This window comes from Lissotriton vulgaris, chromosome 1_1, assembly GCF_964263255.1.
Source record: "Lissotriton vulgaris chromosome 1_1, aLisVul1.2, whole genome shotgun sequence".
Classification (NCBI taxonomy): Eukaryota; Metazoa; Chordata; class Amphibia; order Caudata; family Salamandridae; genus Lissotriton; species Lissotriton vulgaris.
Window position 1 is genome coordinate 1685449224 of NC_141685.1, and position 144179 is coordinate 1685593402.

Genomic DNA, 144179 nt, shown 5'->3' on the forward strand with positions numbered 1-144179 from the left:
AAATATTGTCTTCTTTAATAATTTTTATAACAAAAAGTGAACAGGGTAGTAAACAGGATAGGAATGGAGAAATGCAAAGAAGCAACTGGCTTCATTCAGTCTTTAAAAATTGGTAATTGGAATCTAAAAAATAATCTACCCGTGATGCGTTTTCACTGTAGCTAAGAATGCACCCACAGAAGACAGTTTCACAGTGACAAGCATGTGGCATTATGCACAGTGAATAACCATGTCACTAAATTCTTTGCAAGCAGCTGGTACTGTCATGATTACAGCTGATGATGGTTCTCCCAAGGCTGCCGTACAGTTGGACTGTCCTCCAGTACCTTTTTTCTCACGCATCATCTGGTTGTAGAGTCCTTCATGAATTGTTTTTAGGTGCCTCCACATTGAACAAGTCCCATTTAAATACTTCTTTGCAGTGCCTCTGGATATCAGGCTTGCCGCAAATATTGCACTAAACTGCACAGATTTTGTGTTACCTTCTTTTCCACAGAAGGTATAGTAAAGTTATTCAAAACATCACTTTCTTTTCTGAGAGGTGGTGTGTCATCCTCCTCATCCTCAACAGGTTGGAAATGCTCATCTTGTACGGACAATGTAGCTTCAGACATTGTGTAAAAGCAGAGTACCACTGGTTCTCAATCCTCCTTCCAGAGACCTCACCAGAGAGGTTACTGCTTTTGTGTGTGGTTTTCCATGTGCAAGGGTTGGATCTTAATAAATTTAATCAGAAGACAAGTCTGGGTGTGCTTGTGAGTGGATTTACAAATCTGGTCCATAAATTTGTGGATATTCCAAAGTTGTAAAATGGGTAACTGTTGGAAAACAGTTAAAGGTGCTTTTTATATACTTGTAAATATGTTCAGACTGATGTGATTAATGACAATAGAGGGGTGCACATATACGCAGTAATCTATAAAATGTATGGTGAATCCATGGATTCAGACTCACAGACTAGTTACGATCATGTGATTGTGATTGAAAACCCTAGAGTCATAGTCCATGTATGTTTACGAACCTACGAAGGTACTGCGGTACCCATAAAATATATTTTTTTATTTTATTTAATTTAAAAAACTTCATATACTCTACACTAACTACATATTTGATGTTTATGTTTTTAAATGTTTAATGAGTATATTTAAAAAAATAATGGTCTACTGTACAAAAAAAACTAAATTGAATATCAAAATCAATTGTAACACACTTAGTATTAAAAATAAACACCACAAATTTACAAAAATAACTAAGGGCCTAATTACGATGTTGGTCGGAAAGGCTCCAAACGGCTTTCAGATTTTTCTAAACCATGTCGGAACCCATCGTAATTCGTCGGTCTGAAACATTTCCGACTGCTTATGATGGAAAGGTAACCATTCGATCATTCCAAATCAGTTCCGACAGGCATTCCCGAAACTCAGAGTTGGTCTGAGCCGAATTGTACAGGTCAATGGACAGCGTTTCCGACTTACGTCTTACGATGTATGATTCAGACAGCCTTTCCTAATCTGTCTGTCCAACATGAAAATGCTGTTGGAAACTGACTTTGGGGACCTGTAGCAGGCCCCCCTTCATCTTGAGACCCCCAGTGGGGGGCTGAGGGGGTCCCCAAGGGACCCCCTGTAGAACATTGCACAGCATGACAGGCACCATGGTGTGCCCGCCACAGGGTGCAAGGTTTTATATAACCACTCCTTTTTTCAATTGGAGCCTGTGTTATTGGTCAGAACACAGGCTTCCATACAGCCCTTCACTCACCCATGCAACCACCCACTCACACATCCAGCCACTCACACACTCACTCACCAATACAGCCACTGACACAGCCTCTCACTTTATGATACAGCCACTTACACACCCACTCATTCACTCAAAGAGCCAACCATACTCCCACTCACACTCCCATACAGCTACTCACAAAGCCACTCACCCATCCATACTGCCATCACACGCCTACACACTCACCAGTACAGCCACTTACACAGCCACTCACACACCCTTCCAGTTACTCGCACACCCACTTACTTATCCATACAGTCACTCACACACCCATATAGCCACTCAGACACACACTCACACACAGATACAGTGAGGCAGCTACTCACATAACATATGTAGAAATAGTATACTCATTAGCAGCACACAAAGTATACTAATTTAACAATACCATAGTATATATCTTTAACACTCATGAACTATTTGTAAAGTCTCAAAATTACTGGAAGATATCATCAGTGATGTCATCGGAGATGTCATGAGTGATGTCATGAGTGATATCACTGACAATGTCATGAGTGAGGTCAAAAGCAGTGCATTTTGGGGTCGTAAGTTAAAGCTAGCTCAGGTGACTATAACTGCAGAAGTTTTATGACTTTGTACAAGGGAAATATGAGCCTAACTATAATATCCCTGTAACCCTTGGTTTTTTCAGTGAAAATATATATACACACACACAGGTTTCATGTATGATTATAACTCTGCCATCATTGCACTCTGTGTCATTTTACCCTCTTTTCCTCCACCACCTGCAAGCTTGTCCCCTTTTCTCGATGCACTCACTCTTCCCGTTGCCAGTGCAGCAGCTCCACGAATTTCTGTTTCACTTTCACATGCTTAGTGGACTTTGTTTTTCATTTTAATTCAGCATTCCAGCATGACCATCAGCCATGTTAGAACAGGAGAGTAAAAAGACAATTAAAATGGCCACTACTGCATTATGATACATGCATGCATGCATACATACATACACAATAGCCATTTTGAAACAGTATTTTAATGGGAGAGCATAATGCTTCATTTGCATAATTGAGGAATGAGCTGAAATGTTGCAATTGGTGTTTTTAATAAACGTGTGTTCCTTAGATTAGTTTAGAGAGATTCTGATTCAGACCCTTTCACTAGCAGAAACTGAGAAGGCACTTCTCATCTCCACTGAATCTCCACTCCACTGCTGAGTGTAATGGCTACATGCCGAAGCATTCTTATTCTCTCATCATAAACCTTGATTTGGTTTTCTGAAGATGACACCTTAACTGAACCAAATGTTCTTTCCCAATCCTACCAATTCTATAATGTAGATTAGGGGGTTTCCTTTATGAAAAACACTTTCTGTATATTCTGTACTCTTTATATTATTTTGGTTTCTCTAATGTTTTATCTCATGCTAAAATATAAGTTTTTAGACAATTTAAATTTGTAAAGATAATACTTAGGATTTAATTATCTGATTATCAATTACTTTAATCTGACACAATTTGCTTAGACTCTCCTGTATTTTCCTGTGGAGCCCCATTCATTTTCACTGTTAGAAATGCATGTAAAAAATTGTTCCTAGAACTCTCTTCTTGGCAATGAAAAAAGGTACATATGCCCAGTTTCTAGGTATGTATGATGATTATAACCACTCCAGCATTAAGATGTCTGGTCTGTGTGCACAGGTGAATGCATCGCAATGCATTCACACACATGTGGAAGAATTGTTCTTAATTGGTAATGTATTCCTTTGTCCGGGGTACCGACGGACAGGTAAGCGCCGAGCCTGCATTTTGGTATACTGAGGCGCGAAATGAGTACTTTATATTCTTTGTACGCTTTCATGGTATAGTTTTCGCGCTTTGTCAAGTCCGCTCCGCTCACTGCAACGCAGAAACTATCACTCCTTCAGATCTGAGCCTATAGCACTTTAAGCAATCTACAAGATACAGCGCCACGAACTTAGGGCGCTTTTGTATATCCATTCTGTCTGATGGTGTCGGACAGACAAGCGCCGAGTCCGCACTTCGGTATCTGAGGCGTATACAGGCATTCTAATTTATGTACGCCTTCAACATGTAGTTTCCGTGCTTCGTCAGTACGTTCCGCTAACGGCAATGCGGAGACCATCGCTCTTTGAGATCTGAGCCTACAATACTTTAAGTGAACTACAATGAGACGGCGCCACGAACGCAGGGCGTTTTTGCATACCTAATCTGTTTGATACTGTCTGTTCGCTTGGCCCCTTTGTATTTGAACTTACAGCTCAAAAACAAACAACAAGAGATGGCGCAATGAACGTCTTTAGGGCGCATTTCTTTATATTTAAATTGCTGACAATATACTAACTGACAATTAGAGGAGCCGTAAAAAAGACACATTGAATCATTATGTTTTCGTCCTATACATACAATGCAGTTTTTAAGTCCTTCCCTTACTCTTTTTTCCTTCCCTTCTATAGAGCGGTGCTCCGTTTTACCTGAGCTGTAGCCAGGTGGGGTGGAGTGTGCATTCCCTAAGAATTAGGTGAGTGCCAACTGTAAATAATAATTGCCTTGCCTAATTAATAATATGGCACCTATTAGATTACTTGAACAGAATCATTGACCAGCAAAATGAGTTGGCAAATTGTACAGAATACATATGTTTTGGATGTATTGTTCACTATCTAAACTCTCTGTGTATTGTCTCACGTTTTTTTCACATATTCGTCTGCTGATATTGGGTGACTTGTGGACCACGATAACAGGCAAATCTCAGGTGATATTGTTTTTCTTTTCACCTTTATTCACATCACGCAGTAGCACTAACTAAGGTCCTGAAGAAGCAGTAGGAGACCTCAGGCTCCATATCAACTGCAGAAATATGTCGACCAAACATCAATTCTAGTAGTTATTTGTTTACACTACTATGCACTGTCTTTTAACTTTTGGGAGTGGATAGGATTCTATTAAAATTGTTTTTCCATTTCCACCACCCAATTTTAACAATTGTCTGCACTCAGCACATATTATTTAATCACATTAGGCACTGCTAGTCAGTTTACCCCCTGATGCCATAGTACACCAGACTCACATTTGAGGTATTTTCATTAGATTAAGCTACACCCGTCTAATCTACTGTGGGTAAAACCACACTCCTTCAGGGTGAAGGATCCCAAATGATGTAGGGCGGTACAGGTTGGTAATCTGATGGGAACAATTATTTCACCACGATTACTCTAAGTAGATTTCGCGGTTGTACCCATTACATACACAGACAGTTTACAAATAGTTTGCTTTGTGACCCATTGTTATCCTAGTTGTTGGTACTTAATGTATTCCTTTGACATGGCGATCAGCTATTCTGGAACAGTAAAGTAAAAACATAAATCAAATGGCCACCACTACATCATATTGCATTCATACATCTCTGCATGCACAATAGACATCTTAGAATGCTATTATAGGACGTCTGCCTTTGTGTGCACATGTGCATGTATTGCAATAAATTCTCATGCATGTGTGCTGATGCGGAAGCAACAATTTTGACTTTCTTTTCTTACTTTACCTTATCAACATGACCACCGGGATAAGTACAGAGAAGGTGTGTTGAGTGCTAATCATAACCCCAACCTTTTTATGAGTTCACAAAGAGTGATTTCCGTGAGTGCAAAACCCTCTATTTTTAACACATCTTTAGTGCAAAAGAAACCATTGTTTCGTGTTGTTTGTTTTGTGTTCCCCACCCATTAGTGTACCTGCCCTTCTATCCAAGCACAGGAAAAATCACAGTTAAAAGAGCCACAAGTTTATTGTGCAGCAGGCAGAAGGAAAGAGGCAGGGTTCCCCAACTTATCATCCATGCTGCAATAAGTGTTTGGAAGGGAGAGCGAGGACTCCAGCCTGTCTCTTATTTGTGAGGCACATCTCCTATAGCCAAGTTGATAGAGTGTAAGCTTTGATGCAGTTCAGGAGAGAGGTAAATTTATTTAGTGGCTGTATTTCATAAATGAACCAGGGAAATTGGGATTAATCTCTGTTACCCTGCATGACCAAATTGTCCGATCCTAGGCAAATACTTTATTTCACCAAGCCTCTTTTTTCTCCATGATTGCATATGACAGTACCTTAAAATACAAGTTCATTATGTGCACTGTACAAAAACTTTGTGTTTGATTAGTAGACTGTAATGTTAGTCCATCTATAATAAGAATCTTCGCAACATATACAGTATGCATGACAAATGGCTACCCTTCTTAGATCATTAATGGCATTGTCATCAGGGTGGGAGAGTTGAGACAGGAATGTTTTGAAGTTTATGTTCAAAGACTTTCAATTTAATAAATTCCTCTCAATCTAGTGATATAATCTGATGATCAGTAATGTCATAAATGATGTCATTACTGATGTCACCAATGATGTCATTAAACATGTCATGAATGATGTATTATGTTATGTCTTAAGGAGTGCATGGCATGGGTGCAAGTTATATTTAGCTTAGTAACCTGTAATTGGTGGATATCAGTGGTTTTTGGTTTTAAGAAGTTATTTTTTATGTTAATTCAACACCTAGCTTTGGGTTTTAAAAAGTTAGTTTTTATGTTAATTCAATGCCTTGCTATAACACCATTGTAGACCCTTTCCAGTGAATGTCTATGGTTTTTAAACAAAAGCTAACTTTTTTTTAATGTATGGTAAGATTTTATTACCATACTTAACTATAACATCACTTCAACATTCATTCTTTTCAATGATTTTTTTTAAATTGAATTCAGCCACTTTACTTCTGAGGATGTCTTTTGGCTGTGATGCCAGGCCATGATGCCAATCCCCCACCACTGTAGAGTGGGGGTTTGGCCATCCAAGGGGGTTAGAGTGCAGTGCCAGGCACTACATCAAACCCTGTGCTTGGGGCTATCCCCCCATTGTGCACAGCCATTGCTTGTTTGCAGCATGGGGTTGGCCTCCTAAACCCAATACCATATGGGCAACCAGCCCTCCACTGCACATTTTCTTTTTTCCGCAGTACTACTGTGATACCGCCGCTCAAGTGTCCCCTCAATGGTACCGCGGAACCTTGCAAGCTTCATCTATTGAAGCTTGCATAGTCCTGCAGTACAGTGGAGGAGTTGCTTGAGCGATGACTCCAGCTATATTACCGAAGTATCTCTCAGGAGGCCTTTAGTTGTTTATATTGTGGTACTGAGGGAGTCCCGCAGGACCAACCATCCAGACATCACTACATTTTTAACTCCTTCATAATTTCCTTGAGCAACTCTTTAAACATACATTCACCTTTCCAAACTCCTGGGGAAATGCTCAACATATATATATATATATATATATATATATTACCTACTGGCGGTCGCCAGTAGGTATATATAGTTAGGATTTTTTCTCTATGGGATTTTTGAAAATTCTATGTCTAATAACTTTGGCGTTTGTGGACGGAATTGGCTGAAATTTTCAGGAAAATGGAACATTTTGTTTCTGAGCAGCCCCTGACAATTTGGGGGGGTTTCATCAAGGGGGGGCCAAGAAAAAAGGGGGGTCCCAAAACGCGTTTTTCCCATGTTAATTTCCATAGGGCGGTTGGCCTCACTTTTAGCTCGAACGGCTGAATGGATTTGCACGAAACTTGGCAAAATTGTAGGGACTGTTAGCCAGATGTGCCTTTTCTAGGTCTCAATATATGTGCTCCAGTGGATTTTGAGTAATTTAGGTTCAAAAAAAGATATATATCTGGGCGGAGCCTAACCACACATCTGATCTGATTGGCTGTCAGCACTTCATCCAAGAAGTGTTGGCAGCCATCTTGGGACCAATATACATGATAGCACCTCATTAAAAAGCATTGTAGTTAATAGAGGGTTTTAGGACTTTAGTTACATTATAAATCATTTGTTGATGGTACCATACTCGTTTAAGGAATTGTGGTGGGTTCTAAGGTGATTTTACCATGTGAAAAAACCTTCTGCTGTGATATCATGAATATTGTTTGAAAGAAAACTAATATCTCATGATTTTCCCACAGTGGTTTGGAAGGGGACCTATAAGCTAAACTGAAAGCATATTTTCTGTAAATTCACATTATCTTTCTCAGTCATGTGAAAATGAAGTCTGACATTCTCAGTAAAACATGTACATCCAACAAGGACAGAGACTGTCAGTTGATTCCTTTGTGTTCTACTGCAGCCTCCTAGAGTGTTCTAAAGAACAACTAGAGCGCTAACAGTCCTACTTATTACAAAGGAATGGCACACCTGAAGCCATCTTGATTGGAATAAAGTGGTAACTCTTAAAACATTTAATTTAAAAAGAAACAACATGAGGGGTATATTTTGCCATAGAAAGTATGATTAGTGCTGCAGAATGAAAAATTAGGGCACATTTTGAGTGACTTCTCAAATCCTTTTCTATTTCATTAAAACATTCTGACATGCAGTCTCCCAAAATGGCCACCAGAGACAAAAGAGCCCAAATGTAGCCCAAATATCACCCAGATGTAGCCCAAGTATAGCCCAATGACAGAATGTCCCAGAGTGTTCTAAAGAACAACTAGAGTGCTAACAGTCCTACTTATTACAAAGGTATAGCACACCTGGAGCCATCGTGATGGGAATAAAGTGGTAACTCTTAAAACATTTAATTTAAAAAGGAACAAAATGAGGGGGTATATTATGCAATAGAAGGTATTATTAGTGCTGCAGAAAGAAAGATTAGGGCACATTTTGAGTGACTTTTCAAATCCTCTTCTATTTCATTAAAAAATTCTGACATGCAGTCTCCCAAAATGGCCACCAGAGACAAAAGAGCCCAAATGTAGCCCAAATATCACCCAGATGTAGCCCAAGTATAGCCCAATGACAGAATGTCCCAGAGTGTTCTAAAGAACAACTAGAGCGCTAACAGTCCTACTTATTACAAAGGTATGGCACACCTGAAGCCATCTTGATTGGAATAAAGTGGTAACTCTTAAAACATTTAATTTAAAAAGGAACAAAATGAGGGGGTATATTTTGCCATATGAATTATGATTAGTGCTGCAGAAAGAAAAATTAGGGCACATTTTGAGTGACTTCTCAAACCCTCTTCAATTTCATTAAAAAATTCTGACATACAGTCTCCCAAGATGGCCACCAGAGACAAAAGAGCCTAAATGTAGCCCAAATATCACCCAGATGTACCCCAAGTATAGCCCAATGACAGAATGTCCCAGAGTGTTCTAAAGAACAACTAGAGCGCTAACAGTCTTACTTATGACAAAAGTATGGCACACCAGAAGCCATCTTGATTGGAATGAAGTGGTAAGTCTGAAAACACTCAATTTAAAAAGGAACAACATGAGGGAGTTAATTTTGCCATAGAAAGTATGATTAGTGCTTCAGAAAGAAAAATTAGGGATAATTTTGAGTGACTTCTCAAATCCTCTTCTATTTCATTAAAAAAATTCTGACATGCAGACTGAATCATGCACTTTGAATACCAGCAGGAGACGTCCCTGGTGAGCAGTAGCTTTACTACAGTGATCTAATGTGCAACTAGAGTGCTAACATTCAGAATTAATGGCAAATGTGTGACACATCTGAATGCCTTCTTGATGGAACCAAAGTAAACAAGCATTGAAAATGCAATAGATCTCGCCCTCGTTTAAGTTAAAGCCATTCTGTTTGTAATGAGGTGGCTTTTTAGCTTTGCTTTTATTAGTGTTTTTTCAACTTTCATGTAAATAACATGCATCTGTATGCATATAAGTATATGTATGCATGCATTTATGTTTGTATTTATATAGATATACAGATGATATATGTTTATATATGTATGTATATATATATATATTCACTGAAAAAACCATAGGCTATAGACCATATATAGTTAGGAATTAGCATTTACAAAACCTTGAAAATTCACTGAAAAAACCATAGGTTATAGACCATATATAGTTAGGAATTAGCATTTACAAAACCTTGAAAATTCACTGAAAAAACCATAGGTTATAGACCATATATAGTTAGGAATTCGCATTTACAAAACCTTATTTTACTCACACAAAACCATTGAAATTACATATATAGTTAGTTGCACTAACTATATATCGCGCACCCGCAATCCACTGCTGATGATGTCACATATTACATCATTCATGACATGGTCAGTGACATCACTGATGACATCACTGATGACATCTCAAATGACATCACTGATGACATCACTGATGACAACATCCAGTGACTGTATGTTTCTGTAAAGTTAAAATATGTCTTACATATTGAAGAATGAGTGGATGTATAAGTGTCTGGATGAAGGATTTAGTAGGTGCATGACTGACTGTATGAGTGAGTGATTAAATGTGTCTCACTGAGTGCATGGGTTAGTGACTAAACTGTCTTAATTTGTGCATCATTATGTCTGTTGTTCTGTAAACTGTTGCATGTGTTGATAAGTAGCTATATGAGTAACTATATGGGTTATTGATTGGTTGCCCAAGTATTTGTATGGGAGACTGAGTGTGTGTGTGGGTGGCTGGGAGGTGTATGACTCTGTGCATAGATGTGTGAGCAGTTGATTCACTAGATGTATGGTTTCAAAAGTGCATGTGGAAACAGCTGTATGGGCGGTTGACTGTGTGCATGAGTGTATTGGTGAGTGAATGGATATCTCAGTGCTACATGTCAAAGTAAGTACATATGTAAAACACAGTACATGTGAGAGTTGACATATATAAATTACTGTGCATAAGAGCCAGTGAATGTGTGAGTGGCTGTATGGATCATTGTGAACTTGTATCAGGGATTGTATAAGAGAGTAAATATGTGTTAGTATATGTTTGAATAAGTAAAGTTTGTATAACTGTATAGTTGAGGAAATGGAGGTGTGATTGATTCTTTGCATGACTGACTAGGTGTGTGAGTAACTCCATGGATGAGTGACAGTCTGTGAGTGTCTGTTTACACTGATTGTATCTAAGGTTATATTAGAGTCTGAAGAGGTTCATTGTATTATCACATGAATGATATCATCAGTGATGTGATCAGTAATGTCATCAGTGATGTCATCAGTGATGTCATTTGAGATGTCATCAGTGATGTCATTTGAGATGTCATCAGTGATGTCATCAGTGATGTCACTGACCATGTCATGAATGATGTAATATGTGACATCATCAGCAGTGGATTGCGGGTGCGCGATATATAGTTAGTGCAACTAACTATATATGTAATTTCAATGGTTTTGTGTGAGTAAAATAAGGTTTTGTAAATGCGAATTCCTAACTATATATGGTCTATAACCTATGGTTTTTTCAGTGAATTTTCAAGGTTTTGTAAATGCTAATTCCTAACTATATATGGTCTATAACCTATGGTTTTTTCAGTGAATATATATATATATATATATATATATATATCTCAAACAAAGAAATTCAAATATCGTACGCTCTCAGGAATCAAAACACAGTCCAAAAGTGAGATAGAACCTTGGTTTATTCACACAACGCGTTTCGGCGGCTTGCCTTGATCACGTGTGACAAAGAATGTGAAAAAAGTGTGCCATTTACAATCTAAATACGTCAAAACAAAAGTAGGACTATGTACAAATAAACATTTTGCGTCGGACATATTGGAGTGGTTAACTTTAGCATGGAAGCATACAAAATTGCTGGCATAAATCATCTTATAACTCGTCTTGGTTAAGAAATGCACATATGCGGCAATAATACATAATACCACATAATCCCACGCATACTGGGTTTTAATAGTGTCAACCCTTGCCCGCTGTGCTAACCCAAATTATGACTATGCACAGATAAACACATCGCGTCGGCCGTTTTAGAGTGGTCAAGTTCAGCATGGAAGCATACAATATTACTGGCATTGAACATCTTGTATCTCGTATTGGTTAAGAAATGCACATAAGCGGCAATATTACATACCACTTAGTCCAACACATCCTGGGTATTAATAGTGTGAACCCCTGTTCGCTGTGCTAACCCACATACTAATGGAGCGGTGATGCTGGTATTGACAAGTGTCCATTCATCTTTCAAACAAAAAATAGTAATAAGGACTACGTACAGAAGTATTTACGACGTTGGTCCTATTCGAATGATGTTATGTAGGTTATACCAAACACTGTAAATCAATACATTTACGCGTGATCAGAGACACATGATTCAATAACCTCGCAAAGGCACATATGATCTAGGTACTCTTGAAGTTACGTCAGTCAAAGCGGGATGAAAAGATCAATAAACAATTAATATAAACTCCCTCCCACCAGGCTAATACCTGCTCGTGTAAAGTGCTCAGGTGCATCATGCATCACAACAGTTGGCTGCATGGGTAGTACTTCCCTGCAAAAGTCCTTCATACTAAATCAAGGGGGAAATCAGAGCAGAAGTTCTTAATGACAAGTGTTCATGTGAGTAGTGTGTTCAAGCATTAAAGCCAGCATCATAATCTGGTGCTCATAATTCAGCTCAGCATAGTCCTACTGGCGTCAGTAACATAAGTGCAGAACAGGTGCGAAAACAATAACTGACCGTGAAAAAGTGCCTAAAGGAAGAAGTGCAAAAGGTAGAAAATACCATTTGTGTATTTGATCTACAGGTGTACAGGCAGAGCTTCCCAGTAAGAATGGATTCCTGAATTGGGCACCACTGTCACTGGCACTTGTTCCGGTTTGCACTTCTTCCTTTAGGCACTTTTTCACGGTCAGTTATTGTTTTCGCACCTGTTCTGCACTTATGTTACTGACGCCAGTAGGACTATGCTGAGCTGAATTATGAGCACCAGATTATGATGCTGGCTTTAATGCTTGAACACACTACTCACATGGACACTTGTCATTAAGAACTTCTGCTCTGATTTCCCCCTTGATTTAGTATGAAGGACTTTTGCAGGGAAGTACTACCCATGCAGGCAACTGTTGTGATGCATGATGCACCTGAGCACTTTACACGAGCAGGTATTAGCCTGGTGGGAGGGAGTTTATATTAATTGTTTATTGATCTTTTCATCCCGCTTTGACTGACGTAACTTCAAGAGTACCTAGATCATATGTGCCTTTGCGAGGTTATTGAATCATGTGTCTCTGATCACGCGTAAATGTATTGATTTACAGTGTTTGGTATAACCTACATAACATCATTCGAATAGGACCAACGTCGTAAATACTTCTGTACGTAGTCCTTATTACTATTTTTTGTTTGAAAGATGAATGGACACTTGTCAATACCAGCATCACCGCTCCATTAGTATGTGGGTTAGCACAGCGAACAGGGGTTCACACTATTAATACCCAGGATGTGTTGGACTAAGTGGTATGTAATATTGCCGCTTATGTGCATTTCTTAACCAATACGAGATACAAGATGTTCAATGCCAGTAATATTGTATGCTTCCATGCTGAACTTGACCACTCTAAAACGGCCGACGCAATGTGTTTATCTGTGCATAGTCATAATTTGGATTAGCACAGCGGGCAGGGGTTGACACTATTAATACCCAGTATGCGTGGGATTATGTGGTATTATGTATTATTGCCGCATATGTGCATTTCTTAACCAAGACGAGTTATAAGATGATTTATGCCAGCAATTTTGTATGCTTCCATGCTAAAGTTAACCACTCCAATATGTCCGACGCAAAATGTTTATTTGTACATAGTCCTACTTTTGTTTTGACGTATTTAGATTGTAAATGGCACACTTTTTTCACATTCTTTGTCACACGTGATCAAGGCAAGCCGCCGAAACGCGTTGTGTGAATAAACCAAGGTTCTATCTCACTTTTGGACTGTGTTTTGATTCCTGAGAGCGTACGATATTGGAATTTCTTTGTTTGATATTGATTTTCCGGTTGCTTCGCCGGAGTGTACGCCACTTGTCCATGGGTCTTAGCGTTGCAGCAGAAGCAGCTGTTTGTTTGGATATATATATATATATATATATATATATATATATATATATATATATATATATATATATATATAAAATATATATGTATATATATATACACAAAACAAGTTGCCTTGAGGTGGGAACAAGCCTGCAGCAGGGTAGCTGAAACAGCACAAATTAACACAAACCAATGTGCTTGGTCCCGAGTTCTATATTATTCATCTTGACGCGTTTCAGAGCCTGGGGTGCTATTTCGTCATAGGAAAAGTCCCTGCCACAACGGAAATGCTGCCCCAAGCGCCTATTTGCATGCGCTGAAATAATTGCTCCCCCTTGCGATGGATGCACTACATGCCGGTGCTTGTAGTTTATGATAATGGGCGCTAGTTTTCCCCAAGTGGGTTCCGTGAAGAAGTGACCAATAAAAGTGTTTTAAAAACCCAAATAGGCCTCCGCGCCAAGGGGACTGGTTTGTTATAGTATTTCTTGCCTGCTGTGCCAAATTCGGGTTCGGAAAAATCTTCTCCATCGGAGCCCCACGAAACACGTGGTGGCAAGTTCCCTGCGGCCAGACTACCGCATTAAAATGTCCAAAACAAGTTGCCCTGAGTTGGGAACAAGCCTGCAGCAGGGTAGCTGAAACAGCACGAATTAACACAAACCAATGAGCTTGGTCCCTAGTTCTTCATTATTCATCCTGATGCATTTCAGAGCCTGAGCGGCTCTTTCATCAGAGGAAAAGTCACTGCCACAACGGAAATGCTGCCCCAAGCGCCTATTTGCATGCGCTGAAATACATGCTCCCCTGTGCGCTGGATGCACTGCATGCCGGTGCTTGTAGTTTATGATAAGGGCGCTAGTTTCCCCCAAGTGGGTTCCGTGAAGAAGTGACCATTAAAAGTCTTTTAAAAACCCAAATAGGCCTCCGGGCCAAGGGGACTGGTTTGTTATAGTATTTCTTGCCTGCTGTGCCAAATTCCGGAAAAATCTTCTCCATCGGAGTCCCACGAAACACGTTGTGGCAAGTTCCCTGTGGCCAGACTACCACATTCAAATGTCCAAAACAAGTTGCCCTGAGTTGGGAACAAGCCTGCAGCAGGGTAGCTGAAACAGCACGAATTAACACAAACCAATGAGCTTGGTCCCGAGTTCTTCATTATTCATCCTGATGCATTTCAGAGCCTGAGCGGCTCTTTCATCAGAGGAAAAGTCCCTGCCACAATGGAAATGCTGCCCCAAGCGCCTATTTGCATGCGCTGAAATAATTGCTCCCCGGTGCGATGAATGCACTGCATGCCGGTGCTTGTAGTTTATGATAAGGGCGCTAGTTTCCCCCAAGTGGGTTCCGTGAAGAAGTGACCAATGAAAGTCTTGTAAAAACCCAAATAGGCCTCCGGGCCAAGGGGACTGGTTTGTTATAGTATTTCTGGCCTGCTGTGCCAAATTCCACAGTGCTCACTTCATCTTGGTATTAAAAACTAATGGTGGGCTATGTAGGCCATATTACACAGTGTTTTTGAGTAATAACTCACTAAAAACATTAGCCTGTCTGAGAAGGTATATTCGAAAAAGGCTTCTCCATTACCATACTAGTACAATTCTCTTTGTTAGGGATTTTCACATGTATGCGCAACTGAGGTGAAAAAAAATGTATAAGAGTGAGTTGGGTTACAGCTTTGGATCAAACCTACAGAATAGTAGTCCCCAATTGTATCCAACATGGGGGCCGTGGCCATGGACCCAGCTAGTTTATATTGACTATCCTAAGTCATAAACTCTCAGAACAAATGTAAGCTCACAATATATGTGAATACTTCTGTTTACTTGACCAGTGTCTGGGACCTCGGAATATGACAGCATGTGGGTAGGCATTCACCGCTGGTACCCCCTATTAAAATTGGCAACAGTGATAAATAAGTGACCAAATGCAGCTAAAATCAGACTGAAGGAAAAGTGACCAGCTGATGGCCTAGGCAGAATTGACAACCTATGTGTGTGGCCAGTTCCTTGCCACTGTTCTCCCGTTCGGGATTTTTGTGTTGAGATAAAAAATATGGTTCTCGATTTCAAGATGTTGCTTCACCTTATCACCACCCCTAGGGTGCTTTGGGACCCTATCTTTTTCATAGAACTGCACCAAGCTTCTGTTGCTCTCATGTTTCTCATACAAAATGCCTTGCCGTATGATAGCTGAAATGTCGATTTGCTACAGTACGTAAATGCTGGAGAATTCTGAATTTTAGTTGCAAATTCATGCTGCCAATATACTTGAGACCACAGGGGCACTCCAGGGCATATATATGCCAAAATCGCTGGTGCATGTAATGTGTTTAGTAATTTTCTTTGTTCTACCCTGCTCGGTGATGTAACTACTCTGATTTCACAATTCCTACAGGCTTTACACGAGTTGCATTTGATAAAGCCCTTAGATGAGCCTAGCCAATTACAAGTTACAGGTTCTTGTTGATAGCTATGAAACAGTCGATCTCTCAATGACCTTGGTCTTCTATATGTGATGAGCGGAGTGCTGCCAATATGTTTGCCTACTATATGATCCGCTTCTACCAAACTCCAATGGCGTTTCATTACTTTTTTAAGCATATTGATCTTTTATTAAAAGAAGTAATCATTCTTGGGGCACCTGTTTTGTCCTTTCTATCTTTCCTTTGGCTGTTAAACAACACCTCATTCTGTGTCCGACTACTGGCCTTCTTTTTAGCTTGTGAGAGTACCTTTATACTTTAACCACGTTGCCTAAATCTTGTCTCCATGATGGTCTGATCTTTCATGAAACCCGCATTGGTACTACAGTTACAATGAGCTCTTCAGTACTTGCCATAGGGAATGCTATGGATGAGGGGTGCTGGATGGTTACTTTGGGCATGAAGAACTGTATTGCCTGCTGTCGCCTTTTTGAATAGGCTGGTGGTTATTTTGTTGTTCTCAATTGAGATAGCCACATCCAACAATTCACATAACTAGTGCTGATCTTGTGTGTGAAACCCAAATTTAGTTAGTCCCTAATTTGTTAATAAACTCCAATGCCAGAGTTTGCCGTCCATCCCAAATCAGGAAAAGGTCATCTATGTCCCAGATTTGAATGTGTTCTGTGTACACGTCATTTTCTTCCACTCACAGCACCTGTTCCTCCCACCAGACTAGAAATACATTTGCCAGGCTGTGGGTGAAACAGGTACCCATAGCCATCCCTGACCTTTGTCGATACAAGGTTTTCTCAAATAGGAAAATGTTTTGTTCAAGGCAGTATAACACCATAGCCTCCAACATAGTATTGTGTCCCCACAGTGAGATATATCGACCTCGCAGAAAATACATGCATGCTTCTACTCCCGTCCACTGATAAATACAGGTATACATTGAACAGACATCCAAAGCTGTCATATAGTAGGTGCCTTCCCACTCAACGTCATGTATACGCCGTAAGAAGTCAGTACTGACCTTACAGTAAGATCTTAAATTGATAACAATTTGATAAAACTATAGGTCTCCCTGGTGGTCTGATGGGATCTTTGTGAATTTTTGGCAACAAGTACAGGCAAGGATTTTCAGTTTTCAAGAAGTTATGTTCATCATCACCTAATAACCCAGCTGCCCACCACCCTCTCAAGAGATCGTGGTATCTGGTGATAGAAGATCTGTATACATCCCATCCAATTTTCTCATACCAAGTGATGTCAGCCAATTGTCTTTGAGCTTTATTTCTATATTGCTCAATGTTCATGACCACTATATTTCCTCCCTTGTCTGAGGGCTTTATGATGATGCTGGGATAATTTTCCAAATCGGTGAGTGCTTGTCATTGCTCTCTTGATAAGTTGTCCCATTGCTTAAACCATGTTTTTTCTCATTTTCATCAATTTTTGAACCCTTGCAGTGCTGAAAGTTTCTATATTGTCATGTGGTACATTCGGATTAACCTTTGATTTTGATTTGAGGCCACTATGACTGGCTTGGTTTGAAGCAAAACCCAGTTGTGCCAGGGTTGCCCCTATATCTTCTGTGACACTTCCTCACTGTTTGTTTCCAATACATGTAGATTCAAGAGGAAATCAATGTCTTTGATCTGGAAATCAGAGGAATCAATCATCCTGATATTCCGAATAGGTACCTGCTTGTGTCCTACCATCATTTTATATAGTTTCAGGCAACTTTAATTTCCTTGCATACAAAAATGTATTTATTTGTGTATCCACATAATGTATATCATGTAATCATGTATATATATATATATATATATATATATATATATATATATATATATATATATATTCACTGAAAAAACCATAGGTTTCACACCAGTTATAGTTAGGAATTAGCATTTAAAAAACCTATTAAATTCACTGACAAAACCATAGGTTTCACACCAGTTATAGTTAGCTGGAAATTTTACTGACATAAAACCATTGAAATTCCCACGTTATAGTTAGTTGGACTCACTATAACTTGCGCGCCTGCAATGCACTGCTGATGACGTCACATATTACATCACTCATGACATGGTCAGTGACATCACTCATTGCAGAGAAGTGTAATGAGGCCACACCCTTGTTACACCTCTCTGCAATGCAGGTCACTGGCGCGTTTGCAGAGGGGGGACTAATTCCCCTTGCATACTGGGGGTCCCTGGATCATATCTGCCCAAACACCGATATTCCGAACGATTGTAAATGACTTTTCTTGAGAAACATTTGGATTTGGATTATCTTGTCCTATACTTTGGAATTTTTGAAAGACTGACTTTGAGGATGCTATAAATTAAAATTACTCAAATCTGCCCGAATTGTGTGGGTAAAATTGATACCTAGTCACTTTGAATAAGAATATACTTATGTCTCGTCTAACATTTGGAAGAAATATCTAGTTATATGATAACTGGATACCAACATAATTTGAAGAAAATAAGAACGCCCTGAAGACGTTCTGTTGTACAGAACGAAACGTTTCGGCTGGCTGTGGTACATAAACTTAAGGAAAATAAAAGCATTTGAATATACACCAAGATTCAGCGCTTCAATAAGGACTCTAAGTGATATGATTTGATTGGACTCATTGTGAAAGTGGTGCTGTGCCAAACTTTGGAATATTCTCCACTACTCTCTACTACTTACTCTCTCCTACTCCACTACTCTCAAATACTCACTGTCTACTACTCATTCTCTACTACTCTACTACTCTCTACTACTCTCTCTACTACTCACTCCCTACTACTCGCTACTCACTACTCCCTACTACTCACTATCTACTACTCTCTACTACTCACTCTCTACTACTCTCTCTCTACTACTCACTCTTTACTACTCACTACTACTCTCTACTACTCACTCTAATTCTCACTCTCTACTACTCACTCTCTACTACTCTCCCTCTACTACTCACTCTCTACTTCTCACTCTCTACTACTCACTCTCTACTACTCTCCCTCTACTACACACTCTCTACTACTCTCTACTACTCACTCTCTACTACTCTCTCTCTACTAGTCTCTACTACTCACTCTACTACTCCCTCTCTACTACTCACTACTATTCTCTCTGCTACTCATTCTCTACTACTCTCTACTACTCACTCTCTACTACTCACTCTCTACTACTCACTCTCTACTGCTCTCTACTACTCACTCTACTACTTACTCTCTACTACTCACTCTCTACTACTCACTCTCTACTACTCTCTACTACTCACTCTACTATTCACTCTACTACTCTCTACTACTCACTCTCTGCTACTCTCTCTACTGCTCTCTACTACTCTCTACTACTCACTCTCTACTCTCTATTACTCACTCTCTACTCTCTACCTCTCTACCTCTCTCTTCTTCTCTCTCTACTAATCTCTACCTCTCTACCGCTACCTCTCTACCTCTCTACCTCTACACCTCTACCTCTCTACCTCTCTCTACACGCACACATATACACATATATGCATATATATATGCATATGCATTTATATATATGTATGTGTATGTATAAAAAAAACAACAAAACATTTTTTTTTTTAAACAACTACTTTTAAAACTGTCATTCTTTTTCCCCATGGTACGCTCCCCGGTACGGGCACCGGTGCACGTAACGGGCGCTCCCCCGCGAAAATAAAAAAAAAAATTATTTTTTTTTGCCCCGCGGGGCCCTTTTATGGCCCCCACATCAAACCTAGTGGGTCAAGGGGGGGTCTACTCTGCCCCCTTATGGTCATTTCCCTCTTTGTTTTGGCCACCTCTCGTGTCTACCGAGACACAAGATGGCGGCCGCTCCGGACTGTTTAGAATGTTTACAGACACCCCAGAGCCAATCAGCTTTCTGCGCGCAAGTTGCGTGGCGCGCCCGGTGCGCGTACCGGAGCGCGTACCGGAGCGCGGCTATAGATATATATATTTTTTTGAACCTTAATTACTCAAAATCCACTGGAGCACATATCTTGAGACATAGCAAAGGCACATCGGGCTACCAGTCCCTACAATTTTGCCAAGTTTGATGAAAATCCATTCAGCCGTTCGGGCTAAAAGTGAAATCGACCGCCCTATGGAAATTAACATGGGGAAAACGCGTTTTGGGACCCCCCTTTTATCTCGGCCCCCGCTTGACGAATCCCCCCCCCCCAAACTTTCAGGGAAGGACCGGAACGCCGCGAGGCCATTTTGAGGAAATTTTGAGGCAGATTCTTCAACCGGCGCCAAAGTTATTCCAAATAGAATTTTGAGATTTAACATTGAAAAAAATCCTAACTATAACTACCTACTGCCGACCGCCAGTAGGTAATATATATATATTATATATATATATATATATATATATATATATATATATGTATATATACATATAAATATATATATATATATATATATATATATATATATATATATATATATATATATATATATATATATATATATATATATATATATATATATATATATATATATATAAGAAGGAGAGAACTCATGTATAGGGATACTCAGTACTAGATTCAAAGAACGGGGCTATCCTGACACCTGGATAGCAGAGGGAGTAAATAAAGCCTCCAAACTGAAGAGAGAGCAAATCCTCTTCAGTGATAAAAAGGAAATTGATGATGGAAACCAATGCAGATTCAAAACAGGTTTCTGCAACCAACATGTTGAGGTGAGAAGAATACTCAACAAGCATTGGCACATCATTAAGAATGACCCCGTGCTAGGGAAAGAATTCCCCAAGAGACCTCAAGTCACTTTTAGGAAAGCGAAATCCTTCAAAGACTGTTTAGTAAGCAACACCTTGAAGAAACCCCAACCCAAAAAGACTTGTCTTGACAAAAATGGTTTCGTTAAGTGCACAAAATGCAAGGCGTGTAATCATGGCGTAAACTGTAGTAAGTACAGAGTGGGCCTTTCCAACAGAATGGAAAAGATAAAGAACAAATATACATGCAAGACTGATTATGCTATCTACGTCCTCGAGTGCCCGTGCGGGCTTCGATACGTGGGCAGCACAATCAACGAAGCCTATAAAAGGATATTACAACACCTGCGAGCGATAAAAAATGCGGACAGGGCTTATCCTGGAGCCAGGCACTTTGAAATAATGCACAATAAGGACACAAAAGGATTGACATATTGTGTAATTGACTCTATTCCAGCTAGTCAAAGAGGGGGCAATAGACTCAACAAGTTGAGGAGGCTTGAATCACGTTATATAATCAAGCTAAATACTAAGCAACCTAACGGTCTGAATATTGAAGAAGATTTGCATAGACATTTATGATTTCAGTTAGTCGGTAACGACAAGTAGCACCTGCTGGAAATAATGTTGATATTTATTTTGATCAGGTACAATTTTGTGGACAGTACTCCTTATAATGTGAATTGCACTTGGCAGTCAACAATTGTTTGAAAAATGATCGTAATGCCAGTTTGTTTATAAATTTTTAATCTATATGTTTGCTCACTTGAGCACTATTAGAGTCACTTATACGGTGCAATTGGTGTATGTGCATGTAAAACTCAAAACTGCGCAATAATGAAAAAGCTTCTTTTTAAATATGCCGATAAGGTTGATTGTTAATGGGGAGTATAATATCCCAATTGTTTGGAACATTATGGTTTATTCAATGATGGGACAACCACTTTAACATGATTCCGCAGGCCCACGTGGGCGGGATTGTTTGGTATTTGATATGTGCAGGAAGCGAGCGCAGTATGTTAACGCTCAGAGTGCATTTTCAGAGTCGCTTGTTAGTGTCGATAAAGTTGTGTTGACATTGAGTTGGATTTTAGTATCACATGCACCGTATAATTTAACAAACATATAGCTATGCTCAAAATAATGAATTGATACACACGATGCAATTTTTTTTAAATGTATTTATTTAAGTTGAGGTAAATGTGTAATACGACATTTACGATCAAAGCAAATTGAAAGTCTGTCTTTCCTGTCGATTGACAGGTAGTCCCGATGACGTTGTATGAATGTTTTTTCTTTAAATAGTGGCCGCGCGCTTTTCAAAACCGTAACCAGTGATCAAGGCTACTGTGTAGTCGAAACGCGCATGGCAGCGGCTAAATAAAGAAATCCTTTGAAAATCTCACACGGCGTGGTCGTTTAATGGAGGTGTAAGCAAGACTCAGTTCAAGGAGTCTCTTGGTGACGACGCAACTCTCGATACTGTGGAAGCAGTGAATGCTTGGGCATTTGGAACATACGTTTAACTGCCGCTCCCCCCAAAACACGGAAAGAAGATAAACGTCCGGATTTACAAGAGGCAGCCCCGGCACCACGGATTTGTTCGGAGTTTCTTTGGCGGCTCTGCAGCATAACCAAGGCGACCGGGTAAGACTGACTCTGCTAATACCTGCAGGGGAGAGAGTGAATCCTTAACAAACTTGTGATTCAGCACAGTGAATGTTGGGCGGTTGAGATTGCAGCAGTAACGCTGATTTATTACAACTAATTATGGATGCCGCTGAGGTTAACGAGCGCGAGCAAGCAGCGGAACAAGTATTTACCGACGAGAGTTGTCCCTTGAGTGACGGCGGAGTACCAGGCACGAGTGGGATTACACAAAACGACCTTATGATACGGCTAAGGAGGCTGGAAAAGCTCCAAAGATCCGAAGTCTCTAAATGGTGGGAATCTAAGTCTCTGCAAAGGTATCTAGAAGTACAACGCATACCCCGAGGTCTCCGTGTGATGGTAGCGCCGAGTTATGAAGACCCAAATCCAGAAATGTTGAAAGAGTGGGCAGCGAATAATAATGACTCTTCACGTACAATGTTAGGCATCCTGATTAAATATGCCGATATCGATAGGAAAAAAATCTTGGATGAAATAGAAAAAATTATGAATGATTTAAGTAAAGAGGAAGACCAAACCACCATCTCTAAATTCAAAGCGGAAAGCAAAGAGAGGATAAAAAAATTGGAACTATCGATAAAAGATCGTAAAACTCATAAATTTCAGCGGGACAAGCAGGATTACGATCGAGGCCAAATTTATACATTTGCAAAAAAATTTGATGCTATAAGACGACAAAAACAAGCAAAACCGGCCAACCCATCCAATGCGGGGACTGAGACTGCATCTGATCAAAGCAGTGTCGCAAGTTCTGAATATGACGCAGAAGGAGAAATCAATAGACCGACACCAGGCGCAGTACCCTCTGTAATAGACGAACTTGGCTATTTAAATGTGGAGCGACTCTACAATCTGCGTCAAAGGCCACTAACACAGAGTGCAAACCAAGCGCCACCAGGAGGAAAAGGCAGAGGGCAAACCGGCGGAAGGGGTCGAAACGCCGGGCGCGGATATCAAAAGCAGAAGAAGAAATCGATGAAGTAATTGAGGATTCCACCAAAGAAATGACCATCATTAATCTCACAAATATCCAACTGACAAGTGGGGAGCAGAGGATTTTGGAGCTAGGCCTATCTTTCTGCCCGGAGGCAGACATGGATTTTGTGCAAACACGCATTGATCTTTTTAAGTTTATTCGATTGCTTAAACTTAAAAAACATTTCCTTGTTAACCCAAGCCGCAAGACAACTGGGATCCCCGTGGTTGGAACTGCTATTGAGGATAACCTAATTGTGGATGACATGGATTTAATGATGGAGCTAAGAGCAACAAATATGGAAGCTCAGAACGTGGAGCCTGAAGAAATTGCGGATAGAATTGCTCAGGAGGAAGACATCAATATCAACCAAGATGCCCCAACGCCTTTTAGACCAAGATCACGTTTCACACGGTCACCAGCTAAAGACACTGTTGATGTCTATAATGAACTGGTCCTAAATGAACTAAAAAAGTTGGGAAAGGGCATAAATCCGAATAAAGCAAATACTAAGCAGCAACAAGAGTATTATGCTTTAATCAGAAAATTGGCAGAGTGTAATAATTGCATAGTGCGCAATGCAGACAAGGGGGGCAATGTAGTCCTTTGGGATAGGACAAAATACTTATCTGAAGCATACCAGCAACTCAATAACAAAAAATTTTACATACGCATTGAAGAAAGAATAATGACAGAGAGTCATGAGCAATTCAATGTAGAGCTAAAGCAATGGTATGATTCTTCACTTTTGACACATGATGAATACATGTATCTTAAAATTGATTTTCCAACTACTCCAGTATTCTATTTAATCCCAAAGGTACACAAAGATCTATTGAACCCCCCGGGTCGTCCAATAATTTCAGCAATAGGCAGCGCATTAGAACACACCTCCAAATTTGTTGACTCCTTTTTAAATCCATTGGCAAAAACACTTACTTCGTTTTTGTTAGACACTGGTGATTTTCTGAAAAATTTTTACGATACACCCTGGGAAGATGACTATCTATTGATCACTATTGATGTGGCCACATTCTACACAAGTATCAGGCACGCGGATGGAATTCGTGCTGTTAAACATTTCTTGGGTACAAGAGCAATTAGCTTGTGGTCACACACACAAATGCTCCTGAGAATGGTGGACAAGTGTCTAACTAGCAATTTCTTTCTATTCTATGGCCAACTATTTCATCAAACCTGTGGTACTGCCATGGGCACCTGCTTCGCCCCCAGCTATGCTAATTTGCATATGGGCTGGTGGGAGGAGCATGTGGTCCGGACGCAGTACCAGAAAGAGTGGGAAGAAAATATTGTTCACTGGAGTCGTTTTATCGATGATCTATTTTTGGTCTGGAAAGGTACTGAGATTGAGGCTAACAAATTCATATCAAATCTCCAGAAGAATGATCTCAATCTATCCTTTACCAGTACCATTAGCAAAGATAGTGTCAACTTCTTAGATCTAACAGTGTATGTTGATAATGGTAAAATACAAACCAAACTTTACAGAAAACCTACCAGTGGCAACACTCTGTTGCATGTAAAACGTTTTCACCCCAAGGCCGTCAAGAGCAGTATACCCTATGGGGAAAGCCTAAGAGTCATGCGGAACTGTAGTACTCCCAGGGAAACTGAAAAAGAACTAGGGATACTCAGTACTAGATTCAAAGAACGGGGCTATCCTGACACCTGGATAGCAGAGGGAGTAAATAAAGCCTCCAAACTGAAGAGAGAGCAAATCCTCTTCAGTGATAAAAAGGAAATTGATGATGGAAACCAATGCAGATTCATAACAGGTTTCTGCAACCAACATGTTGAGGTGAGAAGAATACTCAACAAGCATTGGCACATCATTAAGAATGACCCTGTGCTAGGGAAAGAAGTCCCCAAGAGACCTCAAATCACTTTTAGGAAAGCGAAATCCTTCAAAGACTGTTTAGTAAGCAACACCTTGAAGAAACCCCAACCCAAAAAGACTTGGCTTGACAAAAATGGTTTCGTTAAGTGCACAAAATGCAAGGCGTGTAATCATGGCGTAAACTGTAGTAAGTACAGATTGAGCCTTTCCAACAGAATGGAAAAGATAAAGAACAAATATACATGCAAGACTGATTATGCTATCTACGTCCTTGAGTGCCCGTGCGGGCTTCGATACGTGGGCAGCACAATCAACAAAGCCTATAAAATGATATTACAACACCTGCGAGCGATAAAAAATGCAGACAGGGCTTATCCTGTAGCCAGGCACTTTGAAATAATGCACAATAAGGATACAAAAGGATTGACATATTGTGTAATTGACTCTATTCCAGTTAGTCAAAGAGGGGGCAATAGAATCAACAAGTTGAGGAGGCTTGAATCACGTTATATAATCAAGCTAAATACTAAGCAATCTAACGGTCTGAATATTGAAGAACATTTGCATAGACATTTATGATTTCCGTTAGTTGGTAACGACAAGTAGCACCTGCTGGAAATAATGTATATATTTATTTTGATCAGGTACAATTTTGTGGACAGTACTTCTTATAATGTGAATTGCACTTGGCAGTCAACAATTGTTTGAAAAATGATCGTAATGCCAGTTTGTTTATAAATTTTTAATCTATATGTTTGCTCACTTGAGCACTATTAGAGTCACTTATACGGTGCAATTGGTGTATGTGCATGTAAAACTCAAAACTGCGCAATAATGAAAAAGCATCTTTTTAAATATGCCGATAAGGTTGATTGTTAATGGGGAGTATAATATACCAATTGTTTGGAACATTATGGTTTATTAAATGATGGGACAACCACTTTAACATGATTCGGCAGGCCCACGTGGGCGGGATTGTTTGGTATTTGATATGTGCAGGAAGCGAGCGCAGTATGTTAACGCTCAGAGTGCATTTTCAGAGTCGCTTGCTAGTGTCGATAAAGTTGTGTTGACATTGAGTTGGATTTTAGTATCACATGCACTGTATAATTTAACAAACATATAGCTATGCTCAAAATAATGAATTGATACACATGATGCAATTTTTTTAAAATGTATTTATTGAAGTTGAGGTAAATGTGTAATACGACATTTACGATCAAAGCAAATTGAAAGTCTGTCTTTCCTGTCGATTGACAGGTAGTCCCGATGACGTTGTATGAATGTTTTTTCTTTAAATAGTGGCCGCGCACTTTTCAAAACCGTAACCAGTGATCAAGGCTACTGTGTAGTCAAAACGCGTATGGTAGCGGCTAAATAAAGAAATCCTTTGAAAATCTCACACGGCGTGGTCGTTTAATGGAGGTGTAATCGAGACTCAGTTCAAGGAGTCTCTTGGTGACGACGCAACTCTCGATACGGTGGAAGCAGTGAATGCTTGGGCATTTAGAACATATATATATATATATAAAAAAAAGAAGGAAAGAACTCATGTATATATATATATATATATATATATATATATATATATATATATATATATATATATATATATATATATTCATGTATATATATATATATATATATATATATATTACCTACTGGCGGTTTACCAGTAGGTATATAAAGTTAGGATTTTTTCTCTGTGGGTTTTTTGAAAATTCTATGTCTAATAACTTTGGCGTTTGTGGACGGAATTGGCTGAAATTTTCAGGAAAATGGCACATTTTGTTTCTGAGCAGCCCCTGAAAATTTGGGGGGGGGTCGTCAAGGGGGACTGAGAAAAAGGGGGGTCCCAAAACGCGTTTTTCCAATGTTAATTTCTATAGGGCGGTTGGCCTCACTTTTAGCTCGAACGGCTGAATGGATTTGCATGAAACTTGGCAAAATTGTAGGGACTGTTAGCCCAATGTGCCTTTGCTAGGTCTCAATATATGTGCTCCAGTGGATTTTTATAAATTAACGTTCAAAAAAATATATATATCTGTGACAGCGCTGCGGGTAGCGCTCCGGTTCGCGTACTTGACGCGTAACGGAACTTTGAGAAGCAAAGCTGATTGGCTCTCCGGTGTCTGTCAACATTCTAAACAGTCCGGAGCGGCACCCATCTTGTCTCTCGGTAGGATCGAGAGACAAGAGGAGGCCAAAACAAAGTGGGAAATGACCATAAGGGGGCATAGTAGATCCTCCTTGACCCCCTAGGTTTAATGTGGAGGCTTTAAAAGGGCCCCGCGGGGCAAAAAAATAAATAAAATAAAATAAAATCGTTTTTTTTTGCGTGGGGAGCGCCCGGTACGCTTTTGTGCAATGGGCGGTGGTAATCTAAATGATGAGGAGGGGGGGGGGGGCAGCGTTCAAAGCACATCAGCGTGCATAAACACGAAAATGTTTTTATCTACCACGTACTTGACTTATCTCTCTGAGATGCATTCCCTTGTGTTTCAGCAATGGTAGTCTGTTCATTACATAGATCGCCCGAGGGCGGTAGTACAGACCGCGCGTAGGAAAGGGTCAAAAGCCAGGGGTATAGGAGTATGTAACAAGCTAGCCATTTAATTGAAAAAACTAAACGTGACAAACGGTTGCAGGATCAGTGAAGGTTGATTTTATAATATATCTGTAACAGCGCTCCGGGTAGCGCTCCGGTTCGCGTACTTGACGCGTAACGGAACTTCGCGAAGCAAAGCTGATTGGCTCTCCGGTGTCTGTCAACACTCTAAACAGTCCGGAGCGGCCGCCATCTTGTCTCTCGATAGGATCGAGAGACAAGAGGAGGCCAAAACAAAGGGGGAAATGACCATAAGGGGGCATAGTAGATCCTCCCTGACCCCCTAGGTTTGATGTGGAGGCTTTAAAAGGGCACCGCGGGGCAAAAATTTTTTTTAAAAAAAAATCGTTTTTTTTGCGTGGGGAGCGCCTGGTATGCTTTTGTGCAATGGGCCGTGGTAATCTAAATGATGAGGGGGGGGGGGGGGCAGCGTTCAAAGCACATCAGCGTGCATAAACACGAAAATGTTTTTATCTACCACGTACTTGACTTATCTCTCTGAGATGCACTCCCTTGTGTTTCAGCAATGGTAGTCTGTTCATTACATAGATCGCCCGAGGGCGGTAGTACAGACCGCTCGTAGGAAAGGGTCAAAAGCCAGGGGTATAGGAGTATGTAACAAGCGAGCCATTTAATTGAAAAAACTAAACGTGACAAACGGTTGCAGGATCAGTGAAGGTTGATTTTATAATTGAAAGTATAACAGGATCAGTCACAATGAAATCGTCCATACGCACACCATGGGCGAGTATCATGGGTAACATTATTTCAAAGCTTTATTAATACAATAATCAATAATGAAAAATCGACATCAATAGGGTTGTCCGTATTCCCAGTCAGTACCCTTCCCCGCCTGCCATGTGCACAAAGACCGCATACATCCCCCATAACGTCAAGGCTAGGTAAATAGAACGTCTTAAGGAGTTGCAAGTTGCTCCCATACTGGCGCCATTTTGGTCGAGGCCAGGCAGGTCCACAGTATAGTTCAATGTCTCCAATAAGTAGCGGCAGGACCAGAATCCCTTTCGGCTGTTCTGGCTTCGTTATTACGAGCACTAGAAAACAAGACATTCTGGGCAATATCACCCTTGACGCAGCCCTTTATTCTACAAGATGGTGTCTTTCAAAAGCCAGGGGTATAGGAGTATGTAACAAGCGAGCCATTTAATTGAAAAAACTAAACGTGACAAACGGTTGCAGGATCAGTGAAGGTTGATTTTTTAATTGAAAGTATAACAGGATCAGTTACAATGAAATCGTCCATACGCACACCATGGGCGAGTATCATGGGTAACATTACTTCGAAGCTTTATTAATACAATAATCAATAATGAAAAATCGACATCAATAGGGTTGTCAGTATTCCCAGTCAGTACCCTTCCCCGCCTGCCATGTGCACAAAGACCGCATACATCCCCCATAACGTCAAGGCTAGGTAAATAGAGCGTCTTAAGGAGTTGCAAGTCGCTCCCATACTGGCGCCATTTTGGTCGAGGCCAGGCAGGTCCACAGTATAGTTCAATGTCTCCAATAAGTAGCGGCAGGACCAGAATCCCTTTCGGCAGTTCTGGCTTCGTTATTACAAGCACTAGAAAACAAGACATTCTGGGCAATACCACTGTTGTAAGCAAGACAATATAGAAGGCAGGAGTTGTATTAAAAGGGTTTATTTAGAATAAATCAGGAAAAGTAAACCCACAAGAAAAGGCTAGGAAAAGCGATGCTGTCGTTTCCAGGTAACGGAACAGAATGACACGACAGCAAAACTCAATCATAGAATACAGAACATTGTACATGTCATGAAGGAACATTATACATGTCATGAAAAAATAATTTAAAGGTACAGATACAACAACCACCCTTGACGCAGCCCTTTATGCTACAAGATGGTGTCTTCCATTCAGAAAATATTGTTGGCAGCATTTTGAAAGGAAAGATAAACGGCCGTTCTCCTAGTGAGTCTCATATTGTTACATTTATGAAGAATGTTGAAGAGTAGTATGTTGAAAATCTGAAGCCATCGTTCTACAAACTCTCAACCAGCCTTGGATGGAAAAATCCTGAAGAATGTACAAACTGAAAGCCAGTTTTTGTCTGCATAGCATCAGCAGCAACACTTGAGTCAGCTTTGTGTGAAGCCGCCATCTTGATCCAATCAATACCGTCCCCCTGCACACATTCAGGGACCAGGCCGCAGGACGTGTCTTCAGGTCAAACGGATTGTGGGACAAGGTCCAGAATGGAAGAGTCACCAAAAGGCAAAAAGTTCCGCTGGACCCCGGGAGCCGGCCGCCTATGTCGGGGGTGATCTCAGGCCACACCAGGGCAACAAGACTTGGGGAGGGGGCAGGAGCCAAGCGCCCCCTCCCAGTCCGCGCTACCACACCGCCCCTCGGGGGCCTCCGTCAAGTGGTTCAGGGAGGCACCGCAGGCAGCGGTTCTTCAGATCAGTGGCTCTCACCGGCAAGGCTCCCCTCCGTTAGCAGTGATCGTTGGCGCTGTGGTTGCGGCCGGATGCCCCGCCTAGTCAACACCCCGGCCTCTCCATGTCGTAGGCCGCAAGAGTGGGCGCAACTCAGCTAGCCGAGCGAGGAATACCGTCCCCCTGCACACATTCAGGGACCAGGCGGCATTGCGAGGGCACCGCAGGACGTGTCTTCAGGTCAAACGGATTGTGGGACAAGGTCCAGAATGGAAGAGTCACCAAAAGGCAACAAGTTCCGCTTGACCCCGGGAGCCGGCCGCCTATGTCGGGGGCGATCTCAGGCCATACCAGGGCAACAAGACTTGGGGAGGGGGCAGGAGCCAAGCGCCCCCTCCGAGTCTGCGCCTCCACACCGCCCCTCGGGGCCTCCGTCAAGCGGTTCAGGGAGGCACCGCAGGCAGCGGTTCTTCAGATCAGTGGCTCTCACCGGCAAGGCTCCCCTCCGTCAGCAGCGATCGTTGGTGCTGTGGTTGCGGCCGGAGGCCCCGCCTAGTCAACGCCCCGGCCTCTCCATCTCGTAGGCCGCAGAGTAGTCGGGGAGAAATCCCGGGAACGGCGGCATGCATTTGGATCGATGTTGCAGCAGGCTGCCATGTAAATAGTTATTTAATAAAACGTTTTACCCTGTTACTTTGCTGATGTGTTGTATATATTTATAATATTTGCATAGGGTTTGTCGTTGTTTTGGGCGGGGTGGGCGGCGGAGCTGAGCTGTCTTGCAGCCATCATGGCGTCGAGCCCAGTTCCTCTCACTAGTTTCATATTTCTCATGAGGGGTTGTTCCTAATGTTTCTATTTTAGCGAGGTCAAAAAGAGATCCCATTATTGGCCTACTGATTTTGCTTGATTCCTTTTGTTTTTTCTAACGAATTTTCACTATCTGCAAAGACTAAACAGATTATTGCGACTCTGTGCTTGTTTGTAAATAGAGAATGAACCAAAGAGAACCAATTCCAAAACAGTAAATGCTTGGATAACAATCAATCAAATGGAGAGGGAAGCAGGCACGACGGATTACAACGGGGGCAAAGGCCTGCATTACCTACCCTTCACTATCTGCAAAGAGAGAATACTCCTAAAAGAAAAGAGGGGGGGGCAGCGTTCAAAGCACATGAGCGTGCATAGACACAAAAATGTTTTTACCTACCACGTACTTGACATTTTAAAGCTTTTGATATTTGCTATTCAAAAACCATTGAAATTCACTGAAAAAACCATAGGTTATAGACCATATATAGTTAGGAATTAGCATTTACAAAACCTTGAAAATTCACTGAAAAAACCATGGGTTATAGACCATATATAGTTAGGAATTAGCATTTACAAAACCTTATTTTACTCACACAAAACCATTGAAATTCCATATATAGTTAGTTGCACTAACTATATATCGCGCACCCGCAATCCACTGCTGATGATGTCACATATTACATCATTCATGACATGGTCAGTGACATCACTGATGACATCTCAAATGACATCACTGATGACATCACTGATGATATCATTCATGTGACAATACAATGCATCTCCTCACACTGTAATATAACCTCTGTTACATCCAGTGTAAAATACAGAATATAATTTTTTAAACCATTGACACACCAATACTAGTTACTACATACGCACTCACTGATTCCTATGTCTACACACAGATTCACTCATTCACCCATACAATCATTCATACATACAATCACTCATCTTTACAACACTATCATATGCACTCATACACCTATACAGACACTCACACTCTGCCACTCATCCATTGAGTTACTCACACAGCTAGTCAGTCCTGTAAAGAATCAATCACACTTCCATTTTCTAATCAATACAGTTAAACATAGAGTACCTTACATTTTCAAACATATACTAACACATACTTACTCTCTTATACAATCATTGATACAAGAACACATTGATCTGCACAGTCACACATCTCCCAGCCAGCCACACACACACTCAGTCTCCCATACAAAAACTTCGACAATCAATCAATAACCCATATAGTTACTCATATAGCTACTGATCAACACATGCAGCAGTTTACAGAACAACAGACATAATGATGCACAGAGTAAGACAGTTTAGTCACTAACCCATGCACTCAGTGAGACACATTTAATCACTCACTCATACAGTCAGTCACGCACCTACTAAATCCTTCATCCAGACACTTATACATCCACTCATTCTTCAATATGTAAAACATATTTAAACTTTACAGAAACACACAGTCACTGGATGATGTCATCAGTGATGTCATCAGTGATGTCATTTGAGATGTCATCTGTGATGTCATCAGTGATGTCACTGACCATGTCATGAATGATGTAATATGTGACATCATCAGCAGTGGATTGCGGGTGAGCAATATATAGTTAGTGCAACTAACTATATATGGAGTTTCAATGGTTTTTTGTGAGTAAAATAAGGTTTTGTAAATGCTAATTCCTAACTATATATGGTCTATAACCCATGGTTTTTTCAGTGAATTTTCAAGGTTTTGTAAATGCTAATTCCTAACTATATATGGTCTATAACCTATGGTTTTTTCAGTGAATATATATATATATATATATATATATATATATATATATATATATATATATATATATTACCTACTTGCGATAGCCAGTAGGTATATATAGTTAGGATTTTTTCTCTATGGAACTTTTGAAAATTCTATGTCTAATAAGTTTGGCGTTTGTGGACTGAATTGGCTGAAATTTTCAGGAAAATGGCAAATTTTGTTTCTGAGCAGCCCCTGAAAATTTGGGGGGGGTCGTCAAGGGGGGGCCGAGAAAAAAGGGGGGTCCCAAAAGGCGTTTTTCCCATTCATTTTTCCATAGGGCGGTTGGCCTCACTTTTAGCTCGAACGGCTGAATGGATTTGCACGAAACTTGGCAAAATTGTAGGGACTGTTAGCCCGATGTGCCTTTGCTAGGTCTCAATATATGTGCTCCAGTGGATTTTGAGAAATTAACGTTCAAAAAAAGATATATATCTGTAACAGCGCTCCGGGCAGCGCTCCGGTTCGCGTACTTTTCGCGTAACGGAACTTTGCGATGCGAAGCTGATTGGCTCTCCGGTGTCTGTCAACATTCTAAACAGTCCGGAGCGGCCGCCATCTTGTCTCTCGGTAGGATCGAGAGACAAGAGGAGGCCAAAACAAAGGGGGAAATGAAGGAAAGGGGGCAAGGTAGACCCCTTCTGACCCCCTAGTATTGATGAGGGGGATATTATAGAGCCACGCGGGGCCCCAAAAAAAAAAAATCCGATTTTTTCGCCGTAGAGACGCGTCTTGGTACGCGAACCGGGCAGCTAACCGGGCAGCTAACCGGGAAGCTAACCGGCAGTGTAACGGCTGTCAACATTGTAAACAGTCCGGAGCGGCCGCCATCTTGTCTCTCGGTAGGATCGAGAGACAAGAGGAGGCCAAAACAAAGGGGGAAATGAAGGAAAGAGGGCAAGGTAGACCCCTTCTGACCCCCTAGGATTGATGAGGGGGATATTATAGAGCCACGCGGGGCCCAAAAAAAAAAAAAAATTCCGATTTTTTCGCCGTAGAGACGCGTCTTGGTACGCGAACCGGGCAGCTAACCGGGAAGCTAACCGGCAGTGTAACGGGAGTCTGAGGAGTAGCTGATTGGCTGTCAACATTGTAAACAGTCCGGAGCGGCCGCCATCTTGTCTCTCTGTAGGATCGAGAGACAAGAGGAGGCCAAAACAAAGGGGGAAATGAAGGAAAGAGGGCAAGGTAGACCCCTTCTGACCCCCTAGGATTGATGAGGGGGATATTATAGAGCCACACGGGGCCCAAAAAAAAAAAAAACAGATTTTGTCGCCGTAGAGACGCGTCTTGGTACGCGAACCGGGCAGCTAACCGGGCAGCTAACCGGGAAGCTAACCGGCAGTGTAACGGGAGTCTGAGGAGAAGCTGATTGGCTGTTAACATTGTAAACAGTCTGGAGCGGCCGCCATCTTGTCTCTCTGTGGGATCGAGAGACAAGAGGTGGAAAAAAAAAAAGGTGTAAATGAATGAAAGGGGTAAGGTAGACCCCTCCTGAACCCCTAGGATTGATGAGGGGGCTATTAAAGTTCCCTGCGGGGCAAAAGAAAAAATAAATTGCGATTTTTCGCGGTAAAGGTGCTTCCCGGTACGTTAACCGGGCAGCTAACCGGCAGCGTAACGGGAGTCCAACATATTGTGTTTTTTGAACGTTTGTGATATGTGCACGTGTGGATTTTGTCTAATTAAGGTTAAAAAAATATATATATCTTTAAGCGTGCTCTGGCGCGCTTACGTTTTGGGTTTGGTTTGCGCTGCAGAGACGATACGTCACGGTTATGCGATGCATCATGAGGCGCCTCACGGGCTACGTGATACGTCACGTAATAAAGAATATATTTTACAGCTATAGATATTAGCTTTTAAAAAACCAATGAAATTCACTGAAAAAACCATAGGTTATAGACCATATATAGTTAGGAATTTGCATTTACAAAACCTTGAAAATTCACTGAAAAAACCATAGGTTATAGACCACATATAGTTAGGGATTAGCATTTACAAAACCTTATTTTATTCGCACAAAACCATTGAAATTCCATATATAGTTAGTTGCACTAACTATATATCGCGGACCCGCAATCCACTGCTAATGATGTCACATATTACATCATTCATGACATGGTCAGTGACATCACTGATGACATCACTGATGACATCTCAAATGACATCACTGATGACATCACTGATGACCTCTCAAATGACATCACTGATGACATCACTGACATCTCATTTGACATTACTGATTACATCACTGATGATATCATTTATGTGATAATACATCTTCAGACACTAATATAACCTTAGATACACTCAGTGTAAACAGGCACTCACAGACTGTCACACATCCATGGAGTTACTCACACACCTAGTCAGTCATGCAAAGAATCAATCACACCTCCATTTCCTCAACTATACAGTTATACACACCTTACTTATTCAAACATATACTAACACATATTTACTCTCTTATACAATCCCTGATACAAGTTCACAATGATCCATACAGCCACTCTCACATTCACTGGCTCTTATGTTCAGTTATTTATATATGTCAACTCTCACATGGACTGTGTTTTACATATGTACTTACTTTGACATGTAGCACTGAGATATCCATTCACTCACCAATACACTCATGCACACAGTCAACTGTCCATACAGCTGTTTCTACATGCACTTTTGAACCCATACACCTATGGAATCAACTGCTCACACATCTATGCACAGAGTCATACACCTCCCAGCCACCCACACACATACTCAGTCTCCCATACAAATACTTGAGCAACCATTCAATAACCCATATAGTTACTGATATAGCTACTGATTTAAACATGCAGCAGTTTACAGAACAACATATATAATGATTGCCAAATTAAGACACTTTAATCACTAACCCATGCACTCAGTGAGACACATTTAATCATTCTCTCATACAGTCAGTCATGCACCTACTAAATCCTTCATCCAGACACTTATACATCCACTCATTCTTCAATATGTAAGACATATTTTAACTTTACAGAAACATACAGTCACTGGGTGTTGTCATCAGTGATGTCATCAGTGATGTCATTTGAGATGTCATCAGTGATGTCATCAGTGATGTCACTGACCATGTCATGAATGATGTAATATGTGACATCATTAGCAGTGGATTTCCGGTCCGCGATATATTGTTAGTGCAACTAACTATATATGGAATTTCAATGGTTTTGTGCGAATAAAATAAGGTTTTGTAAATGCTAATCCCTAACTATATGTGGTCTATAACCTATGGTTTTTTCAGTGAATTTTCAAGGTTTTGTAAATGCAAATTCCTAACTATATATGGTCTATAACCTATGGTTTTTTCAGTGAATATATATATATATATATATATATATATATATATATATATATATATATATATATATATATATATATAGATATATATATATATATATATCTATATATATATATATAGAGATATATATATATAGATATATATATATATATATAAGAAGGAGAGAACTCTGGGTAGTTCTCAAGTTTAGGTGGAAAGCAGCTCCTGTTAGAGCACTCTCAACACCAGCGACACTCTAGATCTGCTCACCTCAAATGCCTGTTTTTCTATCAAAGTCTTTAAGTATAGGATTAGCAAGTGCTATCCACGCTGATATAGAAAAGGAAAAAGTCTTCTGCCATTTCTACAGCAAAGACTTTAAGCATAGGACTAGCACAGTGCTGTCCTTGCCGAGATAGAAAATAATAAATTTGTATATGTGTTCTCCATAGTTGCTACCTGGAGCATTTGCCACATCAGGAAGGGCGTATGCTGTGCTTATAGTAACCAGCAGCCAATTTCAATAACCCCAAAGCATCTTAGGCAGCAAAGAATAGCACAGACTTCCAGAGTAATTAGACAGTCAAGTACTTCATTGTATAGGACCACCAATTGCTCTTATTGTATGAGCATTCATTCAAGATGTAAGGTAAGGCAAAGTAATATATAAAAGTGAAAAGCACATTATTACAGGGCTAAATATTGTGGATCATTTTTATATTTTCATCACTGTATCTCATTGTTAAGACTTTAAATCTATATGTAAACTAATGAACTGGAACACAAAAAGTCATGAAAATGCATCTAAAAGCACAATAGAGTGTCAAAAGATTTCACATATTCTGCAGAATGTCATTGCCTATGCTACAATATCCTAGATGATCTGTTTGCAAGCATGCATTAGCAAAGTCAATAAGACACTGCTTGTCTTCGAGAAACAAGACCCATTAGCTTTGCCAATGCTTGTTTTTCCCTTTTCTGCCCATGCAGTGAAATCCACCACAAACTATATTAAAGTAAATGTTTTGCAAAAAGAGAGACACACTACAGTAAACAAATAAAATCTAATTATCTGAGAAGAACTTGATTTAGCATTTGTGGAGTAAAACATAAAGGATAAATAGAAAAAAATAGGACATCCACAGTTAAGGAGAAGGCCTCTTAACTTACTTTCAATGTATATACCTCAGCCTCCACACCATGACTCTCCTACACACAACTGTCTTCAACTCCCCATTTCAAATCACAATAGTCTATAGGCACTAACACCCCAAACTACCTACATTCCTTAGAAGACTACATATAAGAAGATACAACATATCTCACTATCATTATCAAAACAAAGGATAAAGAAAACCAAAATATGTAAAAGAGATACAACATATAGTGTAATAAATGACACATAGAAAGACCACCAACAGCTAAATTCATGTACATAAGGTGAAGGAAAAAGATCATACATTATAGGAAAACTTATTTCCCAGATATTGCAGAAGTCTGCAGTTTAAGATTGACCCAAAAGAGGAATCAAACATAATCCTTCAAATAACCAGGTATGTTGCAACACCTCCCACTTTTCCTCAAACCATCACACCACTTGGACCCTTCAATCTTTACATTAGTTCCAATATGACCCTTTGCAACCAACACTCTAGGAAGTATTGGCATTCTACTAAGATTCCCTATTCGATGATCTCCTCTGACAGCATTTTTTAACACTTTAATCACCTTAATGGGTGACTGTGGTGTTCTCCAAAGGATAACAGGCAAGAAGATCAAGTAATTAAAACCTTTATTATGGACACCTCACCCAACAGCATTCTTTAAATAACTCTCTGCTAGCCCCCATATTCCATTTCCTTACATCATCAAGTTCTAACAAAGAACAATATGCTTGTACTAATATGTCCCACTTCTTCCTCCCACAACAAATGGTAAACAGTAAAACAATAAAACAAAATAAGAGACCTATACAAACACCCACCCACATCCACATCTCTCCTCATTGAACAACAGCAAACTGCATTGAAAAATAGTAAATGCTGAAATATATTATGCAACGGTCAAATATAAATGATAAGTGTTGAAAAAATAACAAAATATGTGTACATTATGAATGAAATCGCTGAAACCTGTGAACACAAATTGATTAATGTACAACAAAATCCTGAATATAAGCAGGTTTTTTTATTTTCCTGTCACTCTTCCTATTGTTGAGACTTAAATCAAAGTAAGTGTTGTTTTTGCATTCTCAACCTGTTCTCTCATTTTTCCCATGTACATTTTCTTGTCCTGCAGTATGCTGAAGAGGAGCAGGTGCATAATGAAGAACAGCTGCTCTGTTTTTATTCTTACTTCCTCGTGAGCCTGGACAAGTCTGCACATCATTTTGGTGCCCTTATTTTAACACAGACTCCCACAATGACTTCAATGTTTCTCAAATTGTTTGTGTTTCTCAAAACTTTCCTTCCTCTTTCTTTGTAAGAAAATATATTTTTTCTCACCAGTCATCTGAGTCATTTTTCACACAATCCTTTCTCCAAAACACCCAACCCAGACACACTTTTGTAGAGGGAGCTCTACCTTTGAATAATTAAAATGGCAATTTGCCCATGGCAGTGTGAGGAACATATGGCAATCAGCTATTCTCCATATCAACTCCGCGGTCTAGACCATTCACTCTTGCCAATTATATACCCTCCTTCAGTGCTTTCACAAGCCTCTCAGTGGCACCGTTTGTCTGTGGGTGATATATAGCTGATGTTTTGTGCTCTATATCACATATTTCCAGATAATCTGCCATTTCAGAGGAACAGAAGTGTACCCCATTATCTGTGAGCCAGACAACTCTCTTACTTGCATATGCTCTCATGGAATGTTATGATTGCAGGAGAGGAAATGTCATGTAGACACAACACCTCAACCCATCTGTAATACAGATCCATGAGAATCAACACATAAGGAGTAGGATATTGCCACCCTAACAGGCCCTAGAATGTCCGTAGTGACTTCTTCCCATAGATATGATGTCCATTTCCTGCACACCATGGGGATATTACTAGTCTTCAACCCTTTATCACATTCCAAACACACCACACACTGCCTCATCAAACATTCCACATCATGGTCCAACGTCAGCCACATGTGTCCTTCATGCGCGAGTTGCAACACTCTTTGCCACACACACTTTGGTGGCACTAATCTAGTTCCTCTCAGAAGAAACCTTTTGTCAACAGCTAGGTCATGTATTAACTTTCTCCAACTGCCTCTGTAGCTTTTCTAACTCCTCGAGTCACTCACTCCTAGCAGAGCACCCCTGAGTTATCTCACAAACCCTAATTTGTCTTCTTCCACAAATCTTTAATGTATTCCACCAAAGGAGTTCCCACACTTATCAGTCTTGACAAACAGCCAGCAGAGAAGATGCTGGCTCCTGGAATTTACTGTATTGTAAAACAATACTCATGTTTGCCTACAACCCACCTCCTAATATCTGAGGAAATACAATCAAGTCCTTACCTCGAAAAAACTCTACCAATCCTGTGTGGTCCATTTAAATTGTAAACGTAATTCTCCATAGAAATTGTTTGAACCGGGCAGCCCAGTTAACAGTCAGAGATCCTATATTTTTTTTTAAACAATCTTAGGTTATAGACCACATATAGTTAGGGATTAGCATTTACAAAACCTTATTTTATTCGCACAAAACCATTGAAATTCCATATATAGTTAGTTGCACTAACTATATATCGCGGACCCGCAATCCACTGCTAATGATGTCACATATTACATCATTCATGACATGGTCAGTGACATCACTGATGACATCACTGATGACATCTCAAATGACATCACTGATGACATCACTGATGACCTCTCAAATGACATCACTGATGACATCACTGACATCTCATTTGACATTACTGATTACATCACTGATGATATCATTTATGTGATAATACATCTTCAGACACTAATATAACCTTAGATACACTCAGTGTAAACAGGCACTCACAGACTGTCACACATCCATGGAGTTACTCACACACCTAGTCAGTCATGCAAAGAATCAATCACACCTCCATTTCCTCAACTATACAGTTATACACACCTTACTTATTCAAACATATACTAACACATATTTACTCTCTTATACAATCCCTGATACAAGTTCACAATGATCCATACAGCCACTCTCACATTCACTGGCTCTTATGTTCAGTTATTTATATATGTCAACTCTCACATGGACTGTGTTTTACATATGTACTTACTTTGACATGTAGCACTGAGATATCCATTCACTCACCAATACACTCATGCACACAGTCAACTGTCCATACAGCTGTTTCTACATGCACTTTTGAACCCATACACCTATGGAATCAACTGCTCACACATCTATGCACAGAGTCATACACCTCCCAGCCACCCACACACATACTCAGTCTCCCATACAAATACTTGAGCAACCATTCAATAACCCATATAGTTACTGATATAGCTACTGATTTAAACATGCAGCAGTTTACAGAACAACATATATAATGATTGCCAAATTAAGACACTTTAATCACTAACCCATGCACTCAGTGAGACACATTTAATCATTCTCTCATACAGTCAGTCATGCACCTACTAAATCCTTCATCCAGACACTTATACATCCACTCATTCTTCAATATGTAAGACATATTTTAACTTTACAGAAACATACAGTCACTGGGTGTTGTCATCAGTGATGTCATCAGTGATGTCATTTGAGATGTCATCAGTGATGTCATCAGTGATGTCACTGACCATGTCATGAATGATGTAATATGTGACATCATTAGCAGTGGATTTCCGGTCCGCGATATATTGTTAGTGCAACTAACTATATATGGAATTTCAATGGTTTTGTGCGAATAAAATAAGGTTTTGTAAATGCTAATCCCTAACTATATGTGGTCTATAACCTATGGTTTTTTCAGTGAATTTTCAAGGTTTTGTAAATGCAAATTCCTAACTATATATGGTCTATAACCTTTGGTTTTTTCAGTGAATATATATATATATATATATATATATATAGATATATATATATATATATATATATATCTATATATATATTTATATATATATATATATATATATATATATATATATATATATATATATATATATATATATATGAAGGAGAGAACTCTGGGTAGTTCTCAAGTTTAGGTGGAAAGCAGCTCCTGTTAGAGCACTCTCAACACCAGCGACACTCTAGATCTGCTCACCTCAAATGCCTGTTTTTCTATCAAAGTCTTTAAGTATAGGATTAGCAAGTGCTATCCACGCTGATATAGAAAAGGAAAAAGTCTTCTGCCATTTCTACAGCAAAGACTTTAAGCATAGGACTAGCACAGTGCTGTCCTTGCCGAGATAGAAAATAATAAATTTGTATATTTGTTCTCCATAGTTGCTACCTGGAGCATTTGCCACATCAGGAAGGGCGTATGCTGTGCTTATAGTAACCAGCAGCCAATTTCAATAACCCCAAAGCATCTTAGGCAGCAAAGAATAGCACAGACTTCCAGAGTAATTAGACAGTCAAGTACTTCATTGTATAGGACCACCAATTGCTCTTATTGTATGAGCATTCATTCAAGATGTAAGGTAAGGCAAAGTAATATATAAAAGTGAAAAGCACATTATTACAGGGCTAAATATTGTGGATCATTTTTATATTTTCATCACTGTATCTCATTGTTAAGACTTTAAATCTATATGTAAACTAATGAACTGGAACACAAAAAGTCATGAAAATGCATCTAAAAGCACAATAGAGTGTCAAAAGATTTCACATATTCTGCAGAATGTCATTGCCTATGCTACAATATCCTAGATGATCTGTTTGCAAGCATGCATTAGCAAAGTCAATAAGACACTGCTTGTCTTCGAGAAACAAGACCCATTAGCTTTGCCAATGCTTGTTTTTCCCTTTTCTGCCCATGCAGTGAAATCCACCACAAACTATATTAAACTAAATGTTTTGCAAAAAGAGAGACACACTACAGTAAACAAATAAAATCTAATTATCTGAGAAGAACTTGATTTAGCATTTGTGGAGTAAAACATAAAGGATAAATAGAAAGAAATAGGACATCCACAGTTGAGGAGAAGGCCTCTTTACTTACTTTCAATGTATATACCTCAGCCTCCACACCATGACTCTCCTACACACAACTGTCTTCAACTCCCCATTTCAAATCACAATAGTCTATAGGCACTAACACCCCAAACTACCTACATTCCTTAGAAGACTACATATAAGAAGATACAACATATCTCACTATCATTATCAAAACAAAGGATAAAGAAAACCAAAATATGTAAAAGAGATACAACATATAGTGTAATAAATGACACATAGAAAGACCACCAACAGCTAAATTCATGTACATAAGGTGAAGGAAAAAGATCATACATTATAGGAAAACTTATTTCCCAGATATTGCAGAAGTCTGCAGTTTAAGATTGACCCAAAAGAGGAATCAAACATAATCCTTCAAATAACCAGGTATGTTGCAACACCTCCCACTTTTCCTCAAACCATCACACCACTTGGACCCTTCAATCTTTACATTAGTTCCAATATGACCCTTTGCAACCAACACTCTAGGAAGTATTGGCATTCTACTAAGATTCCCTATTCGATGATCTCCTCTGACAGCATTTTTTAACACTTTAATCACCTTAATGGGTGACTGCGGTGTTCTCCAAAGGATAACAGGCAAGAATATCAAGTAATTAAAACCTTTATTATGGACACCTCACCCAACAGCATTCTTTAAATAACTCTCTGCTAGCCCCCATATTCCATTTCCTTACATCATCAAGTTCTAACAAAGAACAATATGCTTGTACTAATATGTCCCACTTCTTCCTCCCACAACAAATGGTAAACAGTAAAACAATAAAACAAAATAAGAGACCTATACAAACACCCACCCACATCCACATCTCTCCTCATTGAACAACAGCAAACTGCATTGAAAAATAGTTAATGCTGAAATATATTATGCAACGGTCAAATATAAATGATAAGTGTTGAAAAAATAACAAAATATGTGTACATTATGAATGAAATCGCTGAAACCTGTGAACACAAATTGATTAATGTACAACAAAATCCTGAATATAAGTAGGTTTTTTTATTTTCCTGTCACTCTTCCTATTGTTGAGACTTAAATCAAAGTAAGTGTTGTTTTTGCATTCTCAACCTGTTCTCTCATTTTTCCCATATACATTTTCTTGTCCTGCAGTATGCTGAAGAGGAGCAGGTGCATAATGAAGAACAGCTGCTCTGTTTTTATTCTTACTTCCTCGTGAGCCTGGACAAGTCTGCACATCATTTTGGTGCCCTTATTTTAACACAGACTCCCACAATGACTTCAATGTTTCTCAAATTGTTTGTGTTTCTCAAAACTTTCCTTCCTCTTTCTTTGTAAGAAAATATATTTTTTCTCACCAGTCATCTGAGTCATTTTTCACACAATCCTTTCTCCAAAACACCCAACCCAGACACACTTTTGTAGAGGGAGCTCTACCTTTGAATAATTAAAATGGCAATTTGCCCATGGCAGTGTGAGGAACATATGGCAATCAGCTATTCTCCATATCAACTCCGCGGTCTAGACCATTCACTCTTGCCAATTATATACCCTCCTTCAGTGCTTTCACAAGCCTCTCAGTGGCACCGTTTGTCTGTGGGTGATATATAGCTGATGTTTTGTGCTCTATATCACATATTTCCAGATAATCGGCCATTTCAGAGGAACAGAAGTGTACCCCATTATCTGTGAGCCAGACAACTCTCTTACTTGCATATGCTCTCATGGAATGTTATGATTGCAGGAGAGGAAATGTCATGTAGACACGACACCTCAACCCATCTGTAATACAGATCCATGAGAATCAACACATAAGGAGTAGGATATTGCCACCCTAACAGGCCCTAGAATGTCCGTAGTGACTTCTTCCCATAGATATGATGTCCATTTCCTGCACACCATGGGGATATTACTAGTCTTCAACCCTTTATCACATTCCAAACACACCACACACTGCCTCATCAAACATTCCACATCATGGTCCAACGTCAGCCACATGTGTCCTTCATGCGCGAGTTGCAACACTCTTTGCCACACACACTTTGGTGGCACTAATCTAGTTCCTCTCAGAAGAAACCTTTTGTCAACAGCTAGGTCATGTATTAACTTTCTCCAACTGCCTCTGTAGCTTTTCTAACTCCTCGAGTCACTCACTCCTAGCAGAGCACCCCTGAGTTATCTCACAAACCCTAATTTGTCTTCTTCCACAAATCTTTAATGTATTCCACCAAAGGAGTTCTCACACTTATCAGTCTTGACAAACAGCCAGCAGAGAAGATGCTGGCTCCTGGAATTTACTGTATTGTAAAACAATACTCATGTTTGCCTACAACCCACCTCCTAATATCTGAGGAAATACAATCAAGTCCTTACCTCGAAAAAACTCTACCAATCCTGTGTGGTCCATTTAAATTGTAAACGTAATTCTCCATAGAAATTGTTTGAACCGGGCAGCCCAGTTAACAGTCAGAGATCCTATATTTTTTTTTAAACAATCTTTATTAATTTTGCAATTACAGTCGCCACTGTCCCCACCCCTCTCCCTCCCCAAATCAGACAGATATAATTATAATACATGTCTAAATCACAAAAATTCATTACCATATTTCATGATGAACAATAAGTTTATCCTATCGGCTGTTGCTTAAAACAATAAGCGTAATCCATCCAACAATAAAAAGTTTATGTGCCACCAATAAAAAATATATATATACTAAAGTGACAAGTGCAGTATCTTTCCCTTATAATGTAATACAATATAGGTTCTTTCTTACTGTTTTTAGAACCCACGTTAGGGGGCAAGTGTTTTAACTACATAACTCATCACTTTGGGTTTGGATCCAAGTAAGTAGGGGGTTCTAAATGTTCAAACCTTTTCTACTCAGGTTACTTCCTTTTTGTTTATAGATGGCAATTTCTAAACTATACATTGCTAACAACCTGGCAAGCCACTACTGGAAAACTGGTGCGTTGGGGTCCAGCCAGGCGGATGCAATACACAGTCTTAAAACTGCCATAGCGACAAAAATCAATTCAGGGCCCACTCTTACGAGATTATTTTCGGAAGCCCCTAGTAGAATTACATCTTCAGTCAGTTTATTTTAGTTTTTAAAACTTCGGTTAAAAATTTCACTATATCTTTTACATTTTTTTGTAACCCATTACATGATGTAAAGATACGAATATTATCTGCATTATACAGTGTACATCGAGGACAAAATGTTCCCTTTCCACTCCCCCATTTGGTGATTTTGTCAGGTGCATAATACAAAAAGAAGTAGGTTTTGTAAAATTGGGCCTGTAACCTAGTAGACATTTAAATTGATTGTGACATCTCGTATGCATACAAAAAAGTCCCGTCTGATATCCCTATTTTCGCCTGCCACTTCTGTGAATATTTATCCAGATCATCAGGCAAGGCTGCATTTATAAGCGTATTTACCTCGCCAATAGAGTTTACTCTAGCCTGCGTTACTCTTTCAATAATTTCAGCTTGCTTGAATTTAATCCGTCCCCCACCTTTCCGTAACAGAAAATATCGAATCTGGAGAAACTTAAAAGAATCCCACCAGTCTTAAATAAAATAATTTTTCAATTCTTCAAAGGATCGGAATCCAGCGGGGGAAAGAAGCAGCCAATCTGATCAATTCTGGCTCTCTTCCATTTTTCCATACATGAGTCTCTAAAAATCTCTGGGCGTGTATGGTTATTATCTAACACTGTAAAAAAAGTACCTATTCCAAATACTCTCCGTATAGCATTCCATACTTTAAAAACACTAAAGAGGGTTTTAAAGCAGACTTTTTTTTATAGTAGCTAACAACATCTAATTGACGCCATAAACAACCAATGGTCTCTCTCCCCTACAGAGGTTCAAAGGTAGATAGTATTTTAGCTGTCCGCATGTTGACTGTTTTGATCTGAAATAACTTTCGGCTAGGAATTATTGTAGTTGCCCAATAATATAATTTTAAGTTTGTAAATGCCAGTTCCCCCTGTCCCTAGGTAGGGTAAGAAATGTAAACACCTGTTGTGGTCGTAAATAAGCCCATGTGATTCAATAGAACATTTGCTTTATTGCTTTGAACCACTGTGGTGTAAATTCCAAACAGATGGCTCTAAAAAGATATAAGATCTTTAGAAAAAAAAGCATTTTAATAACATTACACCTTCCCATATGATTCAAGAGAACATTTGCTCTATTGCTTTGAACCACTGTGGTGTAAATTCCAAACAGATGGCTTTAAAAAGATATAAGATCTTCGGAAAAAAAAGCATTTTAATAACATTACACCTTCCTCCAATGGATAAGTGTAGGTTATTAAGCCGTTGGAGATCTTTTAGGATAGTATCCATTAGGGGTTCCACATTATCCTTAACTACATCATCTAGCCTAGAAGATATGCAAATGCCTAGGTATGTGGCCTTTTCTACTACCCGTGTGTCAGTCATATTAACCTTGTCATTGAGGAGAACCTGAGTCTTATCTTGATTAAGTGCATAACCAGAGACTTGTCCAAAGTGTTCTGCCTCTTCTTCAACGGCTATTATGGCGGAGTTTGGGTCAGCCGTCACCAGAGCAATATCGTCTGCATAGGCCAAGGTCCTAGTATCCGAATTCGGAGACTATATTGCTGGTATTCCTCTGTTGTCTTCTAATCTGCGAATGAATGGATCAATATAAATCTCAAACAAAAGTGGGGAACAGGGGCATCCCTGCCTTGAACCATGGGAGATTGGAAACCTCTTTGACACTATGCCATTTACCATCACAGCCGCTGATGGTTCGACATATAATCATTGGACCGCTTGAATGAAGCCATCCCCTATCCCAAACCTAGACAGGGTAGCCCATAGATATTGCCAGGAGACCTTATTGAAGGCTTTTTCTGCATCCAGTAAAACCAAGGCCATAGGGCCTCCTGCAACATTGGTGACATCAAACAGTGTGATGACTCTCTGAATGTGGTCGCTATTAATTATTGTGATAGGGCGGTATGAGCCCAGTTGCAAAGGAGATTTTTTTTTTTAAAGATTACAATTTTTGCCCGTGACCATGATCCATGGGGTCGCCCCCCATTAAATATATGCACCATTAGATCAGTGAGAATGTCTTCCATTTGGCTTTCAAAAGTGACATAGTATTCTAGGCTGAATACATTTAGTTCCTGACGCTTTCCCCCTTGCCAGACTATTTATGGTCAATAATATTTCTGCCCAGCTGGGTGGACAGTCTAGACTTTCCCGATCTTCTTTCTCAAATTTTTTATGTGATATGAGGTCTAGGTACCCTTCAATATCCCCCTATGTGCTTCCATCATTTGCTGTACATCGAGAGTGATAAAACCTCCACAATGCCTCCCTTATTAATTCTGGGTTAGTAGTCTGTCCTATCTCAGGATCAATAATCTCTCTAATTAAATTTGATGAGGATCGCTGCCTGGTGCAAACAGCCAGCTGATGACCAATTTGTTTGTTAAGCTCATAAACCAATTATTTCTGAGATACAGCTTTATCTGTAAATACATTAGTAATAGCAGTCTTCGCAATTGCTCACTGCCGCTGTACTGCCTCTAAATCCTGGTTTTCTCTAACAGCTCTCATCAATTCCTCAGATTATCCTGCATTGTCTTCATAGATTATTTTGTGCCCGTTTATTAAGGTTTAGAGGGTACCATGATTCCTGCCTACATGGCATCCCATTCTATTGAAGTCCTCCCCTGGTTATCTTCCAGAAACCCTGGAATCCACTGCCTCATGTGTGTGCAGTATCCCATATCTGAAAACAAAGATCTCTTGAATGTCCAGGACCTTGTGTTAGGATTGACCGTTTCTATTTCTGGCTTGAGTACCAGTAGGTTATGGTCCGACAAGACCCATGGTAGTTTTTCTATTTGACATATTGAATTTAGAGAGTTGGAAATAAACACATATTCTAAACTGGCATGCGACAAGTGTGGATTGGAGAAATAAGTATACCCTGGATCAGTTGATTTTATAACTGCCAACAGTCGACCAGACCAGACACATATTGGTAAGCACCCTAAACACCTTTTGGTTTCCTACCCACAAATCACAACTCACCACTCTTTCTCCATAGACCAATCGCTGGACAGGTTGATATTGAAAACACCACAGACTAAAAGTGGGACAGACCAATGAGCGAGTTTGCTCGATACAGAATCCAACACAACAGGATTGTCACTGTTACATCCATATAACGTAAAAAGCGTTAATTTCTGCCCCACACCATATTAACATTTAGTGATAGCCTAGTGGCCAAATTTATCCAAACATGATTGGTTAAACAGCATCCCACCTCCTTTGGCCAGGATCACCACCCCTCGGATCCTAGCCTCTTGTGTTGTTGCACTTATTACCCTAAACCCCAATGTTTTCAAAATATGTAGTTGTGCTCCATCTATATGTGTCCCTTGGAGACTGACGATATTAACCCCCATCGATTGTAACCCAACCGCAACTTTCTGTCTTTTTTTCACATTGTTTAGGCCACAAATATTAATAGATGCAACTCTCAATATCCCATATGCCTAACACAGATACCACATTACCATCGAAAATAGTTTGCCCACCACACATCTCTGCTCTTTCCATGAGAGATATTACACTAATCATTACCTTTTTGTTATCACCTAAAATGCAATCTGTATTTAGCTTAACCCCTCTTGTCACCTGTCTGAGAGCCCCCGCCCCCTCTCTCTGCCACCCCCTCCCCCACCAATAACTAGGCAGCCAGGCTCAACCATGAGCCTGCTTGAGCACTTCTGTATCTCTCCACCTCTCCCTTCAACTCCCCCTTCAGTTACAGCACCTTAATGCGTACTCGTATCCTGTGTTATATCTGGTTCCTAGCCCTAGATCTCACCCATTTTTATGTTTAATCTATGTTTTTCAAACTTTAGCACCCATAGTCCCTGATGCAATATTCTCTAAACATTTCTGAGCTTGGATCTGGATCTGGCTAGATCGTAGACGGCTTGCCAAAGTAAAAAATTGCCGAAATAAAGCAAAATGGCACAGGGTATCGCTTTTCCTCCGGAGGAGTGCCTTTATGGGGCTATAGGAACTCAGTTGGCCCTTTAAACTTCCTTATCCCAATCCCAAGTGGACAGATCGGGTAGGGAATCCTTCAGCATGTTTATGACAAACTTCCTCACATCATTACCCTCACAGTTCTCTGGTACCCCTAACAGCCTCAGATTTTTATGGTGCTGCAGGTTCTCATAGTCCTCAAGCTTCCACATGACATCCTTGAGAATCTTATCCTGAGATGTGGACTGTGCCTTCAGAGTTTTGACTGTATTTTCCAGTACTTCCATGTGTGAATCAACCATATTCATCTGCTCCGCAATATCAGTGCAGATTTTCCCAACTTTCTATACTGAGGCTTGAAGTTTCTTGGTAGGTAGCCTTGCCTGTCGATTGTCGGATTTGACATAATCTTGAAAGGCTCTTAGAGATTGCAAGATCAAGGCTAACGATGGTTCCGCTGAATTCCCTCTCTTTGTATGATCCAGGCCCCCACCAACATCAGCCATCGGTTGCTTCCCGTCTTCATTGGTCGCCTTTGGAGAAAGCATTTGGGTCGCTGAGTAGTCCCAACCCAGCTCCTCCACCAAATCTTGCTCTTCTGGAGTCTTCCGGCGCGTCTTTCTCCCTGATGCCAGTTTAGATTTTTTCTGGCAGTAATAACTTTCTCTGCTGGGCTACTATTGTCTGCAGATGAGCCAGCACCCTCATCACTGCTAATAAGTAGACTGGTATCTGATACTTCTGACTCTTCATCAAAGAGAATAATTTTCCCCCCGGCACATCACGGGGATAGGTTGCCTGCTTCCATAGCTCATTTTGCACCTGCCCTCTGGGGGATAGTGATTTGCTTTAGGTCACAAATATTAATAGATGCAACTATCAATATCCCATATGCCTAACACAGATACCACATTACCATCGAAAACAGTTTGCACACCACACATCTCTGCTCTTTCCATGAGAGATATTACACTAATCATTACCTTTATGTTATCACCTAAAATGCAATCTGTATTTAGCTTAACCCCTCTTGTCACCTGTCTGAGAGCCCCCGCCCCCTCCCTCTGCCACCCCCTCCCCCCACCAATAACTAGGCAGCCAGGCTCAACCATGAGCCTGCTTGAGCACTTCTGTATCACTCCACCTCTCCCTTCAACTCCCCCTTCAGTTACAGCACCTTAATGCGTACTCGTATCCTGTGTTATATCTGGTTCCTAGCCCTAGATCTCACCCATTTTTATGTTTAATCTATGTTTTTCAAACTTTAGCACCCATAGTCCCTGTTGCAATATTCTCTAAACATTTCTGAGCTTGGATCTGGATCTCGCTAGATCGTAGACGGCTTGCCAAAGTAAAAAATTGCCGAAATAAAGCAAAATGGCATAGGGTATCGCTTTTCCTCCGGAGGAGTGCCTTTATTGGGCTATAGGAACTCAGTTGGCCCTTTAAACTTCCTTATCCCAATCCCAAGTGGACAGATCGGGTAGGGAATCCTTCAGCATGTTTATGACAAACTTCCTCACATCATTACCCTCACAGTTCTCTGGTACCCCTAACAGCCTCAGATTTTTTTGGTGCTGCAGGTTCTCATAGTCCTCAAGCTTCCACATGACATCCTTGAGAATCTTATCCTGAGATGTGGACTGTGCCTTCAGAGTTTTTACTGTATTTTCCAGTACTTCCAGGTGTGAATCAACCATATTCATCTGCTCCGCAATATCAGTGCAGATTTTCCCCACTTTCTATACTGAGGCTTGAAGTTTCTTGGTAGGTAGCCTTGCCTGTCGATTGTCGGATTTGACATAATCTTGAAAGGCTCTTAGAGATTGCAAGATCAAGGCTAACGATGGTTCCGCTGAATTCCCTCTCTTTGTATGATCCAGGCCCCCACCAACATCAGCCATCGGTTGCTTCCCGTCTTCATTGGTCGCCTCTGGAGAAAGCATTTGGGTCGCTGAGTAGTCCCAACCCAGCTCCTCCACCAAATCTTGCTCTTCTTGAGTCTTCCGGCGCGTCTTTCTCCCTGATGCCAGTTTAAGATTTTTTCTGGCAGTAATAACTTTCTCTGCTGGGCTACTATTGTCTGCAGATGAGCCAGCACCCTCATCACTGCTAATAAGTAGACTGGTATCTGATACTTCTGACTCTTCGTCAAAGAGAATAATTTTCCCCCCGGCACATCACGGGGATAGGTTGCCTGCTTCCATAGCCCATTTTGCACCTGCCCTCTGGGGGATAGTGATTTGCTTGCCATGTTTGCTAATCCATTATTTTGCTCATGTTCACCATACATGACATATCTGCATCCTCCGCAGGGGCACTTCCGTCCTCCATTGGTACTTTACCACCTAGGGTGTTAAATGGTGTATGGTCTTGTGCCTCTACAGTAATATTACCGGTGTTACTAAGCCAGGGAGTCACATTTCTCCCACCAGGGATCTCTGCCTTTTCATTTTGAGCCATGGATATTGCCATCTGAGCTGCATCCAGCGTTAGATTATTCACTGCCTTGTCCGTTTTGCTGTTATTGATGCCATTACCTTTTTTTTATACTTTCCATCTTGTGGTCTCCTTCGCTCCCAGTGGCTATGGGTGAGAAAATACTTGAGATAGAGGGTTGTAGTCTTCCGGTTTCAGTGGACGTTTTGGCTCGCTGGATATTTGCCTTTGCTGGAGGATAATTTTTCTCTGGTTCAATTTTTCCTTGGTTTGCACCCTTATTGGGCAGTGAATCTCCCTTCTTAGGGCATAATTATGATGGCGGGTGGACAAAGTCCACCAGCCACCGCAACAGCAAAAGGGACCGCCCACCATAGGTGCGGCCCACCGCCCACCATAGGTGCGGCAGTCCCGCCATGCCAATCGGGAAGCGGCCGCCACCATGGCGGTTGCATCCCGCAATTTTCACATTGCGCCGGGGGGTGCTGTAAGCAGCACCCGCCGCAATGTGAAAAATACATGTTGTGCATTCGCATGTACAACGTGACGGGCACCGCGTGGTGCCTGCCACCTTGTGCATGCAAATGTAGTGGGGGTACCCCCAAGTGCACCCCCCACCCCACCAACTCCCGGGGGCCTGCATTGGCCCCCAACACAAAAGACTGCATGCATTTCCATGGCAGTACTGCTGCCATTGAAAGGCCAATCTCCACCTACATCATAACATGAATGGTGGTGTCTTGCAGATACCGCCACCATATTATGCCCCAAAGCGGCGGACGGTCTTTCCGTCCGCAGTGGACCCCCACTCACACTAATATGGCGGGGGTCATTCAGGCATGGATGGCGGGTAGATCGCCCCCGCCGAGCCAGCGGTGGCTACCGCCGGCACGGCAGGGGCAATACGCCCACCATCCTAATGGGCGCCTAAGTGTCCTTTTTAGGGTCAGACCCATCTTGCCATAGTGAGGCAACAGAGGTAGTTACTCGCTGCTTTCCTTTTCCCCGTGTTGCCATTATGACTGATTCAGCCAGTGATTCTTCCGGAAATATGTTGCCGTCTCCAGGCAGCCACCACGGAGCGCAGGCTTGCCCGGCCCCAGCAACCACAGTCAGGAAAAGCCATGCTAAAACCTTCCAGCGTCCCTCACTGGAGTCCCCGCAGATGTGCGCTCTATGTCCGACCTGGCAGGGTGTCTACTAGGCCAGCAGAGGACACCATGAACAGTGCTGGTGCCGCCAGATCCTCCACGCAAACCCACTACCACCAGACATGATATTGCTTTCCAACGAAGGGGTAGAGAGGTACGGGGTTGTTTCTAGTCAGACGCCATCTACAGAGATTTTCTCTCTATGAAAGAGTAATTGCTCTCCACTTCTCTTATGGCATGTGAGACACAGGCAATCAGATTTTCCTTCGCATTCCTCATCTGAATGAAGCTCCTACGCCCTTTGCACTGGTCTCACACATCTCCTTGGTGTCATACAAGGGATCATATGCTTGCAAAGAAGGGGCATAGCACAACTCTTCTTTCACCCACTTAAATTCCTCTGCACACTCATCTCCCTAAACAAATCCTACATTATTCTTCATTAATTTCCTCATGTTGTGCGTCTTACTAGCAAAGTCTTTTATAAACTTTCTATAGTATTCCACAATCCCAAGAAATGATGAAAGCTCATCTTTGAATGTTGGTACTGTGATGAATTTGATTGTCTACAAACTCCGTGCGTTTGCAAATCCAAACACCTGAGATCCTATATCCTAGAAAACTGACTTCACTCACTCTAAACTTACTCTTTCCTGCCTTCAATGTTAGACCTGCCTCTTGTAATACTTCTCTTACCCTTTGATCAGGCTTTCCTACTGTTGAACGAAAAATCAGAAGACCATCTTGTTAGCACTTCAACCCAGGCACCCCCATTAAGATTCTCATCATGACCCTTCACAAAATCGCAGCAGCAGAAATTAGCCCACAAAGCATCCTTTTGAAAAGAAATACCTCATCTGGTGTCAAGAAGGGTATAAACTCATGTCTCATCAAGCTCAATCTGATGGTATGCCGACACCAGATCTAGGTTAGAAAATACTTAATTTGGGGACTTTCTTTCCCTTACTTCATCGGCATTTAGTACAATGGTCTTTGCCCCCACAGGAATTGCATGTCTGAAACCATGCCAGGCATGATTTTTCATCAGCTTTATGGCCTTCAAGACCATACCTAAAGCATGTCACTTTAAATTCCATCTCAACCTCTTTTCGAAACTTAGTTGTGTGATCTGAAGACACAAACTTCCAGAGTATCCTCTTTTGCTCTAATTTGCATTCCCTTCTCCTCACTAAGTTCCCCTACACAATTCAGCATGTGTTCAACCTGTTTTGCTATGAAAAGTACTTCTTCAAGTGGTGGTTCACCCTTCATCCACACCTCTTCATGTATTTTGTCTCTGTTACAACGTTAGAAGATATGATCTCTAATTCGTTCTACCACAGTTCCTCCAAATTTGAAGGTTGATGCCAATTTCCTCAAACTTTTCACAAATTCCTCGACCACCTAACGCCAAAGAAATATCTTTCTAGTATCGTGCTGATTCATGGAAAATAATGCTGATCCAATTTTGTAATCGGTATTTCAAACACATTGAGATTACGCATGACAATTTGGGTTAAGTTTTGGCAAGTTCTCCAGGATTCTTGCCCTTCTGCATCCAATGTAATAAAAGTGCATGTTTCCTCTCTGCATTGAGATTTGTGCAACACACACATGAGTAGTTTTTTAAACCTTTTTTCCATTTGCTCCACTCGAGTATGAAGGTGAAGATAAATGGAAAGGTAGTGCTCTGATGTTATGCATGGTCATTTTTTCACCTGATACCCAAACAATATGGGACAATAAAGAATTCATGGTTTGATACACCACAGTGGATTTGACTCTTGAAAATTGTTACTTAATGTTAAACATCTCTAGTACTTGTTTAAGTCTTGAGTATTCCCCTTTTTTAAGAAACAATATAAGAGAAAAATGAAAATGAAATCCTATTTAAAACAGTTCTAGATATCCATACCAAGTTCTCCAATTTGGAGGTGTTGTACTGTACCCTTTGTTCTCTGCAGAGTCTTCCTCTCAGAAATAGAAGGTATCTTCTTCAAAATCACATGCATCGCTCACTACCAGCCAACCTTGTCTCAGCCTAAAATGGCCACTGCTTGTCGTTTGTCGTTCCCAGTGGCAATGAAACAAAAGATCTGAAATTAAGGCAGTACCCTGCTCCCCTGCGCACATGAGTGCCATGGATACTGCACGCCGAGTATTATCTGATGCGTCACACTCCCCTGAGCAATGAACATGGAGATCAGAGTGCGAGTGGAGACAATCGTGCTACAGCCGTGCACTGTGATTTAGCACACACTGGGGCAGATTTACAATAACTGGTGCATCCCTGCATATCAGCAGGGATGCGCCAGTTATTGTGCGTCACGGCAGACACCTCTTGCGCCACCATGGATGCGCTGTATTTACAATGCGATAAACAAAAACAGTGGCCGGGCAGATTGAGTTATTAAAACAGTACACCACCTAGTGAAATCAATTGCTAGGTTGGACAACCATTTGTATTGAATTAATTCTTATTTTATAAAGTTTTTGAAAAAGTATTTTGGCATCCAAATACAGCACAATATTTACAAAAATACATATATACATACAAACTACTGAAAAAACATGTCAAACACAGTGATTAAACAAGGAAATTGTAACAAAAAAGAATTAACATGGACAACTATACTATGCCTCAAATAGATCAAATGTTGAGGCACCAGTCCTGGATGAAACTAAACAAGTAGGCTAGCAAATTGTTACATTGGCCTGCTTGTAAACACCAACACGGAAGGAACACACTTCACTGACGGCAAAAAGCACTGGCGGCACGAGGACTTCACGAACTGTAAAACCAAGTATGCATTCTATGCCATAACCTGCCCTTTTGGGAAAGTTTATATAGGCAAAACCACACAAGAAGTGCGCCAACGCATAATTCAACACAGATCACGGATCAATAACAAAGTGCTCACAGCACCACTAGTGTCCCACTTTCTGAAGAAAGAACATTCGGTCACTGACCTGAAATGGACGATCTTGGCAAGTATCAAGAACACCGCGGGTACCGGGGGGGACCGGATGTACGACTGGCACAGAAAGAGGCTTACCTCATTTTTAAATTCGACACTGCTATGTCGGGACTCAATGACCTCAATGAATTCAGCAATCTCTAGTGATGTGTCAAAAACCTAGTTCCTCTGCAGCGGGGACCTGTCTTCGCTTGCTGCTGCCCATGTGACCGTACCGCTTTAATTTTCAGATAATCCCAGTAAAAGATGCCCCATTAAACTACGTAGCCACAGACATTGGGACGTCAGTTTATCTAAACACGAGTCCCATGTTTTTAATCACAGTAACACTCCTAGTAATAAGATATGGACCAACAAACTACGTCTCCCAACAGATACCGGGACCGTAGCCAGTTTAAATACAAGAAGACACGCCCCTCCGGGCTACTTGTCTGTCTTTCAGAAGTAGATGGGTGCCGGACCGAAGCGTCCACAAACTCCGCTGAGAAGTAAGTCATCTATCAAAGACAAACTCTAGACCGAGAGAGTGCGGGGAGACTAACAGCTTCCTAATCGCTCGTTCTTTATATCAACAGCTGACAAACCCGTGCGGCGGCTGCCGCCCCCACACGCGTGCAGTAAGAACGAACTCTGCCCCAAGACGAAGGTAGGACTTGATACTTTCCCGAACGGCTAAGCAATGTTAGCTGTCCAAAATACGGGCAATAATGTTAGGTCCCTTTGTTTTCTGTAGCTACAAAGACTCGAACATTGAATAACTGACGAGTACTGGCACCCGCCTTCTGCATTATATGCGCTTTCTCGAGGTATGTCATGGTCTTCTTGATTTACAAGTGTAGTATTTCTGGGACAGTGTAGTAACGCATCTAATAGACATCTTCACGTTATCTGTTCACAGGGAGTGATCTGAACCCTTCATCAATAAGGTACATTTATTATAAGGATGTTTGAGTCTGTGAGAAGAGGTCCCTTGAGGTAGTTCTCTCACTGACACCACATTTTTAATTATTATTTCACAGTGACAGTGACCCCCCAGTCCGTGTCCTGAGGAGAACCCGCAGAATTATATTGGGTTCGAAACGCGTCGACGTTCTTACCTCCAAGATACAAAATAGATGGGGCTTGATAGGAATTGACTGTTACACTTGTAAAGTACTCAGCAGTTTACGTGTGATTCCTAGTCAAAGCACTCTGTGACTAACTTCATTGTGTATCTTGTGTTGGTGTTTACAAGCAGGCCAATGTAACAATTTGCTAGCCTACTTGTTTAGTTTCATCCAGGACTGGTGCCTCAACATTTGATCTATTTGAGGCATAGTATAGTTGTCCATGTTAATTCTTTTTTGTTACAATTTCCTTGTTTAATCACTGTGTTTGACATGTTTTTTCAGTAGTTTGTATGTATATATGTATTTTTGTAAATATTGTGCTGTATTTGGATGCCAAAATACTTTTTCAAAAACTTTATAAAATAAGAATTAATTCAATACAAATGGTTGTCCAACCTAGCAATTGATTTCACTAGGTGGTGTACTGTTTTAATAACTCAATCTGCCGGGCCACTGTTTTTGTTTATCTCATAGTAGTGGTCCAGGCCGGACAGTGACAGGACCCAAGCTTTTCCTTGTTTCCCCGTATTTACAATGCGGCGCACCATGGGGCAAGAATAAACAGATGCGTGACGCATTTCCTTCCGTAAAAGTGACTCATTGCTGGAGTTGCAGCTCCATCAAGGCTCGGGGTGCCCCTATGCCTAACATGCTACGTCAATCCTTACGCCTGCTTTAAGCAAGCGCAGGGTTTTGACACAGCATGGTCGTAAAAGTGACTGAGTGAAATCTTGTAGATTTCACTCAGCCAGTTTCAGGAGGTGTTCCTGCGCCGGCACGCCCCCTCCCCCTGTACCGGAACGCCCACATGTCGCACAGGGCTTTACACAACGTGACGCATCTTCCTAGATGCGTCACGTTGTAAATACCCTGCAGCATGGTGCTGGCTTTGTGCTGCTGCTGCATCATAAAAGTGACGCAACAGCAGCGCAAATGTGGCCTGTGGGGCTTGTAAATCTGCCCCACTGTTTCTCCAACTGCCGCACTGCTTCACCAAAACAGGTATATATGCCTCAAGTCTTCCGACACCATTACTTCGAGCCCTCTCCAGGATCAGACTCGGATCTGCTAGTTCAATGCGGTTAATAGCAGTCACCAACGGTTTGATCAACCACAGGCAGTCTTCTAGCTTCACTGCCACTTTGTTGATATGTCCGGTTATAATGTAAGTTCCATTCCATCCTTAGTGCCAGAAAATGTGGTGTTCTCCAAAGGGTGACAGGCAAGAAGATCAGGCAAGGCAAGCCTTTATTATGGATTCCTCATCCAACAGCGCTCCTCTTCTCAACCGACTCTCTGCTAGCCCCATATGCCATTTCCTTGCATCATCACGTTCAAACATAGAACAATATGCATTTTCTATTATACCATAGTGAAAAAAAATTGAACATCAACAAAGTAGACCCTTTTTGAGCATTTCTTAGTCTTACCATATCACCCACTTGTACATCTGTCTTCCTCACAATTTTGCGAATAGCAAACACCTTCTTTCCCTCACTCACCTTTGTTAATTCTACTGCGCCCTTCTCCTGCACATGATGCTCAACGCTCACACCACACATAGTCTTGGCATACACCTAGGAGGGACAAGCTAACCTATTAGCCACATTTTCCAAACAATCATAATACATTTTGCGCTGATTAGCAAATCCTGATGCTTCGTTGCTGCCTAGTTTCTCTTCTCTGCTCTCATTCACACAAACACCACTGTTAATGTCTCAAAGATTGAAGTTTCAACAGAAAAAACGGAGCAGAAACACACAGGCTGTCTCGAATGTAATAACAGAGGGTGCAGGAGAGATGATGGACTGGCTGTGTATGATTTTCAATAAAATGTCCTACAGCAAGAAAGTTCCAGCTGACTTGAAGTAAGCAATCATTGTGCCAATCTCCAAGCAAAGGGGTCACGGGCAGAGTGCAGGAGGGAGAGAGAAAGAGGCAGCTTTTTATGGCCTGTAATATCTTTCCTGACAGCACTCCTGATACCGAACTGCTCCAAGCTGCTCTTGACGGAGAAACTACAAGATGAATAGCTTGTCTTTCAGGAAATATTAGCGCAGGCTCGAGAAATGAAAACGGGCCGCGAAATAAATAATATCTCCGATCATATCTTTTCTCATGCAATTTAACACAGGACAGCTCAGTGGGGAGTGCGCGCACCGGCCGTGTTAACTGGAGAAAACAGCTGGCTTGTCTGCAGCTGCCCCGCTCGAAGGGCCAGGGTTTGCAGAGAGAGCCTGCTCAAATTAAATCCAGTTAGCATAGCACCGTGGCAGACTGCGCACTCCTGCGTGCTAACAGAAACACCGATTAATTCTTACAGAATAGCACGTACAACTGGCAGCAGGAGATGAAAATAGACTAAGGGCGCGCGTATCTGTTATCATGATGAGGGATCCACTTGGGGTGTTAACCTATCCAGACACAACTGAGGTTGTTGAGACAGAATTTCATCAAGTGGAACAAAAAGAACTGCTTCCCTTCTCCACTATAAATGTAATCTGTGAAACAAAAGGGGCTTGCAAAAAAGACCCTCAAGGCACATTTACAAGCCCCTTGCACCTCTTTTACGCCACCGGTACGTCACTTTTGTGACGCAGCGGCGGCGCAAAAGATGCGCCATGGTGTGGGATATTTACAACGTAACGCATCTCCGAGATGTGTCACGTTGTAAAGCCCTGCGCCATAAGGAGGCGTTCCGGTGCAGGTGGGGGCATTCCGGCGCAGGAACGGCTCCTAAAAGTGGCTGAGTGAAATCTACAAGATTTTACTCAGTCACTTTTGGGGACATGCTGCGTTAAAACCCTGCGCCTGCTTGAAGCAGGCGTAAGGATTGATGCAGCATTGTGCAGAAAGGGCCTCCCAGAGCATTGCTGGAGCTGCGTCACGCTTGCGACGCAACTTCAGCAATGCGCCACTTTTACGGCACAGATGCATGACGCATCTGTTCCGTTTTTGCCCCATGGAGCGCCGCATTGTAAATGCGGTGCATCCATGATGGCAAAGCTGTGGCGCACAATAACTGGCGCATCCCTGCTGAAATACAGGGATGCGCCAGTTATTGTAAATATGCCCCTTAGTCTTTTTTCAATGCGCACATTTGTTAGATGCCACCACTAATGGTTTGTGGTCAAACAACTTGAATTCAACAATATCCTACAGGTAGTCAGAATGACATCATATTCCTTTTGGTCCGCTACTACATAACAGAAGGATATATCACAACAGTATTGACATACAACGTGAGTCGGGATCATGCTTGAGCAGTCATTGATAAATAACACGAATAGCAAACAAATAAAAACTGGTGAAAGGAGAGGCACCAGCCCCAATAATCCACTGACTTGGACAGAGGATATAGTAATCAAAAAGTGTAGCTTATGACAACGAAAGTCAAAGATGTTGTGGTGACTGAGAAATCAAGGAATGCTGAACCTGCCACAGATAAAACGGACTCAATACTAGCTTCCCAGAATCAAATGTCAGGACCTACGATGCCCTTTGAACTGGAAGGTTATCAACCATGTTTAAGTAGACAAAGATTTAAAAAGCTTGAGAAGATGAAACAAAAAGCTGGCAAAGAATAATAAAGAAGATCTTGGCAAATCGTTGACAACATCGTACAAATTATTTCTAAAAGTTTTGAGTAAACAAGGAACATGCCACAAAGGATACAGCATCTGTGGCACTGGCGGGAGGTACAAGGTTGCAATAAAAATGACTTGAATTTGGAAAATCTTGGAAAAAACATACATGATAAGGAAACTACACCAAAGCCAAATGAAAAAGAATGTCATAAGAACAAATTGCCTGAAGGACTGGCTTTAGATTTCCACCATCATAAAACCATTTAAATAGAGAACTAGTAAAACAAGCATTTGCAATGCAATGCAATTGGTCTCGCCTTTGGGACCTTATGTGTATTTGATATGCAGCACATTAGCCTGGTGCTGAAACACCTACTGTTCTTTAACATGGAGGGAAAGTAAGCACCAAACTGTGTGACACGCTGGGTATGGGAACACATGGATAGAAATATTGCCTTTTACCGGGAAATGGTACAGTCCAAAGCTCTGTTTTAATATAAAATCAGGGCCTTCGTTGGTCATAGCACTGAAAATACAAGATTAAAAAAAATATATTATTGTCTATGGGGCTCATGGAAGACATTTTCTATGGACTGAAATCTAGAGAATGCTAAAGTGATTCTGGTATTTTACTGACCTCTGCTGGTCGTTTTCTATCAAGAAAGTTAAATAGAGGGAGTTGCCAGAAAAAAAAGTCCCTCAGCAGAAAGCAATTCTGGTATTTTACTGACCTCTATGGGTCCTTTTCTATCAAGAGAGCTAAATAGAGGCAGTTAAACAGAAAAAAAGTCCCTAAGTGGAAGCAGACAAGTCCAAGGGCTGATCTCCAAAGCGCACAAAGTACATATACATATAAGTAGATACTAAAGTATATACAAGAGGTCTCGAATGCTCAACCTATAAAATAACTGAACCATTTGATTGGGGTGGTGAAGAGAACCCTGCACATCCAAAGGATATATTGAATAAAAGTGGCAACTACAAAACATCTGATGGAGATGAACTGACCACCACTTGTTTTTTGCACATTCAATTACATTTCATTTTAGAAAAAATCTGCCACCTAGTGACAAGTACTTTTCTACATACAAATACAATTAATAGATTTTTGTGTCACTTACCACTGTGAAGGTCACTATGATAAGCTAATAATGAGGAAGATTTTGAAATTGCTTCAGTCAGTGGAGTAATTAGGTCAAATAAAATCACAAGACCTGGCAACCTTAGAGTTTGTTTTTGATCATAAGATGGGTAAACTAATCACACATACTAGTTTGATAACCAACATTTGGCTAATTAAAATTGCGGTCAGGAGAAAAGAGCTGGTTAACTAAGCAATAATTGCAAAACAACAAAAAAAGGGTCAACAAGAAACCCTCTGGAACTTTTAGCCGAGCCTGATTAACTTTTTGTGACAGGACACAGATACACTACCCTCAAATTAAGTAGATAATATTGAAATCACACTAATAAACAACATGGAAATCTTAAGACAGATACATCTCCCCACATTGGTAGAACTGCATAATCAACATTAACCCTTAGCACAATCATGGCTATTTAAAACTGTGAACGACAGTAGACAACATTGGTCCCGACAAATCAACTTCTCAAAAATGCCCCCCCCTTGACACAACCTAGATCTGTTCATAGAACATTACAGGCCTGGATAGATAATTAAACCAATATAGACCAGAGCTAATTACTTTCTTAAACAAATATCAAATAATCTCATTACAGGAAACTTGGCAAACAAGTCATTTTTAGAACTATAAGGTGTTCAAAACATTAGCAATGAAGAGCAAAATTGAATGACCATTTGGAGGTTTTCCACTCTTAACCGTCAAAAATAGATATAAGGAAGTCTAAATTAATTTAAAAGACAAGGAATATTTGGGTGGTGACCTTACAATGTATAGATAAAATGTATTGGATAATAAAACATCTATAATTCCCTCCACAAACAACTGAAGATAAAGCAAGGACAATCTCAGTCTTAAATGGACTTCAATTATTAATAGATACTGTAAGAAATTGGCTTGTTGGTTGGCTCGGGTGTGAGCCCTGATCAAGCAGCAACCACAATTCTTGTCAGGATGAGGCACAAGCCAACCCTAAATTAACCTGTGATTAATCCTCTGGGTGCTCGGCACAGAGCAGTCAGGTTTAGTTAAGAATCAATATGTGAAGTATTTGTGAAACACTTCAAACAGTAACAAAATGAAAATCACCATACAATAAGGATCCCAACCCAATTAAAAAATATATAGTTATTATTAAGACCAAAATTAAAAAAAATCCAATCAGTAGAATTAGAGATAAGGAATTTTTAAAATGATAGTGAAAATAGAGCCAAAAATCACAGGCTCATTGGGGATATCTGACCGTGCCGGATCAGGACAAAGTCACAAGTTCAACGTGACTGTGTTATACTTATTTTAAGAAACTATAACTAGTGACCTAGATTTTCTTTATGGAACGAGTTATAATTTCTTTAAATAAGTATAACTGTAAGTGCTCACATAAGTATAACTATAACTGCTGAATTTCTATGGTTTTGTGTGAACCTAACCATAATGTCCCTGTAACCCTTGTATTGTATGTATTGTATAATCTTTATTCTTTAAGTTAATTAAAACTATTACGATATCTCAATAAAAAAATGGGGATGTTATCACAAATATAAAACCTTTGTTTTTTTCAGTGAATTTCAGTTTCTTTCAATGTAAAGTAATTGTTAATTGCCAAACTTTACTCCAACAACTTAAGCGAGTGGCCTTTCGCTGTGTGTGGTGGGGTTGACCACGGGGCCTGGCCTGTGACCAGGCACTGCAGCCAACCCCTCTCATACAGTGAACCCCATGCTGCGCACCACCTTTGGCTATGGAGGCAGAGATTTGAGTATCAGAGTGTTTTTTTTTCCATTGGACAGCTGATTTGCGGAGTTACATTGGGGGCTGTGCTGAGCACTGCGATGTATCCGCAGATCCACAGATCAGCCCCCAAAAATATTTGGGAATTATTTTGCCCATGAGGGATCCCTCACAGATCCTTCCATGTGTCCCTTGAGGTCAGGTTACCTCTATTGTGACCCCTTAAGTGAGTTTTTATTAATCATTTCTCTACTGGGCCTAGCCAAAGAAACAAAATAGTGGCTGCAACTTTCCTTTCAGGTTGCGGCCAGCCAATCAGGACCTTGCTTTTGTCCCAGGATCTGTGAATCCCTCATGGGTGGATCTGCGAAGGATCTGTGTCCCTAGATTTCTATATAATTCTTTCTTTGATAACTCCCAAACTACTGAACAGATTTACACCACATTATGAAACAAGATATTTCTGGACAAAGATCTACCTGTCTGCAAAATTTGGTGTACTTCTGTTCAGCGATTTGGGCTGTTGGTATGTCTGAAAATTGTAAAATCTCCATAGACATTGCATAGCGAAAAAGCTTTCTGCCCCCCCCCTTCTTTCTTGGCTCCCGCATAATGAATCAACCCAAAACTTTCCAGACAGCAGGTGAAGCTGGCCAGTAGGTAATATATATTTATATATATATATATATATACTTTTTTTATATATCACACAACAAAGTCTTTAGTATAGCGTGCTCTCAGAAAAGGCAAACTCGTAGTTGTCAGGGTGTCCGTTGTTTATTCACAACGCGTTTCACCTCTTGCGAGGCTTTTGATCACGTGAAAAGGGCAAGACTCACAGCAGAACATAAATACTGTGTACAATGTAAACATCAAAATAGGACTGCCACAGAACTCAAAGCGGACATGTTGAACAGGCACACAATCAATACATAGTGGCTCTGTCTCAATGAATAAATCAGGTTGAAATACTATGAACATACTAGACACCCTTGAACGGCATATGCTGTTATGTCAGGAAATAAATGTGAAATACATAAATACAAATCAACGGTCAAAACAAATATCACATTGAAATTGTTATTGTTCATGTATGAGATGTCAGTTCATCAGTAAAATACAAGTAGAGCCAATAAAACCTCATGGAAGTACCAATAATGGTTGAAATACTACCTTAGCGGCTTGGGCAATATACACGTCCGCTATCCCAAATCTCGAGAAAAATGCGTGAGTGCGGCCTCCGCAATGGTCAATAAAGTTACATTGACATTGCACTCCTCGCCAGTCAATGTTGTGCCAGTGTGTTATAGGTGTTCTTATGTGGGAGAGAAACATCTGTATGAAGTAAGAGAAGAATGTCACAAAGGTTGTCCCCCCAGTATTGGCAAATGCCTCAAAAGTATTCTCCATGCAAAGTTCGAAACAGGGGGTTTTTCAAGAGAGAATACACAGTGCTACCAGTGGTCACACTCACCTGTACATACTGAAAATCAACTGTCACATAGACTCTGACTGCTCCCCCGGTATTAGCAAGTACCTCAAAACTATTCGCCGTGCATAGTTTAAAACAAGGGGTCAGAACAATATAGTAGGTTTTCAAGGGAAACCATATATAAATAATTAAGAAATAACAGTACAAAATTGTCGAAATACACTGAAAAAAATAAAGGTTACAGAGATATTATATTTACGTTGAGTGATTGTTACCTCCGCTAACTATAACTTATAGCCCGCAATGCACAGCTTATGACCTCACACATTACATCACTCATGCCATAGTCAGTGACATCATTGATCACATCTTAAATGACATCCCTGATGGCATCATCCAGTGAGCGTAAATAGTTTCTAAGAGTTTATGAGTGTTAAACGGATGTATGTCTTTACAACGCATACCTTTACAATGCATACCTTTACAACGCATTTTTTACACCGCAACATCCATTACAACGCATGCCATTACATCGAATTCTTTGAAACTACCTTTACAACGCATTCCACTACAACACATACTACATTTATAATGCATACCATTACAATGCATACCGTTACATTGCATGTTTGGTAAGTTTTGGATAGTGTAGGGGTAAAAAAATCACTATTCTAACTCCAGGGGGTGCAACAGTAGGGTAAGTTTTGGATAGTGTAGGGGTAAAAAAATCACTATTCTAACTCCAGGGGGTGCAACAGTAGGGTAAGTGTTGGATAGTGTAGGTATGCGTTGTAATGGTATGGGTTGTAATGACTGCGTTGTAATGACATGCGTTGTAGTGGTATGCGTTGTAGTGACATGGGTTGTAATGGTTGCGTTGTAATGGCATGCGTTGTAATGGATGTTGCGTTGTAAAAGTTTCGTTGTAAAGGTAGTAGGTTGCAAAAGTTGCGTTGTAAGTGTTGTTTCGCGTGTTAAACATATATGCTAAGCTACTACAAAAGTTTAAATGCAATACTAGGTGTACTGCTAATGAGTGATACTACTTTTAGCACATAATATGTGAGTGGCTGTGTGTATCCGTGTGAGTGTGGCTGCCTGAGTGTCGATATGGGTGTGTAAGTGACTATGGGTGTATAAGTGCGTCGTGAGTAGCTGTGTGGGTGAGTGAGTGACTGTAGTGGTGAGAGAGTGGGTGTGTGAGTGGCTTTATGGGTGTTAGTGGCTGTGTGAGTGGAAGTATGGGTGGGTAAGTTGGTATGGGAGCGACTGTATGGGTGAGTGAGTGGATGTCTAAATGGTTGTATGAGTGAGTGACTGGGTGTGTAAGTGTGTTGTATGAGTGGCTCTTTGAGTGGGAGTTTGGTTAAGTGGGTTGGTGTGTGATTAGCTGTATTGGAAAGTATGTGTCTGTGTAAATGGCTGTGTGGGTGAGTGAGCAGATGAGTAATTACTTGTATGGATGCGTACATGTGTATGGAAGTGGTTTTGTGGGTGTGTGTGTATGTGATTGGATGTATGGATAAGTGAGTGTCTATGTTGAGAGGCTGTATGGGTGAGTGAGTGGGTATGGGAGAGGCTGTTTAGGTGAATAAGTGGGTGTGTAGTAGCTGTATGGGCGAGTGTGTGACTGTATGAGTAGTTGTATGGATGAGTGAGTTGTTTTGTGAGTGGCAGTATGAGAGAATCTTTAACCAAAAGAGAGGGGCTCGGTATAACCCAGGGGGAAATAGAGCACTAATATACTGTCAGGTAAAATAAGGTTTTTTCCCGTTGGGAGGACAAATAATCACAAAGTTCATACATTAACCTCACTCTGTCAAAATCACTTCTTCACTTATGACCAGTCCACTAAGTATTTGGCAAACACTTAACAAGGAAAAAACTGGGTTTCTGTTAATAAACTATACATTTATAAATAAAAACATGAATCCATATACAAAATCATTAAAAACACAATTCACAATAAAACCACCTACTGTGGAGAATGGAGAAATGTAACTGAGACAACACACTTTGTCTTAATGTATGGTTAATTCAGACCATTTGTTGACAACAATGGGGAAGCTTTCCCTTCCTATACCCAATTAATAGTTGACAACTTTGAATTTAACCCTTCTTTAATGCGTCAACGCGTTTCGGAAGCCTTAGATGATTATGGCCTCCTTCTTCAGGACAGTGTCAATGTCTTTCTCCACATCCAAAATGTCACCGGTGCAATAACATCTTGGTGAGCAGGTTTTAAATTGAGCGTATATTTCTTGTGGTGAGACGTTTCTATGTTCCTTGCCTTCACCCACAGCTGTATTAAAAAGGCTTGAGTCGGCCTAGAATACGATGTTCTTATCAAAGGTCAGTTCCGAAGTTACTCATTAGCACCTCAGTGGCTTGTTTGTCTGTCCCACTCTGTTTTTCTCGAGTGTTTCTTTTATAATTGCAGCTGTTGCCCTATTTACTTATTTAAATACGGCTTTACTATTGTGCTCGTCTTCATTAGCCCGGGTATTACACGATCGTGGCTTATTTAATTAACCGGCAAATTTTCCCGGGATGTTTCAAACGCGTCCTTCCGATTACGATGATTTTTCGCAAAGGCCTTTGCGAAAAAGCATCGTAATCGGAAGGACGCGTTTGAAACATCCCGGGAAAATTTGCGGTTAATTAAATAAGCCACAACCGTGTAATACCCGGGCTAATGAAGACGAGCACAATAGTAAAGCCGTTTTTAAATAAGTAAATAGGGCAACAGCTGCAATTATAAAAGAAACACTCGAGAAAAACAGAGTGGGACAGACAAACAAGCCACTGAGGTGCTAATGAGTAACTTCGGAACTGACCTTTGATAAGAACATCGTATATGGCCGGGATGCCCGCCACCCCCTCCCAACACCACTTCCCAATGGGAGAAGACAGACACAGGTTTGAACTTTTGGAAGGCGGGGGGGAGTTACCCCCCCGGCCGTATTTATTAAAATATGAAACAAAATTTAAAACATTAAATAAAAGTTTCATGAATTATGTACAATTTTCCTTTTATTACATTTTTGATGAAGACATGTTCTTTGGCTAACCTTAACAGATCTCTAATACAAAGGTTTCCTAGCCGAGTCTAGCATCCTGAAAATGCATACATTCTAAATTAAAATTGTACATCCTAGCATTAAGGGCCAACGGCAAGGTCTTAACCGGTGTCAGATCCCTACTACCAAAATCCCGCCCTCACGGTGTGAGTGGCGCATGCGCAGAGGACTTTACCCTCATTGCCAACTGTAACTTCCCTTGTCGTGGGGGCCCCCTTTCACTCGACGCCATCTTAAAGTTCGTCCGAGTTCCCGTGTGAGGTATCTGTAGGAAGGACAGCGTGGACTCCCCCCCATCCCCACACTCTCTTCCGCCGTCGCGGATATCCGGCCCCCGGGAAATTTGTAGGAGGGGCCTCTAGCCACCTCCCCCCTGGGAGGGGCCTATGGCTGTCTCCCCCTAGATGACCCATCCTTAGTGGGTGCCGCCTCCCCGTGGAAGGGGCCAATGGCTGCCTCCCCCCGGGCGCTCCCATCCATTCTGGGTGGCGCCCCCCTCTAGGGACCTTGAAATTACTGCTCACCGATCATGACCTTACCGCCCGACCAAAAAATAAATTTGACAGTTGTTTTATCTACTAAGGGAAGAAAAATTCTGACATAGCCTTGATGAGTCATCAACTTTACCTTTCTACAAAGGGAAAAAATTGTCCTAAAAGCAGAAGCAACATCATTATATGAAACATTCCCTTACTTCTCTACAAAGGAAAAAAGGCCTATATACTTCTTTCTAATCAAACTTTATTTAATCAAACATTGCCATAGGGGCTGGTGGGTGGGTCAAAATTGCCGCTTGTTCCGTCGAGGGCTCACGAGCAACGAGTTGGTGCAGCCTTCAGAGCACAGGAACAAGAGGACGCTTCTTCGGATTCCCGCTCTTTTATCCGTCTGCGGGAGGGCGGGGACCCTCCTCCGGTACGCCTACTGGGCGTGGTCTTCCGTGTGGTTGTCTAGGACAACCCCTCCTGGGCGGGAAAGGGCGCGCCCCGGCTACGCCACTTTGGGCATACCAGCCGAGCCACGCCCCCCGCCCAAAATGGTTTCCCGGGGGGATCGGGCACCCAACCATACGTTCTGGGGGACCGAGTGGTCGCCCCTTTCCATATGGCCGGGATGCCCGCCACCCCCTCCCAACACCACTTCCCAATGGGAGAAGACAGACACAGGTTTGAACTTTTGGAAGGCGGGGGGGAGTTACCACCCCGGCCGTATTTATTAAAATATGAAACAAAATTTAAAACATTAAATAAAAGTTTCATGAATTATGTACAATTTTCCTTTTATTACATTTTTGATGAAGACATGTTCTTTGGCTAACCTTAACAGATCTCTAATACAAAGGTTTCCTAGCCGAGTCTAGCATCCTGAAAATGCATACATTCTAAATTATAATTGTACATCCTAGCATTAAGGGCCAATTGCAAGGTCTTAACCAGTGTCAGATCCCTACTACCAAAATCCCGCCCTCACAGTGTGAGTGGCGCATGCGCAGAGGACTTTACCCTCATTGCCAACTGTAACTTCCCTTGTCGTGGGGGCCCCCTTTCACTCGACGCCATCTTAAAGGTCGTCCGAGTTCCCGTGTGAGGTATCTGTAGGAAGGACAGCGTGGACTCCCCCCCATCCCCACACTCTCTTCCGCCGTTGCGGATATCCGGCCCCCGGGAAATTCGTAGGAGGGGCATCTAGCCGCCTCTCCCCTGGGAGGGGCCTATGGCCGTCTCCCCCTAGACGACCCATCCTTAGTGGGTGCCGCCTCCCCGTGGAAGGGGCCAATGGCCGCCTCCCCCCGGGCGCTCCCATCCATTCTGGGTGGCGCCCCCCTCTAGGGACCTTGAAATTACTGCTCACCGATCATGACCTTACCGCCACAGGCCGAATAGTTGACCGACTATCCGGCCCCCCCCACTCCTCCTAAAGGTCATGTTTCCTCACACCCCTTAGCCATGCTATGAAGTCTCCTATGAGTAAATCATTCCCCTCCCTGGACAGGTGGACCCCATCATTCAGATACATGTGATCACCCCGAATACACCCGTGAGGAATGCTATGCAACTGCGCGGAGCGAAACAATTTCCCAATTTTATTGTTGACCCTTTTCACTGAGTGGTTCAACTCTGACACCAAAAGACCCCCCCGCCAAATCTTCCTGGGGATCATGTGGGACCAGGCAATCGTGCACCCCAGGAGTTTCTTAGCCAACCAGCTAACTGCCGACAGGATGTGTTCTAATAACACTCGTCTTCCCAGCTTCACTAAGTCATTGCCCCCCAGGTGTACTATGACTACAGATGGCGGTGACCTTTGCCGCCCTAAAAGACCCTAAAAAAACGATTGAAATTGGTCAAAACAGAGACCGCCCTTCCCATGGAAGGTCACTCTGTACCCGTATTCCCAGATGCACAAGTCGCGTCACCTGCCTTGAATACGTCCCCGGCGCGCCTCACATATGAGTGGCCCACGACCCATACCACTCTCTCGCCAGTCGGTGATCCTTGACCGCTGGTCTCCTGATGTTGGGTCGACTTCCAATTCCGCCCCGCGTGACAGGCTCGCGAAACTGTAATTCAAACAAAAGACAAGAAGCGTGAGTGCATGTCAATTGACTTTTACAACATGTGCAATCGCACATACCTTTTGAAGCAATTCGAGGACCAACAGCCTAGCTGTTTTACTTCCTCTGCACTCTGACCCCGGGCTGTAGCCTCAGTAGCAGCCCCAATCCTAAATGAGTGGGTCCCAAAATCGCACGGGTCCATGCCCGCGGCCGCGAATGACAGTGCTAGTACCCTCTGAAACTGAAATCTCGTCAGTGGGGTGCCATCATTGTGCCTAAGCAGGCTCCCCCCCATCTAGCCGTCCTCAGTGCCAAGTATTCCTCTAAACACTTTATCGGACAAGTGAGGGACCCTCGTGCGCGTTGCACGACAACACTAACTCCCATAGCTCCCTGGTCTGTCTTGGACCTGGCTATCGAGATTACCATCGAATCACCCCTTATTTGTAAGTGATCCCTGCACAAGCCTCCCTCCATATCCTTCTTGTTCCTTGCTACGAGCTCGCTTACCCGCATAGCCCCATGGAATGCCAAGGCGAAAGCTGCCCGGAACAGAACTGCTTCGAAAGGGGAGGAGCACGTCTCATCCAGCTTTGCTAAAAGCAGAGACAATCTGTCTAAGCCAATCGGGCGCCTCGTATCCTGTTTGCGACCCTCGAGGCGTTGCCAGCCGCGGAGTGCCTTCCTAACCAAAAAGGAACCCGTCGGGTCACTTATGCCGTGCAGCTGTGCCATGAACGAAATTGCTGCCCTATGTCTATTGGGCGTTGCCGCTGATCGGCCTTCTCTGTGCAGCGCTACCAGGAACCCCAGGAAGGATTCCTCCTGCCCCCAGCTCTGTCTCCCTGTCGGACCCAAAAATGTGCAGTAGGAACAAAACGCTCCTTCGTAAGCCTTCCTTTTTCTGGGAGCTAAGCTGGCTGCCATGAGGTCTTGTATTCCGGGGCACCGATTAGCCATAGCACTTCGGGGAATGGTGCCGCCACTAGGTCCGCTGTGGGTAGATGGCCCCTGAAAGCCTGCATTTGGGAACGAGAGAGTGCATCAGCTGCATAATTCAGTACGCCTGGCACATGTTTTGCCCTGAACTGTACATTCAATTTCATGCAACGTAAAACAATTTCATTCAACAATCTCAAGATCCACTTGCAGCGGGCTGCCTGCTGATTAATGCACTCAACCACAGTCATATTATCAGACCAAAACACCACCGAGCGGTCCCTGAAGTCGTCTGGCCATGCCATCAGAGCAACCCAAATGGGAAATAGCTCTAAGAACCCAATGTTACCTGTCAGACCGCTGGAGTGCCACCACGTCGGCCATACTTGTGCCGACCATCGGTTACCAAAGATGGCGCCAAATCCCACGCTCCCAGCTGAGTCGGTCCACAAACCTAGTTCATCCGAAGATGCTGGTGGTTTGTTCCACACAACTCGACCGTTGAAGTCCGCCAGAAATGCCAACCAAATGCGCATATCCTGGCGAACCTCTGCCGACAGTCTCGTTCGGTGGTGTCCCTCCTTGAGGCCAACCATAGCTTGTGCAATAGAGCTTGAGAAGGGGCGGGCCATTGGTATCACCCTTAAGGCAAAGTTAAGCTGACCCACTGTTTGTTGTAACTGGTGCAGGGTCACTTTCTCCTTGCCCAGGCATTGCGTCAAGGAAGCCCTAAACTTGGCCACCTTTTCCATTGGTAAACGGAAACATCCTTCCACAGAATCGAGCTCAAGTCCCAGAAACTCCAGTGAAGTAGATGGTCCAACCGTCTTACCTGGTGCCAATGGGACTCCGAACTCCCGCATGAGGATGCAGAAGTCCTGCAGCGCCTGCGCACATTTCGTATTGCCGGCCGCTCCCAAGAACAAGAAGTCATCTAGATAGTGCATAACGTGCCTATGCCCTGTTGCCTCGGTGAATGCCCACTCTAAAAAACAGCTGAACATTTCAAAATATGCACAAGAAATGGAGCAACCCATAGGCATGCATTTATCCATGTAAAAATTCCCTTGAAACGCAAAACCTAGCAAGCGCTGGTCTCGCGGGTGTACCGGGAGCAACCTGAATGCCGATTCGATGTCCGATTTCGCCATCAGCGCTCCGGGGCCCAGGTGATTTAATATGGCAACGGCATCGTCGAACGATGCGTACCGCACCGAACAAATATCGGGGTCAATGGCCTCGTTCACCGAGGAACCCCTTGGGGCAGACAAGTTGTGAATGAGTCTAAACTCCCCTGGGTCTTTCTTTGGAACCACCCCTAGCGGGGAACACACGAAATCCGCCACCGGCGGGCGATGAAAAGGCCCCGCCACCCGCCCCAAGCCGACTTCTTTGGAAATTTTCTTTGCTGCTACGCTTGGGTTCTGTTGGACAGATAACTGATTTTTACAAAAAGAGTCCCCCCAAAAATCCCCCGCCGGGATGTTGAAGCCATATAGTAATCCATTCCTCAACACCCCGGCGGATACATGATCAGGGTATTTGTTCAACCAAGGAGTCAAAGCCATGATATCGACAGGTGTAGGCAATCGGTTCCCAAGCATCACCTCACTCTTGCTTAGACCCTCCTTTTCCTCCCGCTCCGCTGTTCTTAGATCTACAGCTACTCTCCGGGTGTGAGGAGTTCCCACAGCCCGCACACGCATGCCTGAACCTACATGTTCCCTGGGGCCTGCTACAGTTGCCTCTATTGAAGCCCCAACAAACCCTCCGCTTGCCGCCATTTCCACCGGTCTTGGGCTGAAATTCCCCACCGGCGCCTGCTCGAAAGGGCACCGCAGGCTTCTGGCGAACTGACCCCGACCCGCTCCCGCCGGCAAGGACGTACCCGCCGCACCAGGCAAGAGCTGCTTGTGCCATGACACCGAGTCGAGGCAGTCCCAGGTCAAAGATGTATCAAACTCTTTCGCTTTTCGGAATTTCATGTCATATCCTTTCCACTCGTCCCCCTCATACATAGTATAAAAATCCATAATCCTATTCTGTTAACAGGACAACTCAGTCAGTACTTCCGGCTTTCGTTCACCCATGACTGCCGTAAATATCGAAAAGGCCTTTACCCAATTCGCTACGGTCTCATCGACCCTAAATTCCGCCATCTTGGCCCGCCATACACTGGGGTGTCATAAATCTTTCTGGGATTTTGCATATTCCATCTCGCGATGGTCAGTCAACAATGAAAACATATTCACATATTTTTCCCCCCATATCAATTCCTTTGTGGACGCAGGGATGTGCTGGGCCACCCTTTCGCGCCTTGAAGGTAACGAACCTTCCCCTGCCATTGGCAATGTGTGCTTACCGGGTTCTATCGTCGTGTCTGCCGCCTTTTCCCGGCTAACCGTAGGTACTCCTGGCGCCACCTGTGGGGGAACAAGAGGAACATTCGCCGTCCCGGCTTCTCTCGCCTGCCGTAACTGCTCGATTATTAGTCTAGCTTCCTCGGCCGGGTCCCCCGTGGCCACTGCCCCCCCCGCTTTCTTCTTGAGCTAGGGTAACACTGCCGCTAGCTGGATGGCCAGTTCCGGGGGTATCTCCTCATCATTAACAGGGGTAATCACAACCGGGATTAGTAAACCTATATCTGGGTTTGGTACCGGGGTGTCTGCTGGTGTGATGGGGGCGACTGGGGGCACCTCAGGAACCGGATCCTCCCCGGAAACCGCCCTCCTCTTAATACGCTTCCCCCTACCCTCAGGGACGATTCCCGGCAAGGCCGGGCCTATTACCTTCTTAGGACGGCCTGAACTGTTCTGAGCCGCTAACTGTTTTTTAACTTCGGCCAAACCTCGACCGATCGAGTCAACTTTACTGAGTTTTCGGTCCATGATCGCCATTCGATTCAACAAGGTGCGCAGTACCTTCTCCAACTCAGAGCTCTTTCCTGCTTTTTTGCCGGCCATAGCTTCGTTTACTCCGCTCTAGTCGGTCAACGAGGTCCCAGATCCTACGTACTCCAAATAACTGAAAGAGAAACAACAAGATTACAAGTTCTCAAAATTGCCGCTTGTTCCGTCAAGGGCTCACGAGCAACGAGTTGGTGCAGCCTTCAGAGCACAGGAATAAGAGAACGCTTCTTCGGATTCCCGCTCTTTTATCCGTCTGCGGGAGGGCGGGGACCCTCCTCCGGTACGCCTACTGGGCGTGGTCTTCCGTGCGGGTGTCTAGGACAACCCCTCCTGGGCGGGAAAGGGCGTGCCCCGGCTACGCCACTTTGGGCATACCAGCCGAGCCACGCCCCCCGCCCAAAATGGTTTCCCGGGGGGATCGGGGCACCCAACCATACGTTCGGGGGGACCGAGTGGTCGCCCCTTTCCATTCTAGGCTGACTCAAGTCTTTTTAATTCAGCTGTGGGTGAAGGCAGGGAACATAGAAATGTCTCACCACAAGAAATATACGTGCAATTTAAAACCTGCTCACCAAGATGTTATTGCACCGGTGACATTTTGGATGTGGAGAAAGACATTGACACTGCCCTGAAGAAGGAGGCCATAATCATCTAAGGCTTCCGAAACGCGTCGACGCATTAAAGAAGGGTTAAATTCGAAGTTGTCAACTATTAATTGGGTATAGGAAGGGAAAGCTTCCCCATTGTTGTCAACAAATGGTCTGAATTAACCATACATTAAGACAAAGTGTGTTGTCTCGGTTACATTTCTCCATTCTCCACATTAGGTGGTTTTATTGTGAATTGTGTTTTTAATGATTTTGTATATGGATTCATGTTTTTATTTATAAATAAATGTATAGTTTTTTAACAGAAACCCAGTTTTTTCCTTGTTAAGTGTTTGCCAAATACTTAGTGGACTGGTCATAAGTGAAGAAGTGATTTTGACAGAGTGAGGTGAATGTATGAACTTTGTGATTATTTGTCCTCCCAAAGGGAAAAAACCTTGTTTTACCTGACAGTATGAGAGAATGACTGGGCGTGTGAGTGGCTCTATGGATGAGTGAGTGGGTGTATGAGTACCTGTATGGGTCTGTGAATGGGGATGTGGCTAATTGTGTGTGTGTGAGTGGTTGTAGGGAGGATGAGTGAGTGGGTGTGTGAGTGGTTCTGTGGATGATGTCAACAGTGATGTAATTTGAGATATCATCAGTGATTTAATCAGTGATGTCACTGACCATGGTATGAGTGATGTAATATGTGAGGGCAGGGAAACAGATGAAAAGTCAGCTCCTAGCAGGTGTGATCATTTATCATGCTCTCACTCACTGGGAGTGGATTTAATGTTTGCATCTGCTTGGTGGATATTTTGAACCTGCTCCCAAACAGCAAGTGCAAACACAGGTTTCCATGCCCACTCAGTGCAGTCAAGGAAGCCACGATGTCCCGGGGATAGGCACCCCCTGACACAGCATATGAGCCGACCCTATGCGATGGGGTCTCCAGGGCCAATTAGTGGCTCAGGGAGGAGGGCTTTATGGTGTGATATGAGAATGGCATGAGAGGTTGAGGATGAGTATGGTATCTGCGTTCTATATGGTCCCTGGAGAGAGTTTCCATGGTCTAGCCTACTGGTGATGAGAGCCTGGGTAATGTTTTTTTTGGTGTTGTTTTCTAGCCACTTTATTAGCATCATCAAAGTGTGGAAGCAGGATGCGGAGAAGGTGTTGACTTCGACAGACATTTCTAGCTTGTTATCAACAATGATTCCAAGGTTTCCTGCATCTAGGCTGGGGCAGAGGGTGGGTCTGAGTTCTGTAAACCATCAGGTGGAGTCCCATGGTGATGCATCCTTTCTGAAAATCGCCACTTCGGTCTTGTCAGTGTTCAGCTTAACACCTTCCATGCTCATGACGAGCTCAGCTCGTCATGAGCCACGGTGCTCATGTGCTCATGACGAGCTGAGCTCGTCATGACCGTTAGAACGCTCGCACGCTGGGCAAATTCCCCTGCTGTGCGAGCGTTCTAAAGAAACGGGTGTGGTCATGAAGAGCTCAGCTCATCATGAGCACACGACCACCGTGGCTCATGACGAGCTGAGCTCGTCATGAGCACTGAGGTGCTGCGCGCGCCCCTCCTCCCCCCAGCACAGCGGGGAAATATGCCCCACAGGAAAGGGGTTAAGGCAGTTGGACTTCATCCAGGCGGCCACTTTGGTCATGCAGGTAGCAAATTTGTTTTTAATTTTGGGGTCTTTGTCCAAGAGGGACAGCCTAAGTTGTTTGTCATTGGTGCAGGAGAGGACGTTGATGTTGTGGCCATGGTTGATTTCGGCCAGTGGGGTCATCCAAATGTTGAAGGAGGTGGGGTTAAGTGAGAAGCCTTGAAGTACTCCACTGATGAGCTCCTGGGTGTCAGAGGAGTATGCCAGCAAGTTGAAAGTTTGAGTTCTTCCGGTTGAGAAAGGGGAAATCCATTTGAGGGTAGGGTCCTGAATTCTGGCACAGTGCAGAAGTCTGATCAGGGTGGGGTGTGAGACCCATTTGAGTTCTTCCAGTTAGGAATGAGCAGATTCATTGGAAGGTGGGTCCCTGAATGCTGGCCCCCTGCAGTTGAAAATGCTGGAGTGAGACCATATCAAATGCCACTGAGAGATCCAGTAGTATGAGGGCCACAGTACCTGCTTTGTCTAGGATCCTCTGGACATCATATGTTGCTGTGATGAGATCTGTCTCTGTGCTGTGGTTGAGTCTGAATCATGGCTGTGTGGTATTGAGGAGCTGGTGACTCATGAGGTATTCAGTGAGGCACCTGTTGATACTTTCTCTGAGACCTTGGCTCAATAGGATAGGAATGAGATCCATCAGTAGTTTGTAAGCTTTGCAGGGTCTGCTAAGGAGTTCTTAAGTAGGGCATTGACAACTACATGGTTTCAGGGGTCTGGGAACTTGGCTGTGTTGATGGAGATGTTCATGATGCAGGCTAGGGCTTTGCTGATGGAGGTGAGTCAATTGTTGAAGCATGGTGGGGCCTGGGTCTGATGAGGCCACAAAGTGCATGGACTTTATGATAGTGGTGGTTCTGTCTGAGGTACTGCTGTTACATAATGCATTCTTTGTTTGTGACTGGCAAATTGGCTGTATTGTTGCTGGAGTTAGGTTGAGGGTCAAAATTATTGTCATACATGACTGTGATTTTGTTGCTGAAAATGTATAAGAGGTCACACTACAGTTGTTGTGTTTGGTTGATGATGCTTGGGATGGCTATGGGCAAGGTCAAGCCTTTGAAAATGGAGAACATTTCCTTGCTAATGTTGCACCTGGCATTGATGAGATTTGTTAGGACCATTCACTTGTTGTTTCAAAGTTCCTGGTGATAGCATCTCAAGACATATATAAAGATGTCCTTGTCTGTATCTTCCTAGCCCATTATCCACTTGCATTCCAGTTGTGTCCAATGCCAATTGGTCATCCTGAGTTCTTTCATGTACCAGCTGGCCTTTTGTGCTGATGTATGTTGATATTGACGCTGACAAGGGCATGGTCGGTTTAGGTGATGGGTGCTGGGTGCTGGTATGTTGATTGTGATGTTGTTGAATGTGGTAAGGACTGGGTCCAGAATGTGTCCAGTGGTGTGGGAGTGGTCAGATACATTTTGGGTGAGTTCAAGCTTTGTACGGCTTTCGAGGAAGGTGACTGAGCTGGGGCCGGCAAGGTCCTCTGAGTGAAAGTTGAGGTCTCTTAAGTGCTGCAAGGCACTGGAGTTGAGACAATGAAGTTGGTGATGTAGCTGGTGAAATTGGCACAGGGTTCTAGCACTCTGTAGATCAGTGTGCTTCCACATGGTGGAGTTGGCTGTGATTCGCAGCTTCAAGGAGAGGCGCTCCATGTAGTTAGTTTGCAGTAAGTGAAGGTGGTGCGGCTAATGTGTCCTTGAAGATGATGGTGATTCTTCCTCTAGGTCTGTGTTTGAGGTCTAGCTGGGCAATATTATATATACAGCAGAGATGACTGTGGCAATGTCCATTGCTGATGTTGAGGTCAGCTATGTTTCCGTGAGAAAGAGTAGGTCTCAGGTGTAGTAGTCCACCAGGTCCCACACCTCTGTGGTGAGATTGCTGAACAAGCAGGTTCAAGGAGCAGGCGTGAGGATGAGTTGTTGCAGGAGGTTGGTGTGAGCATGCCTTCATTACTGGTACACCAGGTGCTGTTGGTGCAGTCCTGGTGGGTATTAGAGAATAAGCTGTGGGTATGGGGTGCAGGTAAATCAGCAGGAGGTGCAGGTAAATGCACCTTCTGTGTTGTGTGAAGCAGCAACAGTGCAGTGAGCCGTGGCCTGGGTTGAAGGCGGATAGAAATGCAGCAGGGTATCAGTGTATCAGGGAGGACCAGGGTATTCCAAACAATGCTGGGTGCAGACTCTCTTTTCTCTAGTGCTCATTATGTGTGCCCACTGCACAAGTTCACTGCACACCCACGCTACAGCCACCATCAAGTATGTCCTGGGAGGGTGGATGAGCACAGGGGGCAGTGGGAGGCGTAGAAGGCATGATAGTGGAAAAGCAGGTAAGGAGCGCTTAGTGATGAAGAGAGTGAAAACGGATACAGGAAAATGAGGCAGAGAGCTAGAGAGGAAGAAGTGAATATTGCATTCAAATTTCAAATCCCTCCAGTAATGCAAGTTCAGGCTTTCATATTTTCCTTCTCATAACTCTGTTGTTCCTCTACAGTCAACTTCACGAGTAAATACAGAAAGGGATGTCATGAAAAACATAATTGACTCTCATGTATTAGTATGGACAGATATGGTATTTGGTTGAATGGAAAAGGGACTGAAGAATACTCTTGGGCCCAACATGCAAAAGGTGATGAAAGGCATGCTTTCAATAAGTCTAACCCTTACAATTGCTAGGAGGATCATTCCAACCCATTATTCTTTTGCCCATTAAGTCACCTCAAATTGGACACTGCAATATATAAATCAATCCTGCTCCAATAGGAACCGTCCAGCCTGAACTGCCAACCCAGCTCCTCTCCAAATTGGAACAAAAGCAACCTAAGAACGGTTTTGGCCTGAAGGGACTCTTCAGTCTGGAGTAACTTGGGGCCAGATGTAACAAAGGGTCTTTTGGTTCCAGTGACACAGTAAGCAAGGGACCTACGTCTGGGAATATCTCCAGAGACTTAGGCATCACTAGTGGAACGAAATGGATTGGCTGTAGTTTGAATGTCATATGATAGGAAAAATAAAGAATTTTTTAAGAATACTGGAACTGACTGGAACACGTTATCCCAATGTCATACGAGACTCAATTATTCACTGTGACATATACTGATAAAATAAAATCTAGATAAACCACATCAGTCGTTCACCAGGACATGGAGGGACTAAATGTTGTTTGAAAACTTATTTAGTTTAGTGCCTCTCTAATGTATTGAAATTTAGATTTTTTGGTGTGTTACGGATGCCTCACCCAAGGAGGTTTGCACAAACTAGTTTGGTATCATTTCTGCAACCGTCTTTTGTAAATTGCAGAGTAGATTGTGTCCAGGCCAGTTGGGAAAGTCATTGACACTGTAAAAGTTGAGGTTGTAGTGTTAGTGATTTGTAAAAATGGAATGGAATAATTGCATCAAACCTGTTTGTATTTGATGACCATATATACAAAACAATAAAATACAGATAATATGAAAAGAAAGTTGTCATGGAATAACGGCTCAGGTGTTTGTATATGGGTGGGCTAAAAGGTGATGTTCTAGTTGTCAAATCATAACTACAAAGTGAGGAAGGACTCGTTTTAAGGAATAAGACATGGTCTGCTATGTAGCCCAGTGGAAGGCAGTCTTGCTGAAATGGGTCAGCCATTTTTTTTAATTCTCTAACACATTTTCAAATGAATATTCTTTAAAACAATAAAGTCTTTTTCATATCCGTACCTAAGAGTGCAGCTATATCTTTGTTATGTGACGAGGAAGAACATGTATATTCATATATATCTATATATTTGTATATATTAAAAAACCATAGGTTTCAGGCCTTATATAGTTAGGAATTAGCATTTAAAAAACCATTGAAATTGCTCCTATATAGTTAGTTGTACTAACTATATTTCGCGCACCCGCAATCCACTGCTGATGATGTCACATATTACATCATTCATGACATGGTCAGTGACATCACTGATGACATCTCAAATGACATCACTGATGACATCACTGATGACATCTCATTTGACATCACTGATCACATCACTGATGATATCATTCATGTGATAATACGATGCACCTCCTCACACTCTAATATAACCTTTGATACACCCAGTGTTAAGTACAGACTAACATTCTTGAAACCATTGACACACCAATACCAGTTACTACATACGCACTCACTGATTCCCAGGTCTACACACACATTCACTCATTCACCCATAGAATCACTCATCAATACAACACTATCATATGCACTCATACACCTATACAGACACTCACACACTGCCACTTATATATATATACATATACATATATATATATATATATATATATATATATATATATATATATATATATATATATATATATATATATATATATATATATATATATATTCAGCATAGAGATGTCCTGCAGCGGTCCGGCAGCAGAAGAAGATGAGGCAAACCTAGGTATAGTGTTTAGTGATTTATTTAGCTCACCACCACTCCACCACGACGAGTTTCAGTGCCCGAAGCACTTTGATCACATGACAACGTCTTGGGGCTGATGTGCTCCATTTAAAGTGCTCACAGCCAATAATTACGTGCCAAATGACAATGAACATAAAAAGCATACTGTTATTGATATATATATATATATATATATATATATATATATATATAGATATATATAACCTACTGGCGGTCGCCAGTAGGTAGTTATAGTTAGGATTTTTTTCAATGTTAAATCTCAAAATTCTATTTGGAATAACTTTGGCGCCTGTTGACGAATCTGCCTGAAAATTTCCTCAAAATGGCCTCGCGGTCCTTCCCTGAAAGTTTGGGGGGGGATTCGTCAAGTGGGGGCCAAGATAAAAGGGGGGTCCCAAAACATGTTTTCCCCATGTTAAGTTCCATAGCGCGGTTGACCTCATTTTTAGCTCGAACGGCTGAATGGATTTCCACCAAACTTGGCAAAATTGTAGGGACTGGTAGCCCGATGTGCCTTTGCTATGTCTCAAGATATGTGCTTCAGTGGATTTTGAGTAATTTAGGTTCAAAAAAATATATATATCTATGGCAGCGCCCCGGTACGCGCACCGGGGAGCGCACCGGGCGCGACACGCGAGGTGCGCACGGAAAGCTGATTGGCTCTCGGGTGTCTGTAAACATTCAAAACAGTCCGGAGCGGCCGCCATCTTGTGTCTCGGTAAAATCGAGACATAAGAGGTGGAAAAATCAAAGGGGGAAATGACCATAAGGGGGCAGGGATAGACCCCCACCTGACCCCCTAGGTTTGATATGGGGGCCATAAAAGGACACAGCGCCGAAAAAAAAAATCTTTTTTTTTTTTGATTTGCGCGGGGGGAGCGCCCGGTACGCGCACCGGGGAGCGGACCGGGGAGCCTACCATGGGGAGAAATGAATAATAGAGTTTTTAAAAAATGTAGCCTTTTTTTTAGAAATTGGAGGTAGTTCTAAAAAGAACTGTTTTTTTCTTCTTTTTGTTGTTTTATATTTTTTTATTGTTTTTTGAATATTTTAAACTTTTTTGGGGTTTTCAGAACACTTTTATATTTTTTTGTGTTTTTCATGGGGAGAAACGAAAGAACAGGGAATTGAAAATGGCTCAACTGGAGCGAAAAAAGAAAATAAATAATTAGGGTTGATTGGGGCATTTGTGGTTGTCCCCAGCAAGGACGATGAGCTTTACGCTCTGTTCTCCGTAGGAGATGGTCTTTCCACAATATTTACAGATAATTCGGAAATCTGCAAATCGTGGCTGAACGCAAAGCATCGTCTCACTTTCCTCTGGTGCCGACGGAGTGGGTTGCTTTCTTTTTAAGCTGGTTCTTATGGATTGGGGAGGGTTACTGGCCAGTTCCCTCATCTCTTCAGCAGAATAGTTAATAGGATGCTTGCGCTGCATGTGGCGAATCATCGTGTGGTTTCCAAATGAATATTTTTTAGTAGGGTTCCCCCTAGAAAGTTCCATGCCACAGATTAGGCAAGTCACCTTGGCTGCATTTACTTTTTTCTTCCTCTGTGGAATCGAAAAAAAATCCCAAATAATGTGTGGTCTTGGCTGATATGGGGTATTTTGTTCTTGAAGCCATCTTCTTCTCCCCTCTTCCTCCTCCTCCTCCTCCTCTTCCTCCTCTTGTTGACCACCAATGAAATCTTGTGGTGGTCCTCTTGGTGGTTGTGGTGCAGATGCACCAGCTGCTGCTGCTAATGAAGCCATTATAAAGAACAAAAAAGTACAGAGAGGTACAAACAGGTCTTCCTCAGTCAAAGGACAAAGTTAGAAGAAGGAAAAAATGTGGGGTCTTTCATCACTTGGAAAAAAAAAAGGCCTGAACCAATGAGAAGTGTTATTTTCAGGTCACAAGACCAGGGAATTCATCATTATGAAACCAAAACTGTTCTGCACCAATTAAAAGTGTTATTTTCAGGTCACATGACCCGACGCGCTTACGCTACGCGCCCCGGGGCACGCCCCGGGGCCCGTAGCATAAGCGCGTCAGACGCCTACATTGCGCGATCGTATTTGGTCGAGTGCTTCCGGGTGCGCTTACGCCGTGCGTATCACGCAGACGCGGCTACGCTATACGTCACGATCATGTTTTCGTTCGAGATAATGGCGCTTACGGGACGCTCCCCGGTGCGCGCCCCAGGGCGCTTCATATAATTACGCTTTCCGGGGCGCTCACCGGGGCGCGCACCGGGAGTGCTCCAAAGCACAAAAAAAATAAATAAATAAACAATATACCAAAAAAAAATTGGCAAAATTGTAGGGACTGGTAGCCCGATGTGCCTTTGCTATGTCTCAAGATATATGCTCAAGTGGTTTTTACGAAAAGTAACTTTGAAAAAATATATATTGGGCTATATTGGGCTATATATGTAAGAGCCCAAATGTAGCCCAATGTAGCCCAAAGATGGCCACCAGAGACAAAAAAAAACAAATGTAGCCCAAATATCAGCCAGATGTAGCCCAAATATAGACCAATGACAGAATGTCCCAGAGTGTTCTAAAGAACAACTAGAGCGCTAAGAGTCTTACTTATAAACTGAGACTTATAGTTAGGAATTAGCATTTAAAAAACCTTTGAAATTCACTGAAAAAAACATAGGTTTCACACCAGTTATAGTTAGGAATTTGCATTTAAAAAACCTATTAAATTCACTGAAAAACCATAGGTTTCACACCAGTTATAGTTAGCTGGAAATTTTACTGACATAAAACCATTGGAATTCCCACGTTATAGTTAGTTGGACTCACTATAACTTGCGCGTGCAATGCACTGCTGATGACGTCACATATTATATCACTCATGACATGGTCAGTGACATCACTCATGACATCATTGATGACACCATCCTTGTGACAGAGTGACAGACCTCCTTTCACTGCAATGTAACTCTTAAAAAACACATATTCAAAAATAGAAACTAAATTTTTTTTTAAAAATGGAGATACCTATACCAGTTACAACAACCAATTCAGTAATTCCACCATCTATATACACATCTACTCATTCACAAACAGTTCAATATACTCACTCATACATATAGTCACTCATCATATGTAGTGATACACCTATACATCCTGTTACACACCGACAGTCATCCAAAAGTTACTCACACACATACTCACACATGCAAATAAACTATTGAACATCCATTTATTTGCATATAGAGCTATACACACACTACCACCTTACTTCTATTGAAATTTAAACATATTTATTGTCTTAAACAATCCATTATAGAAACAAATACTTATTTAAACAGGAAATCTTACAAACTCTTACTCTCACATATACTCACTTATATACATCAATATTCACATATACTAGATTAAAACATATGTAGTTACTGATAAAGACACTAGTGAGACAGTCATTCACTCACTAACATACACATATACACACTCATTCACCCATACGGTCCCGCACATATGCTGTCTTCAAAACACATACAAACAGAGAGTCAGTCAATCATGCATCTATGTGCTAAGTAATACCCCCACCAAACCATATAGACATTCATACTGATACTAAGAAAAACATCTAATAACCCATGTACATACACATGTAGCTACTCACCAACCCATGCAGCTACTTATGCACAAAGTGAAACACTAATACATATATTTAAATATTTAAACATTACTCACTAATATTTATTTTTCAGAAAGACACACATTCACTGGATGGTGTCATCAGTGATGTCATGAGTGATGTCACTGACCATGTCATGAGTGATGTAATATGTGACGTCATCAGCAGTGCATTGCACGCGCAAGTTATAGTGAGTCCAACTAACTATAACGTGGGAATTTCAATGGTTTTATGTCAGTAAAATTTCCAGCTAACTATACCTGGTGTGAAACCTATGTTTTTTACGGGGAATTGTTACGACTTAAGCGCATTTGCAGCACTTCGGAACAATTCGATGCCTGTAGCCAGTCATGTTTGGAACGTATGCGACATAGGGGTTATAGTGAAGACATCCTCAACAAAGCCATGGCTAAAACTAACGAAAGACCAAGATCTGCCTTGTTACCCAGCACCACTGAGCTAGATAACTACACAGCAGATGAAAATAGTTCACCTAGATTGATCACCACGTATAGCAAGCAGGAACGCAAAATACGTAATATCATGAATAAAAACTGGCCCATAGTGTTAACTGACCCTATTCTGAAAACCACGTTACTAGAACATCCTAGTGTAACATTCAGAAAGTCTAAAAACATGGCTAATCTCTTATCTAAAGAGATCCCATCTGGGTCTACCAATATTCAAACATGGCTGCCCACAAGCAATGGTTTTCGCAAATGCGCGACTTGTAGGGCATGTAACTTTGGAGCCAATACTGCCACATATAGGACCCCCTTTAAAACTAAATAACAGTCTATTAGGGGCAAATATGACTGCCGCACTGAGTACGCCGTATACATTCTCACCTGTACATGCGGCTTACGGTATATTGGCAGCACAAAAAATCCTGTATATATGCGTATCCTGCAGCACATCCGTGCCATCATTAACTGTGACCCGGCTTACCCGGTAGCCAGACATTTTAAAATAAGCCACAACAAAGACGGTAATTGTCTTACTTATTTTGTGATTGATCAGGCACCGGTACTTAAGCGAGGTGGAGACAGGGACAGGGCTTTAAGGCAGTTAGAGACAAGATACATTCTTAATCTCAACAGCAAGCATCCTAATGGCCTTAACGATAGAGAGGATATGTATACCTTTCTATAATAGAACTTACTGTGTCCTGTCCCGTAATCCTTCTCTCTAATTATGGTCATGTTAATTGTAGACATTCCCTGCCAGTAATTGTTGATAGCTATGTTGGTAAATTTATGATATCATAAAAAGTGTCTATGAGCTTCTTCTTTTAAACCTTGAATTTTATCTCTTTCCATTATCACTTTTTAAACTTCCTTTTTTGTTGCACTAATATCACTCAGCACTTTAGACTTAGATTGCAAATTTGCTATAAATGGTTATTTAATCCACCTAGGATTCTATCCTGGGATCAGGACAGTTAAACTATCTATGCTTAACCATTTCAGCACTAGCACTTTAAATGATATTTGTTCATATAAACATGTAACGCGAGGTCTAACATAATATTTTAGCTAGGCAGCTCCAGTATGTATTCACATCTAAATACACTAGAACTATAAAAATCTCCATTGTGGCAATATATATTGTCATTTGCACATCTATTTTAGCATAACATGAATGCATACATGCAATACAAGCACTATTAAATGGCTTTTTTAAATAGGGTCTTTTAAACAATCTATTTTAACATATTTATATGTTATTTATTTTGTGCATTTGTATCATGGAGTAAATTGCTATATATTTTTTAGATGTATTAATTAAACAATATCATGCTGCTAGCTTATTTTGCACAATTTAAATGCATTTATGCGGTTATAAATGTTCCTTTGTTTCTTGAATAATTGACAGAATTATATGTGCTCACTAATGTGCTGTTATGTTTGTAAAATGCCGTTTTTGCAATGCCACCAATTTTGTGCACATGTAAACACCCCACACCAGAAGTCTATTTTCTATGTCCATCATTAGAGCACGTGGTGTCATTATGAAAAAAATGAGTGTGTGCCCTATTTAAAGTGAACACTACTGCATGTCCGCCATGTGATCAAGGGCAGTTCCTGCCCGAAACGCGTCATGCCTACCTTAACTGCGAATGGATAATAAACCTTTGCTGTGAACACTCTGCGAGCCGTGTGGTGGTCCGTATTTTTCTGTGGTTTCAGCCTGGGAAGCAGAAATTAACCTATATATATATATATATATATATATATATATATATATATATATATATATATGTCGCTCAGGGTTTCCACCTCCTCTTCAACAGAAACCACGCACTCCGGGGGGTAATTCTCCAAATCGATTTTATTTAGTTAGCAACAAACGCGTTTCGGCGCTCCGCCTTCCTCAATGTTACAAACATTGTGAGGTGGCGCCATGTTTTATCTTCCGCATCCACAAGACTTTTCCAATGAAAACAAACAAGGGACTCAATCAAACGCCATATTGGCTGAGTATTCGTATTGAGGTTACATTGTACCATCTCAATCTTTATAACACACATTAACTGTTTTTAGTACATGCGTTAGAGTTCAAATTGTTATCTCCACTTTACAATGATGTCAATTGATTATACTAATTAAGACCATCATTGAGTGTACAGTACTGCCGTAAAGCCGTATATCGGCTGTATTTAAAGTAGCAGCGCCATTTTGGTAGTTTCAACCCGAAATCCTATCCCTGCTTCGTAGAATTTAGCTTATTTTGTTCTGTACACTTAAAGAACAGAGTTATACAGCTGTGTATCGGCATAACCAGTTGCTTTCACAAAGTACACCTCTCTTATCTCATTAAGCAGTGGATCGGCCAAAGTCCATTGTCAAAATTTGTTTCCACAAAATTCATTTAGCAAAGTTATGAATTTCAATCAGGGTTTGCTCAAAATCAGATTGCGTAAAGTTCATTAATCTTTTGACCAACGCAACGCTAAAAATTTCAAAGAGTTTCAATAAATTCATAAGTTTCTGATAGTTCATAATATACAGTTCTAAATCACAAAACAAAAAAACAAAAAACAACAATTCTATTCATTCCATGTTGACACAGCACAGTATCAATCAATAATTCATTTTACCTTTCTGAATGTTCTAGGGAACAGACTTATTGCACCTTTCTGAGTATTCTAGAGAGCAACTTCATTATTATAGGTCCTTATTTCGTATTTCTTGTTTTAAAAACCAATGTGTGATGCTAGTTCCTCTCCCGCATTCAATCCCTTAGGGTGTTTGGTCATTAAGTCTATTATGTATCGGGATTCTAATCTTCTTAATCTGTGTAGCTTATCACCACCTCTAGGGCTGTCGGCTATATAGTCCAAACCCAAGTACTGTAGTTGATGTCTGTTACTAGAGTGGTTCTCTTGGAAATGGCGCGCCACAGGGTACGCCTGGTCGTTCTTATCAATTGCTCTTAAATGTTTCAAGATTCTCAGTTTGAGTGGTTTGATAGTACTCCCAATATATGATAGTCCACATAGGCACTTAAGACAATACACCGCATATGGTGTACTGCAGGTGAGGTATTTGTTGATGGTTTTTATTATCCCTGTTCCTGGTATCTCATAGCTCTTTACTCTTTTACTGTGCGCACAAGCTTTACATTTATAACATGGGTGAAAACCTTTCAAATCTGCAAGTGTATTGGGTTTCTTTTCCACTTTTCTTAGATGACTTTATACTAGCATGTCTTTTAGAGATCTAGATTTCTTAAAAGTCACTAGTGGAAAGGCTGGTATATCATCCTTAATGATACTATCGGTTTTTAGTATGTGCCAGTTCTTCCTAAGCATGTGTTTAAAAATGATTGGCTTCTGCTGAGTACGGGGTTACCAGCCGGAACTTCCCTGTCTCCGCTTTGCCTGCCTCAGTAGTTTTATCCTTTGCTTGCAACAAGTTCTGCCTCGGTATTGACTTTACTTTATTAAATGCTCTCTCTAGAGTATCCGTGGCATAACCTCGTTGTTTAAATCTACTGAGGCATTCTAATGCTGCAATTTTAAAATCTGAGTCTCGAGTGCTGTTCCGCTTTAACCTGAGCAACTCCCCATAGGGGATGCTCTGTATTAGAGGGGTAGGATGGTTGCTGGTTGCATATAGCACAGAGTTTCCTGCCGTGCTTTTACGATAAAGAGATGTTTCAATCTTACCATTTGCAATAAACACATTTAGATCTAAGTACTCTACACCTGTGTTGCTTATTGACCCAGTAAATCTTAGATTCATGTTAATATTGTTGAGGACATTGATATAGGCCTCGGCGGTCTGTTCTGATCCCTGCCAAATTATAAACAGGTCATCTATATAACGACACCATTTGATCACACAGCCCTTTTCTCCATCCGCTTCCAGCGACCTGGGCACCTGCTCCTCCCACCAGCCCACAAATAAATTCACGTAACTGGGGGCAAAGCAGGTGCCCATCGCTGTACCAGACATCTGTCTGTAGTAATTTTCTGCAAACATAAAGATATTATTCCTCAAACAAAATTCCACAAATGTTATCAGCATAGAATTGTGTTCCAAAAACCTTAGTTGTCTTTTATTAAGATAGTACCTAATAGCCTCAATGCCCTTGTCATGACTAATGCACGTGTACAGGCTAGTTATGTTCAGTACTATCAGCCTGTAGCTTGGGTCCCATTGTACGTTGTCGATTTTTGACAAAAAATCCTTGGTGTCCTTTATGTACGAGTCCAGTTCCTGTACCAAGGGAGTAAGAAAATGATCAGTGAAGGTTGAAAGATGTTCAGTTAAACTGTTCTGAGATGGTCTTCCAGGGGGATCAATGCTATTTTTATGTATTTTTGGAATGTGGTAAAATGTTGGCGTTATTGGATTTTCGCTTCTCAGAAATAGATACTCCTCCATGCCCAGCATGTTTTTACAATACCAATTGTGAATCAGTTCATCATATTGCTGTATGCTAGCTAGATATTTTTCTTTCGTAGACAATTCATAGTATCTCGTGTCTGATAGTTGTTTGTTAGCCTCTTTACAATAGTTCTCCCGGGTCTGAATAACAACATTTCCGCCTTTGTCAGAAGGCTTGATTACCACATTTTTATCTTGCATTAGATCAATAATTGCTTGTCTCTCATCTGGGTTGATATTGTTATTACTCTTTCTGACCTGTTTTGAATTTCTTGTTCTATATTTTATTAGGTTGTTTGTCATAGCCTCTGGGAATACATCAATTGCGTCCAGTGTTAGCTGGGGATTAAAGTGAGATCTAGGCTTGTATCCACTATCTTCCCTTTGCTGCTCTATGCCCATAATTCCTGCTCTTACTGCATCTTCATCTGTGGCTATTGGGAGCTGACTTGAGTATTCTTCTAGGGCTAAGCCTTGTAAAGTTTCTACCGCTGGCAGATCTCGTCCTCTTAGTACATCGGTAACTGTGGTTCTCATAGGTATCCCAATCGTGCTTTTCAAGTTGGATTTTGTTTTGAAATATTTGTGTAATTTTAGTTTTCCGACAAAGTTAAACAGGTCTATGCGTGTTTGTGTATATTCTAGGTGGCTAGTTGGGCAGAAGGTGAGTCCTAGGCTTCGAACTTTTTTCTCGGTAGCAGTTAAAACCCTTGACGTAAGGTTTATAACTGTGACGTCTTCTGTTTTTCTCTGATGTTGATTTATTTCTTCCGATTCACCCAATTCGATCTCTTCGGTCTTCCGCGTCCTCTTCCTCTTGTTGCCCCCCCTCCTCTTCTGGTTTTTCTTCTTCTTGTTGTGGGGGGTTGTTCTTGCCACCCCGTAGCCACGCCTGTTTGATAACTTGAAACTCGTCCTGAAAAGGTGTCCTAGTAGTGGTACGTACTTGGCCTCTGTCCCTTGTTGTAGTTTCATCCGCGGATTCATTCTCCGTAGCGCTTGATTCTGAGGTCTCTGCTACACGTGCAGGTTCTTGTGCACTTCTTTTGCTTAGTTCTTTTCTAGGGACGTCGAATTTTCACGCAAAAGTTAGAATGCTTCCTTGGGAGTAATCTCTCTCGTCGCGGTCAAATTTCACCTGTTTCCGCGTTTTTATTTTTGTTCATATTTGCCAAGTCTCACTTTCATCTGTATCTTAATGTTTTCTATGGCCTCTTTGTTCTCCTCCAACTTCGCTAGTTCCTCTTCCAAGATTTTGATCTCTGCTAACGCTTTTTCGTGGTCACTCCAAGCATATTTTATTAGGAGTCCTAAGGTGCCTTTACAATAGTGCGAGGTGAGTTCCTCCCAGTCCGTCAACAGTTGCGGGTCGGGATTCTCATATGAATGGGACTGTATATACTCTCAAACCTCGAGGTACCATTTGTTCGTCATAGTAGTGTTGTAGACTTGTAGCTTCCCACCACTTTCGAAGTTCTCTTTCATATAGTCTTTCCAAAGTTGTTATCAGATCAGTCATTTTACCTGGTGGGCTCGGTTTGGAGGTTGTTGCCCCTTCTTTATGTTTTTTAAACATTCCTTTGACGGAGCAGGAGGTGAGAGCACGTATATATATATATATATATATATATATATATATATATATATATATTACCTACTGGCGGTCGCCAGTAGGTATATATAGTTAGGATTTTTTCTCTATGGAACTTTTGAAAATTCTATGTCTAATAACTTTGGCGTTTGTGGACGGAATCGGCTGGAATTTTCAGGAAAATGGCACATTTTGTTTTTGATCAGCCCCTGAAAATTTGGGGGAGTTTTGTCAAGGGGGGGCCGAGAAAGAAGGGGGGTCCCAAAACGCGTTTTTCCGATTCATTTTTCCATAGGGCCTTTGGCCTCACTTTTAGCTCGAACGGCTGAATGGATTTACACGAAACTTGGCAAAATTGTAGGGACTTTTTGCCCGATGTGCCTTTGCTGGCTCTCAATATATGTGCTCCAGTGGATTTTGAGAAATTAACGTTTAAAAAAACAGATATATCTGTGACAGCGTCCTAGATAGCGCACCAGATCGCGTACTTTTCGCGTAACGGAGCTTTGCGAAGCGAAGCTGATTGGCTCTCCGGTGTCTGTCAACATTCTAAACAGTCCGTAGCGGCCGCCATCTTGTCTCTCGGTATGATCGAGAGACAAGAGGAGGCCAAAACGAAGGGGGAAATGAAGGAAATGGGGCAAGGTAGACCCCTTCTGACCCCCTAGGATTGATGAGGGGGATATTGCATATGCATTGATATGAGCATTGTCTCCATGCTGTGCTATGACTGCTTAGTGTCTCTGCGCCGGGATGCTCCTTCGCTGGAGTCGCTGTGCGCATAATAAATTGTTATAACATAACATAACATAACATAACATTAAAGTGCCCCGCGGGGCCAAAAAAAAAATGTTTTTTTTCGTGGGGTGCGCCCTGTTTGCGTACTGGAAAGCGGTCTGGGGAGCGTACTATAAGGAAACAAGAATGATTGACTCTTAACTTATTGTATGTTTATTGATTGTTCGCTTTGTTGTTTTTTTTTTGTTTTTTTTTATTTACGTAGCTACATGTAGGTATCAATGTAGAGTCTATAATTTAATAAACGCCGTCTCCTTTGTAGATATCTTGCCTGTTGTTAAAGAAGTTATTGTGGTACATGGAATTCATACCATAGTCTGTCTGGAAAGCTGAAACAACATGGAGGCAGGAGATGATAAAGAAATGTTTAATATACATTGGAGATAATATAGTGGGAGAAAGGAAGTAACTATGAATAAAGTTAGTATGTAATACTAAAAAGTTGCACAGTATATTTAAAGTCTGATTTCACGTTTTTATCAATTTGCTACTAGTTTTCAATATACATATAAAAATAAATAATGTGTGAAACAATTTTTGAATTAAGAAATTAAAATTTATTTTTCAGATTGTTTTTCAAAATTTAAAAGAAAATCTAAAAAATCGTGATCATTTTTTTCTTCATTTTTTAGTAGAAAATCTACTGCATCTACACATTGCACAAGTTCATTATTTATTGTGTCGTCGTAGAAATCCATGTCAACTTCTGTCTCAATTTTTTTTTCTGTTTCAGTTTTCATGTTGTTTTGTTGTTCTTCCATTTTCAATTCTGAAAAATGAATTTTTAAAAAATATATCAGTACAGAAAGGGCATTGTTGGGTTTCAGTACAGACAGGCAGTTTGGTTATTTAAACAGTGTTTTTTACTTTGGGCAGTGTATGGTTTCAAATTGGAAGTAGAAATATGAGAAAATTATAAAATAAACTCTTAGTCAATTCTGAATTATACTATAGAAGTCTAACTCTATCCTTATCTCAGGGCCTCGCACTCAGCCCACCAGCATGGGGCCACGCACTGGTGATGTGTCCTTTTGTTTTCCTGGAGATCTATCACAAAGAAAAGTGTTGCCTGCAATTAAGGTCCATTGGAGGGGGCCCCCTCCTTGGGCCTTTCATGGATGGTGTCAGGAGGTATAGGGGAGGGAGAAGGAGACGCTCCCTCAATTGCAAGGAGACCATTCACAGACACTGTGGGGGGCCCATTGTCCAGCATTTTGGCGCTCCCTCAGTTTTAACTTTTAGACCACAATCAATTCTCACACCTATGAAGGTGTGAGAAATGCATGTGGATTAAAAGTTAAAACTGTGGGGGCGTCAAAATGATGGACAATGGGGCCCCCACAGTGTCTGTGCATGTTCTCCTTGTAAGTGGCCAGTTATGTAATTTGGAGGGAGCCTTGCACACGTTCCCTTTTAGCTCAGGGCCTCGCAAATCCTTGGACTGGCCCTGCCATAACTAAAACAGAGAAGTCTATTTTATTCTATAAGTATTACAGAGTGAAAGAATAAAACTGTTTGAAAATGTTTTTCTAATTAGCTTTCAGTACAGAACATACTTCAGTTTTAAAAATAATATCTTACCTTTTAAATATAATTTGAAGTTATCAGTTGATTTTTTGTTGTTCTGCACTTCACGAAGTAGTAGTCAAAATGGCTGTGTTTCTCTCTCTTTGTTTATATATGTTCAGGTACATAACCAATCAAATGTCATGATATAATAGTAGAAATTGAAAGTAATATTTTAATTGGTTGTCATTTCCAACACTTCCGATATGTTTTGTGAAGTAATTTACCTCAAGGATTTTAGAGAGTTCTACATGCTAAATGGCTAAATGGTATTCCAACTAAATTTGTGAAAATGGTAGGAATTGGTATGTAGTATGAGCTACTGTTTAATTGGTGAAAGTGTCTCCAGTGGTTTTTCTGTAAATTACTTTCCCACCTTTTTTGAGCGAGTGCTTGTCAGTGCGTTTCCCGGTATGCGAACTTGCAGTGTTACGGGAGTCCTCCATTTTGTGTTTTGGAAGAATTGAGATACAAGATGGAGGGTAAATAATGTTCAGAATGGGTAGATTGGGGTACTTTAGCCGTATGTTGTTTCCCTAAGTTTTCTGAGGGTGGCTGAGGAGGGTCATATATGTCGATAAAATAAAAAAGTTTTTTTCGCGTGGTTAGCTGCAGGTACGCGAACTGGGTAGCGTACCGGGAAGCGAATATAGGTGAAATTAAGTGAAAAAAAAGGTTCATTCGAAATTTTAAAAGAGTACACTAAGTTAAGGTAGCTCTGAAAAGAGCTTTTGGGTTTTGTGTATGTTCCAGAAAGTTATAAGTAGGAACCAATACACATTCTTAAATTTAGTATGAAAACTCTGTTCCCCTCATCTGAGAAATACACGCCATCTCCTCTGTAGATATCTTGCATGTAGTAACACAAGTTATTGTTGTAGATGCAGCCCATTCCATGGTCCCTCATGTAAGCTGAAACAGACTTATTTACATGCTTCTTCGATTTTTCAATTTGTGGACAAAATTGATTGGACCACCTCCATTTTTGTCTTTGGCATATATTGGAATATACCAAGGCAGTTTGAGGAAAAAGTGTCATCAATTGCTCAAAGGTGTCCTTTAAAAGCATTTCCAGACCTACCCCAGTCAAAGTGCCCAAATCGTTTCCTCCACAGTGCACTATTATGAGGTCAGGGGTTGGCAAATGTAAAAAGGTTTTCACCAATGGTATCAATTGGTGACATTTCAATCCTCTTCGACCAATCCATTTGATTTCCACATTTTGTAAATTGAGGTTGTGTAAATTTTTGTTATCAGCATACCTGTGAGCCCAGTGGATGTAGCTATGTCCCAGAATCCAGACTGAAAACATGGCTAGAGGAGTTTTTGCTGCAGTCAGATGAAGTGTGGGAATGAAATGGCAGTTGAAATAGTGATGTTTGTAATGTAAAAAACTGTGGAGTTTAAGTGCAAATGATTCATTAGCAGTGATTGGTGTATTTTCATTGCTGAAAACAGAAAGTTAGGGTGTATGGATGTGTTCTTTGAAAGATGTATTTTGAATGGTTATTTAAAAATGTTGTTATGAAAGATTGCAGTGGATTAGCAGGTGTACTGAGAGTTCAGAGTTCATTTGAAACATTGTTGTGTGAACTTGTGGCCATGATAGGTCAGGCAGGCGGTAGTTGCTATGGAAAAGAGGTAGAAAGGGCAGAGGGGGGAAGGGTGTTGATTTGAAAAAAGTGAGGGAAGAGTTTTTATTGGCTGACATGAGAGATATGTGTGTTGAATATCAGCGTTTCGGTGCCTTTGTTGGTTCCAGCCTCTGGAGTGCATACATTTAATTCTGGATCAGAATAATTGGATTTAATTCTGAGACTGTTTTCAATTTTAAAAAGAATTTGTAAAGGTGAGTTATTGTTTATATATTTTAGTTAAAGAGTAGTATGCTTTTTTGCGTAAATAAGAAAGTCAGCTATGTATTTAAAATGATGTTTTGCGTCAAGTGTTTGCATTCTGCTTTCAAAGGCGATTTTGCATTTTTCATTTATAGGTGTATTATTGTTTTACATAAAAGGTTTGAAATCAAATGCATGCACACTTAGGGCCCGATGTAGGTGGTCGTTTAGGCCATTTACCGACCGGTTACGGCCGATTTCGGTCGTTTCCGACCTGTAAATGGCGAAAAGGTATGTAGGCGCCTAAATCCAGGGTCACATGTAGGTAAATTTACATTTACAGAATCTGAGAAATTGTTTTTGATGGTAAAATGATGTGACTCCTGCAATGCGTCGCTTTTGCGGAACAGATATATGATGTAATTGTGTTGTTAATGTTACGGTGTACATGTAAAAAATGATGCATAAGTGTTGCACAGGCATTGTAGATACTCTCCTATGTGTGCTTAGCAATTTCAAGTCACTTCCCCCGGGTTCAAGGGCCTTGTAAATACGTCTCCATGTGTGTCTGGTCATTTGAAGTTACTTTCCTTGTAGTGTAAGGCCCTTGTAAATACGCCCCCATGTGTGCCTGGCAAATTTTCATTTTGATTGTTTGAGTTACATAGCCATGTTAAAAGTTATTGAAAAAAAGGTGCAAGTTCCTTAAAAAAACGTTTTCATGTGTATTAGGGCATTTTAAGTCTGTTCCCCATGAATGTAGGGGCTAGATGTAGGTGGCTGAAAATAGCCATTTACCGATCGGTAACGGACGAATTCGGCCGTTACCGACCGGTAAATGGGCATTGACATGTAGGGGCCCTTAAATGTAGCGTTTTCGGTAATTTTACCGAATCGGTAATTTTACCGATTCGGTAATTTTACTGAATCGGTAATTTTACAGATTCGGTAATTTTACCAAAAATGCAAGATTTAAATGTGGGTAGCCAATTTTCCATTGGCACATGGCTTTCAGAATCGGTATTTTACCATGGAATACAAATCCATTGTAAAATACCGATTCCTGTGTACATGCACATCTGTGCATGTACACATATGCCATGTGACAGACAGATGTGTCCAAAGGGCATGTCTGTGTGCCATATTGCACACATGCCCGTTTTGGGGGTGCTAGATGGTGTCAAAGTGATACCCCCTGCACCCTTGACAAATTTGGTATTTACCGATTCGGTAAATACCGAATCGGTATTTGAATTGAATCCTATGGGCTTCAAGGCCCATAGGATTCAATAGCAAATACCGATTCGGTATTTACCGAATCGGTAAATACCAAACTTTTAAGGAATCGGTAAAAAACGTTTTCATGTGTATTAGGGCATTTTAAGTCTGTCCAGATGAATGTAGGTGTATTATTGTTTTACATAAAAGGTTTAAAAACTTTGTTTGAAATCAAATGCATGCACACTTAGGGCCTGATGTAGGTGGTCGTTTTAGGCCATTTACCGACCGGTTACGGCTGATTTCGGCCGTTTCCGACCAGTAAATGGCCAATCGGTATGTAGGGGCCTAAATCCAAGGCCACATGTAGGTAAATCTACATTTATATAATCGGAAAAATTATTGGTTCGGTAAAATACCGAATCGGTAATTTTACCGATTCTGTAAATTTGCTATGTAGGAGGGACTCTTCTGAGTCCCAAAGGCCTTAACTAATCGGTATTTTAACATGAAATCAAACTTCATGGTAAATTACCGATTCCGGTGTGCATGCACATGTGTGCATGCACACTTATGTCATGTGAAAGGCAGACCTGCCCTTAGGGCTGGTATGCCTGCCAAATGGCATCTGTGCCTGTTTTGAGGGTACCAGAGGGTGTCAAAGTGATACCCCCTGCACCCGTGTGAATACTTTTTTTTTTTTATAGCATTGTCGAATCTAGTTCTTACTGTTATTGATTTACTGTTTGGTAATAGTGGTTAATAACATTTTTTATTATATTTCACCACAGGTTCAACTGCAGATTATTTGGGAATTAGACAATGCCGTCTAAGGATAGAATTCGAAAGGCTACAAAACGTCAAAGACAGCAGTTACCAAAAAATTTTGCAGCAGTCCTCTACATTAATATTAACTCAACGGACGAAGAGAACACCGGGTAAGAGAACGAAATCATTCCTTAAAAACATTTGTAGAAACAAAAGTATAACTACAGAACAAGTTTTAGTCCAGAAGAAGAGAGCCAATTTAAATGGAAAGGAAAGGCCTGTGAAAAAAGTTTGTGCTAGAGCAGGAGATAACTCTGTGCATGGCAGTAGAAGGGCAAATATTTTCAGGGACATTTGTAAGCGAATGTTCCGTAACAGAGTAATTGTCAATTTGGTAAAACAATTTAAAAAAGGTCAACAGAAAGTGTCATTTTATAAGAAAAAGAAAAATGTAGAGAAAATTATTGATCAGGCTTTCGAAATCAAGCGAAAGTTCTTTATTTTGGTAATTAATAGAATTAGGAAACTAAACAAGGTAATTTATGTTTTCAAATCTAATAGTAGATGGAAGAGAGACGTTAATCGGAGTAATTTTTGTGAAGTTTTCTTAGGAGAATGGATGCATAGTTCAAATAGTGAGGCATTTTTTAATGAGGAGAGTTATTTTCAGGACAATGATTTGGTGCATGCAGTTGACAGCAGTGGTCGAGCATATGAGGTAAAAGATGGTCATCCGGTTGAAAAAGAAATACTTGTGTCTGCAGATGCAGAAGAGGCGCTAAGTGATGAGGTTTTAGGGAGACGTCCTAAGGGACCAGTGTACACCTGGAAGTGTAGTTCTATTTGCAGTGTGCGACAGGATTCCATAAATTTGCTTTGTGATTTTATACGGACGTTTCATAAGAAAAGTGTAAAGCAAAAAATAAAGTTGTTGCAAGAATTAGATCCTTGCAGAGTGAGACAAGTGACAGGCTTGCGTGGTCATTCACTGGCTTGTCTTTCTAGGAGAGTATGCCAGAGTGTATTTCATCATTTCAGGATGCTTGCAGTGCATCATAATAAAGTGAGGAAATTAGTTAGAATGTTGTATTATGCTAAGAGTCCAGCAATTATGCTTAAAAAATTAAGCAGAGCTCTTTTGCATGGTTCTGAAGTAGATGTGAAGAATATTTGTCAAGAAATTGAGTTCTGTTATTTTGCTGGTAAAGAGAACAATGTTGATATTGAACCACTAGAAGATGGTAATGTGGAAGACAGTGAACAGATTTTCAGTACAGATAAGTTTCACAAGGAAATTTCCACGTTTATGGTAAAATCAAGTGAGAGGCCTAATTTCACTTGTGTGTGTTGTCAACGGACTTATTATAAGAATCAGACTAAGTTAGTGGATATATATGCAAAGAGTGATATGGAAAACAATAGTGAATGGAAGGATTTTGCCACATACTTGATGGTAGAAAATTGTTTTTATTTGGGAGCAGACCAACATATGTGTACTTATTGCTATAACAAATTAAACCAAAACCAGATGCCTGCTAGAGCGGTTTATAATAATCTGGAATTAGATGACATTCCTTATGAATTGAAGGATTTAAATACTTATGAATCTATTTTGATTCAAAGTGTCCATCCCTTCTAGGCTATTGTACGATGGAGCCAAAGACAGGGAAGTTGCCTCCATCAGATTTACAGAGAGGATTAAAGGGAAGGGTTGTTTATTTGCCTTTGGATTTGAAGAAAAACATTAATACAATTGGAGTAGAGAAAGTGGAAGAGGAACCTCTGGTTATCATAGTTAATGGTGTTCCGACAAAGAGTAAGAAAATCTGGCAAGATTTAGTGGATGTTAGGAAAGTTAAAAAGGCAACATTGTATTTGATAAAAAATAATAAGTACTACAAGAATGTATGTGTTGCAGAAGAGGAAGTAAGTGAAGAAGAGGACAGCGATTTGTGTCCTGGTCAAATTGAGAAAATAGAAGCCTCTAAAAAGGAAGAAATATATGAACATTATAGTGTTCGTCCTTTGCATTCCAAGGAAGTCATGGGGAATGCTATTGAGTTGTTTCAAATGAAACAAGCCAAAGGGAGTCCTATTAGTGTTTGGGAGGAAAGTTTGGAAGCTCGGTGTTTCCCTCAGTTATTTCCCACAGGTCGAGGAGGACGTTATGATGAGCGACCTGTTCTAATTCCTGCTTCAGAATACCGGACTTTACGATTGTATACAGAAGATCCTAGGTTTCGACAATGCATTCCCTATTTATTTCATCTATTGTTTGAAAGTGATCTCTCTGGATTGTCTTATGCAGTGAACCACATCTTGAAAAGTGGTATACAACTGCGAAATATCTCGGCAAGGGACTTTATGGATAAAGTCAATGTGCAAGACAGTATTTTGGATTCTCACCTGATTATTCTCATGGCTTGTCAGCGTGGTACTAATGAGTATTGGTACCCCCGTCATGGTGACTTAAAATGTATGCTGAGGAACTTAGGAACTCCCACATGGTTCCTCACTCTCAGCTGTGCTGAGTATAGCTGGGAAGACTTACTTGAATTTCTACGAGAGGTAAATGGAAACATTGAAAATATTGAATTTAAGACACCCGGAGAACTGTGCTCTTTGGATCCTGTGAATGTTTGCAGGTACTTCAATCATAGATTTGAAGCTATGATGTCTTTCATCACGAACAAGAAAAATCCACCTCTTGGAGAGGTGTTGGATTTCTTTTGGAGAAAGGAGTATCAAGCAAGAGGTGCTCCTCATATACATATGCTACTATGGATCAAAGATGCACCCAAATTTGGAACAGATCCGGATGACTTTGTGATGAGTTTCATAGAACAGTATGCTACATGTGCTGTTCCAAAGACAAATGAAGACAAAAGTCTAAGAGAACAAGTTTTACGGTTTCAAAGTCATCGTTGTGGAAAGTACTGTCGTCGTAAATTCAGAAACAAGGACAAATACTACACCAAATGTCGTTTTGCATTTCCACGGTCGGTGTTATCAAAAGGAAGAGTTAACAATTTGATGTCATCGCTGCGACATAATGTGACGAGGAAATCACCCAAAAACACATGCAATTTGAAAAGAAACAAAGAGTCCAAGTACATCAACGACTACAACCCAGTGATTTTGTCCATGTGGAATGCTAACATGGATATACAGTTTGTGGCTGACAACTGTATGGCTGTGGCTCGGTATGTGACGTCTTACATCACTAAAAAAGAAAAGACAGAACTGAAGGATATGTGGGAGGATATTTCCCATGAAAAGAGCCTCAGTAAGAAGTTGTACAGTTTCAGTCTGAAGATGTTGTCGCATCGAGAAATTGGAGCTTACGAATGTTCTGACCGGTTATCTTCAGCAAGTCTCTATGCCAAATCTAGGAGTATCATTTGGGCGAGTCTTGGTCTTGCTGCAACGCGTAATCGAGTTTTTAAACCTGTACGGGAAATTGAGTATTTGGCGGAGAAGGAGCCAAACAGTACAGCTATTTTGAAGAGCAACATGTTGGATACATATTATCCAAATAGAAGCAGTCACCTGGAGAATGCTTGTCTGTATGAAGTTCTTCAAAATTACGTTTTCAAGAGGAACATCAAAGAAGATATTGATAAGGGTGTGTATGCTGTAATTGGAAGTGAGGGATGTCTGGTCAAGCAAAAAAAATGTCAATTGATAAATCATCGAAAATTGGATTGCGAATCTCCCGAAAGAAAAGAGTTTTTCTATTTAGCTCTTTTGCAACTTTTCAAGCCTTGGCGTGCAGAAGAGGAACTGCTTGGGGATTTCCTCTGTTACGAAGACTCTTTCAATGCAGCCAAGGAGTCCATAGAATGTCCTGTATTTCCAAAATATCTACAAATGTTGAATGCAGAAATTGAGCAGGAAGCAACAATTGCAGCCGAGATTGCTAGAGACAGTTCTCAGGACAGTCAAAGTTCTGTTTCATTGAGTCAGGATCCACTAGGAGAACCAGTTATTGAAAATGAAGCTGCCACTGCCATGATTGAAGTGGAAAGAGCCATGGCACATGCTCAGAAGGATGCGGTTAACTTAGAAGAATTGGAAAGACAACTTAACGTTGAGCAGAGGAAAATATATGTCGAAGTTACCAACCAAATTGAGCATGGATTAAGTCATGAGAAGAAAGAGTGCTCATGTACGTCGTTGAAGCCTGTCCGACTGTATGTGAGTGGAGAAGCAGGAACTGGAAAAAGTTTCCTTATTAAAGCAATTTCATGTTATATCCAGAAAAGGACTGATTCATCACTGTCATGTGTTGTGACCGCTCCAACTGGACTGGCAGCTCATAATATTAAAGGGATTACTTTGCATCGGTTACTGATGCTGCCAGTGGAGCATGATAACAAATTACAATACCACAAGTTATCTGGAGATGCTTGTTGTGAAGTATCTCGAGTTTTGAAGAAGATGAAACTTCTTATTATTGACGAAGTAAGCATGGTTTCCAATCTCATGCTTGCTTTTGTGCATTTAAGAATGCAGGATGTTCTTAAAACAGAGTATGATGTGTTATTCGGTGGCAAACACATAATTGTTTTTGGTGATCTTCTGCAGCTGACACCAGTGAAAGGACAACCAGTGTTTAAACTGCTTACACATGAAGATACCAAGAAGTGCCTAGGGAGCATTGGCAACGTTAACATATGGTTAAACTTCAGTTATGCTGAGCTGCGTGAAAATATGCGTCAGGCGAAGGACGAAGATTACAAGAATATTCTACAAGATATTAGAATCGGGAGAGTGACTGAGCGTGGTAAACAAGCTTTACATGCACGCTTACTGTCAAATTTATATCCAGAAGAAGACGTTTTGCCAGAGGATATTTTTCAGAAAATTACTGTGAAGAAATCTGGAATATGTTTGATGCCAACTCTTGCAGAATGTTCCATCTTCAACAACAAAATGTTGAATTTAGAAAAACAAGAGATTGTAAAACTTGAAGCTATTGACAACATAGAGCATATGGGAGCAACAATTATTTTGTCAGAGAATTTGAAATCTAAATTGGATTCATTAGAGAAGACTATATCTAAAACTGCGGGTTTTGAAAAGACTTTGAATGTATGCTTAAATTGTCGAATCATTTTGAGAAGGAATTTACATGTTGAAAGAGGTCTGGTAAATGGATCAATGGGTTATGTTGTTGATTTTGAGAAATACAGAAATAGAGATGGAATTGAATTTTTAAAAATTAAATTTGATGGCATTGAGGAAGTATAGGTAATTGGTCATTGCTCTGCTAGGTTTTTGCTTGTTAAAGTCTTATATGTTCGCCGTAAGCAGTTTCCTGTTTGCTTGGCATATGCGGTGACAATTCATAAATCGCAAGGTTTAAGTGTAGACACTGCTTTAGTGAATATTGGCAGTTCTGTATTCAAAGAGGGTATGGCTTATGTAGCATTGTCACGAGTCAAAACTTTATCAGGTTTGTACTTGATTGACTGTGATGTCACAAACATTTGTGCAGATCTAGATTGTGTTAAGGAATACAATAGGTTAAGAAGAGAGTATGCGCCACATTTGCCTCAATATCCTTTGATTGAGAAACGTGTGGTAGGCCGGAAACAAATAAATATCAGTAATAGTAGGGAGGTTGTAGCAAAAAGAGCAAAAGTCGATTAACCCAAAAGTGGAAGCAGGAATAAAATGAATTCTGTTGATAATGTTGTTGGTTTTAAATTTGAAAATAGTTCTGGTGTCAACTGCTATGCTAATGTAGTTGTTAATGTTCTCTTTTCACTAGAGACTTTCAAAGAACAGATTGTGATCAATTCGGAACAAAGTTTATGCTGTTTGTTGAATTCTGTGTTAGAAAAATGTAGTGCTGATAAAACGAGAGTAGAAAGTGTGTCTGAAATTCGTTTTCTGTTAGACGAATGTTCAGGTCAAACAGAATTCTCTGAAAATATTCAGCAGGATTGTCAGGAGTTTTTAATGTATATGCTTGATGTATTGCAAGATGAGGGTGTAGATGTAGATTATCTATTTGGCCTTTCTTATCAATGGCAGCATGACTGCGAGAACTGTAGGCTATCAAGTACTACTAGTGTAGACTCAGAAAGATTTATATATTTAACTTTGCCTGACAGTAAATCAGTATCCTTCAATAAGCTAGTAAATGCAGCCGATCAAAACATGGAGTGCAGCCAATGTAAGTCTGGAATGCTGTCCACGTTAATTTTACGAAGTTATGGCCAGTATGTCATTTTAATGTTCCAACGATGTAGGCCTGATGGAACTAAATTGACAACTTTAATTAATAATTTTGTGGCTTCGCAGTTGTCAATATCAGGAAGGACTTTTAAAACTACTGCAATTATATATCATAACGGTCCATCAACTAATTCAGGACATTACACAGCTTATTTAAAATCTGGAAACGGATGGTCATTCTGCAATGATTCTGTTTTAACTTTTAAAAAAAGATTGCCTTTCCACCTTCAAAATTCTTACCTGGTGTTCTTACAACCAAAATTTTAGGAAAGGAAGCTTGGGATTTGTTTAGAGGAATTTATAGAGGTTCTAATGGCTCCTACTATATATGGCCTTGTGGATAATTGTAGTACAGAGCGAAAACTATTTGTTTTTATAAGCAAAGTCAAGCAGCAGATCAAAAAAAGGAGTAGAGGAAATGTAAGTCTGCAATGCTGTCCACATTATTTTTGAAAACTTATGGATGAAATGTCATTTTACAATTTCAACTACATAAACTAGAAGAAAATAAGTTGTCCAGTCTAATTTAATGTTTTTGCTACACAGTCATCGATTTCAGGAAGAACATTTCCATTGCAGTTATTACATAATATGCTGGTCCTTTGACAATATCTGGATATTATACAGCTTATTTAAAATTTTAAAAATGGCTATTCTTTCATCAAACATTACTAATTGAGTATGAAGCAATGTTGCCTTTTAACTTGATTTTTGAAGTCAGAATTTAGGGTAGGTAATTGGACTACAATGATTCTAGGTGTTGCTGTAACTTAGTGTGCTGTTTCAAATTGCTTTGTATGTCTCAGTTTTCTTAAAACAATTGAGTTTATCTTTCAGAAAGTGGCGGGCAGAAAATAGTAACAGCACAACTGAGTATAAGCTGTTTATAGGATATCCTTTGACGTCATAGAAAGTAAGTTACTTTGGAGAAGTTCCTATTTCTGCTTATTTATATTATTTGGGGTTTTTAAACACAATCATTTTGATTGTGTTTTTTTTCCCGCTGTTATATGATGAAAACCTTCAACTCACTGTTTTCAGTGAAATTTGATTTTTTCTGATAACAGCAAAAATAAACCATTAAATATGTTTAATTAATTTTCTACTTTGAATTGTGATTTTGTAATATGTATATGGATTGGTGTGGCTCACTGATTAGAGGCGGTAGACCTAGAAGCAGAGGGCGGCCTGGGACCAGGGTTCAATTCCTGACATGGCAGGATCTTGGGCCTTGGTCAGCGGACTCGATAATTTTTGCTTCGGTGCCTACTCCAACCATGGATCCCACTCAGCAACTTTGGGTATTAGCTTGCTTAATCTCAACTAACAGCCCCATCAGTGCCGGGGATGCCTGGCATCACCTTGGGGATGCTCAGGAGGGTTTATCTCACAGGGAAAGCCAGGATGGGTTCCCCAGTAAAATACAGTGCTGGGACGCTTCTTTGCTGGGTCAGCTGTACGCTTTACTAGTATACCACTTTTAATATTTAACATTCATTTTGTCTTATGCTCACTTTTTTTTACCATCTTGTATTAATTTAAATTTTTTTGTTCTTTCTTACACAGATAAAAAGTATGAAAATGACAATACAGTACGGTAATGACAATTATAAGGTAAGCGTTTAGTACTTTTTACGTTACATGTCTATCAGATTTAACTTTTATTAGTTCCTCTGCTTCTTTTTTTTAACCCTTAGTTTCCTGTCTTTGCTACTTCTTTCATTTCTTTTTCTATTACTTATTTATACTACTCTTTTCACTTCTTTTATCAGTCCCTCTTTCTACAGTAACTGTGTGTTACTCACTCTATTTTTCTTTCTTTTTACATTACTCTCTGTTTATTAATTCGTCTTTTTTTTAAAAATATTTTTTTTTACTTCGCTCCCGGTTCGCGTACTCGAACGCTAACTGGGAAGCGTATCAATAGAAATAGAGGATGCTAAAGTGCTAAACATTCTAGCAATTTTTTTTGAAAAGGGAAGGTAGTTCTGAAAAGAACTTTTTTTTATTATTTTTGATGTTTTATATTTTTTTTGAATTTTTTTGAGGAAGGAGAAACAAAAATTATTTACTTCAAAGGGCTCAACAGGAGCAACAAGAAAAAAAAATTACTTTCTAGGAGGTTTTGGACATTGATGATTTTCAAATGATCTATTTATTAAAGTAATACTCATTTCTCCGCTTGAAATTAATTTTCCACACTGTAAACAAGTCAATCTCATGTGCACAAAGTTCTTTTGCAGATTTGGAACCGTTTCCCTTGCCTCTGACTCACTTATTGTAAAGTCATTGGTGGATGTTTTTGCCGGTCGGGGGTTTTCCACCAAATCTCGAAATTGCGCTTTGGAATAATTAAGAGGGTGCCAAGTCTCCATGTGCCGATGCATGGTATGATTACCATAGCTATATTTTTTTTTGGTCCCTCTCGAGAGTGTTTTTTTGCAGATGAGGCAGGTAACGTACCTAGCATTAACTTTCTTTTCATGAGAAGGAAAAGAAAAAAATTGCCAGATAAAATTCACTTTCACACGGGACGTTCTTGGCATTTCTTTCAGAAAGCCACTTGTCCCTTGCTCCTGTTCCTCGTCTTCCTCTTCTTCTTCTTCCTGGTCGAAGATGACCTGGCTAGTCGGTCCTTTCTTCTTTGGTGGTGGTGGAGGTGGTGGACATCCACCAGCTGCAGCTAATACAAATGCCATGTCTTAGCAAACAAAAACAGGTCTTTCTCTCATAAAAATGAAAGTCGGAGTGAGGATAAAAGGTGGGACTTTCATCATTTGAGAAAACAAAATGTTCTAAACCAATGAAAAGTGTTTGTTAAACGTCATATGATCAAGCGTTCCATCATAAGGAAACTAAAAGTAAAATCAACCAATAAAAATTTTTATTAACTAGTCACATGACTTGTTATGCTTACGTTCCGCGTTCCGCACCGCGCCTTGGATCGATTCCGGGGCTTTACGTTTCGCGCCTTTGTTCGCGTTCCAGAACGCTTCCGGGTGCGCTAACGCAGCACGTCATAAGGGGCATTACGTAGTAACGCGATATGTTGTGTTTACGGGACGCGTCACGATGTGCATTCCTAAGTCGGTATTTGCACTAACGGAACGTTTACCGATTCGCGGACCGGCAACGAAACAAGAAAAAATAATTTAAACTATAATATAAATTGAATAAAAAAAAAATAATACAAATATATATAAAAAATATTTGTGAATTAGAATAAAAATATATGTTACAGCTACAGATATTTGCTATTAAAAAACCATTGAAATTCACTGAAAAAACCATAGGTTTTAGGCCATATATAGTTAGGGGTTAGCATTTACAAAACCTTAATTTACTCGCACAAAACCATAGAAATTCGCATATATAGTTAGATGCAATAACTATATATCGCGCACCCGCAATCCACTGCTGATGATGTCACATATTACATCATTAATGACATGGTCAGTGACATCACTGATGACATCCCAAATGACATCACTGATGACATCACTGATGACATCTCAAATGACATCTCAAATGACATCACTGATTTCATCACTGATAACATCACTGATGACAACTCAAATGACATCACTAACAACATCACTGATGACATCAATCATGTGATAATACGAGTAACCTCTTCAGACTCTAATATAACCTTAGATACACTCAGAGTAAACAGACACTCACAGACTGTCACTCATCCATGGAGTTACTCACACACCTAGTCAGTCATACACTGAATCAATCACACCTCCATTTCATCAACTATAGAGTTATACACACCTTACTTATTCAAACATATACTAACACATATTTACTCTCTTATACAATTCCTGATACAAGTTTTCAATGATCCATTCAGCCACTCACACATTCACTGGCTCTTATACACAGTAATTTATATATGTGAACTCTCACATGTACTGTGTTTTACATATTTACTTACTTTGACATGTAGCACTGAGATATCCATTCACTCACCAATACACTCGTACCCAGTCAACCACCCATACAGCTGTTTCAACATGCAGTTTTGAACCCATAGATCGAGTGAATCAACAGTTCACACATGTATACACAGAGTCACACACCTCCCAGCCACCCCCACACACACACTTACTCTCCCATAGAAATACTTAGGCAACCAATCAATAACCCATATAGTTACTCATATAGCTACTGATTAACACATGCAGCACTTCATAGAACAACAGATATAATGATGCACAAATTAAGACAGATTAGTCACTAACCCATGCACTCAGTGAGACATATTTAATCATTTACTCATACAGTCAGTCATGCACCTACTAAATCCTTCATCCAGACACTTATACATCCACTCATTCTTCAATATGTAAGACATATTTTAACTTTACAGAAACTTACAGTCACTGGATGATGTCATCAGTGATGTCATCAGTGATGTCACTGACCATGTCATTAATGATGTAATATGTGACATCATCAGCAGTGGATTGCGGGTGCGCGATATATAGTTATTGCATCTAACTATATATGCGAATTTCTATGGTTTTGTGCGAGTAAATTAAGGTTTTGTAAATGCTAACCCCGAACTATATATGGCCTAAAACCTATGGTTTTTTCAGTGAATATATATATATATATATATATATATATATATATATATATATATATATATATATATATATATATATATATTATCTAATAGTTATAGTTAGGACCTAGTTTCCATAGGAAATCCCCAACATTCTATTGGGATTTAACTTTGGCGCCGCTTGTTGAATCTTTGCGAATTTCTCAAAAAAGATGGCCCGCTCTGCTCCGCTCCTTCCCTGAAAGTCTCAAGAAGATTCGTCAAGCGGTGGCCGAGAAAAAAAGGGGTCCCAAAATGTGTATTCCCCATGTTAATTTCCATAGGACGATTAGACACGGCTACAGCCCGAACCGCTGAACGGAATTACACCAAATTTGGGAAAATTGTAGGGTCTGGTACGCAGATCACGCTTTTGGTTAAATGGTGTAAATCCCTCTAGTAGTTCCTGAGAAAATCAAAAGAAAAAAATAAATATATCTGGGCGGATCCTAACCACCCATCTCATCGTGAGATCTGATTGGCTGTCAGCACTTCATCCAAGAAGTGTTGGCAGCCATCTTGGGACCAATATACATTATACCACCTAATTAAAAAGCATTGCAGTTAATAGAAGGATTTAGGACTTTAGGTACATTATAAATCATTTGTTGATGGTACCATACTCATTTTAGGAATTTTGGTGTGTTCTAAGGTGATTTTACCATGTGAAAAAGCCTTCTGCTGGGATATCATGAATCATGTTTGAAAGAAAACTATTATCTCATGCTTTTCCCACAGTGGTTTGGAAGGGGAATCTATAAGCTAAACTGAAAGCATATTTTCTGTAAATTCACATTATCTTTCTCAGTCATGTGAGAATAAAGTCTGACATTCTCAGTAAAACATGTACATCCAACAAGGACACAAACTGTAAGTTGATTCCTTTGTGTTTTACTGCAGCTTCCCAGAGTGTTCTAAAGAACAACTAGAACGCTAACAGTCCTACTTATTACAAAGGTATTTCACACCTGAAGCCATCTTGATTGGAATAAAGTGGTAACTCTTAAAACATTTAATTTGCAAAGGAACAAAATGAGGGAGTTCATTTTGCCATAGAAATGATGATTAGTGCTGAAGAAAGAAAAATTAGGGCACATTTTGACTTCTCAAATCCTCTTCTATTTCATTAAAAAAATTCTGACATGCAGACTGAAACATGCACTTTGAATACCAGCAGCAGACTTCCCTGGTGAGCAGTAGCTTTACTACAGTGATCTAATGAGCAAATAGAGTGCTAACATTCAGAATTTATGGCAAATGTGTGACTCATCTGAATGCCTTCTTGATGGAACCAAAGTAAACAAGCATTGAAAATGCAATAGATCTCGCATTCTTTTAAGTTAAAGCCATTCTGCTTGTAATGAGGTGGCTTTTTAGCTTTGCTTTTATTAGTGTTTTTCAAACTTTCATGTAAATAACATGCATATGTATGCATATATGTATATGTATGCATGCATTTACATTTGTATTTATATATATATGCAGATTATATATCTTTATATATGTATGTATATATATATATATGTATATATATACACATGCATATATATAAATGCATATGCATATATATATGTGTATATGTGTGTGTGTAGAGAGAGGTAGAGAGGTAGAGGTGTAGAGGTAGAGGTGTAGAGGTAGAGAGGTAGAGGTTGAGAGGTAAGGGTAGAGAGGTAGAGACTAGTAGAGAGAAGTAGAGAGAGGTAGAGAGTAGAGAGTGAGTAGTAGAGAGTAGTGAGAGCAGTAGAGAGAGTAGCAGAGAGTGAGTAGTAGAGTGAATAGTAGAGTGAGTAGTAGAGAGTAGTAAAGAGTGAGTAGTAGAGAGTAGTAGAGAGTACGTAGTAGAGTGAGTAGTGGAGAGCAGTAGAGAGTGAGTAGTAGAGAGTAGTAAGGAGTGAGTAGTAGAGAGTAGTAGAGAGTGAGTAGTAGAGAGCGAGTAGTAGAGAGTAGTAGAGAGTGAGTAGTAGAGAGTGAGTAGCAGAGAGAGAATAGTAGAGAGTAGTAGAGAGTGAGTAGTAAAGAGTAGTAGAGAGAGAGTATTAGAGAGTGAGTAGTAGAGAGTAGTAGAGAGTGAGTAGTAGAGACTGAGTAGTAGAGTGAGTAGTAGAGTGAGTAGTAGAGAGTGAGTAGTAGAGAATAGTAGAGAGAGTAGTAGAGAGTGAGTAGTAGAGAGTAGTAGAGAGTGAGTAGTAAAGAGTGAGTAGTAGAGAGAGAGTAGTAGAGAGTAGAGAGTAGTAGATAGTGAGTAGTAGAGAGTATTAGATAGTGAGTAGTAGGGAGTGAGTAGTAGAGAGAGAGTAGTAGAGCGTAGTAGAGTAGTAGAGATGAGTAGTAGAGTGAGTATTAGAGAGTAGTGGAGTAGTAGAGAGTGAGTAGTAAAGAGTAGTGGAGAATATTCCAAAGTTTGGCACAGCACCACTTGCACAACAAGTCCAATCAAATCATATCACTTAGAGGCCTTATTGAAGCGCTGAATCTTGGTGTATATTCAAATGCTTTTATTTTCCTTAAGTTTATGTACCACAGCCAGCCAACACGTTTCGTTCTGTACAACAGAACTTCTTCAGGGCGTTCTTATTTCCTTCAAGTTATATTGGTATTCTGTTGTCATATAACTAGATATTTCTTCCAAATGTTAGACGAGTCGTAAGTACATTCTTATTCAAAGTGACTAGGTATCAATTTTACCCTCACAATTCGGGCAGACTTGAGTAATTTATAGCATACTCAAAGTCAGTCTTTCAAAAATTCCAAAGTATAGGACATGATAATCCAAATCTAAATGTTTCTCAAGAAAAGTAATTTTCAATCGTTCTGAATATTGGCGTTTGGGCAGATATGACCCACGGACACGGTTTATGACTTTTCTTGAGAAACATTTGGATTTGGATTATCATGTCCTATACTTTGGAATTTTTGAAAGACTGACTTTGAGGATGCTATAAATTACTCAAGTCCATGGATGCTGCTCGGAACGCCCCCAGCAACACCCATTGCATGCCCCTTTAACGCAGGACACTGCCTTAAAGGGACTAATATTTATCAGGCAGGATTACTCCACAAAAAGTGGCCTAGTCCTGCCTGATAAATATCACTCAGTCTTCTGCGCCACCGGAACGTCACAAAAAGTGACGTTCCGGAGACGCAAGGGGCTCGTAAATGAGAGCCCATAGGTTGCACACTCGTTATGGTTAGGAATTAGCATTTTAAGAACCTTTGAAATTCATTGAAAAAAGTTAAAACCATAGGTTTCACACCAGTTATCGTAAGCTGGACATTTTACTCATACAAAACCATTGAAATTCCCCCGTTATAGTTATTTGTACTCACTAGAACTCGCGCGTCCGCAATCCACTGCTGATGATGTCACATAATACATCATTCATGACATGGTCAGTGACATCACTGATCACATCACTGATGACATCTCAAATGACATCACTGATGACATCACTGATGACGTCATCCAGTGAATGTGGTTTGCTTTGATATTTAAATATTTATTATAAATACACTACTTTGCATTGAAGAATGAGAGGATATATAAATATAAATGTGTGGATGGTGGATTTAGTAACAGTGTCATTGATTGTTTCCTTGACTAATTTGTAGAGTCTCACTATATATAATGTGTAGTTACTAAACTGTGTGAAAGTCTTTATTGCTTTGTCTTAATTGCTATGCTAAAGACTGGGGGCCTCATTTATGAGGCCCCTTGCGCCATCGGAACTTCACTTTTTATGAAGTTCCGTGGCGCAGAAACCTGCGTGGTATTTATCAGGCAGCAGTACGCCAGTTTTTGTGGCGTACTGCTGCCTGATAAATATCAGTCCCTTTAACGCAGTGTTCTGCGTTAAAGGGGCGTGCAATGGGTGTTGCTGGGGGCGTTCCCAGCAACATCCATGGCCTTTTGACACTGCCCCAGATTTACGAGAAATCGTAACTCTGAAGCAGTGCCAAAAGCTTACGCCTCCCCAGGGGAGGCGTAAGGGAGGCGCAACAGGGAGAAATGTCTTTATTTCTCCTCGTATTTCCTTTTTCTATGTGTGCTGCATTCTACAGCACACATAGAAAGAGGAAAAGCCTCTTGTGATTATTTTTGTACAGAAAGGTTTCCCTTCCTGTACAAAAATAATCTTCCCCGCAACGCAGGCACCCTTGCACCATTGTGCAAGGGTGCCTGCGCTGGCGCAGGCAGCCCATTGTGCGCCGGCGCAGGGGAAAAGGACAGGAATGCGCTGTATCTTATAGATACGGCGCATTTCTGCCCTTTTCTTTTGCCGTAGGGAAGCTCAGCAGGAAGGCCTGCTGCGCTTTCCTACGGCAAAAAGTCATAAATGAGGCCCCATATTTGTTATTGGTTTCTTGACTGAGTATTTGTATGTGTAAATGAATGTCTATGTGGTTTGGTGGGGGGTGTGATTGCCAACAAATGTGTGAATAGTTCATTCAGTAGGTATATGAGGTTAAGACTACATGCTATAACAGATGTTTCAGTGAGTGTATATGTTTATGGGCGTGGTGGTGATGAAATATTTCTCTCAATGGTACATCTCCATTAAACTTGAAGAAAAAAGGCAGTGTATGTGACAGTTATATCTAAATAAGTGTTTCTAAGACTTAGTGATTGTATGAGTCACTATATGGATAACTATACTTGTAATAGTGATGTTATAACACACTAAGTGTGAGTTACTGTCTATATAAATAGATGAAGTGGTGTTTGTATAAGTGTGTAGGGGAGTAAATTTAAGAATAATCAATTGTTTGCATAAGTCAGAAGGATGTCTTTATAAGAGAATACAATGTGTGCTGGTGTGTAATGTTGAAATAGGCGTATACGTATATTTGAGAGTGTTCTGTTGATTATTCACTCCATATAACACTGAATCTATAGGTAAGTGATTAGATGTGTGTATAGTTCTATGAATAACTGAGTGGGTGTTTAGAAATGTCTATTGGTGTGTCAATGGTTTCACACATGGCACTTTCTATTTTACAGTGAGTGATGTGAGGTAATATGAATTTTTATGGTCAATTGTGTCCCCTATCGTAGACCCCAACGGCTCCATGTACGTGCTTCAAGTACATGTATGTTCCCTTCACAACCAGCTATGAAGACGCAAATACATTTGCGTCCAACGTTAACATGTCCTCTTTCAGATCCACCATGAATGGGTCGAATATTCAGTTCCTAAGTATGCCTTGCCACCGTCTTTACATGGTGCACTTTCACGTTTTCCTGGCTCTGGTGAGTTAGGCCCTGATTCCTGCCATCGAGCCCTCTCTGCCTTCTGTCTCTGAAAGCTGCAGCCTGCCGCTTCCATGACCCTTGTCTTACTCCCTGCGCGGCTAGCGGTGCCAGGCTCGGCCTGCTTGCCTGCCAAGACTGTATTCAGCCTTCAAGTTATCTGCTCCGCTCCTCGAAAATACATTCCTGTCTAGTAGTTTAGGTAAACATCCTTCCCAGCTGCAGAGCAAAGGGCCCGGCCTTTCTGTCTCCATGCAAGTAATTCATAGCTCCTGTTACCATGGTAGGCCCATGGCCCCCTTGCTTTACACGTAGACGCATATGCCCGCACTAGCAGTCAGTATAGAATAGCCTCTGCCCGAGAGACCTTTCCTTCTAGATAATACAGTTCCTCAAACACAAGATATTAGATATGATCTGGGTTTAGGTTGTTCTGACACCCCAGACTTCTGTCTCCTCATGTAGGGCTAAATGTCAAGTCCCCTTCACCCTCCAGTTCCACGTCAATCACACGTCATGCTGCTGCGCGCGCATCTCTGCCATGTATTTCTGCTGACACTGCAGGATTCCTCTATAGATCCACCCACCTGTGATACGTTTCATGTGACGTTGTCTAGCACACACCTCCGTGTACGCCCTCATGCACGCCTTCTGTTACGCACATGTGTTCTTATCTTGTTTCTCTCAGCTGTTACGCCTTCTGCATCTATCACCACTGTAATGCATTGACTATATATATGATATTCTGTTAATAAAGCATTGTGATTCCCTTCCTGAACCCTTGTGGTGATGGAACATGATACCTGGTTCGAACCAATTCCTTTTTAAGGAATAAAACCTTTATAAACTCAGATACCACGGACTCTGCCTCTTATTTTTGACTGAGTTATTCTTATTGAACTTTACCGCATAAATTAAGTATAGGTAATTTAAATTTACCACATAATTGGCGCTCGAATAGGATTCCCTCCCCCACCTTACGCGCCGGCGGTGCGTTGCAGGCCCAGTCCCCTGCCACAGCCGGACGGACAACTACGCGTACCCGCAGGATTTCCTGTATCTCCCTCAGGCCAACGGAGGTGACTGAGGCTGCGATCGACACCCAGACGAGGCGGTGAGGAGTGCGGAGGATCCCGACCAGAGCCCAGCTGAGAGAGCAAGGTCCGAGGTATTCAGAGGCCCACCAGTTCCGAAGTTCCGAAGTACCTACGTCACGAGTCGAGTCGAGTCCAGTCCGGTCCAGTCCAGTGTCGAGTTTCCGAGGCCTTCCGTTCCGTGCTTCCCGGTGAGTACCGTTGCTGGGGACGCATCTAGACGGGTGCATTAGTTTGTGTCCGGTCAAGACGGGTTTGGGTACACAGACCCGGTCTGCACTGTTTAGCAGTGTATCTGTACTGTTTAGCAGTATATCCAGTATGCAGTTAGCTAGTTTTATTCTAGTTATTGTTGGTCGTTTTCAAAATGTTTAAATGTGTTTTAATGTCGTGGTATGAGTGATTGTTTGATTTTCATTACTGTGTTTATTGTATTAGTGGTGACCAAATATGAGTAAGTATCAAGTACCAAGTATCACGGCTGAAAAATGCCGCTGTTTTCTAAACTGAAACAGATAGGAACTAGGAAAGGAATACTCGAGGAAGCTGTTCCCATCCCACCCAGGGACACTCCCGGATATTTTATGTACCACAAACACGGCTTAGATGCTGTATTATTTCTCGACTTGTGGGTGGACTACACCAAAGATCTAGCAGAGAATCAGAGATGGCCCGTTACAGGGACATGGGATGCCGAGTGCATCTTGAGAGTAGAAGAAGCATTATGGAAAAAGAAAGCCAGACAGTCACAGAAAGATGCCATTGAATTATGGCGTAAAGAATCGCACAGACGGACAGAGAAAGCACTCAGAAAAGCAGAGAGAAGTAAAGAGGATTCCGAAAAAGCCAAAGAAAAAGAACTACTAGAAGAAGGAGAACGAGTTAGGATAGAACAACATGATAGACGTAATAATGCTATTATGACAGGATTGTATCCAGTCCTGGCCGAGGGCCTGCCCAAGGCGACCCCGGAAGTACCGAAAGATCAGCCCCCACCATTGGTCCCGACTAAATTACGTCACAAGACCGCAGCAGAGATTTTCCTTTCCTCTTATTTAGACGATGTAGCACCCGCATACACCAATGTTCCACCTGCACCTATACCACCCACTAATAACAACCTTCCCCAACGACAGGCCACTCCTCCACCACCACTTCCTGCACCCCCCATTAACCCTATTAATCCGCTAAATCCCTTCGGGTCTGACATGGCCCTACCGAGAGATCATGCTCAAGCCTCCGCTTCAGGAGGTGCATCAGGAGGTTTCCAGACCCCGCCACCAGTACATCGATTAAATACTAAAGAACTAGCAATGCAACGTACTCCGAAACCGATTAGCAGTGAAAAGGCGAAAGAACTTATCACATACTGTAGATATGACCCCATACCAGGCAAAGATGGTTGCATGTTATTAGCCTCAATACGTATAAGACGTGCTGCAGACTTTTTAGTTCTGTTTCCAGGAATAAAAGCTAATCTAGACAGGATATATCATTTTGTTCAGACGGGGGAGGGTCTGGAATGTATTCAGGAGGCCATGGCGCATCAGAAAGTAGACATTCAGAGCCTACTATTAAGATTCTTCATAAACTGTTTCATAAGAGAACGAGACCGGCCTGGTGTAAATGAAGAAGAGATGAAGGTACTAACTGCATGGAGTCAGAATATTTCAGACGGAAAACATGATAAACAAAGTTGCATAGAGAGCATGTACAGAAAAATTCGTAAAGAAGTAGTAGTATTCCATGCAAAAGAGAAAGCTGAAAGGGAAGCAAAATCAGACGAGAATAAATCCTCAGAGGATGAGCCAGAGACAGAGACAGAAGATAGAGGAACAATAGCATATGTAGGAAGGGGTAGATCCTTTAGTAAACCGATATGCCCAGAAAGCAAGAGACTTTTTCACGCTGCTATGTCAAACCCGAAGACTCCTGAACATTTATTTCAGGCTACCGATAAAATACTTCAAGAACGAATGGGGTACCATGTACTCAATTCCATGGATGAACAAGAATTAGCCAGGTCAGCAGTACAATGGGCTGACAATTCTGATAAATATAGTGATGACGCATTAGCGCAAACCTTTTTGAATCTTTCCCCAGATGAACAGCGACTAGCTGGTATGTACATGATACAGCACCTCCTTATATTGTATAAAAGCCAACATTCTGATCCAGGTCCCCTACCTGATATATTAATAGAGCTACTCATGAATAAATGGAGAGGCCTAGGTACCGACTTAATTAAAGTAATTTTAGAACATCGGCACAGATATAGTACTTTCCTGAATCCACAGTTTGTTCCAGCTCCACCCGTAGAAAGAAAAACGTATTACATAGACAGACAGAATCCCTTGCGAGAAGTGCACCCAGTCAGGAATGCTGATAATACCTTTAGACGTGTGTTTGTGTACACGCCCATAACAAAAATGGAATTATTGGAAATGAAGAAACTAGTGCCCAGTCACGATAAAGACCCTGCAGGTTTCCACCGTGAAATAAAAGACATGTTACTCATGGGTGATTATACCTATCCCGACATCATGAAAATATTGAAAGTATTATTGCCTGCCGGTATTTACGAGAAACTCAAAGAAAAAGAATGGGAGGTGGGAGAGCAAAAGATTGATTGGGCTGCATTAGAGAACGAAGAAAATACTAGAACCCCAGGCCTAGGGCTTGGGGATAAAACTAAAGCATTACCAGGATTGTTAGTACAAGTATTGCCACGTTTATTAGCAACGAAAAAGGAGGACTGGGATGCAATCTCAGCCTGCAAACAGAAACCCGATGAAGATACTAGTGATTTTTATTCCCGATTTGAGAAATGTTTTATTATCAATAGTGGCCTGAAAGCAAGTAGCGAGTCATATCCACACCTTTTTGTATCAAAGTTAGTCGAAAATTCCCTGCCCCAAGTTAAGAATCGTGTACTGAAAGTCGAGAGCACCTGGCAAGCAAACACGCCTTCCCAAATGTTACAAATGTTACAGTACCACCAGAACAGAATTAGAGAAGAACATGATCACGAACAAAGACGTATGAAAGATACGAAAATGAAAATGCTAGTTGCTCAGTCAGTTCCAGCTGACGGTCAGAAAAAGGGCATGACACAGTCCAATAATTCAGCAGCTCCTGTTAAAGGGACATGCAACTATTGTAAACAGCCAGGTCATTATATAAACGATTGTGCAGTTTTGAAACACAATATAGCTACAGGTAAAACTAAAGAAAGACCGCGTCAACCTAGACAGGACCAGGTCCAACAACAAGTACCACAGAATATCCAGCCTATGCAGGCTTCACAACAGACAGTACAGACCGTAGCGGTACCACAGCCACAACCGATTGCCGCAACACAACATGCAACGCAACAGATGTACCAGTATGCCCAAACTGATTATCCCGACTATCAGCGATACACATGAAACAGCCTAGAGAGGGAAGTTGGCTTGCCTCTTATTGAGGTTCCTGTAGATCAAGAGGGTCCTTACGTTCATAGTCAAGTATTAGGTAAAGATAGAAAGTTTTTGATTGATACAGGGGCAAGCAGGACAACAATAAGTCACGACGAGGTTCCAGGGGCACCCCTCTCAGGCTCCCAGAATGTTTCCCTTGGATTTTCAGGCAAGCCTATTGTAAATGAAGTATCGAAACCAGTACCTCTTTTAGTTGGTCCATTGTCTCGCACTACAGATTTGTTATTAACGAAATCATGTCCAGAAAACTTGTTAGGTATCAAGACACTGAAAGCTCTAGGAGCTGTGATTTGCTGTTCTCCGGAAGGAGTAAGATTGTTCTTACGTGACTTTAAGGGTCACTATGTGTTGAGAGATATTGATCCCAGATTACAGAATGTTCCTGCACATTTATGGGCACAAGGCCCCACTGATGTAGGTTGTATGCACATTACACCATATCGAGTCACACTCAAGCCAGGAGTAGTACTACCACGAATCCGACAATACAAGTTACCCCCAGATGCTGTAGTGGCTTTACTGAAAATCATTGACGAGCTCATTGCACAAGGAGTGGTTGTAGAAACCGACTCGAATCTATGTAATTCCCCTATCATTCCAATTCTTAAACGCACTGATCCAAATGCACCTCCAGTTTATCGATTAGTGATCGATTTACGAGAACTGAATAAATGCATCGTACCACAGTATCCCGTGGTCCCAGACATCTCGTCTCTACTGACTGCCATTGATTCCGAAGCAACGTTCTTTACTGTAATTGATCTGAAGAACGCCTTCTTTAGTGTCCCAATCGATCCGGAAAGCCAATATCTTTTCGGATTCTGTTTAAATGGCCGAAGCTTCAAATTTGCACGCGCACCTCAAGGATTCACAGAAAGCCCCAGCATCTATAGCCAAGCACTGAAAAGACAACTTGGCAGTATTCACATGCCTGACAACACTGCCCTGCTACAGTATGTCGATGATCTACTGATCACCGCCCGCTGCGAACCTGAATGTGAGAAAGCGTCACTGACGGTTTTGCATTTCTTGGCTGACAAGGGACACAAGGTGTCCCCTTCGAAGCTGCAATTCTGTGTTCAGCAAGTGGTTTACCTTGGGCACTTGCTGTCCAAAGGGGGGGGACAGCTAACACCTGACCGTATCCAGTTAATTGTAAACATGTCACAGCCCAAGACACAAAAGGAGGTACGAGCCTTCATAGGCCTCACTTCCTACTGTAGACAATGGATTCCTCAGTACGCATTTCTAGCCAAGCCACTTATACAGTTGACAACACAGGAGGCAGCGACTTCGACTGTCCTCCCTTGGACTCAGGAACATACACAAGCTTTTGACGAATTAAAGAAAGCCTTATGTCTAGCACCAGTTTTAGCGACACCATGTTACAGCAAGCCTTTTACACTTTTTGTCATAGAACGAGAAGGTACCGCATTGTCAGTACTTACCCAAGATCAAGCAGGTTCACACAAACCGTGTGCTTATTTTTCTAGTACATTGGATCCAGTAGCCCAGGCGCTGCCTGCGTGCTTGAAATCTGTAGCAGCGACAGCTCTAGCAATCAGACAAAGTGATTCCATAGTGTTAGGACATCAATTGACAGTACAAGTTCCACACTCTGTGGAAGTTCTTTTAAACCGAACACAGACTCAGCACTTGACTATAGCAAGACTGACAGGTTATGAATTGACATTGTTTCAGCCACACATAGAAATCAGACGTTGCAACACATTGAACCCTGCTACACTTCTGCCATTAAGTGAGACAGATCCTTTGGCACATGATTGTATTGAAGTCATTACCATTACGACGAAACCCAGACAAGACTTGACAGACACTGCATTACCAGATCCAGACCTGACACTCTATGTGGATGGTTCATGTATGAGAACAAGTACAGGAGAATTAGTGGCCGCCTACGCAGTCACGACAGAAACTGAAGTCATAGAAACGAATTGTATTGACACCCTGTCAGCTCAAGCAGCAGAGCTCATCGCTCTGACTCAAGCCTGTATTCGAGCAAAGAACAAGAGAGTTAACATATACACAGATTCACTTATGCATTCGGAGTTGTACACGACTTCGGTGTACTCTGGCGAGAGAGAGGTTTCTTGACTTCTCACGGGGCCAAAATTCAGCACGGTCCCCTCATTCAAGCTCTGTTAGACGCAATACATCTGCCTACAACGATATCCATCATGAAGTGCAAGGCACATACGAAAGTCACAGATATCATTTCCCAGGGTAACGACCTGGCAGACCGAACAGCCAAGCATACAGCTCAGACTCAGACTCACGCAACTGACCTGACAAAGACAATAGTCCCGACACCGACACATTGCATGACAGTTAAGGATCCCGCCCTAGATGTAATTGATATACAGACACATGCTACACCAGACGAAATCAAGAAATGGATTGAACTAGGAGGGATCCAGACAGAACAGGGATGGATGACGAAGGGAAAATCTACATGGTTTCTCCCCGACTCTATGGTCCAAGTTATCATTAACACAGTACACAGTCCTGCACATTTAGGAGAAAAAGCCATGTTAGATAGTATTCAAAACCTCTGGTTCAATAAACATTTACGAGCAGCAGCCAAACAGAAAGTGCGTACTTGCATGATTTGTTGTCAGTTCAACCCAGGTAAAAGCATTTCCATAGAGCAAGGTGGATTTCATCCTCCCGATCACCCTTTTGAAGTCCTCCAGATGGATTATATCCAGATGGAACGTTGTCGAGGATTCAAATATGTCCTCGTAGTTGTATGTGCACTCTCCCGTTGGACAGAAGCATATCCAGTCCCAGATTACACTGCTCCGACCACTGCCAAGCAGCTGGTTCGTGAATTCTTCCCCAGGTATGGTTTGCCCCGCATCATATACTCAGATAACGGTCAGCCATTCTCGTCCGAGCTTATGAAGCAGGTATCACTCCTGCTAGGCTATCAATGGAGATTCCACTGTGTCCGACATCCCGAGGCAGCAGGTCTCGTGGAACGTCATAATCAGACCCTGAAAATTCGTCTTGCCAAGATCTGTAGATCAATCAATCAATCAATCAATGACACTTGTAAAGCGCGCTACCTACCCATAGGGTCTCAAGGCGCTGGGGGGGGGGGTGCCGCTACTGCTCGAACAGCCAGGTCTTCAGCTTCTTCCTGAAGGAGAGGTGGTCTTGGGTCAGGCGCAGGTCGGTCGGGAGGGAGTTCCAGGTCTTGGCAGCCAGGTAGGAGAAGGACCTTCCTCCTGTAGTCGCTCTTCGGATGCGGGGGACGGCGGCGAGGGCGTGGTTGGCTGATCGGAGGTGGCGTTTGGGAGCGTAGAAGTTGACTCGGCTGTTGAGGTAGCTCGGGCCTTGGTCGTGTAGGGCTTTGTGTGCGTGGGTGAGGAGGCGGAAGGTGATTCTTTTGCTGACGGGGAGCCAGTGAAGGTCTCTGAGATGTCCGGAGATGTGACTGGTTCGTGGGATGTCGAGGATGAGTCTGGCTGAGGCGTTCTGGATCCGCTGGAGTCTCTTCTGGAGCTTGGCGGTGGTACCGGCGTAGAGGGCGTTGCCGTAGTCCAGTCGGCTGGTGACGAGGGCCTGGGTGACGGTCTTCCTGGTCTCGGTGGGGATCCACCAGAAGATCTTCCGTAGCATGCGTAGGATGTTGAAGCACGCCGAGGAGACGTTGTTGACTTGCCTGGTCATGGAGAGGGAGGAGTCCAGGATGAAGCCCAGGTTGCGTGCATGGTCTGTCGGTTTGGGTGCGGTGCCCAGGGCGGGAGGCCACCAGGAGTCGTCCCAGGCGGAGGGTGAGGGGCCCACGATGAGGGTGAGGGGCCCAGGTAGAGAGAAAGGCGTCGACTGGATAGTAGCTTTACCAGTTGCGCTCTTTTACATGAGAATGGTCGCACACTCTAGAACAGGGCTATCCCCGTACGAGGTGGTCTTTGGTAGGCCACCGAATATGTGGGGGACGCCTCTGCCGAGAAAAATTACCGATGTTGATTGTAACATGCTGACAGATTACCTTGCTTCCTTGATGTCTGCACTACAATCATGTCGTTCACAGGTTGCTGCAGCCTTTCCCGACAACACCGAGGTGAAGCCACATGAGGTTGTTCCGGGGATCTGGTATTCGTGAGGAACTTCGACAGGAGAAGTCCGCTGGAGCCCCGTTGGCAGGCGCCGAAGCTAGTACTATTGACTACAAGGACTGCGATTAAAGTCGAGGGCCGTAAGGGCTGGCTTCACTCGAGTCATGTTAAAAAATGTCATGGATTGCCGCCAGATTTAGACTCCCAGCCCTGCCCTCCTCCACAGACTGACTCGAAACTCCCCCTGGTCGAGAAAACTTCTCAGGAGTATAAATCCAAGTTGAGGTCTAGCAAGTCAGACAGTTTAATTGTTTAAGTCCTCCCCTAGGTGAATCGGTTAGACGAGTTTCTGACATGTATCCCCTAGACCCCAACAGAGAGAGAGATAGACAGAAACAGCTCAAGAAACGTGAATATTGTAAATCACTTCGTAGTCACTGTATTGTGACATTATTGATTATGTTTTTTCTGAGTCTTATGATTATTGCTGCAAGTATACTGTTACATATATATTATCCTATTTTCAAGCGTGCACATTCTTCTGCAAATGACACTGTCGAGCACACTTTCAGTGAACTGCCCCCGCATGAGTTATCTTACCGACTTGCGCTGCGCAACAACACATTCATTAGTATGTTACATCATTCCCATCAGACCAGCAATGCTACTAATTGTTGGATATGTGGCCGACTCCCTCCCTATCAGAAATACAAGGGAGTTCTGCCCCTCTTCCCGTACCCGTTCACACACAATGGTTCCTGTGGTGCATGGTTTAGTTTGATTAATTCCTTAAATTCTGATTCCGTAGTTTACCAGGGCAACTGGGTATGGGGAAATCTGAACACAGTTTTGCATAAAGTATGTTTCCCTGACAAGGAGGGTCTTCCCAAAAGGACAGGGACTGATCTAGAAAACGAAGTATATGGATTAGGTAACTTTACACTTAACCTCATGATTCTGAATGTTGAATCCGAAACCGAACCAGTCTTGCCCGCTATGTCCGTATTACCAGTCAAAGGTGAATTATGTGTCAGAAAGAATGGTTCAGTACACCTGGGTCATAGTAAATGTACTACTGTGATCGAATTCAGTGATAAAGGCAAGTCTACATTTAAAGCTTCCCGTCATTCCTATTTCATTTGTGGTCATACCGCATATATACGCTTACCTCTAGATTGGGATGGCACCTGTTACATTGCATTCCTTCTGCCACCTGTTTTCCTAGCCCCTCCTGATTATCATAGGGACTCCCATCTAGTACACGTCAGACCCAAGAGAGATCTCCCGATTGTCGACTACACTGAAACGGCAACGGAGCAATACACAGACTTCAATAAAGGTTTCTTTCCCTACTTAGGTGCTGTCTTTAATAGTAAACTGATACGTAAATTAACCAGAACCCTCGAAGCAGTAGTGAATGAGACTACTTTCGCCCTAGGCAACTTAACGGAGGAGCAGTCTGCTATGCGGATTGTTGTTCTTCAAAATCGTCTTGTCCTTGACGTCATCCTGGCCGATAGGGGCGGAGCTTGTAGAGTCATCGGATCGAGCTGCTGTGTTTTCATTCCAGAAAACGCGCCATCAGTATATAGAGCCATAACCCGTCTTCACAAGATTGCAAGTCAGATACACCAGAATCCAGGCACCTGGACTTGGTCCGGTTGGTTCTGGAGCGTACTATCAGCCTGGGGATGGAAAGTCCTATCCTTCCTCGGAATAGCCCTTCTCATAGTATTCAGTTGTTGTCTATGTCTGCAATGTGGGCCAACGATTTGCGGCTTGTGCGCCACATCATGTATTCCTCATTCAAGTCCACGTTCAAAACACCGTAAGAAGAAAGAAGAGCAAATGATGTTACATGAACAGATTGATAGATTAATGAGGATTGATATATCATGAAGGGTCCGTAGGGGACAAGGAGGGAATGAGGTAATATGAATTTTTATGGTCAATTGTGTCCCCTATCGTAGACCCCAACGGCTCCATGTACGTGCTTCAAGTACATGTATGTTCCCTTCACAACCAGCTATGAAGACGCAAATACATTTGCGTCCAACGTTAACATGTCCTCTTTCAGATCCACCATGAATGGGTCGAATATTCAGTTCCTAAGTATGCCTTGCCACCGTCTTTACATGGTGCACTTTCACGTTTTCCTGGCTCTGGTGAGTTAGGCCCTGATTCCTGCCATCGAGCCCTCTCTGCCTTCTGTCTCTGAAAGCTGCAGCCTGCCGCTTCCATGACCCTTGTCTTCCTCCCTGCGCGGCTAGCGGTGCCAGGCTCGGCCTGCTTGCCTGCCAAGACTGTATTCAGCCTTCAAGTTATCTGCTCCGCTCCTCGAAAATACATTCCTGTCTAGTAGTTTAGGTAAACATCCTTCCCAGCTGCAGAGCAAAGGGCCCGGCCTTTCTGTCTCCATGCAAGTAATTCATAGCTCCTGTTACCATGGTAGGCCCATGGCCCCCTTGCTTTACACGTAGACACGTAGACGCATATGCACGCACTAGCAGTCAGTATAGAATAGCCTCTGCCCGAGAGACCTTTCCTTCTAGATAATACAGTTCCTCAAACACAAGATATTAGATATGATCTGGGTTTAGGTTGTTCTGACACCCCAGACTTCTGTCTCCTCATGTAGGGCTAAATGTCAAGTCCCCTTCACCCTCCAGTTCCACGTCAATCACACGTCATGCTGCTGCGTGCGCATCTCTGCCATGTATTTCTGCTCACACTGCAGGATTCCTCTATGGATCCACCCACCTGTGATACGTTTCATGTGACGTTGTCTAGCACACACCTCCGTGTACGCCCTCATGCACGCCTTCTGTTACGCACATGTGTTCTTATCTCGTTTCTCTCAGCTGTTACGCCTTCTGCATCTATCACCACTGTAATGCATTGACTATATATATGATATTCTGTTAATAAAGCATTGTGATTCCCTTCCTGAACCCTTGTGGTGATGGAACATGATACCTGGTTCGAACCAATTCCTTTTTAAGGAATAAAACCTTTATAAACTCAGATGCCACGGACTCTGCCTCTTATTTTTGACTGAGTTATTCTTATGGAACTTTACCGCATAAATTAAGTATAGGTAATTTAAATTTACCACAGATGAAAGATTATACTAGTGTGTGATGAGGTGTATTTGATTGTCACATGGATGATGCCATCAGTGATGTCATTTGAGATGTCATCAGCGATGTCATCAGTAATGTCACTGTCCATGTCATGAATGATGTAATATGTGACATCATCAGCAGTGGATTGCGGGCGCGCAAGTTATAGTGAGTTCAACTAACTATAACGGGGCAATTTCAATGGTTTTGTATGAGTCAAATGTCCAGCTAACTATAACTGGTGTGAAACCTATGGTTTTTTTCAGTGAATATATATATATATATATATATATATATATATATATATATATATATATATATATATATATATATACAGGCTCAGTAATCGATTTCGATTCTTGAAAAAGATTTAAGCACTCCAGGTAGGTGGCAAAGTTTTTATTTCACCAGCAGCAACAGTGATGTAGACAAACTCGTTTCAGACAAAGTCCTTCTTCAGTGAAGAAGGACTTTGTCTGAAACGCGTCATTAAAAACCTTCCACCGACGCGTTTCAGAGCTGTCTGCTCCTTCTTCTTGGGTGTTGTGGCTGATTGCGTTTTTTTTTCAGCTTGCCTCACAGTCTCCTGCTCATGTGTCTTAAGTAGTCACGATCCACTTTGTAGCGCTTATGCATTATGGGACTTGTGGTTTTATAGTTGCCAGTATTTACCCACAGTGGATGCCGCATACTCACCATCATATTTGAAAAGGTCCACAGTGATTAGTGAGTTCATTGTGGCGATCTGCTTCCCTTCATAGTTTGAAGCGCTGCTGCGCCGTCTTTTCAACTGGAACGGTTCCTGCTGAGACAGTCCCACTCCTCCACAGCTCCTTCCTAATTAGCTGGGCGGTGCTCCTTTCGCGACCGAAGCCGTCGCATAATATTTGTATTTTAAGATGCTCTGCATTAAAGAAGCACTCCACAACAGCATCTATGCACGCAACCTTTATTGCTTTCTTGAAGGTGGCATTTCATCCGTCATTAAAAACCTTCCACCGACGCGTGTACAGGTAGTTATAGTTAGGATGTAGTTTCTATAGGAAGAGCGTTTTCTTCATTTGCCAATAAATTTGGGGTTGTTTGATGAATCCTTACAAACTTTCAAAACTAGTTTGCCGCTCAGTTCAGCTGTTGTCTTGAAAGTTTCTGGGTGATCCGTCAAGCGGGGGCCAAGAAAAAGAGGGGTCCTAAAATGGGTTTTCCTCATGATCATTTCTATAGGAACTTTAGACACTGCTACATCCTGAACTGATGAACGGAATTACACCAAATTTGCAGCAAGGTAGATGTTGGTTCAGTGAAGTGCCTCTTTGAGATTTGGTGTAAATCTGTTCAGTAGTTGCAGAACAAATTTCCAGCTGTATATATAGGGACACAGAGGATCTGCTACCCCTTCTGATCTCGTTTTGAGATCTGATTTGCTGCTAAAAAACCAGGAAGTGTTGGCAGTCGTCTTGGGAGTCCCAGAAAAAACATTGAAATAAAAGAAAAGAGAGAAGGGTAGAGGTACCCTGACCCCTAGGCCTCTTAGGGGCATTCTACAGGGACCTAGCACGGCAGAAAAAGCATTTCGTTTTTTATAATAAAATTTTGGTGGGATCCGAGGATCTTGCGAAAATGTTTAAAAAACCAAAGAAGGGGCCTAGTTATTGATCCCCGGGTGTGCCAGGTCCCGGGGTAATTTTTTTAATAAGGGGGGGGCACACGGATTCCCTCTCCTGGTGCTTAATATTGCACCTCAAACGCAATGTCGACGGCAGCGGCCATATTGAAAATGGTTTGTGCTTTTGCGTAACAGCTCGCCCACAGTGTGATGAACCACACATAAATATAGAGGATATGTCAAAAGGTTTCGGGTACTTAACATTTAATAAAATGAAGAAAGACAAATGTGATCAGGGTTATAACTCAAACTGGTGAATAAAAACATCCTGACTTTAAATTATGTGGCAGTCAGTGCTGTGTATAAAAAAAGAATCGTAGGATAATACCGTAACTACTGTATTAAGACGGTACAGTCTAAATATGTAACCTCTGACGTATATATGTTGACGGCATATTCAAACCAATTCTAAACTTGCGATAACAACTTGCCTACAATACCATACGGATTATAACTACTACATACAATAGGGACAGTGTGGTCTAGTTATTATACCTCAAATATATTTTGGTCGGCGGCGGCCATATTGAAATAGATCGAAAATGCAATGGAGGCCTGCCCACAGTGCAGAAGACCGCTCGTGAATATAAAGGACATACCTAAAGGGTTAAAAAAACGTCACATCTAGTACAGTAAAAAGAAAAGAAAGACTACTCAGATGATATAAGTCAGACAAATAACTGAAAACGTCACAGCTTCAGATTATGTTCCAGTCAGAGCTGTGTCAGAAACATAGAGTGAAGGGGGAATGCAATATCACTGCATGATTGAACACGGTATAATTTAGTTATTATAATGTATTGCCTGGTCCCATGGGATTTCAAAGTTTAGACCATGAATATGTGTATCCAACGTAAAAATCCAATACACTTGTCTGCGTTTCCTAACTGATTCGGAATCTTGCTCAGTTTTACGGTCAATTTTCTCCAGAATTAACCACTGTATCTCATTTTCTTTGTGCTTGTGCTCATTATAATGTTTAACTAGGGGTGCTAGATTACTATTTGTCTTGATGGCTGACCTATGTTCTGTTAAACGTGTAGAGAACTGTCGCAAGGTTTCTCCAGCATACCCCTTGTTGCAAGGACAAAGTAACAGATAAACTACATTATCAGTTTTACAATTTATAAAACCTTTAAGTTTTATTTCTTTTTGTTGGTAAGTGTATTTATTCGCAACAGTCGCTCCATTGCAAGCTTTACAATGGGCACATTTATGATTGCCCGTGATGGGAGAACTACCACCTATAGTTTTTTGTATAAAGGCGGGTTTGGTTTTGATTCTGGAATGGACCATATGATCTTTCAAATTTTTGCTCAGTTTATGGGCAAACATGGGACGAGGGAGTAGTGTTTGGTTCGGCATAAGCATTCAATATGTACCACTGGGCATTGATGGTTTGCCTAATTTTTTCATTGAAAGTAGAATGCCTGGTGACACATACCATTTTTCGAGGTTCCTTCTTGGTGTTAGTCTGCAGTAAATGATCACGGTCATAGAAGCAAGCCCTTTTGCATGGTTCTCTTATCAATCTTCGGGGATAACCCCGATCCAAGAATTTTTGTTTCATGACTGTTGCTCGTAGATTGAAATCGTGTACATTAGTGCAATTAGGTCGCAGACGTAAAAATTGTCCCAAGGGGATACTTTCTCCCTGGCACTTTGGGTGGTAGCTAGAGAAATGCAATAATGTATTTCTAGCAGTTGGTTTTGTGTAAAGATCTACCTCTAGTGTAGAATCCACGTCTTTTATTTCAATGCCTAAAAGCTCTATTCTACGATCTCCAATATTGGCTGTGGAGCGCAGATTGGTGTCACAGAGATTAATCCATTCAAGGAAATCTTTAGGTTTTTCAGAGTCATCTTTCCAAAGAACAGGATATCATCAATCTATCGCAACTAGTGGTGTACCGACAAATAAAAAGGGGCTACCTCCTTATATATATACAGATGTTCAAAGTATGCCAAGTAAATATTCGCCACCGTGGGGGCACAAGATGCACCCATGCTGATGCCTTTGATCTGCTTGAATAGGTCTCCATTAAATTCAAAGGTGTTCTCATCAAGTACAATGGTGAGTATGCCAATAATGAAAGGTGCATCACAATCTATGGAGTAAGTCAAAATGAACCACTCCACAGCTGTGAGTGCTTCCAGCTGGGGAATGTTACTGTAGAGGGACTAATTGTCCAAAGATAATAAGGTATCTCTCTGGCTGTTAAAAGGGAGTCCTTCTTTTTTCGGATTCATGTCTTTGGTATCTCTGACATGTGATAAGGTTTTGGATACATGGGGGCTTAGTATTTGATCTATGTATTTTTAAATATGTTCTGTGACAGATCCTATCATGGCTACGTAGGTCTGTAAGGTAAGGTAGGTTATTGCTATCCTTATGAATTTTTGGCACCCCGTAAACACTTGCCATGCGTGGAGCCTATACATTCATATAGTCTCTTTCTTGTTGGCAGATGATATCCTGTTCCACCGCATTTTTCGTAAGCATTTGTTTTTTTCGCAAGACCCTCAATGTAGGATCAGAGCTGATCTTTCTGTAATGCAATTAATTGTTTAAAAGGAAGTACATATTCTCAATATACGTTTCTGTGTCTAAAATCACAATCCCGCCACCTTTATCGCAACTTTTTACTGTGATATTTGTTAAGTCCTTTAGATCTTTCGGTGCATTGAGTTTGTCTCTTTGTAGATTTGGGGTAGGATTGGGATTAAATTTAGTGATTTCTTTGAATTTGGTAATCATCACTGATTCAAAAATATCTACTTTCGGTCCTACTTGTTCCAGAGTAGGTGTAAAGATGGACACTGGGCGAAGCCCAGATTTGTTGTCTACATTTGAGGTCATCTCTGATCAATTTGAAAATAATTTTTTTAGGCGGATTTTACAGAAAAAGCTGGAAATATCTTGGAAGATTTCAAACTTGTCAGCTTTTGTATGTGGTACAAAAGATAATCCTTTTGATAGAAGCATAATTTCAGAATTTGGCCATGTGTCATACTCCTTCTAGAACATTCCAAAAAAGTGTGTCTCTTACAGATATGCTTGTACAAAGCTATCTGATCCCCAAAGAGACCAATTGGTTAAGGAATGCCAAAGGTTTCCGTGAATGTGGTAAAGTAAATCCTGTAAATACAGTGACAATACCACTGAAATTACACTAAAGAGGGTACAAAGAAATGGATGATCCCCAAATTGATTACACGTGGCACTGACTTCAGTTACAGCACAGACAAACACTTCCATTATAAACAGGCTGAGGATTGGACGAAAGCAAGTTTTTGTTGGCCTAGATACGATACTTAGACATCAAAGAGGGGGGCAAGCACCTTTCTGCTGTAGGGAGACTTGAATCCCGCTTTATCTTACAAGCCAGCAGAATATTACCTGAGGGCATGAATGATGATGAAGAGTTACACTCACATTTGTAATTCCCACATGAGGTCTCCCAGACATTAGATTACACACATCTCATTCTGGTAATAGTACCTTTTATTATATTTGTTTTATTTCAAAGTTATGTTATTTTGTAAGAATTTGTCATGTCTTTTCCTTGCAGGATAAGAATTGTCAACAAGGGCTGGTATATTTGTAATCTGATTACATGATTGATGTCAAGAATATCATGAATATTCTTTTTGCTTTCAATAGGTTGATGATGTACAGTAACTGTATTTCTTTTACTGTTCTTTTTGACAGAGACCATGATGTCAAGCGATCACAAACGAATTCCACGCAAGATGTAAAGTTACTTCACTGTAGCGGAGAACTGTTTTTACCAACAAACCCACCACTCCATAGTCACCATGGTCTCCGGGAATGGTATGCCAGCACTTAATAGACACTTGAGAGTATTCTGTTAAGCTTTTAGAGCAAGAGTCTCCAAGAGGGCATGTACTAATTAAGCATAGTCTTATCATTATGAGACATTGAGTCAGGTACTACAACATTATTTCTCTTGTCTGTGATGTATGCAGATGTAACCATTTAAGAAATATGAAATGTCTTGAATAACAGCAAAATTCATGGTTATATTAACTACTGTATTTTTTTCAACCTCAGCCTCTGCAACTAATATTCATGTATACTGTAACTGAAACATCGTTCAATTGTATAACATTGTTGATCTTTTGCCAAATTAAATCTAGCCTGATACACAAGTTTAAAAGTATCTTTTTTATTTGTAAGTGTTGTGTCATGTTTGACGCTTGTGTGTTTCTCTTTAAAAACACCATGATCCTTTTTAATGACCATGTGGTCTAAATGTGTCTGTCTGCCATAGTGAAATAAACAAAATTTCACACTTATGATTGGTGTGGCTCTTAAATCTCCACCGAAACAGGTGGTGGGATTCTTACTGTGTCATATATATATATATATATTTATTTATTTATTTTTTCACTGAAAAACATAGGTTTTAGGGGTGTTATAGTTAGCTGGACATTTCACTCGTACAAAACCATTGAAATTCCTCCGTTATAGTTAGTTCGGCTAACTATAACTTGCGCGCCCGCAATCACATATTGCATCATTCATGTCATGGTCAGTGACATCACTGATGACATCTCAAATGACATCATTGATGACATCTCAAATGACTTCATCCAGTGAAAGTGGTTTGGTTCGTTATTTAAATATGTATTATATATATAGCAATCTGCATTGAAGAATGAGTGCATATATAAATATAAATATCTGGATGAAGGATTTAGTAGCAGTGTGATTGACTGTTTACTTGACTAATTTATAGTGTCTCACTAAATATAATGGATAGTGACTAAACTGTGTGAATATCTGTATCACTTTGTAAGTTGTTGTGTAAACTGCTGCACCAGTTGGTTACTGGAAATGTGAAAATCTATATTAGTTATTGACTAGTTAACTGAGTATTTTTATGGGAGAGTGAATGTGTGTGAGGTTCGGTGGGGTGTGTGTGACTGCCCAAAGATGTGTGAATAGTTGCTTCAGTAGGTATTAGAAGTTAAGACTGCATGTGGAAACAGTTGTTTGGGTGAGTGAATATCTTTATGGGTGTGGTGATGAGCAAATATATCTCTCAATGGTACATGTTCAACAAACTAGAATATTAAAAGGCAGTGAATGTGACAGTTGTTGTATATAAATAAGTATACATAAGACTCATTGATTGCATGAGTGACTGTATAGATAACTGTATACTTTTAATAGTGATTTCATAACACACTAAGTATGAGTTACTATCTATATGAATAAATGAAGTGCTATTTGTATAAGTGTGTAGCTGAGTAAATGTAAATATGATACATTGTTTGCAAAAGTGAGTAGGATGACTGCATAAGTGAATAGGATGTGTGCTGGTGTGTTCTGTCGATATTGGTGTATAAGTATATTTGATAGTGTTCTATTGATCTTTGTTAGCATGTATTAGTAAATCTATATGTAATTGATTAGATGTGTGTGTAGATCTAGGAATCAGTGAGTGGGTTTTTAGTTACTTGTATTGCTGTGTCAATGGATTGAAATATGGTACTCTTTATTTTACAGTGAATGATGTAAGGTTATACTAGTGTATAATGAGGTGTATCTGATTGTCACGTGGATGATGTCATCAGTGATGTCATTTGAGATGTCATCAGTAATGGCATCATTGATGTCACTGACCATGTCATGAATTATGTAATATGTGACATCAGCAGCAGTGAATTGCGGGCGCACAAGTTATAGTTAGCAGAACTAACTATAACGGAGGAATCTCAATGGTTTTTTCAGTGAATTTCTAAGGTTTTTTAAATGCTAATTCCTAACTATAACATGTCTGAAATGTATGTTTTTTCAGTGAATTTCATAGGTTTTGTAAATGACAATTTTCTAATGTATTAATTGTTATATTTATTTTTTATACTGATTTACTACACTTTTTTAAACTATTTATTTATTTATTTATTTTTTATTTTTGGGAAAACCTTTATTTGTAGAAAAAGTACACCGCTGTTCAGCCATACATCCCGGAGGCCAGGCAGCATTGAGGTAGCAGGTAAATTCGTGTACAAAACTGTATGCAGAAGCGATCAGGTTTAATTTTCAAATAGTGCAAAACTTAGGAATAAATAAACCAAGGAATAAGAAAGCCTCAAAGGCTAGGAAAAGAAGTGTGTGTGAAACAAGAAAGGAAGAGGAAAGAGGAAGAAAGTAGGCTGAGGACGGTTCAGAGACAGTGGACTTGTATCGCGGGGAGAGGTCGAGGGCTACACACCCTAGGCAGCTTACAATACTAACAGCAACAGTGGGTCGTGTGGGGAGTGTCACAACAGGATAACCAGTTTGGAACCACGGGTAAGGGGCACTACGGGGACAGCTGGACATCAGAGTCTATCTCCACAGGGGGTGCGCAAATATCACCTCGATACGAGTTCCAAGCTCCCCACACAGACTTCCACATTCTAGGTTTGCCCCTGGCTACGTACACCGTCTTCTCACGCAGCATGCACCAGTCCATGTTGGTTTCCCATAAGCTAAGCAAGGGAGGAGCAGGCGCACCCCACTTCTGAGCGATGTCTCTCTTGGCCACCATGTTGCCCAGGGTGACCCAACGGGTCTGGGCAACACTGTAGTCATTCGGGCCCCAAATGTTGAGGAGGCATCGCCGGGCCTCCGCTGGTAGGGCCACACCAGTCACCTCCTTCATCACGTCATGCACACGTGCCCAGTACCGAGTGACTCCAGGACATTCCCATATAATGTGCATGAAGGTCGCAATCATACCATATCCTCTCCGGCACATACCATCCAAGGAGAGCCCCATATGTATAAGTCTGGGGCCCGTGACATACACTCTGTGCAGTATCTTCAGCTGGACAAGGCGGAGCCGCGCCGATATGGCCACCTCCCTGGGGGAGGAGACCGCCGACTGCCACTCCTCATCGTCCACCTCTATGCCATCATTCACCCAGAACTCCCTCAATCGCACCAGCAAATCAGCACGCACATTAATGAGCTTCTTGTATGTTAGGGAGATAGCGCTGTCCGGCATGTGACCGTCCAGTACCCGATCTTCCAGGGGCTATGACTCAGGTACCGTCTCCCCCTCCGAAATGTGGGAAGAGAGGGCATGTCTAAGCTGGGCATGTCGGAAGTATTCCGTCGCCCCCAGTTGGAACTCAGACTGTAATGCCTCAAATGACTTGATCCTTCCCCCAGCCACCATGTCCCCAACCTTAGATATACCAATAGTGTCCCATCTGTCGAAGCCCTTGGTATGCCACAGTTTCCCCAATATGTCTGAGTCATACAATGGAGTGGCCATGGTAACCTTATCTTGCCAGCCCAAAGTTTTAGTGACTGCCCGCCATAAGTGTACCACCGTCTTAGTGGGACCCGTCAGCTTCCGATCCAGAGACCTGGAATAGAGCGCTCTATAGTAATTCCCGTCACCCATGAGCCACCGATCCATGGCATAGCCCGGGCTGGTCGCCGGGCCATAGAGGCCATGGTTGATCGCCGCGAGTTGAGACGCCCAATAGTAGCGCCGTATATCAGGCAAGGCGATGCCCCCATCATAGCACGGTATGGTCAGCTTGACCAGCGAGATCCGTGGTCTACCATCCCACAACAACGCTCGCTGCAAGGATTCGATCTCCCCAAAGTATTTAGCTGGTACAGGGTCCTGGGTATTCTGTAGTGCATAAAGGAAGCGTGGCAACGCCATCATTTTGAACAGCGCAGCCCTGCCCATCAGGGAGATCGGTAGCTTTTTCCAGCCCTCAACGTCTCGACGCAACCGCGCCAGAGGCGGAAGCAAGTTATGTGAATATCGGGCTCGGGAGTCCCGCGACACGTAAATGCCCAAGTACCGAAAGCCCTGCTGGGCAATCTGTATTGAGCACCCACGGGGAAGGCGCGGAGTGTCTCCACACAGCGTGTACAGTGAGGACTTGGACCAGTTGATTACCAGGCCCGAGTGGGTACCAAAGGTTCTCAACAGGTCAAAGACCACTATGAGCGAGCGGCAGGGAGAGGTAAGGTACAGAAGGATATCGTCCGCATAAAGCGACACCCGGTCCTCGAATCCTGGAGACCACGTTATCCCGGTGATATCAGGGTGCGTCCTGACCCAAGCCGCCAGAGGCTCAAGTGCCAGGGCGAACAGGAGCGGCGAAAGCGGGCATCCCTGTCTAGTGCCTCTGTGCAACGCAAAGGAGGCCGACAACCGACCATTAACAGCCACGTTAGCCAGTGGGGCAGAGTACAGGAGCTGGACCCAGCCGATGTAAGCGGGTCCAAACCCCAACTTGGCCAGGACAGCCCATAGGTAGTTCCACTCCAACGAGTCGAAGGCCATAGTGGCGTCAAGCGAGGTGAGAACTGTGGGTTCACTAAGCAGGTGAGCCCGTGCCATGACCGTGTGAAGCCGTCTCAAGTTGAGCGCCGTATTCCGGTGCGGTATGAAGCCAGACTGGTCCGGATGAACCAAGTCCGAGATCACTCCCACCAGCCGGTTGGCCAACAATTTGGCCAGAATCTTGGGTTCGGCGTTCAAAAGTGAGATGGGTCGGTACGACCGGCAAAGATCACGTGGTTTCCCCTCCTTATGTATCACCACAATGGTGGCGAGTCGTTGGTCGAGAGGGAGCTCTCCGGCCTCGCGGGCCTCAAGGAACATACTCAGCAAGGGTGCGGCAAGCGTGTCAGCCTTGAGTTTATAAAGCTCAACCGGAATGCCATTGGGCCCCGGCGCCTTGCCGGAGCGCAACGATCGGATCGCCAATGCCACCTCATCGACGGTCAAGTCCCGATCCATGTCATTCCGCTCGATTTCTGAGAGGCAGGGAAGTGCGATGTCTTCCAGAAGGGAAGCCGAAGCAGACTCCGGTAGAGGATTCGCGGAGGTGTAGACCTCCTCAAAGTATTCCGCAAAGGACCCAACTATGGCTGCCGGGTCTGTTAGAGACAGACCGTCCGCACTCATTATCTCCGGGACTACCCGGGACGCGAGCTCCCGTCTGTCCAGCCATGCCAAAAGCTTGCCAGCTTTGTCTCCCGAGTCGTATATCCTGCCCTGTTGTTCCCTGCTCAAGGCCTTTGCCGCGTCAGTGGCAGTTGCCCGGAGTTCAGACTGTTTAAGGGAGAGGGCGTGCAGTAGTTCGGGAGATGGACCCAGTGCTAGCTGAGAATTTAAGTCGGCGAGGTCGGACTCCAGCCGCACCACGTCTTCGTCCCGCCATCGGCGGGCCTCTGCGATCAGAGAGAAGGCCTCGCCGCGAAGCACGGTTTTAAAGGCCTCCCAGAGGGAAACGGCGGAGTCAACAGAGCCAGTATTCTCGGCAAAGTACCGTTCTATAGCTTTAGCCAGGAGTGCCCTGGTCTTCGGGTCACGAAAGTACCATGGATTAATGGGAGCCACCCGCGAGGTCGCGGGTATCTGGAAGTCGAAGGAAACCCAAACCGGGGAATGATCCGAAATGCCCCTGGCTAAGTGACGAGCGGTGGAAACAGACTGTGCCTGGGCCGCCGGGGTGAGAACGTAGTCTATTCGAGAAAGGCTGCCGTGGGCACCCGAGAGGAAGGTGTACTGCCGCTGGGTGGGGTGCAACAAACGCCAGCAATCAACCATCCCCATGGAGTTCAGGAAATCTGGGAGCCAGGACTGAGAAGTACGTAGGTCTCTGGATGGGAAGCGGTCCAAGTCCCCTGAAACTACGGAATTGAAGTCACCACCCACGATTAACAATCCCTCGGGGAGACCTAAGATGGCGCCACCCAGATCCCTGAAAGTAGTCTCCTGCAGCCCCGGGGGAACGTAAACCGAAACCAAAACTAACGTGCGGCCCTCCCACTTGCCCACCACCGCCACATATCTGCCCCTCTCATCAACAAGCATAGACTCCACCTCCAACGGGAGGGACATGCGCACCATGATGCCCACCCCTCTGGATCCTGAGGAGAACCCCGAATGTGCCACCATTTTGAACCCACGTCTATTCAAAGCTTTACACGCTTGTCCCACTAGATTGGTCTCCTGCAGGAAAACTACATCTGGCGAACAACGTTTGAGCAGTTGCAACACAATCCCCCTTTTAATGCGGTCCCCTAACCCGTTCACGTTCCAGCTCAACAAGTTAAGAGATTTACCCCCATCATCAAGGACGTTCCGCCCCCTCCCCCCCGCCCGCAATGGCGCCCACAATGGTATCATAGCATTCCAATGAATCCTCAGCCAGAACAGAGAATGAAACAAGTAAAGAAGTAGAAAAAACACACCCCAACTACCCACCACCCTGCACCCCTGCATTAGACTATAAGCCACCCCAACTAGCAGTGTGCCTGTCGCCCCTTAACTAATCTACAAGAAGCCCACAGAGGAGAAAGGAGGCATCCTATCCCCCCCCGTCAACCCCCATATTACTGACAGAAGATTCAAACCGATAGCAGCAATGTCTTAAGTCGATGCCCTTTGCGGCAACCCAGCTCTCAGAGAGTCAATTGACTGGACAATCATTCCTGTGCTTCCACGCCTTCGGTGGTCTCCTCCGTCTGGTCAGTCGGTTCATGTCGTTCTTGGGGCAGGGTATCAAGCCAGTGCCCTGCCTCGTCCGGGAAGTCGAAGAACAAAGTCCGGTGGTTATGTTCGATGCGGAGTTTGGCCGGATAAAGCATAGAGTAACGCAGGCCCAAATCTCTTAATCTTCTTTTCACCCCAGCAAAGCTCTGGCGTCTTTTCTGTACTGCCTGAGTGAAGTCCGGGAAGAAGTTCACATCCGAATTCTGGAAGCGCAGCGGACCCGCGGTCCTCGATGCCTGCAAGATAGCGTCTCTGTCCCTATAATTGAAAAGTCTTGCGATGATAGGGCGAGGGGAAGCGCCCAACTTCGGCGGCCCACCCGGTACCCTGTGGGCCCTTTCCACCGAGAAGAACTTACTCAGGCCCCCCGGCGCCAAGTTCTTAACCACCAGGTCCTCGACAAAGAGTTCAGCCGAGTCCTCCTCGGCCTTCTCCGGTACCCCGGTGATGCGGACGTTTTGGCGCCACGCACGACCTTCAAACTCGTCCAGTCGGCGCGCCAGCAGCCCATTCGCCATCTTTAGGTTTCGCACCTCCGTCTGGATGTCGGACACATCAGTGACCAGGCTCGATGTCTTGAGATCCAGCGATTTCACCCGGTCATTAGTTTTTCCGAGGTCGGTCCTGATGAGGTTTAACTCGATCTTCAGAGAGTCAACCTTGCTGGACAGTTCCTCGCGGAGAGTGTGCATCTCCGTCTTCACCCCCGTTATCGCACCCATAACATCTCGAAGCGTTATTTCGGAGTCGTCCGGGGATTCATCCCTTCTCGGGTCTTTAGTGCGGCCCGCCAGTCCCGGTGATCCCTTAGACTGGGAAAATCGCTCCGGAATGGTGGATTGGGACTGGGTCGGTTTTCTGCTGACTCGCTGAGCCTTGCCTTTGTCCAAATCTCCTCTGCCCGCCATGTTGGCACGCCCGGGCTGGGTGGTCAAAAGAGGCGAAGAAGCCTTGTGGCGTGCGCGCAGTATGCGCAATGGAGACTCCAAGGTCCGTCACTGAGGCCGCGTAGCAGTAGTGTTCAGACACCAGAGGCATTCACCGGGGAGACGAAGCGCAGGCAGGGAGGCACCGTATGAGGACACCGCTGTACCCCTCAGCGTTCGCCAATGACAAGGGCGGAGCCTCCGGGGTCCGTCGAGCTAACTAAGTCCAGGAATGTCGGATTTTCATTCCGAAAGCGGGTGCCGCCTCAGGACCGGCTCAGCAATCGAGTGGGACAGGATGGGTAGCAGGATTATTGCGGAGGATCGGGAGGTCTTCGGAGCTCCGAGCTCACGCGGCCATCTTGGTCGCCGGCGAAGCTCCTCCTCCAAACTATTTATTTTTAGATGTTTTATTTTTTAAATTGCATTATAATTACATTATACATTACATTACAAAATATACTTTCTCAGAACGAATTACTTTAGTTTAAATACTTTGCAAATAGGAAATAGATTTTTAAAGTACAGTAGTTACAGTAGTTGCAATGGGCAACACAATTTCAAACACAATGCAACATTGAACTCAATGGGAATTTCTAGGTAAATGCAATTAGTTACTTTATGGATTACTCTTCAAACCACAGGACTGGATCCTAGATTCAGTCCTGAGACATCTCATGTAAACAGTTGAGTAAAATCGTTTTGGTTACAGTAGTGATTTTTAAGAAATATAATTGAATTTTAAAAGTTGACACTTAGAAACGTTTTCACATAGAATCACCAATGTTATCCTACGTGAGGAAATTCACTTAGCAAGTAAGTAGTGTTATCGTTACTTTTTCTTACTCAGTGGTGGATCCTGGATCGAGCACTGGTGCATCTCCTGGAAACAGTTAAAGAATGCGTTTAAGTTATACAGGCAATTTTTAAGGAATATTTGTAGTTTGTGAAAATCGACGCTTAGTCAAGTCAAGTCAATAAATTTATATAGCGCGCTACATACCCAGAGGGTCTCAAGGCGCTTGAAGAGGGGTGGGGAATTACTTCTCGAATATCCAGGTTTTAAGTTGCTTTCTGAATGCTAGGTGGTTTTGGGTGAGGCGAAGGTGCATGGGAAGTGAGTTCCAGGTCTTGGCCGCTAGGTAGGAGAATGATCTTCCTCCCATGGTGGTTTTGTTGATGCGGGGAACAGCAGCGAGGGCTTGGTTGGAAGAGCGCAGCTGGCGGGGGGGGTGTAGAAGGAAAGACGTGTATTGAGGCATTCGGGTCCAAGTTCGTAAAGAGCTTTGTGAGCGTGGGTGAGGAGGTGAAAAGCTATCCTCTTATTGACGGGGAGCCAGTGGAGGCCCTTCAGGTGACCAGAAATGTGTTCTTTACGCGGGATGTCTAATATGAGTCTGGCTGATGCGTTCTGGATGCGTTGGAGTTTTTTCTGAAGTTTTGCTGTGGTACCGGCGTAGAGGGTGTTTCCGTAGTCCAAGCGGCTTTTGACCAGTGCGTGGGTGACCGTTTTTCTAGTTTCGGTGGGGATCCAGCGAAATGTTTTTTTGAGCATGCGAAGAATGTTGAAGCAAGATGAAGAGACGGCGTTGACTTGTCTGGTCATCGAGAGTGAGGAATCCAGGATGACGCCAAGGTTCCGTGCGTGATCCGTCGGGATGGGTGCTTTTCCAAGGGCCTCTGGCCACCAAGTGTCGTCCCAGGTGGAGGGGGAGGTACCTAAGATAAGGACTTCTGTTTTGTCTGAATTCAGTTTCAGACGGCTATGCTTCCTCCATTCGGCTACCTCTTTCATTCCTTCATGTAGGTTGGTTTTGGCGATGTTTGGGTCTTTGGTGAGTGAGAGGATCAGTTGAGTGTCATCAGCGTAGGAGATGATGTTGAGGTTGTGTTGGCGTGCGATGGTCGCAAGGGGGCTCATGTATACGTTGAAGAGGGTGGGGCTGAGTTAAGATCCTTGTGGCACGCCGCAGATGACTTCAGTGGACTCTGACTTGAATGGTGGGAGGCGTACTCTCTGAGTTCTTCCGGCAAGGAATGAGGTGATCCATTCCAGTGCTTTTCCTTGGATTCCGATGTTTCTGAGTCGTTGTAAAAGGGTGTTGTGGCAGACTGTGTCGAAGGCTGCAGAGAGGCCGAGGAGGATGAGGGCGACTGTGTCTCCATTGTCCAGTAGAGCTCGGATGTCGTCTGTTGCTGCGATGAGTGCGGTCTCAGTACTGTGTTTGGCTCGGAAGCCGGACTGTGAGGAGTCGAGGGATTTGTTGGCTTCGAGGAAGGCGGCGAGCTGGTTGTTGACAGCTTTCTCGATGACTTTGGCCGGGAATGGAAGGAGCGCGATGGGGCGGTAGTTTTTGAGTTCGGTGGGGTCAGCTGTGGGTTTCTTCAGAAGGGCGCTGAGTTCGGCGTGTTTCCAGCTTCCTGGGAAGGTGCCGGAGTTGAGGGAGCAGTTGATGACGTCTCGGAGGTGTGGTGCTATGATGGAGTCTGCTTTGTTGAAGATGTGGTGAGGGCATGGGTCTGTGGGGGATCCTGAGTGGATGGAGTTCATCAGGCGGATGGTGTCCTCAGTGGAGATTGGGTTCCAGTCATTAAGGATGTTCAAGGGGGGTGAAGGTACGGCAGTAGGTTGGGTGGGTTGGTCTTCGGGTTGGTTGTCAAAGCTGTTGTGGATGTCTGCGATTTTGTCGTGGAAGAACGAAGCTAGGGAGTTGCAAAGGGTTTGAGAGGGGGTGATGTCGTTGGAGTTGGCAGTGGGGTTGGTAAACTCTTTGACGATGTTGAATAATTCCTTGCTGTTGTGGGCGTTTTTGTCTAGTCGGTCTTTGAATGCGGTTTTCTTGGCAGTCCGGATCAATTGGTGGTGCATGCGGGTGGCGTTTTTTAAGGCGTCCCTGGTGTTGGTGTTTGGGTCTTTTTTCCAGGCCTTCTCAAGGGAGCGACAGAGTGTCTTGGATTTCTTAAGATCCTCGTTGAACCAGGGGGCGTTTTTGCTGCCTAGTTTGATTTGACGTTTTTTCAAAGGTGCTACGTTGTCGGCGGTGTTGCTAAGCCATTGAGTGAGGTTAATGGCTGCTTGGTTGGGGTTCGATGAGTGGGCAGGGGGGTTTTGAAGAAGCGATGTGGAGATCTGGTCTATGGTGATTTTGTTCCAGTTTCTTCGCAGGGTAGGTTGCGGATGGTTGTGGGTTGTGGTCTTATTGTAAACAAAGTGAACACAGCTGTGGTCCGTCCATTGGAGAACTGTGGTGTGACTGAAGGAAATATGTTTGCTGGAGGTGAAGATAGGGTCGAGAGTGTGTCCTGCGTGGTGTGTGGGGGTATTAACAAGTTGTTTGAGTCCGAGGTTGGCGAAAATGTCCAGAAGGGTGGTGGTGTTGTTGTCGTTGCTCTTTTCCTGGTGAAAATTGAGGTCTCCCAATAGGATGTAGTCCTCGGAGGAGAGGGCGTGTTGGGTAATAAAATCAGTGATGTCTTCAGTGAATTGAGCACGGGGTCCTGGTGGCCTGTAGAGGAGGGTGCCTCTGAGTGTGGTCTTGGGGTCGGTGTGGATCTGGAAGTGAAGGTGTTCGGCGCTAGAGAGGTTGGCGTCCGAGCTGGTTGAGATGCGGATGGAGTTCTTATGGACGATGGCGATGCCTCCTCCTGTTTGGATGGTGCGATCTTTTCGGATGATCTTGTAGCCTTCCGGGATGGCTATGGTGATGTCTGGGGCTGAAGAGGCGTTCATCCAAGTTTCTGTTAGGAAGGCGACGTCTGGAGAGATGGTGTCTAGTAGATTCCAAAGGTTGATGGCGTGGCTGTGGACCGATCGGGTATTGAGTAGGATGCATTTTAGGTGGTTGGCGTCGGATCTATGTTTGGTGGTAGTGGATGAGGAATTGGTTTTTGTGCCGTCGAACTTGCAGGAGTTGCATGTGAAGGGTCCATGGGTGTGTCCAGGTGTGGCTTGGGCGCAGTTGGGGAGTCGGCCGGGGTTTAGTGCATGGAGGGAGGAGGAATCGTATGTAATGCGGGTGGGCTGGAACTTAAGGGAACCAGGGGGTCTGGCGCTGGGCGCGGTCCAGGCGCGGACGGGCGTAGACGGGCTTACCTTTGGTGCACCTTCGCCGCGGCCGCAGCGCGTGGACGCTGCGCGTGGGGGCATCTGTCATTAAATGGAGAGTGGAGGGGGAGGGGCATGGGAGGGGCAGCAGGGAGGCGGGAGCGGGGCGAGGAGGAAGGGCTCTGGGAGACAACAACAAACAAAATGGAGGCAGTGAAAAGTCGAGTGAGGCTGGGGCACTGAGATAATAATCACAAGCGCTTTTAACCTCTTCGCCGCTAATGACAAGGGTAACTCGTCATGGAGTTTCCATTGATTTCAATGGAAATTACATTGCTGTGCAGGAACCACCCTTAGCATCCAAGTGGTTAAACAGGCAGCGTTATGGTGCACAGATAGAGCGCAGTGCCGTTTCCGTTGCGCTGTTTCAATGGCACCAACTATGCAGCAATACAGATCACCAGAAACGCTGTTGCGCTATTAAAATGGCACAAACTAAGCAGACTTATAAATCACCAGAAGCGCTATGAGGTCAAACAAATGCACAATTTAAAGTACAGACAGTCGGAAGTCAATGGGTGAGTAACGATACCACCAGGAGCCAGGGAGCGTGGGAGCGACCGCGTCTGACGAAGTCAGGATGGTCACAGCTGTGTCTTCTACGGAGTCTGCAGTAAGGGTCACTGGGTGGGAGGGGCAGCAGGGAGGCGGGAGCGGGGCGAGGAGGAAGGGCTCTGGGAGACAACAACAAACAAAATGGAGGCGGTGAAAAGTCGAGTGAGGCTGGGGCACTGAGATAATAATCACAAGCGCTTTTAAACAGGCAGCGTTATTGTGCACAGATAGAGCGCAGTGCCGTTTCCGTCGCGCTGTTTCAATGGCACCAACTATGCAGCAATACAGATCACCAGAAACGCTGTTGCGCTATTAAAATGGCACAAACTAAGCAGACTTATAAATCACCAGAAGCGCTATGAGGTCAAACAAATGCACAATTTAAAGTACAGACAGTCGGAAGTCAATGGGTGAGTAACGAGAAACTTTTCTTGTGAAAACGAGACAATGGATTCCTATGGAAAGAAATACAAGTTACTGGTAAGTACGCTTAGAATTACTTTTCAGGGTCAGTGCTGGGCTAAAAGATGCAAGACTGGGTTCTCTCCAGTTAACAGGTGAGTAAATCAGAATTTGATGTTTGAATGATTTTAGGTGAATATTTTAAATTTCGGAAACTCCACACTTAGAAGAATTTCCAAGTGAAACCAGTCAAAGTTAGCCTATGGAAGGAAATTCAAGTTACTAGTAAGTACGATTAGAATTACTTTTCAGGATCAGTACTGGGCTCAAAGATGCAGCACTAAGGTATCTCCTGATAACAGGTGAGTAAATCTGAATTCTTAGTTTGGCTGATTTTAGAGGGTCCTTAGGGTCAAACTAGCCCACTAGGTACCTCCAATAAGCACCATTGAGCTGTGTTGCAGAGAGGTGTAAAAAGCGGCGTGGCCTCTGAACACCTGT